Genomic DNA, 144,179 nt, shown 5'->3' on the forward strand with positions numbered 1-144,179 from the left:
GTAATAAGGCAAGGAGCAAAACCGACCTTCTTGGGGTCAGATCCCCAGTATTAGACCTGGGCCAATAGGCATTTCACGGAGGCTGTGCCAGATGTTGCCAGTCTCACCCTAATGTATCTCAAAATCAGCTGGTATTTTATGCCTCATTTTTAAAGATTAGATCTTAAAATAAAGTTTAATTTTTAAAATTAAATGTAGTTAAATTTTAGTGTCTTTAGTTTAGCAAGGTGGCACAGGAGATAGACTGCTGAACCTGGAGTCAGCAAGACTTGAGTTCAAATCCAGCCTCAGACACTTACTAGCTAAGTGATCCTGGACAAGTCACTTAAACCTCTGCCTGCCTCAGTTTTCTTATCTGTAAAATGGGGTTAATAATAGCACCTTCCTTGGGGCAGCTAGGTGGTGCAGTGAATAGAGCACTGGCCCTGGAGTCTGGAGGACCTGAGTTCAAATTGGGCAAGTCACTTAACCCCAATTGTCCTGCCTCCTCCCCTCAAAAAAAAATAATAGCATCTACCTTCCAGGGTTGTTTTGAGGAGCAAATGGGATCATGTTTGTAAAGTTCTTTACAAATCTTAGAATGCTATAGAAATGCTAGTTGCTGATTCAATAAATGTTTGCCTTAAAAATATATTTTTTTTAATTCTCCTGTACTCCTTTTGAAAATTGTTTTGTGCCTGCCTATGCTCAGTTCATGAGAATCTGGTACAGGGGTGGGGAAACATGTGGCTTTCTAGGTCCTCAAGTGGAGCCCTTTGACTGAATCCCCATAGATTTGTTCTGTGAAGGTTTGCTGACCCAGTAGCTGGTTGTTGGACCTGGGTCAGGGGTTACATCTGGAAGCACATTTAGAAATGGGCTAAGGAAGGCAAGGTGGCCTAGTGGAAAGAACTCTGTTATGAGATTGACAAAATTTGGGTTTCTGTCTCCCCTCCCCCCAGAAGCATCACCCAACCACTTTGGCTTTTCATTCTTTTCCTTCCCAGAATGTTTGTCTCTCTCATAACATGCACCTCCAGACCCAGGAGAGCTTTAGGAAGTCTTAGAGACCACCTGGTCCAACTCTTTCATTGGACAGGGGAGGGAACAAGGGTCAGAAAGACAAAGTAATTTGTGTAAGGTCTCACAGCTAGCAAGTGGCATGGGAGGGATTCAAACCCGCTCCCCTCCGCTCTACCTTCAGTGTACCCCATTCCTGTCCCTTATATATCAACTTGTCCTGTTTCATGGGCCTTCATAGCTAGATTAGAACCTACCTGAGAGTAGAGGTATGGCTTCTACCTCTTTTGGATCCCATAAGAATCACCAAATATGTATTCATTAATAGAATAGCGGGGGAAAAAAATCTATAGATAGGCAGCATCCACCCAACTCCCATTGGCTGTGTCTGTGACACTCCTGGTTCTTCCAGGCCTAGTCAGGAGAGCAGGGACACAGCTACCAACCTCTAAACCAGAGATTCCTAACCTGGGACCTTGGTTTGTTTTGTCGTTTTAACATTTTGATAAGTGTATATAAGTATACTTAAATAATTGGTATTATGTAGTCAGATAAGTATAATTGGTTTCCTTTATAAATCCTATGTGTTTTATTTTATGAATCTAAGAAACATGATTCTGAGAAGGGAATCCTTAAGCTTCCTCAGACTGCCAGAGGATCCATGACCCAAAAAGAGGTTGAGAACCACCCTCCCCAATACCTACCTTCCCTCCCTACCCCCTCCACATCCATCCTCCCCCATACCCCACCTCCACTCTTAACCAAACAATCTGAAGTTAGATCTGGGTTAGAATCTTGGCTCTGCTCCTTTTAACCTCAGTGACCATGGGCAAGTTGTTCTACCTCTCTGGGCCACCATTTCCTCATCTATAAAATGAAGGGTGTTAGAAGTATTGTCGTACTAGGGAAAAGCATGGGTTTGTGGGTCAGTGGTTGTTGTTCAGTCATTTCAGATTCTTCATGACCCCACTTGGCGTTTTCTTGGCAGGTACTGGAGGGCTTTGCCATTTCCTTCTCCAGCTCATTTTACAGATGAGGAAACTGAAGCAAAGAGGGTTAAGTGATTTGCTCAAGGTCACACAGCTAGCAAATGTCTGAGGCCACATTTGAACTCAGATCTTCCCAGCTCCAGGCCTGTGTTCTATATACTGCATCACCTAGCTGCCCCAGGGGGTCAACAGACCTGGATTCAAATCTCAGTTTGTCCACTTACTGCCCCTGTGACCTTGGGCAAGACCCAAACCCTCTGCGATTATGCTTGGTAACCTCTAGGGTCCCTTCCAGCTCTAAATTCATGAGCCAATGACATTATCTTAGTAGCCATTCCCCAACTGATAAATACTCCAAAGATATGAACCAGGAAGTTCTCAAAAGAAGGCATCTGGGCTATCAATAGCCATCTCAATCTCTAATAATTCAAGAGCTTATCTCTAAAATCCCCTGGAGCCCTCCATTCTATGAGTCATGATCCCACCTATATGACTAATGGGCTATGTTGAGTTTTAAGCAAGTCATTTAACCTCAGTCTCCTATCCTGAAAAATAGGGAAAATAACTAGTCTCCTTACCTCTGAAGATTGTTACTCCCAGGTAACATCCAGGAAGTTGTATGAGAAGACTAATGTAAAAGTATCCTGTCAATTAAGGCATTGTTACCAGTCTGCTTGGGGAACACACACACACACACACACACACACACACACACACACACACCTCAGACACTTACGAGCTTTATGACCCTGAGTGCTGAAGGAGAAAAGAAACCCAGGGGTGTGGGAACCAAACCAAACCCAAACCAAAGTTCCCAGGGCAAGGTCGCCTGGAATGAATTCATGATCTCAAGCATTCTCTAAGTCAAGGTGGCAAAGACTGATTACACTTTACAGAGGGCAAGTGTTCTTAGGGAATCTGCAACCTTAGAGGGGTGCAGGGAGAGCTTTTGTAAGATATTTGGGGGTGAAATATGTCAATTAGGTGTTTTGGGGTGGGATTAGGGAGTGGTTAAGGCGTGGTTAAGGGGTGGTCAGTTTTTAAAAGAACATGCACTTTTTGTATCTACTGCACAGGTGTATTACCCAGAGTTCACTGGGAAATAGCCCAAGGGGGGCTACTAGGGGCTGTGGTTTTAACTGTGAAACCTCACTAAGTTAACTAGAGATCACGGCTAACAAGCAGTCTCTATGTAGCTTCTCATCTAATGTCTTTTTAGACAAAATACTATGTCTAGGATACATATTAGAAAGATCAGTAAGTAGCAAATATGGTCATGACTCAGTGTACACTCAATCATCAGCATCCGGGAATCAATCTATAGACAGGCACAGCTGCTTACTGAGGAAGTAACAGAGATAAGTTGGGGCACACTGCCTGGGATGGAATATGTTTTGAGAACTGGATGTGTTTTGGAATTGGGGTTCAGGCACAGGCACCCAAGCAAAGGCTGTTAGAATTAGGGTCCAAGCATAGGCATCCCATCATAAGCAAGTCACTTAACTCTGTTTGCCTCAGTTTCCTAATCTGTAAAAATGAGCTAGAGAAGAAAATAGCAAACCATGCCAGTATCTTTGCTGAGAAAACCCCAAATGGGTCATGAAGAGTCAGACACAACTGAAAAACCACACACACACACAGATTTTTAAAAAGAGAGGTTCTAGTAAACTAAAATGTTTTTAAGAACAGCCACTGGTTCTCATTTCCTGCTCCTTCCCCTTGCCCAGGGGAAATCCCAAGCCACAGGCTGGGCTTAGTTTTGGAAGGGGTGAGTAAAGGGATGGGGGATATGGGAAGGGAAGGATAGGGTGGCTTGTCCTTAGTCCAACTCACTTCATGAATTCACAAGGGCTGCTCAGGTGGAAGAAACACAGACCAGCTATCCTTTAAGAAAAGGTTGCTGCAGGCAGGGCCTGGCCCTGATCCCTGCCTATTTCACACCTCTACACCCTTGGTGCTGACAATGTGTTTCTCTCTAGTGTGGAATATGCAAACCTACCAAAATTGGGGGAAAAGGAGGAGGGGGGTGTGAAATGCCTGAAATGCTTTTTCCCTTGGCATTTTTTGCCCTGTAGACAGGGGTGTAGACAATACTACTACCAAAAGAGGCTTGTGACTTTTTCTTTCTAGTCATAGATGGGCAGAAAGGAACCAGATATGCCACTGCCATTCTCTACCCCCATCTCCCTTGGCAGATAGAGGGCAAGGTGGAGATGGTGGATGTGACCACATCATCTTGCCTGGGTCTCTAAGAATGGGCTGTGGGCTCAGACAGTGAGGGTGCTAATGCCTCCATCTCCAAGTCAATATGGCTACAGAGGGAACCCTGTCTTGTGACAGAAACAGAAAGAAGAGGTTGTAGAATAGTAGAAAAATAACTGGATTTGTCACTCCAAAGCATGGGTTCAAATCCCAACTCTCTCTTTTAGTCTCTTGTGTGACCTTGGACAAAACATATCCCCAATCTGGACTTTGGTTTCCTCCTTTGCAAAATAAAGGGATAGCTAAGGTCTCACCCAGCTCTGACACTGTGATCCTACAAAGCCACCAGAGAGTAAATTGTTATTTACACTTTTGAGGCCAGCTTTACATTTAAGGGGAGTAGGTCCAGATTAAAAGAATGCTGAGAAGATCCCCGGCTTAAAAATATCTCCCACTGATGTCCAAAAATCCACCATTATTAAGCTAATTCCACCATTACTAATTGTTATTATTTGTGAAGTGCTTAGCACAGTGCCTAGTGCATAGTAGGAGCTTAATAAATGCATGTTCCCTTCCCCTCCCCCCATCTTGCAGTGCCAAGCAGATATAGATAGTCCTCATGCTCTTTAAAGAGAAAATAAAACCTCTGAGGAGGAAAAAAGAGAAAAATAATTTGTCAAATACCAATTTTGCCTTATTTTCATTTCTGAGCTGCCACTATCAGCAGTTTCTGCTTCTGTAGAGGGGGAGAAGAAACCCAGGGATGCAGGGATCCCAAACCAAAGTTCCCAGGGCAAGGCCACCTGGAATGAATTCATGGACCCAAGCATTCTTTAAGTCAAGGAGGCAAGGATTTATTACACTTTTCAGCAGGCAAGAGTTCTTAGGGAACCTGCAACCATAGAGGGGTACAGGGGGAGTTTTTATAAAGGGTTAAAAGGGAAAACATGTCATTTTGGTGTTTAGAGGTGGGATTAGGGAATGGTTAGTTCTTAAAAGAACATGCACATTTAGTATCTATTTCACAGGCGTATTCCCCAGAGTTCTCTAGGAAATAGCCCACAGAGGGGTTACTAGGGGTACGGTCTTTACTGTGGACCCTCTAGGTCCTCAGGTGCAACCCTTTGACTGAATCTAAACTTCTCAGAACAAATCCCCTTAATAAGGACCTAGAAGGCCATATGTAGCCTTAAGGCTACAGGTTCCCCACCCCTGGACTAGCCCTAGGTCAACAGATGGCAAAGTTGATAGACTTTGAACACAGATCCTGATTCAAAACCCAATTCTCATATTTGCCGTATAAGCAAAGAAAAAGGCACCAAATATAGCAGCTGGCCACATCCAGAGCTACATATTCCAGAGCTGTGTTAAAATATGGTAAATGTAGGGGAGAGAGAAGAGAGAAGAGAGCAGAGAGGGAGGCGGAAAAGGAACAGGGAGCAAGCAGGGGCCACATTATTCCGTGGTTCAGTGACTCACATGCAGTTGGTCTCTATTTATAACGTAGCAAGTGGATGTGGTCATTAATTTTCTTTGGTGAACCAGACTTGGGACCAAAGTATGTTGCCCTGTTCTTAAGAATAGTAATGATCAAGAAGGCGGGAACTGTGGTGTTTAAGAGGGAGAACCCAACAGGAAGAGAGCAGTGTGTGGGGAGGTGAATTTTGGTATTTTGGTTTGAGTTTTCCAACCATGAAGACACATGCTTTGAAAGCCCGCCTGGCAGCATGGCGCAGTTCATCAGGCAATCATTTTCTGGAGTGGAACAGATTCTGTAAAGCTGGAGAGATAGTGGTGTTTGCCAGGCCAGGCCAGACCAGACCTAAAGACTGGGGCTGATTCCTTCCCGTAGGTACCTTGATTGTAATTCCAATAGCCGCCACTGGATGGATATAGGTGTACTGTTGTTCTGTCATTTCAGTCCTGTCCAAATCTCTGTGACCCCATTTTGGGTTTTCTTGCCAATTCCTCCTCCAGTTCATTGTACAGAGAGGAAACTGAGGCAAACAGGGTGAAGTGACTTGCCCAGGGTCACACAGCTAGGAAGTGTCTGAGGGAGGATTTGAACTCAGGTCTTCCTGACTCCAGCTCCAGCACTCTCACCTCTGTATTACCTAGCTGCCTCTAAGAGCAGAGACCCTAAATCTAGGGGATACAAGCAAATGTGTCTTCTGTACCAATTTGGGCTTCCACTAGTCTCTGAGAAGCCTCTTCCTACATCTTCAACATCTTCCCTCAAAGCTTAGATTTCTCTCTCCAAAATATTTGATGTTTTACTAAATTCCATTTTTTCTTTCTTTTTAAAAATTCTTTGTTACAAGGGATGGCTTGCTGAATAGGGGGAGGTATAAGGGATACCTTTGAAGTAAAGGTGATATAAAAATTAAAGATAAAAATAGGAATAAAAAAGAAAAAAATCCTGGGGAAGATGTGGGAAAATAGGAATACTGTTACATCATTGGTGGAGTTGTGAACTGATGCAGCCACTCTGGAGAGCAATTTGGAACTATGCCCAAAGGGCAATAAAAATGTGCATACCCTTTGACCCAGCAAAACCATTTCTAGGGCTGTATCCCAAAGAGATCACACAAGTCGGAAATGGACCCACATATACAAAAATATTTATAGCAGCTCTTTTTGTAATGGCAAAGAATTGGAAATCAAGGGAATGCCCATCAACAGGGGAATGGCTAAACAAATTGTGGCATATGAATGTAATGGAATACTATCGTGCAATAAGAAATGAGGAGCAAGCGGACTTCATTATAACCTGGAAAGACTTATCTGAACTGATGCTGAGTGAGGGGAGCAGACCCAGGAGAACATGGTACACAATTACAGACACATTGTATCTGTAATGACTAACTTTGATAGACTTGGCTCTTCTCAGCAATACAAGGTTCTAAGACAGCTCCAAAGGACTCATGATGTAAAAAGCTATGCACATCCAGAGAAAGATTTATGGAGTCTGAATGCAGATTGAAGCAAACTATTTGCTCTCCTTTTTTGTTTGTTTGTTTTTGGATTTGTTTCTCTTTTGTTTCTTCATTCTCGTGGTTCATTGACTATTGTGAAAATATGTTTAGTGTGAATATGTAGAACCTACATCAGATTGCATGCCGTCTTGTGTGTAGAGGGAGGAGGAGAGGAAATTTGAAACTCAAAAACTTGAGGAACCAAATGTTGTAAAGTAAAACTAAAAATTAATTTTTTAAAAGCTTAGATTTCTCTCTCTCCAAAATATTTTATGTTTTACTAAATTCCATTTTTTCTTTCTTTTTAAAAATGCTTTGTTACAAGGGATGGCTTGTTGAATATGGGGAGGGATGAGGGATATCTTTGAAGTAAAGATGATATAAAAATAAAAGATAAAAATAGGAATAAAAAAGAAAAAAATCAAACACCATCTGGGAAACGTGAAACCAAACAAACAAAAAAGAAACACAAGTTCTTATTTCTGTCACATACACAGTGTAGACCACTGCTAAAATAATCTTGAACAACTCAAGTTGAGCCAACATTTGTTACAAGAGCTAGTATATCTCACACGGTAAATGTGACAGGCAAAAACTTCGAATCCTGTCCTTCCCCACACCCTATTGTTATTTTCCTAAGGGTTTCTTTGCATATTTGATTTTTACTGTTTTCTCACACTTTGCAATCACTCTTTACAGTAACACTATCACCTGGGCACCAATCTACAATGTGATGCTGCTCCCATAGGTTCTGCTCACACATTCCCTCCCTGGATGAAAAACACACAGGGGAAGAATACTCTGCTCAATTATCTGTAAACACTGGGGAGAAGGGGACCCTACTCCATTATCCAATCACATCCTGAGCATGCTCACTACACTTCACCAAAACCAACAGATCCAAGTGTTCTCAACAGATCCAAATACTCCCTCTGAGGCTTCTTCCTGTCCTGTAAGCCCTGGAACAGTTTCACTCATGCCAAGCTCTGAATTGATCCAGTTTCCCCTATATTTTCTCATCTTTTTTAGGGATATAGGACATAGGCCCAAGGTTCCCAAACTGTGCACTTCACAGGGTTTTCTGCAGTAAACTTACCAGGGCTTCATAGGACATTAAAAATCTTCAACCTCATCACTTAACAAATGGAAATATTAGGTATCCCTTCTGGTGGAGAAGTGCCATGAAAACACACTAAAGGCACCCTGAACTGAGAAAGTTTGGTATTCTCTGGTACAGACTCATAGGGAGAGAAGAGTGTCCATTAATACTAATAGCCCTCTATTTACTCTGTCCTCCTATTTCTTCCTTCTGTAACTGTCTTTTCACTGTATTTGACAGGAAAATCCCTGCCCAAAAACCTGATCTCAAAGACTCCTTTACACAATTTGCTGTCACAGTCTCACAACCTCTGATTCTCAGGGTGTTCCAATTGCCATCAGAGGCCTACACAGGAAAACAGAGACGGGGCTTAGAAGGTGCTGGCAACTGACCTGGAAGCCCAGATTCATCCAAGATATCAGGCATTTGCAATCTAGCCCAGCACAAGACTTCTTTAGAAACACACCCAACACAAGGACACACAGAGAAAGTCTACAACAAGCAATAGATATATAGATAGATAGATAGAGGATAGATAGATACATACCCATACATACATGTGATAAGCTAGCCTATGGTAATTGTTAATTACCATTCTGGCTCTCTTAAGTTTTTATATGGTGCTTACAGACATATTCAGAGTGGGAGAGGGCCTGGTGCCCCATTAACGTTAGCAGATACTATCTTCCCGACCCCACAACTCAACCACCCTCTCTCCCTAATTATTGAAATAAATTACAAGGAAAAGCATCTGAGAACACAAGTCCTAGCACTGGTGGGTCAGAGGCAATGGAGATTCAGCTTGGCAATCACTCATACAGGTGCTAAATCCAGTCAAAACTATCAAAGGCCAAGAAAAGAAAGTTCTTGCAACCAAAGTCCTTGGCACTGTCAAATGGTTCAGCATCAGAAACAGATATAATTTTATCATTGAAAATAGCATTAATGAGGAGGCATTCCCATCTGCTTTGCCACAGAACCCTAAAGACCATGAGACTTTTCCATCTGACAAGCAGATGAAATCTCCCATGTCTGTTGTCTCCCACATTAGAATGTGAGCTCCTTGAGGTCAGGGGCTGTCTCACTTTTTTTTTTTTAATTTGTATCCTTAGCATTTAGCACAGTGCCTCGACCATAGTAAGCACTTAATAAATGCTTTATTTATTCATTCATTCATTCACGTATTAATCAACACAGCTAATGAATATCTACTGTACATCCATCATTGTTCTAAAGATCTTAATTTAGAAAGGCCAAGTTCACCCATTACATCCCAGGCCATCAAAAGCCATCTTGACTTTCCTTGCTACTGGACTTTGATGAATCCAGAAGAGAGAATGAGGCCGCCTCACTCAAATCCAGTTCAAGATACCACCTTCGTGATGTCATTGGTCCTCTTCGGGAACAAAGAAGGGACAATAACAATAAAGCAATACACAAAAAGGTATGGTATGGTTCCTGCCCTCAGTGAGCTTATAATTTAAGTGATGAAGTAAGATGTATGTACACATGAAAGAACCATAGAATGAAAAGACCATAAACAGTTGTTGATAATGCATAGGGAATCCTCTGTATTCTTTAGGATTTCAGAGAAGGAAGGCTGGAGTGGTCATGAAAAGATTCGCAATGATGTAATAGATAAGGTCCTGGAATCTGCCAACCCACCCACATCCCACACCCACCATTACAAAGTTATGCTGCAGGTTTGTGAGTTATTAGCAGAGGGTGTGGTGGCATTAGAAAAGCACCAAACTCAAAGTCAGAAGATGTGAGTTCTATCTCATCTTGTCTCATCACGGTCTGATCTCGGTTCATCTGCTCATTTTTCCAAGCCCTAATTCCCTCATCGATAAAAATGGAAATATCCATATCGACCTTACCCATTTTCCAAGGCTGTTTGTGAGGATCAAATATAGCATAAAAACCTGTTCTGAAAAAGTGCGGGGGCCATCCCCAGTCATCCTGATCTATGTCTTGCCACTGGACTCTGATGACTTTGGAGGAGAGAACAAGGCTGACGACTTTGCACAGCTCTGCCTCTCTGAAACCCAACTCACTTACAAATCGAGACATTACCCTCCTGATGTCATTGGTCCTCTTTGCGAACAAAGGACGAACAACAACAAATCTGAGGAAGTGTAACATGCTGTATAAATAAGAGGCTTTGAATGCCTCCTAGCAGGGGGAAGTCGGAGACACCCTTCATTTTCTCTTGTCACCAAGTAAGAGAAGGTTCATAGGATCATAGGTCTACAACTGGAAGGAACCTCAGAGGTAATCTAGTACGCACACACACACACACACACACACACACACCTTAAATCAAAGTCCAGGAAAGGAAAGATATGACTTGACCACAGTCACACAGGTAGTAAGCATCAGAGGTGGAACTGGAACCCAAGGTCTTTGGACCCCAGAGTTATCTCTACAGGGCTTCCCACCATCCTCTCTCTACCACCCCTCCACTCCTGCCATCCCCCCTCCTCCAGATTGCTTAGTCTGCAGGTCAGCCTGGCTCACCCTGACATCCTTCTCAGACAATTAGTCACACCAGTGGCCCAACTGAGCTCAGAAGCCAAAAGCAAAACTCTTTCCAGCTGTCAGCTGCAGCAAACACTCCTCCACCTCCACAGATGCGGCCAGCCAGTTCTTCCTCCTTGCTCCTGTGGCCACATGGGAGAAGGGAAAGGAGGAAGGACTGGTGGTCAGGGGACATAATTCTGCGGTGACTCTGGCTATGCCTTGCAGTTCCTTTGGAGAGCCTGAGGAAAGACAGATGGTCAGGTACCAAACACTTTTGATGGCAGAGGAGACCATGATTCAGGCTAGGGAGGATAGTTGGTGGGAGTGGAGAATGAGAGCAAGAGGATGCTGAATTAAATGAGTCAGCATGGTGATATTAGGTGCCTGTCTGGGAAGACAGCTGTTGCCTGACCTTGGTCCTCCTTGAACAACTCTAATACAGAGAGGCACGAACACTGCTTTGGAGCCAGAGGAATTGGGTTTGAATTGTGACTCTGGTACTTTGCACCTTGTACATTTGAGCAGGTCACTAAGGCCTCAGTTTCCACCTCTGTAAAATGAGGGGTAGGTGGAGCTAGATGACCTCTGAAGTCCCTGATGGCTCTGAATTGTATGATCCTCTTGTCCCTCCAACTGTGCCCAGGACTGCTGCCATCAACCACTGAATCCTCAAATCCTTGAAATAGGAACAACTTCAGAGGGTCCCTACCACTAGTTACCCCTGTGGACAGAATCCAAAATTTGTAGTAGTAATGGGAAAAGAAAAGCAGACCAAGGATCTAGAAATCTGGGGTAGCCCATCATAAATTCTGAGGTATCCTTATCCCAACTCCCAGTCCCACTGATAAGTCAAGTCCCTGGAATCTGACTAGCTGCATCCCTTCATATGGTCCTAGGCATATGTCTGAGGGGTCAGGGGCCTATTACCGTTAGGGCCTTGAGGGGCTGGAAGTATTTTCTTCCATTCACAAAATGCCCAAGAAGTTCCCCTTAAAAATGATTTACTTTCTGTGCTCTTTGTACAACCATCGACTTGGTTTGTCCTTGGTTCCTGAAGTGGAGACACTGCCAACCAGCTAATGTGAGGATTAAGCTAAGATGCTGAACTGAAGGAACATGGAAAGCATAGCATTCTCCAGTCCCTTTGAGACTCATAAGGTCCTTCTCCTGTGAAGGAGTGGGGAAGGCCTGGGAGGGGAGAGGAGACCTGACTAAAAAGCTGAGACCTCTCCTTCACCTACAGGCAGTTCCTCTCCAGGGATATGTTCTTGCTTCAGTTCCCTGAAATCCCACCTCTTCTTTTCTTGTTTGATGCTCCCTGGGGCATGGCCAAGTTTCCTCTATCTAAACACAGTCATTCCAGTTCAAAGGCCTTCTAACATTTCATCTAAGGCCTGCCTATGAGTGATTGATTGAGGCCTAGTTAAAGTATCAAGGCTAAAATGAGATGAAGTTATTTTTTAGACCCTCTTTACCCTGCATTCTAGTCCCTACTTGACCTTGTGTGACCTTGAGTAAGACACTTCATTTTTTCTGGCCTTCACTTTCCTCATTGTTAAATGAGGACAATGATGCCCCATAATTAGACTTAGTTGTGAGGACCAACTGAAAAGTATAAAATATAATGCCTCTGAAATTATAGACATTTTCTCTTTGTCTACCAAAAGGTTGGCAGACCTTCCACCCCACCCCCATTTCTCCTCCTTGATTTTGATCCAGATAGAAACCATCTCAGTCTTCCATTATGGTGACTGGGAGGGCCACTGGAAGAGAACTTTTGCAGATGGTGCTCTTTGGGAAAAGAGAACTGGGTTCTATTCACTATGAATGTATAACCTTGTGCCACTTGTGGTATCGTAGGATTTAGAACTAGGAGGAACCTCAGAGTCTAGCTCAAACCCTTCATTTTAGAGATGAGGGAAGTGGCCCAGAAAAAGGTAGTGATTTACCCAAGGTTGAATAGAGAGCAGCAGAGCTGGAATCCAAACTCAGGTCCTCTGATGCCAAAGCCAGGAGCCCATGTTGCCTCTTTAGCTCCTCAGAACCTTGGGTTTTCCCATCTGTAAAATAAAGATACCATCTGTCCTGCCTATCTCTCACCCAGTTGTTGGAAGGATCCAATAAAATAAAACCTGTAAAAGTGTTTTGCAAATTCAAAAGGTATCAGATTTTATAAGGTTTAGAGTAATGGTAGTATTGGTAGTAGTTTCTCACTTCATCCCAACCCTCCATCACCATCTGGTGACGAGATAGCTTGACGAATTTGCCTCTCATCACCTACTTCCCACTTCCCACCTCCCTTGCTCTCTCCAAGGCTCAGACCCTGCCCCATGGAGACAGCCTCCAGTACTAGCCACCTTCTAACCCACTACCACTCAGACCTAGGCCCCAACCCCATGACAACATGAAAAGATGGAGAGAAACCTAGCTCTTTCAAAGTGCACAAGAGGATGCCAGATGAAAGTGGAAAAAAGCAGGAGCACCTCCATCCAATCCAAAACTTCACAATAGAAAGATACCTAGAGATGAACATCAGCAATGCCAAGAGTTACACCAGAGATACCAACCTAAACCCTAGCATAGGGATCTGAAGCTTGCACCCTCAGGGAAAGGGGCTGCGTGAGAAAATACATGAGCCAAATGTGACAAAGAAATACTATCAATGTTAGTTATTGTTACTGTTGTTGTAACTGGTGGTTATTTGGAGCATTCTTTCACTTCAAAAATTTTTATATGTTCGTTTTAACATTGTAAATATTGTCAGATCACTCTCACTTGGGGAGTGCTCTCTCTTCTTCTTAAATTAAAAAAAAATTGGATCGGGGAAGGCAGGGCAAGTGGAGTTAAGTGGCTTCCCCAAGGTCACACAGCTAGTAAGTATGTCAAGTGTCTGAGGTCATATTTGAATTCAGGTTCTCCTGACTCCAGGGCCAGTGCAATACTCACTACACCACCTAGATGCCCCCGGGACTGCTCTTTTTTAATAAAATAAAACAATAAAACAAAACTAACATCAGAAATACTACGCATTAAGAGGAACTCAGGAGACAAAGAGAGTAGAACTCTACAACATATACTGGTAGGGCCACAGGGAAAGAAATTGCATGGGCCACAAGGACAACAAGAATGACTAGAAGAAATAAACTGAATGATTTTAAAATGAAACTAGAATTAAAATAAGAGCTCTGGATGAAACAATTGGAAAGATAGTAAACAGTTTAGAAGAGAAGGTAGAAATCCTTACCCAAGCCATAGATTCCCTGAAAACAAAAGAATGAGGCAATCAAACCCAAATGGCTCCATAAGATGACAAGAGCTATTTGAGATTGGAAAAATAGAAGAAAATGAAAGGTATCTACTAACCCAAACAATGACCTGGATAACAGGCCCAGGAAACATAATTTAAGAATCAATGGACTTCCTAAAAACCATGACCAAACAAAAAGCCTGGATACCATTTTTCAAGAAATAACAAAACTGCCGAGATCTGTTAGAACCAGAGGACAAAATGAAAATGCCCAAAGCCACACAGCTAGTAAGTGACAAGTGTCTGAGGACGGATTTGAAATCAGGTTCTCCTGACTCCAGGGCCGTTGCTCTACTCATTGCGTCACCTAACTGCCCCACAAGTCCAGCTTTCTTAATGCTATATATACCACGGCCACCTCACTTATGGAAAATGTCCATTTACATACAATGCCAACTGCCCATGTGTTTTCAAAGTCATCTGTCATTTTGTGGGGCTGCCACAGCTGGAGATGGGTTTCTAATGTTAGAGAACTGGCAACACAGCAAATTCTGAAGCAGGCTAAATGCCAAAGCAATTCTAACAATGTCTGATGTTTGAATTCCATTTAAAATTAAACACACCTGCCTCTAGAGTCTTTCCCTCCATCTATCTTCTCCTAGAGGGCAGCAGAACCCATTGTCTCAGAAAAGGAGAAGGGGTAGGGGGGAGGGGCGGATTTTTTTGGCTTGTTTTGGTAATTCACCAAACAAGTATCAGCAATGTCTCTGGGTAGCCTTTTAAAGGGCAGGTAGGTGGCACTGTGGATAGAGCACCATCAGGAAGACTCATCTTCCTGAGTTCAAATCTGGCCTCACACACTTAGTAGCTGTGTGACCTGGGCAAGTCACTGAACCCTGTTTGTCTCAGTTTCCTCATCCGGAAAATGAGCTGGAGAAGGAAATGGCAAACCACTCCAGTATCTCTACCAAGAAATGCCCAAATAAGATCACAACTGAAATGACTCAACAACAGCAAAAAGTCCTTTAAAGCCATAGGTAAGCTTCAGAAACAAAGGGACTCTTTCATGCTTTGGACAAAGGAGTGGCACCAAGCACTATCAACACACCTGGGATGCTGCGTTTACCGTGAGGAAGGGGTGAGCACACGAGGAAGAAACAAGCTAAATGGCAGGATTTCAATTCCTTGTCTTCTTCCCCTCTTTCCATTCTTCCAGAATCCATGATTTAGTCAATGTAGAGACTCCCTCCACTACTGAGACTACAATTTCTCTGTACTTTAGCAGGGCAAACCTTGCCAGTATCCCAGGAACGCAGTGTAGGAAGGGACCTCCAACAGTGGAGACTGTTTAGTCTAAACTACAGCTATACACGCAGGAGAGAGAGAGAGAGAGAGAGAGAGAGAGAGAGAGAGAGAGAGAGAGAGAGAGAGAGAGAGAGACAGAGACAGAGAGAAAGAGAGAGAGAGACAGAGAGAGAGAGAGAGAGAGAGCGAGCGCTGGAAGGGATTGTAGAGGTCATCTAGTCCAACCCATTCATTTTACAGATGAGGAAACTGAAGTCCAAATAAGTAAAGCAGTTTGCCCAAGATCACACAGTTTATAAGTGTTATCACCAGGGTTCAAATCTAGACATATGACTGCCATGTCTCACTCTTTACTCATAGTGAATCACTTAAAACCTCCCGGTTTTTTTTCACATGAATTTGTGCATAGACATAATTTCCTCATCTTATAAGTTGCTGTGGCTAAAGTATTATTCCTGGATCCAAGCTGGTCCTTGGACAACAGCCATGCAATCTATCACCAGATTCATATTCGAAGTTTCTCCATCTTGGTGGAAACTTCTAGATCTTGAGCTCTACTAGCTTTAGCTTAGAGAATCCCGGATCGCTTCTAGACCATAATGAGGCATCAGAGGAGGATGTGTCCTCCTCTACACAGCTGTCAAAGTGATAATCTTAAAGCATAATTTCAACCGTGTAATTCTCCTCCTCAAGAAACTTCAGTGGCTTCTGGCTGTCTTGAGATGAAAATGCAAGCTCTTCATTTAAAGCCTTTCACAATCCAGCTCTAACTTGTCTTTCTAGACCAATGGTGTCAAACTCAAATAACAAGGGATCTCTGATAGCTGCATATGATTTAGAAAATGCCAAATTAACACTATCTAAATTGTATTATATTTTTATTTATTTTGTTAAACATTTCCCAATTACAATTTAATCTGGTTTGTATATAGACTAGTTTTACGTGACTCTCCTGCTACAGAAGCAATCCATATCTTTATGGTAACCAGCCCAGAGTATATATGTTAAGAGAGTCAGCATGGACAGAGATCAAGCATCTTGTGGTAATGTGAAGGTGACTCTGTCCAGCAATTAGGGAATTTAACCCCACTGTGGATAGCAAGAGTTCTATAAGAGGCCCAGAAGAAAATGCATGGTAAGACAGTTTGAGATGCACCTGTCTTTCCACCATCAATGCCCTTAGGCATTGATATTCTATACAGTGTGGTGGGAGCAATATCCTAACCTCTACCACCATGCAAGTTGAGATAGTTTTTCCTTAAAAGGTATTGCTGTCATCCTTGAGATTTGATTGGTTCAGGGCACTAAAGGCTCAGATTGTTGGCATCACTTTCTGGTCAAATGAGGAAACAAAATAACCACAAAGAGCTACAGGCAAGGCTCTGATGCTTGGCTGGCAGACCACAAGGCACAACTCATGCAGGGATAATTGACTTGGAGGATCCTCAATGTATATTCTTGTTGAATATTGTTCTGCTGTGGATACATAAATCTCCTTTTGTTAACTGTTGAATCACCTACAAGTTTCTCATTTTATTCCAATATCAAACATAAACTACCAAGGGGATGGTCTGAGTGGGGTCCAGCCAAGAGCACAGAGGAAAACTATTTATATTTGATCCTTTACGTAAGAAAGACAGTGAGAACAATCCAATGATGGAATGCACTGCCCAGTGAGGTAGTGAGTTCCTAGTCAATGAATGTTATAGAAAACAGTCCTATATTAGATGGGATATTGGGTCACTCCCAAATCTAAGATTTTATTATTTCTGTTGTTTCCTCATAGATATTTAAAGAAGAATTATAAGGAGACTTCCTGCCTGCAAATTATCCATGGTTGATTAAACCAAGATGGAGTTGAAAGAACCTGGAAAGCCAAGAGTAGAGAGATTAAGATTCTGAAGGGACACTTGTTTTCTCTCCTCCTATTAGAATATAAGCACTCCATCATCACACAACTCCTTTCAATTTCTCAAATAAATTTATCTTTATAGGTTCCTTTGGACCTTTTGTTTACAAGAGCCAAAATTAATAGGAAATTTCAAGTTTCCTACTCAGCTTTGGTCTTTTCATCAAAAGTGCTTGAAATATGTTCTGTTAAATTTTTGTTCTGTTAAATATTCATTTTTCCCTCTAAGATTAGTCAATATTTCAGGGTAAGTTATTCTGTATTGTAAGCAGTGGATATCCACAGACTATCCCAAAATCTTCCTTACTTAATAGTAGAAATTGCCAAGTCTTGTGTGATCTTTCCTTTAGTCAATTGGTGCTTGAACTTCTTTCTGGATGCTTGCAGTATTTTTTCTTTAATGTGAGAGCTCTGTATTTTGGTTATACCGTTCTTAGGACTTTTCCTTTTGGAGTTTCTTTCAGGAGGTGGTCAATGGATTCTTTCCTTTTTCACTTTGCCCTCTGATTATAATAGATCTGGAAAGTTTTCATTTGTGATTTATTGAAATATAATGTCCAGATTTTTAAAAAAAAATCAAAGCTTTTGGGGAATCCAATCATTCTTAAATTATCTCTTCTTGACCTGTTTTCCAAATCACTTGTTCTTGATATCAAATATCTTACATTTTAAATTTTTTTTCAATTTTTTAATTTTGCTCTTATATTTCTTGCTGTTTTATGGAGTCATTGATTTCTATTTGGTGTATTCTAGTTTTTAGGAAGTTTATTACTTGACTGAAGCAAGATAAAAAATGAAATAAAGGCTCTGGAGGAAAGAATTGGAAGGAGAATAAATAGATTAAAAGAGAAATTATTATATTTGTTATGGTAATCTGTGATCAGTGATCTTTGATATTACTGTTGTAATTGTTTTGAGTGCCACAAATCACATCCATATAACATGGCAAACAATCAATAAATGTTGTGTGTGTTCTGACTGCTCTACCAGCAACAATACTGAAAATAGATCAATTAGTAGCCCTACAATGGCCTCTAAGTATTCAAGTGAAAGGAAGAGTCAATCAATGCTTCAAACTTCATTGTCATCTTATTTTAAGAAATTGCCACAGCCACCCCAGCCTTCAGCAACCACCACCCTGATCAGTCAGCAGCCATCAACATCAAGGAAAGACCCTCCACCAACTAAAAGATTACTTCTTGCTGAAGACTCAAATGATGGTTAGCAATTTTTGGCAATAAAGTATTTTTAATTAAGGTATGTACATTTTTTAGATACACTATTGCAAACTTAATAGACTACAATATAATGCAAACATAGCTTTTATCTTCACTGGGAAACCAAAAAATTTGTATGCAATATTCAATTTATTGTGGTGGTCTGGTACCAAACTCTCAATATCTCCTTGGTATGCCTGTACACACACATTTCGGTTAATGAATGCATCAGACGCCTATCAATTGGGTAATGGCTAAACAAATTGCGGTATATGAATGTAATGGAATATGATTGTGCTATAAGAAATGAGGAGCAGATGGACTTCATAAGAACCTGGAGTGTCTTATATGATCTGATGATGAGTGAAGGGAGCAGAACCAGGAGAACATTATACACCATCACAGACACATTGCTTCTGTGATGACTAACTTTGATAGACTTGGTTCTTTTCAACAATGCAAGACAGCTCTGAAATACTCATGATGGAAAAGGCTATCTAAATCTAGAGAAAGAATTACAGAATCTGAATGGAGATTGAAGGAAACTACTTGCTCTCTTTTTTGTATTATTTTATTTTAGTTTAGTTTTTGTTACATCTTTCTCATGGCTCATTTCATCAGTTATAATTCTTCTTTACAATTTGATTATTGGGAAAAGAAGTTTAATGTGAAGGTATATGCAGAAACTATATCAGACTACATGCCGTCTCTTGGAGGGGGGAGGGAGAGGACAGGGATTGGGAGAAAATTTGGAACTTGAAAACTTGTGGAACTGAGTGTTGTAAACTAAAAAAAAGATTAGTAAAAAAAGAATTAAAAAAATAAATGCATCACGTCCAACAGAGAAACAAGTAGGAATGGGGATAGGGAGAATTAAGAGGGAAAATAATACTGAGTAGGGAATAGTCAAAAGCAAAACAAATTTCCTGATCCTGAAGGGGGATTAAAATGGAGCAAAAAAATAAAATAATTTAATCTAAGGAGGTACTTAATTTGCCTCTTAGACAACTAAGAAATGACTCCATGACTTGTGATAAAAGAATGTAATGGAACATCATTGTGTCATAAGAAATGTTGAAAGAGATGGAACATTGTTACATTGCTGGTGGAGTTGTGAGATGATCCAGCCATTTTGGAGAGTAATTTGGAACTACGCCCAAAGGGCCACAGGAATGTTCATACCTTTTGACCCAGCAATACCACTTCTTGGGTTGTATCCCAAAGAAATCACACAAGCGGAAAAAGGACCCATATGCACAAAAATATTTATAGCGGCTCTTTTTGTGGTAGCCAAGAATTGGAAATCAAAGGGATGCCCATCAATTGGGGAATGGCTGAACAAGCTGTGGTATATGAAGGTAATGGAATACTATTGCGCCATAAGAAATGGGGATGATACGGACTTCATAACAACCTGGAAAAACCTACACGACATAATGCTGAGTGAGCGGAGCAGAGCCAGGAGAACATTGTACACAACCACAGATATGTGGATTCCGTGAGGACCAACCCTGACAAACTTCGCTCTTCTCAGCAACACAAGGTGCAAGGACAACTCCAAAGGACTCACGATGGAGAATGCTATCTACATCCAAGAAAGAACTATGAAGTTTGAATGCAGACTGAGGCACACTTCATGCTTGCCTTTTTTTCTTCTCTTTTGTTTTTGTTTTGGGTTTTTTTTTTTTTTTTGCTTCTGTTTCTTCTTTCTCATGATTCATTCCATTGGTCATAATTCTTCTCCACAACTTGACTAGTGTATAAATTAATTCAATGCAAAGTTATACGTGGTAGTTATATGAGATTCCATGCCGTCTTGGGGAGGGAGGGGAGAAAATCTGGAACTCAAAATTATCTAGAACCATGCGTTGTAAACTAAAAATAAAAATTAAAATTAAAAAAAAGAGATGACTTTAGAGAATCCACAGTACTATGAATTGATGAAGTGAAGTGAACAGAACCAAGAAAACAATTTGTATAAGAATAGCAACATTGTAAAGAAACAAAGCTTTGCAAGACTTCAGAACTCTGATCAACCATATCCCAAGAGCACCTATGATGAAACACATTAACCACTTCTTGACAGAGAGCTGATGACACAAGGAACAGAAAGCGGCACATCTTTCTGTAAATGGCCACTATGGATGGATCAGTTTCACTTGACATGTATCTTTGTTACAAGATTTTTTTGTTCTTTCTTTCTCATGATTTTTAATAGGATGGGGAGGGCTAGAAATAATGATGCCAACCTCCCCCTCATCCCCCAAAAAGCCATTGAAATTTTTTTTTAAATAAACATAAAGGAATGGGAAGTTCAGAAGGTAACACAGACAAGTAAGACAGTTTAAAAAGCAACATATAGAATTTATTATATACCTTTTTTTAAAGAGGAAAGGAAATAAGCATGATTAAGTGCCCTCTCTGTGCCAGGCACTGTGCTAAACACTTTACAGATATTATCTCATTTTCTCCTCACAACAACCCTTCGAGGTAGGGGCTACTATTATCTCCACTTCAGTTGAGGAAACCAAAGCAGACAGTGGGCCCAGGGTCACACAGCTAGTAAGTGTCCAAGGTTGGATTTGAACTCAGGTCTTCCTGCCTCCAGGCTCAACTCTCTATCCACTGTACCACTTATGTTTATATGCCTCTAAAAGGCAAGCAGTATGAAATGGAGATCTGCTGTTTCTTAGAGAATCTTTCTGAGTGTGTTCTGCTCTGTTTATAGAAACGCTCTTTTTTTGGCGTTCAAGTTCAGAATAAAAAATAAAAATTAAGAAAAAATGAATATTAAGTGGTTATGAGAAGGCACTAGGAACTTCACGTAAAAGGTGGCACTTGAGCTGAGTCCTGAAGGAAGCTAGGGGTTCCCAGAAATGCCAGTGAGTAGGGAGGGAGTGCATTACAGGAATGGGAGACAGCCCCTGCCAAGCCATGGAAACCAACGATGGAGCGTTCTGTGCTCAGAACAGTCAGTAAGCCAGCATGGCTGAATTGTATGGTGCAGATTGGAGAGGAATGTGTAAGCAAATTGGAAAGCAAGAAAAAACCAAGTTGTGAAGAACTAACAAAGCCAACCGAAGGAGTTTATGTTTGATTCTCATCTAGGCAATAGCTATCTTTCCTTCTTTTCTTCTTTCTCCTCTCTCCCATCCAATCTCTTCCCAACAGAATTTATTAAGCATGTATTTTACACATGGCACTATTCCTATGTGATGATCTTGGTTTCTCTAAAACATGTTATAGATATTAGTACAGGTGTACACAGATCACAGGCCAGCGCCCTGGAGAATCATTCCCACTACATACAACTATGTTCACGTCTACATCATGTTTTAGAGTAACCAAGTGCTTTACATAGCTACAGTATCATATATATAACTGGTGCTTAATAAATGCTTCTTGACTAAATGAATTTATATAAATTATCTCATGTGTACTCACAATGGGCTTGGAAGGACAAAGGGTTTTTGCTGCTTTTTTTTTAAAGAGCTCTTATTTAAAAAATAAAAAGGTTAATTGTTGCTTTTGGTTTTTAAATTGGTCATTTCCAAAAGTTTATCTTTCTCCTCCTCCTTCCTATCCCTCAAATGAACCTTCCTGTGTAACAACGTGAAGCAAGGACATCTGATACTGTGATAGAGTCTGACAATACATTCAATATTCTGAAGGGCAAAAGTTAGCATTCCCATTTCACACATGAAGAAACTGAGGCTTAGACCTATTTTATAATTCTCTAGGCTGTATAATTTTGGGAAAGTAGCAGAATAGGAAATAAATCCACATAAATCATCAGCTTTCCTATATATCACAAACAAAATTCTGCAAGAAAAGATAGTAAAAAAAATGCCCCATTTAAAATAACTCTAGACAGTATAGAATACCTGACAGTATCTGCCAAAATAAACCCAGGAACTATATAAACAAAATTATTTTTAAAAAACTTTTCATAAAATAAAATCAGATTTAAATAATTGGAGAAAAAATAATTGTTCATGGGTAGGCAGGACCAATATAATAAAAGTGAGTCTTACCCAAACTAATTTATATATTCAATGCCACCCCAACTAAATTACCAAAAAATTATTTTACTAAATTAGGACAAATAATAACAAAATTCATTTGAAAAAACAAATAGTCAAGAATATCTATCAAAGAAAAAAAAAGAATATCCATCAAAGGAAATGATGACCAAAATGTAAAGGAAGGAAGTTTAGTAGTACTAGATCTTAAATTATAAGGCAGTAATCATCAAAACTATCTGTTACTGGCTAAGAAACAGAAAGGTAGATCAATAGAATAGAGTAGACACACAATTTATAGAAGCAAATAAACATAATGACCTTGTATTTGACAAGTATAAAGACTCAAGATTTTGGAATAAGAATTCATTATTTGGTAAAAATTACTGGCAAAACTGGAAAGCAGTCTGACAGAACCTGGGCATGGACCAATATCTCACACCATTTACCAAGATAAGGTCAAAATGTATACATGAGCTAGATATAAAGAGAGATTTTACAACAAAATTAGAAGAACATGTAACATATTACTTATCAGACTTATAGAGAGAAGAACAATTTGCAAATAAACAAGAGACAGAGCAAAGTTAGAAATAAAAATGGATGATTTCAATTACTGAAAAGGTTTTGTACAAATAAAACAAATGTAGCCAAGATCAGAATAAAAGCAGAAAATGGGGGGTGGGGTGGGAATTACAGATAATTTATCAGATAGAGGTATCATATCTAAAATATATAAAGGACTTTGTCAAATCTATAAGTACACAAGTCATTCTCCAATTAATAAATGGTAAAAGAATACGAACAAGCAGTTTTCCAATGAAGAAATCAAAGTAATTTACAGTCATATGAAAAATAAATGCTCTAAATCATTAGAAATGCATATTAAAACAAATTTGAGCTTTCATTTTATACCTACCAGATTGGCAAAAATGATAGAAGGGGAAAGCAACAAATATTGGAGAGGATGTGAAAAAGTTGAGACACTAATTCATTGTTGGTGGAATTGTGAACATTTTGGAAAGCAATCTGGAATTATACCCACAAGAGTTAGTAAACTACCTATGCCAGCCTCGAAGCCACGTGTGGTCCTCAAGTGTGGCCCTTTGAATGAATCCAGACTTCACAGAACAAATCCCCTTTGTTCCATAAAACATGGACTCAGTCAAAAGGCTGCACCCAAGGACCTAGAAGGCCACATGTGGCCTCAAGGCCACAGGTACCCAACCCCTGACCCTTTAACCCAGCAATACCACTACTTGGTCTATTTCCAAAGATGATTAGCGGAAAAGGGAACGAATCTATATGTTCTAAAATGTTTATAATAGCTCTCTTTGTAGTGGCAAAGACCTGGAAATTGCAGGGATGCCCATCCATTGGGCAATGACTGAACCAAGTTGTGGTATGTGATTGTGATGGAATACTGTTGTGCTATAAGAAAAGACGAGCTGAATGATCTTAGAAAAACATGGATAGACCTGTATGAAATAATGAAGAGCAAAATGAGCAGAACCCAGAGAACATTATATACAGTAATAGCAGTATTGGTTTAAAACAACTTTGAGTGAATAAGTTATTTTGTCTATCATAATTACCCAAATTAGCTATAAAGAATATATGAAGAAAGACACCATCTGCATCTGGAGAAAGAACTGATAAATAGAAGTATGTATAAAATAGTTTTGCATATATATCTATTTGTGTCTAATGGTAGCCATGAGGGAGGGGAGATGGAGGAGAAAAAAAGGAAAAAAAGAAATTTACATGATAATTTTGCTGTATATTTTAAAGGAATAGCAAGTTTGTGCATAGTAGATTTGCGGTTTCATGTACAATCATCTTTTTTATTATACTCTATTATGAAAATGCTTGTTTTATTCCATATATTAAAAATAAAATAAACTTCTAAAAAGGAATACACACGTGAGTGTGTATATGTATATATTTGTGAAATATATAAATATACACATGCATCTACATTAAACATGTGAGTATATACACATATCTATGCATTTCTATATTTGGAAGAATCTGGCAGTACTGAGAATCTTAATTGGCACACTAGAAAACCCTGCGTCTTTGGAGGCATAGAGCTAATATTTTTCCCTGTCTCTCCATCAAAATGCCAAATGAATTGCACTCTGTCTGTCAGACCAGTAACAGGGAATAACTGTGCGAGCTGGTTGGCAATCTCCCTGTCCGCCCCATGCCTCAGCCCCAAACTTCGCCCAAGTTTTCCAGGACCAAATATTTCTAATAGTGGTGCTTTCTCATTCCAGGTTATAATCACAAGGCCCTCTGGGGAGAAAAAAGCTTCCGGTATAACAAATGGCTTACGGAGAGGTTTCAGAAAATCGTTTTTAAAAGACTCTTTGCAGTCAACTACGCAGGGAAATAAGTATCATGTTGATTTGAATAAGTTATCGCATGTGCCCCCCGAGCTCCTGGGCAGGCTATGAAAAGACGCGTTTCACTGGTTCCAAATAACAGACAAATTGTGAAAATAATGAGGGGTCTAAAGCAAAGAGCTCAGTGGCAATGTTAGGGGCAGGAAGAACGCTGCAGTGAGCAGAATATTAATCCCCAAGCCTTCCCCAGAGTAATGGAGCGACCAGGATGGAAAACAAGCTCCCCTTCATTCTAAGGCACTCACCTCTTGAAGAAGGCTCTCGGTGCCACTGAAGTCTATTGTGAACTAAAGCTTCGCAAAGCCACATCTGGCAGCAGCCAGCACAATCTGTGACTCCCGGGACCAACCTCTGCCTAACCAAGTTTAGGTTGTCTTGAAAGACTATTCTTTTTGGCCCCCACCTTGTGAATAATGGTAGCATCTAAAACCTCTGAAAATTAGCTTCAGACATCAGCATTCAACTGAAATTGCCCCCTCCAAAGTTAACAAAGGTCTCCTGTCAAATCGAACGCTTTTTAACCCCTCACCTGCTTGACCTCTTTCCAGCATTTAATATTGTTCACCACTCACTCCTCCTGCACATTTCCTCCCCGCTGGGCTCTTAGACCTAACCACACTTTCTCAGTCTCCTTCGCTGATTGATCTGTATCATGCTCATTAACTGCGTCTACCCCGAGGGTCTGTACTGTACCATCTTTTCTATCTATACTCTCACATTGGCATCTCTTCAGCTCCCGTGGGTCCAATTTTCCTGAGGCAGATGACTCCCAGCTCTATACGGTCTGCCCTGGACTCTGAGACTCAACATAAAACTGAATTCACTGTCTTTCCCCCCAAACCACTGCTCTTTTGGACATCCCTACTACTCTTTATTTTTCTCATTAATTTTGTCTCCCCCCCAACACCAAACTACAAAATGCTAGTTTGTAACATACATAGTCAAGTAAAACAAATCCTCAAGTTCCCCCATGTCCACCTTGAATGCATCAGGTCTCTGTCAAGTCTTTGCTTGCTGTTAACCAGTTTCTTAGCTTCATCATTAGCATTTCTCTATTCCCATCAACCCCCCAGTGCCCCTGCTTCTCAATCTTGAGGTCATCCTTATCATTCCCACAGAAAAGACTGGTTGGAAATCCCTCTCATAGGTATCTTCTTTGGATGCTGTTCCCCAGTTTCCCAGCCTTCTCTTGAAGCCTGGCAGGTATCAGATACCTCCCCAGCTGATAAAAGTGCATCATTTTTCACATTTTCCTTTAAAAAACCTATCAGTTTGGAAAGGAAATTCCTTCAACTTAGACTTTTAACTTATGCCAGCTTTCATGGTAATCCCTAAACTTGCTTTTAGTTTCCTCAAACATGTGAGGGGTCTTGGACCCCACCTCTTAACTTGAAATTGCTCTCCAAGGCTGCCAACAACTTCTTGGTTGCTGAATCTGAAAGCCTTTTCTCAGTTCCCTCCAGGCCGCTTTTTAACTGTCAGACACACCTCCTTTATGATGCTCTGTATCCTAGTTTTCATTTGATCGCTCCTCAGTCACCTTTGTTAAATTGTCATCGATCTTTTGCCCTTAAGTGAAGTGTACTTCCAGACCCTGTCCTCAGTATTTGAAAATACATATTTTGCCTTCCTATTACTTCCTTCTTCCATATATACTAAGACAACTGAAACACTGCCCCCACACAAAGCATATTTAAGCAAAATAAACCAACACAATGGCCATGCCTGACAATGTATGGCTCAGTCTGTACCCATCTGATGAGAGGAAAAAGGTCTGTTTCAGAAGAGGATCACTGATCCTGTGGTGTCAATTGATAAATGTCAGAATTTGGACATATTTCAATGTTGTTTTCCTTTACACTACAGTCCTTGTGTATTATTAGATTGGTTTCTTTTGCTGTGCATCAATTCATACAACTTATTCCAAGTTTCTTTGAATTATTCCTATTCCTCATTTCTTAAATAGCTCAATGTTCCATTGTATTCATATAGCAAAATTTGTCCAATCACTCCCTAATTAATGGGTACATGCTTTGCTTCCAATTTTTTATTAATACAGAAAGTGCTTATGTAAGTATTTTTGTATATCTAGGATGTTTCTCTCATTCCCTGACCTTGAGGTATATGCTCAGTAGTGGAACAAATTATATCTACAACTCAGTGACTTTTCTAGTATAGTTCCAAACTGTTTTAACAAATATTTATTAAGTACCTACTATGTGCTGGGCATTGTGCTAAATGTTGAGGATACAAAGAGAGGAAAAAATCATCCCTACCCTCAAGGAGCTCACAATCTAATTGGGGAAGACAAAATAAAAGCAACTACATATAAACAAGACATACAGGATAAATTGGGGGTAATCAAAGAGGAAAAACACTAGTCAACCAGCACTTATTAAGCACCTACTGTGTGCTAGATGCTACACTATAGGCACTATATTAAGTGCTGCAAATACAACGAAAGGCAAGACAGTCCCTATTCTTAATGAGCTCACAATCTAATTTGAGTGCAAGGTCATCTAATCTAACACTAGCATTAAGGGGTACTGAGAACTGCTTTTTGCACAAGGTGTGAGAGCTGAAATTTGAAGGAAGCCAGGGAAGTCAAAGGGTAGAGATGAGAGGAAAAAATTCCAGGCACAGGGGACAGACCATTGAAAACAGATGGAATCAGGAGACAGTGTGTACAAGGAACAGCAAGGAGGCCAGTGACACTGGATCACAGAATACATGGAAGAGAATAAAGCATAAGATTGGAGGGCTTTAAAATCCAAATTGTTTTCTAGAACTGGACTAATTCGAACATCCCCACGGTGCACTGGTGTTCCTACCTTTCCATGGGCTCTCTGACATTTGCTATTTTCACTTTTTCTGCCATCTTTGCCAGTCTGATAGGTGTGAGGTAAAACCACAGAACTGCTTTAATTCATCTATTGGGGAAATGGATCTTGTTCTCAATTTCATCTAGTTCTCTATTCTCCCTTGGTAACCTTATCAGCCCCCAAGGAATTATCATCTCTGCACAGATGACAGCCACTTCTATGAATTCAGGCCTAATCTCTATCCTGAACTCCAGTTCCACATTATCAACTGCCTTCCTGGCATCTCCACCTGGATATCACACTGGCATCTCAAGTTTAGCATGTCGAAAACAAAACTCATCATCATTCCCCCTCACACCTCCCTCTCCCGATTTCTGCCGGTCCCAGGTTTGTAACCATGGAATCCCCCTTGACTTCACCCTCTCTCAGAACCACCCAATACCCAAAGTCTTACTGATCTACCTCCACAACTCCTCTCTCCCATTCATCACCCTTTTCTTTGTAGCCTCCCTTCACCACATGAAGCCCAAGCAACTAGAATGCCACAGTGTTTAACAAACATTATTTTTAAAAATTAATGAACATCTGCCAACAATGAAGGCACAATAATTCTCAAAAATTTTACAGTTAATTTTTATTCAAGAATTTACTCACAGGCAACACATTTAAGAACACTTTAAAAATAAAAAATATGATTTTTAAAGGTCAGAACTAAAAAAAGTTTAGCGAACATTACTAAAAGAATGATGATTCTCTTAATAAATTAACCTCTAAAAATTCTTGTGGAGCCAGAGTTTATACATAGAGAATCTAGATGATGGAATCCATTCAAAACAAACAACAAATGAAAAGCCACAGATAACAGGCAAATGGTTTGATGAACATAAACATCAGCTTCATTCTTCCAGAGGATAGAAACCAGCGTCTAATTCTTTCAATAACAAAATGCAAATGATGTTTCAGTATTTTGACTTTAAAGTCTCTTTCTCCAGCAGCAAATCTGCATATCGTTGCTGAAGTTCCTTTTCTCTCTCTTGCTGTCGCTGGACATCTTCTTTTAGACACTAGGAAAACAAAAATATGAAATAATTGTTTAAGATTTAAACTATCTTGTGAATATTCAAAAGTACTACCCAATATCAATAGTTCATATAGTTGAACAATTTACAAAGGAAAAAATACAAATTAATAATCACTTGTTAAAATGCTCAGCCTCACTAATGATCAAAGAAATTCACGCTACTTTCAGGCATTTAATTTTTAAGTCCCTGTTTCTTCAAATGTCTCTGAGGCATTATCTCATGCCCAAAAAATATAAGAAGGAAGAAAAAGGGAAGAAAGGGAAGACAAGAAAGAAGGAGGAAAATGTTAATTTCTCAAAGATTTTTATAGCACTATTATTCATGACTGCCAAAACTGGAAATAACCCAATGTCCAATAAGGGAATGGTAAGATAAATCGGGGTACATTAATATAACAGAATACCGTAAGAGATGTGAACGATATAGAGAAATCTGGGAAGACATCTAAGAAATAGTACAAAGCAAAAAAAGTCAGAATCAAAGCAACCATTAACCACAACGATATAAAAGGAAAAGTGAACAGAAATAAATAGACAAGGAAAGCTGACAAAGCCTCAGAATGCCTGGTTATTAAGGAAATTTTATGGGCTGAAATTCATTTATTCCAATGTAGATAGCTATAACACAAGTTTAATTTGTTTCATCACTCTTTAATATTAAGGTAATAATAACGAAATGGCTGCTGGGTAGAACAATATTACCTCCAGCCTCCTTGGAATTGCTGAATCCTCATGTTTCTTTAGCTCCTCAAAAGTACGAAGCTCCAAGTGAGCTTGCTCGATTTGGTCCCATAAATCATTCAACTGTTTCATTAGTCCCATCGCTCGAGACTGGTAGCCACCAAGCAAAATTTTCATCTTCTTTTCCATTTTTGCAGCTCGCTTAGCTTCTGTGGTCATGTGACCCCTATTTATCTGAAAAGAGACCATCACATCAACATCTGAGAACGACCGACTAGAAAGATCCTTGAGATCACTCCATCTTAGGTCCATTCTAGACTTCATATCACCCATGGAAGTTCACACATAAGTTAAACAATCTTGTTATGTATGACCTTACCATTTACCATGACACGGATAATGCAAAGAGTCTTAGGGGATCCAATATACATGAAAATTCTCTCGGACAGATGGGTAACAATCTTATTCCAAAAAGACCCTTCTGCTGATATTCTAAAACCTATGTAGCTGTAGACACCTATCTCTAATGAGTACTCTGAAATTATGGATTTATTCAAGATGTTCTGTCTTCATAACCAGATTTCAAAGATTCTAGGATAATGGGCTACTGATTCGCTACCGATAAGAGTAACCAACAGATGAAGATATTGAAGACATCATCAACAACCTCGCAAACAACAGCTAAGCTAAAACCACCTGTCAATTGTTAACATTACAAAACTTATTATTCCTTGACTTGGGAAAAAATGGTAGGAGAAAGAGACACACTGCTCAGTGAAACTGTTTTAAAATAAGTGAATTTTTTTCACCAAAAAAATCTGCTTTTCTTACATCACAGACTTACTGTGATGATCGAGTAGTGACTAAAAATAATGAAGTTATTGCACACCAAGATTTTTACACACCCAGATAAATGCTGTCTACTTCAAAGTTCCATTCACTTATTCCAATAAAACTATCATAATTCAAAACATTTTGAAACTTTTTTTTTAGAATTACTTTTTAATGGCACAACCGAGGGTGGATTTCATTTCTAGAACCAAAATGTCAGTGGAGTTTGTATTTTATTCTAGTACCAACAGTGAGACACTGAAGCTTCTTGAGCAGAACTGCATAGTTAGACCTCAATTTGGCAGCTGTGGAAGAGAGAGTGGAAAGAGAACATAGCTAAATGAAACCAATTAGGAAGCTACTCAAGAAATGTTAATTTGGCTAGGGTCATTAAAGCAGTAGAACCAACATGTTTCTTAGGGTTTTGACTAACATCAAGGGCCTATAGCTATAGGTGTCGACTCTACAACTTGACTAACCTATGTTCAGCACCATGGAATGCCACTGGAAAAATTCTTTTCAATACTTGAGCCCACAGAAGAGGCTTTCTTCTTACTCCTTTCCTTTAGTACAGCATGAAATAAGGCAGCAAAGGGAATCTGCTTATTTTCGTAATACTAGAAGTCAAAACTGGAAAATTATGATCAGTAAGTCCAATTTGGGCCACCCTGATCCCCATACCACTGCAATATGATGACAACAACCTGAATTATGCTTTTAAAAAAATTCCTTATTCTCAGATATCCTATGGCTCAGATAGATGTAGCATTTAACATTTTGATGTATCTGTTTTAGTGGACATATGGATTTGCTTGTTGTTTTAGGCTATTTTCATGGAAAATGTCAAGGAGTGTTTTCCCAGAGAGGATAACACAACAGATGCCAAATTAAATAAAGGGTAAAAGTTCACCTCCCCAGAACCTGGCTTTTCAATACTAAAGGTATATTGGAAGTTGGAGAGCCAGGAATAAATGCTTCGGTACAGCTGCCAAGACAACTCAGTGGTGCTCAATTACAACCATTGCCACCTCCATTTTAGAACAGTTAGACACCAGCGGGGTGTGTTTTCTTTTGAGTAATCAAGTGCTTGATCAAGCAAAAGTACAAACAGCTACTAAAACCAGTGCTTGGTCTGCTAAAGACAAGGGAGTGCTGTGTTACTACCTAAGAGCTAAATTTGTGAAGTGGGCTAGATTTTCCTCTACATTATCACTTAATCTATTTAGGTAAAATATTTTAAGCTTCAAAAAATAAGGGTTTGAAAGAAGATTATGTCTACCAAAAAAATTACTAAATATATTAGCAAATGATGAATGAATAAAGGTTAGTAAACAGATGAAAAAATATCTAGACATTTAGGGTTGCCTATATCTTTAAACCTTTAAGCATTTTTGAAGTTATTTAATGGATGTTTTTGTGAGCCTATCCCACCCAAACAAAAGCCACTCCTAGAAACAGCAGTAGTAGGTGAACGTCTTGGCCTCTGAGGCATATCTATGGATGCCTATATTGTAAAAGCAAAACATGTTCTGACTGTCACCCATGCTACATTTACAGAATTCATCATTAGCTAACACATTCAGTGACACATGTACACAAAAAAAAAATGTGGTGTGTGTGTGTGTGTGTGTGTGTGTTCTATAAGCAGGGCAAGGCAGACAAAGACAGACAGACACAGACACACACACAAATAGAGGAGTATGTATTTTATTTTGGAAGCAATGGTGATCTATTGAAGCTTCTTGAGCAAGCCAGCAGCATAGTCAGATCTTGCCTTTAAGAATATCAATTTGGCAGATGAACTAGGAAAGTGGAAAAGACATAAGCTATTCTTCTTTTGATGCCACTTAAAAGGTCCAAATATAACTCAATGAGAGAATTAGTATTTTGGACAAACTGTTTTCTATCAGCAACTCCAAAAACTCACATTCAATTTGATTTTTTTTCCTGATTTCTTTCACCCTCTACCCATTCTCTATCCTAGAATGGAGGACGTTAAGCAATTTACAGGCAGATCAGGGAGAGGTTATTACAGGTGAGTTTGCAGAATGATGTATGTATGTGAAAATTAATGACTGGAAAAGGAGTGGGGGTGGGTTGCTTAGCAACATCTGCAACAGACATTCATAATGTGCCTCAATTATTCCACCTGAATAACAGGTAAACTCTTTTTTAAAGTGAATACCATGACAAAAGGGCTCTGTATTCTGAAACTATTCAGGATGGCCCACAGTAAGTTACAACAAACTCTCTACAACAACTAATACCACCCAAATGCTTTCTACAGTCCCTGTCAACAACTCCCTCACTTTAGTGATTTTGTGAACTGTGTATTCCACTGAAGAAAAGATGTATCCACTTAAAAACATATGGACCATCATTTGGTTTCAAGGGGTAAACCAAAATTTAAAATGTGTTTTACATATTGCATATTTATGTTACTTCGGTAGTATGCCAAAAAATTGCTTCAAATTACTTAATTGCTCCTAAAGTTATAGCGTAAGGCAAATACAATTCTTCAAGTTAAAAGAGAGCTTATTTCAATTAATGAACACACAAGCAGGCTTTAAACAACCAGAAACTTTAAAAACTTGTCATCTTGAATGAGGGGCTTACCCTTTTACAAACCAAAACATTTTTATTTCAACTGTTTCAGGTCTGAGTCAGAAAAAGTTATTTTTTGTTATTCAGTCGTTTCAATCATGTCTCATTCTTCAAGACCCCATTTGAGATTTTCTTGGCAAAGATACTGAAGTGGTTTACCATTTCCTTCTCCAGTTCATTTTGCAGAAGAGGAAACTGAGGTAAACAGGTTATGTGACTTGCTCAGAGTCACACAGCTACTGCCAACTGTCTGAGGCTGGATTTGAACTCAGGTCTTCCTGACTCCAGGCCTAGCACTCTATCCACTGGGCCACCTATACAGTCCAAATAACACTCCCCTATTTCCCTAACCAATTTCATTTTGCAAAAATATTCACAATATATTATCACCAAACCTCACCAAAAGGGGGCTGCTAGCTAGACCTTGGATGTCATTTGGCTCTGAAGAAGTTAGATAGAATAAATTCCTAGTGCTCTATACTTGGCAAAAAAAAAAACGAAACAAAACAAAAACACCAGGAAACAAACCCCAGTTCTAAGGAAGAGTAAGTTCTGATGAGCAAGAAACATTACAAATGGGATTTTTTTAAGAGAACAGTAACTGATAGGACTGGGTCCTCAGAACCAGAGACAATGCTGCCACCAGCATGGAGAAGTCAGGAAAGGCACCCTGTGGTGTTCAACAAAGTTCCCTAAATGCATTCTTTCCTATGAAACTAACTGCTTCCTATCTATCTTCATTTGTAAAACAAGAAGGTTGGACTAAAATGGTCTCTAAGGTGCATCTGGGCTCTAAATCTATCTTATTATCTATGTCGATGTGCCCCAAACTGTTTTCCCACAACCAATAAACATTAGGTGTAGGTATGTCTGTGTTTCCCCTGCCTCTGTAAAAAGAGAATTTCATTTTTCCTCAGTGACTAAGGGTAATCATTATAAAGACCAACTGTTAGACTGTCCGGTACCACCCTGGACTATCCGCATTCGCTAGGAGCAGGCTGCTGTACTTTGGGGGATCTTGTGCCTGCTTTCTGAAGCGCCCCCCACTCCCAGACGCTATCAGCATGCCTTGTCAGTCAGTAGAAACATTAGGAGCCTGCTGTTCGAACTGCAAAGAGAAGTCATCATGGTTTTTATTCTGCCACCAAAGGGCAATCACTCTTGAATGTCCAACCCTCATTCTTCCGAAGTCAAATGTCCCAACCTCCAAAAACAAAACCTTTAACTCACCTACCAAAAAAATTAAATAACAATGCGCACACACAATTTCTTTTTTAAATAGTGGGGGTTAGAGGAAGAAAAGAGTCTGAGCACGTCTCCTTTTCCTCACCTGTCTAAAAACATTCTGAAGTCATAACAGACTCCTATTTCATTCTTCTAATTCAGAAGCATGACTTCTGATGAAGTACTCATTAATTATGTCCAGTTATGAGTCTACATTGGACATGTCAAACTCACCACCTGGCTGCAAAACTCTTCAGTATAAGAACAAGATTAAAACATAAATGGGAAATGTTTAACCAGATAAATAAAAATATAATACAATAAGTCAATATGCAGCTGCAGGGATCTGTTTCTATTTGAATTTGACACCAATGATCTACACCTCAAATTGAGTGCCCCATGGAGGTCCCTTAATCTGCAAGTAAACCTGCACTGTGAATCATAACCATATTTGAAATGCTTAAACAGTACTTCCAAAATATTTATGTTACTTTACTTGTATTCAAAATACAAATTAACATTCTAAAATCAAATACATAACTTCTGGATTGACTGTACTGTGATCTGTTTCACAGTAAATCAGTTCTCAAGAACTGTACAATTCCATCCTATTTAGAGCCATCATCACCTCACACACTTAAGAGTACAGATTCATTAAATGTCAAATTAAAAGATTATGTGCTTGCAAGTTCATCATTATTTCTTGAATTGAGAGGGAGCAGGGGAAAGAGCAAGAAAGGACAGGAAGAGGGAGGGAGGGAAGGGGAGTGTGCATGTGCTATAGTCTATAGCAGATCTGGGCTACTGGACCCTTTATCCAGGTCCTTCTACTTACTCTTCCAACCTGTTCAGGAAAGGAATCCATAGGAAGGGGGTTGCTAGGCCTCTTGGCACAGCAGTTTCCATGAGCTCTAAGCAGAGGAAATATCACAATGACCCATTCATACAAGAGGAAAACTTGAGGCTTACTAAATAATGTTAAGGATAACCCTCATGCTCAATAACTGTTCATGAGTAATTAGGGCAGCTTTTTATATTCTGGTAACCTCTACCTATAAGAGTTAACTCACCTCATACTGTTGAGTCATTTAACAATCCCCACATCACCAGTGATTTTAATAATTTCTGAACTACTAGCATCCATTTAATGCCAAAAATTACACCTAATTTAGCTTGAGCTTTGTAAAAATCTCTGGCTCAAAACACTGAGCTATGGGTTCCAAAAAACTACAAAAAAATTTCTAGAAGACAAATTTTAAAAGGAAGGAAAAAATTAAGAGCAGACAACTAAAATGGTCAAATACAAGGAAGGAAGAGCAAATTGCCTTTAAGAGTCAATTCCAAAAGTTTTTTCACTATCTTCCTGTTTGTTCAATTTCATTAAAACAAAAAATTCTAGGGAACCATGGGTAGTTCGTAATACCTAATCCACTATATGGAAGATCATGTCATGCTGAAAAGCAATACAGGGAAAAAATTCAAAAAACTCTTCTTTGCTAAATACAAGCTACATGACATAAACTACATTAAGGCATTTGCTGTATCTTATTATCAATGCTGCTACACTAAGGGTATCAGTGTGCCAAGTCTTAACAGATTACACAAGTGGCAAGTGGTCCTTGCAAGAATGGCCCCACCTAGCACACCATGAAGCTAAAAACCATCTAAACACTTTCCCTAATTTTCAACTGTTTAGTGGAACTTTCTTCTTGGAGAATGTTTCTGACTTTGTAATGGAAGACAGAAGAGAAATAGGATTCTTTGTGTTCTTTGTGCAGCTAATTTTGGTAGAAAAATTCCATAAAGCAAGACGTCCCCATACAATTCAAAGACCACAACGGATTGCTGCCTGCATTATCTGCTGTCTTAAGGTCAAATTCTATTTCTAGGAACTCAATGCTACATAACATGTCTTCTATAAATTGACCTTGCCAGTAAAAGTCTGGGAGAGGATTAACTTCTGGACCTATTTCCCACCTCTAAGGAGCAACTTTCCATTTTTATAACTAACATGACAAAATTTACTTTTCAGCCAAACTTCCTTAAACAGCAATTGAGATACTCTTTCAAGTCCTATTAAATTTAAGGGCTTGACCTAAATTCTGACTATTAATCTAATTTTAGCATGTATTGGAAATTATTTCACTGAAAATGATTATGTTCAATGATAAGAGTTGTACTTTCACTTAAAGTGAACTTGCTTTTGGCTGAAAATGACCTAATTCCAATTCCAGTTTTCTTTCAAAAAAGGTAACATTTTACACAATATAACCGCGAAAGTGTTCACTGTGAAGAGATTTTCCAGATAACTGAAGCATTTACTAAGGTAAACTATATTTGGCAGAAAACCTTTAAAAATATATTTATATAGGCATTAAACATCTCAGATGGGGCAGCTAGGTGGCGCAGTGAGTGGAGCACTGGCCCTGCGGTCAGAAGGACCCGAGTTCAAATCCGGCCTCAGACACTTGGGCAAGTCACTTAACCCCAATTGCCCTGCCTTGCCCTCTCAAAAAAAAACATCTCAGATAAAAACATGACATCCAAAGTCTACAGGGAATTAACAACCTATACAATTATCCAACTGAAAAATGGTAAAAGAGCCATTTGTTTTTATACAATGGATAAAATATAAAAGTGGAATGTGGCAAATAAGCAGTTTTCAAAAAGACAAAATGCAAACTATGTACTACAATCTGTAAAACTGTACAAAATCACTAATAATTAGAGAAATGCAATTTGACAACTCTTTAGTTATCACCTAACATCTACCAAATTAGCAAAGCTGGAAAAAATTTGTGTCAGAAGGTCTACGGGAAAATAGGCAACACTGATTGTTATGGATCTAAGAATTGATTTAACTGTTCTGTAAGACAATTTGGAATCACTTAACAAAAGCTATTAGTAGTTCATAGCCTTAGACCCAAAGAGCTTACACCACAGTGATGAGACCTCAGAATGAACAAAAGCTCCTAAACAGCAATATTCAGAGCAGCATGACAAAATGGTATTACTATACTATAACAGACAATGAATGTGAATATTCCAGAGAAACATGAAGAAAGTTTCTAAATGAAGAAATGCAGCATGAAGAAAACAGAGCTAAACAATGTACACAATGTCTACAAAAAAGTAAAAGAATAACCCTAAAAGGCAGTCAAATAACACAATGATTGCATGTACTGTTGTGCTCAGTTGTTTCTGCCAAACTGCATTTTTTCCCTTAAAAAAAAATTTTCAACCATAGCTAGAAGGGATAATTGGCTCATCAGGAAATATGGAGCAAGTATATATTTAGGAATCAATAGCTCAATACTGAATATCAAAATAAGATTTAAAAGTAAATTGTTTTGTTAGATCAAAGATTTTGATTTTAAAGATATGTGGCAGGGAAAAGAGAAATTATTCAGAAGTCAAGGTCTTTTCCTGGGAATGTTTTATATAGAATATTCTTCCAAAATTACTAACTCTATCAAAAGTAAAGCAATGGAAAATTTTACCTCCTGGAAATATCTACCTTTTAGGATTACCCACAAATGTCCATCATATCAATATCCAAATAAACCTTGGTGATTCTCTCTGCATCTTCCCTTCAAGACCAGAGAAAGAATCACATAGAAGTAAAATTGCTTATATTTAAAATTTCACAACTCATTATTTGAAATACTTATTTGCTGCTATGAAATTAGTGCCTCAAAAAATAAGAGGAAGAATACTAAGCTATCTATTCTCCCATCACTAAAAACCACAGCAAATAAGAAGACACAGGGAGACACCAGAGTCCTTTTAAAAAAGTTACACAGTAGCTAAATCAATGTACCCACTACCAAGCTTACATGTAAACTACCTTAATGCACACAAATTAATAGTAAAATGAAGTCCACAGGAATACACTAGAAACTTTTCCAGTAACAATGGGAATGAAGCAAATATGTGCCCCCTCCCTGCTGTTATTTGACAAAATTCTAGAAATGCTAGGAACAGCTAGGCAAGAGAAAGAAATTAAAGGCATAAAGATAGGAAATGAGAAGATAAAACTATCTTCATTTGCTGATTATATGATGGTATATGTGGATATCTAGGTAATCAGCAAAGATACTAATTAAGACAATTAACAGCTTCAGCAAAGTGATAAGCAATAAAATAAAGCCTCAAAAAAAACCAGCACTTCTATATGATAACAAAAAGCAAAAAAAAAAAAAAAAAAAAGTGAAATCTCATTCCAAGTAACTACAAAATGCATAAAATATCTGTGGACCAACCACCAGACTTGTGATAGATTCAATTACAAAACGTTCTTTAAAGAAATAAGGAACAATTTAAATAGCTGGAGGAATATTTAGTGCTCATGGCTAGGCTGTACAAATATAATAAAAAGACAACAGTATCAAAATTAAATTATACTTTTAATGCTATACCAGTCTAATTACCAATTACCACAGTTTATAGAACATGATAAAATAACAAGATTCATGTGAAAAAACAAAAGATCTAAAATATGAGGGAAATGATTGAAAAGAAATAAGGATGAAGGATGAATAGCATTTCCAGGCCTCAAATCATATCATAAAGCAGCAGTCACGAAAACCAGGTGGCACTGGTTAAAGAATAGAGAGAAAGATCAATGAAATAGACCAGATAAGGGAGAATCAGAAACAATGGAACTTGATAAAGTACTTGATAAAGTAGAATACAGAAGTTACCTAGGAATCTCCTTATCTGATAAAAAAAATGCTGGGAAAACCAGAAAACAGACTGGCTGGAATTAGGCTTAGACCAACATTTGCACAATATTCCACAATACATTCTAAACAGATATGTAAACTTAGTATTAAGAGATCACACTATAAAAAATTTAAAAGTGAAACAGGTCATACACCTCTCATAGCCACAGGGTGGAGTTGTATCTTAACTAACGAAAATATACTGGCAATTACAAAAAATAAAATAGATAACTGGCTATATGAAACTGAAAACTTCTGCAGAGATGACATCAATGCATCTCAGATAATAAGGAAAGTGACTGAATGGGGAAAAAAATCTTTGTATCAAATTTCTCTAATAAGGGTTTGGTATCCAAGATATGTAAACAATTAATAAAAATATGTGTAAAACTAATAGTCATTTTTCAACAAGTAGTCAAAGGATATGAATACACAGTATTCAACAGAATTGCAAAATACAAGCACATAAAAGAAATGTTCCAAATCACTAGGAGAAATGCAAATTAACCCTGAGGTTTTACCTCACACTCTGAAAACTGGCAAAAATGACACAAAACAGCAATAGTCAAGGTTGGAGAGATTGTGGAATGATAGGCACACTTAATACATCATTGGTAGAGCTATGAAATGGTACAATCATTCTGGAAAGCAATTTGGAATTATACAAACAAAGTGACTCCAGACTCCCTGAACCAGAGAGTCCCTTACTGGGCTTATACCTCGAGGATGCCATTGATAAGAATAAAGTCCCCATATACAATGAAATTTTTATTGCAGTACTTTTTGTAGCAGCAAAGGTTGGAAATGATGTTGATGTTCATCAAGTGGGGAATGAATAAACAAATTATGGCATATGAATGTTGTGAAATATTACTGTGCTATAAGAAATTATGTATGTGATTAATACAGAGAAGCACGGAAAAATCTATATGAACTAATGCAGAGTGAACTAAGCAAAGCCAAGAAAACAATATACACAGTGACTATAGCAATGTAAATGAAAAAAACTGTTACACACCAAAAAATCAAAAGTAAGTGTAGCAAAATTATAAAGACCAAGTAGGATACAAATGAAAAAATATAAGGGGTCACCCCCAATCCATCCCTCTGTGGAGGCTGGAGGGACACAGGTATTAAACATCACACGTTTTCAGACTTTTTCAACATATCAATCATCTGTGCTGATTTTTTTCCTTTTTAAAAAACACTTTGTTATATGAGATGGCTCTCTGAGAAGGGAAAGGGGGGGAAGGAATATTGGGGGTAACTATGATGATAAAAAACAAAAGATATTAATAAAAACTTATTTTTTAAAAAACGTAGTCCACACAAGAGAAAATACAGTTCACGGATCAACCAACATTTTCCTATCACTCTCATTATAAAGTGAAAACAAACACAGAGCAACAGTACACCCTACTGGAAGATATTAAGTACAGCTTAAGTATTAAGTGAAATATAAGCAATGAAGACCTCTAAAGTTTGCTCTGAAGAGGATCCCTTCATGAAGAAACCAAACTTGTGCCTTCCCCACCCCCTGTTGGAGCAGATCTCTCTAATTTTTAAGTTCAGTGGCTGAACAGACAGCACCAAACAGGAGTCAATATAAATGCTTTTATGGAAAAAGATCATTTAAGACTTAGAACAGTTTTCAAATTAAAAATATATTCCTATGATTTTAGTCCCAAGAACTAAAATTGTTAAACTTTCCCAGTGGAAAAAATAATAATCTCAGCCCAAAGAAGTAAATCTTGGCATTCTAATTATAGAACACTTATCCCTTCCTGTGAGCAGTCTCCGCCTCTGAGGTCTCAGGAAAGCCCACCACCACGAACCTCACAAGCAGCCAGTTTGCCGTCCCACAGTTGGCACACCACTGGCAAAAAGCCTACACAGCTTCCGGAATTCAAAACATTCAGCTTATATGAAGAAACCACATGCTGTGAAATTCCAGTTGACACATTCCAACTTATTTCACAGACATGTAAAATCATTAAGCCATAACCCAGGTAAAGCATCTCTGCCCTACCACTATACCCTAGAGTTTGTGTAAACTACTACTAGCAAGCACAGGGAGCAGTTTTTCAATTTTGCTCTATTGGCACTGGGAAGCAAGCCCCCTAAGCACAGACATTTCCTGTAAGAGGAAGTGCATGATCCTTGATCCTAGAGGAGGGCTTTACATTGGCCCTCAGAGTGTCCAGAGTTAATTCCTTTCAAACCTAAATGCTACAGACTTAGAATGGACCTGGGTAATACCCTGAGGTCCCATCAATTTCTGTGTATAATTACTAAGTAAGGCCAAGGAGGATTAGGAAACTATTCCGCTTATTTCTCTTTGGCAACTATTGGTGCACGGGCATGATAAGCTGTTCTAAATTTAAAGCACACTAAAGTTCTCTTATTCTGAATCTTTCAGCAACACTAAGATTTGACTTACTAGGGAATCAGTATTATACAGAAGTCACATTTAAGTAAGAAGAGAAAAAGGGTACCAACCTCAAGTCTCTTTTCAAGTGATTCAATCCTGTCCTTTTTGCTAGCCAAGTTGGCTCGCGTGTATCGGCTCTGCCCAGGTAGATATAAAACTTGACTGTAACATTCTTCCCAGACCTGGTTATAAGCTTCATTTGACAGCTCGCCATGGCTCATTCCTTGCTTTACTACTTCCATCTCCTGTGTCAGAAGGTCTTGAGCCTGTTAGTGGTAATAATTTAAATAAGTAAGAATGCCATGAATACCTGCCATCACCAAGTTTATAATGAAAACTTTATTAAGGATTAGGTTTCTAAGCCAAGGCAAAACTTGGTAGAAGAAACTATATAGCAAAATAATATGAACTAAGAGGTCTATGAAGTCAAACAGATCAGTGATCAACAAGCTTAGTCACATGTCAAATACTATCCATGTTCCCTCTTCTTCCCCCATCTCCCAAATCCTCTCTCTTCATTTATACCTCACAGACTCCAACAAATACTGTGAACCAGAGCCAAGTGGGGGTTTTGTTACTGAAACACATTCCCTTATTTAGGATTACCCTCTAGGCTATCAGAGAATGGAGTCAGGGACATAGGTCAAATTTTAGTAAACTCAGGATCTCTTAACAACTGTTTTGAGAGATTGGGGAAATCTGCCAAGCTCCATGGTGCACTGCCAAAAAAGAAGTCCAGACTGATATGTTAAAGTCTACCTTTGCCTCATGGTCTTTTGCCAGCATGACATATTGCTGATAATAAACTGACAACTGTCCTTTGAATATTGTAATAGGCTTTAAATCTTGCTGGTAATGTAGGGAAATAAATAGAAGCCAAAAAGATTTTGGATCAAGGAAAAGTGACCATCATCTAAAACTCACATTTAAAGCAAAATAACAGAACATATTCAGAGTATGTCATTATTAGAAAAAAAACAAACCCATGGCCTATTTAACTTTTCTCATTCTCATTATACTAGCTGAAAATTTTGCCACCACATTTTACAGGGCAAGCTCTCTGGACTAGGTCAGTTTTCCTCATTTGGCAAGTAAAGGAAGAGACCTGCATTCAACGATTTTGAAGGCTTCCAGGTTTAAAAATCCATGTAGCTAAAAATAAGACTAAACACCTAAATGCGGGAAAATCTTTGCAGCAAGAACCTCTGAAAAAGGCCATTTCCAAGATATATAAGAAACTGATTTAAATTTAAGAATAAGAACCATTCCCCAACTGATAAATGGTTCAAGGTTGAGAAGAGGTAGTTTTCAAAGGAAGAATCTATCAACAGCCATATAAAAAATGCTCCAAATGACTAATAATTTTTTTAAAATGCAAATTAGCAACCTTAAGGTTCCACTTCATACCCATAAGACTGGCCAAGTTAACAAAAATGGAAAATGACAACTGTTGGGGAAGCTATGGGAAAACAGGCACATTAATGCATAGCTGGTAAGACTGTGAATTAATCCAGTCTATTCTGGAAACAATTTGGAATTATGAGCAAAAGGTTAGTCAGTAGGGCATTCCCTTTGATCCAGAAATATCACCAGTAGGCGTATACCAAAACAGATTAAAGAAAGAGGAAAAGAAGCATATATTCAAAAATATTCATAGTAGCCATTTTTGTAGTAGCAAAGAACTAGAAACTAGGGGGGCAGTATTCATGAGTTGGGGAAGTTCTGACTGCACAAAGTATGGTATGTGAATGAAATGGAATACTACTGTGCCAAAAAAAAATGACAAAAGGGACAGTTTTAGAGAAATCTGGAAAGACTTTGTGAACTGATGCAGAGTTTAGTGAGAACAAAGATAATAATTTATGTAATCACATCAGCATTCTAAAAATAAACAACTTTGAAAGACTTGGGAACTGTGACCAACACAATAAAGAAACACACGAAAAGAAAAAAATTATTTCATTTTTAAAAGGATCTTTCAGGTTTAACTACTTTATAATGAAGAGTCTTTTATAACAAGGAGTCTTAAGATGTTAAGCTAGAAAAGACCTTGAGAGAGCATCTATTCCCAAACTCTCATTTTATTTAAGAGAAAAAGTCAAAAGGGATGTAGCTTGTCCAAGGTCACACAGATAACGAAAAGCGGTGCCAGGCCTTACGCTCAGTGTTCTCTTCTCCCACACCTCACTACTACTAGTCTACTTGCTATTTACCCAGACTTGATCCAACTCACACCATTTCCTTCCCCAACTCTCACCACTGCACCCTTACCCATTCTTTTAAAGCCCTGCTCAAACACCACCTCTGCCAAAAGGCTCATCTGATCCCTTTAAAGTCATTATTCTCTTTTTTGAATTATTTTGTACTTTATAAAACCTTACAAATCAAACTTTCTCACATATGTGCTGCTGTGATCTGTGCTCACGGCATGGTGGAAAAAGCACCAGCTGTGGAGTCAGAGGAGCAGGATCCAAACACTGATCCTTACTACTATATGACCTTGGACAAGTCCCAGCTTCCCCTGAGTCCCAGTTTCTTCATCTGTAAAATAAGGGTATGGAGGGGTGGAGGGGGAAGGTCAGAGCTCTAAATCTACAATACTACATCTTCTCAGCTAATTACATTTTACTGCTTTACAAGGGCATGAATTATCTAATACATCACTATCCCCCACTGCACCTAGTATAGTGGCTTATATACATAGCAGATGCTAAATATTTGTTGAATTTGTATTAGATAAAGAAACAATGCAGTTTATATTCTAATGCTAAACTGTAAGTAAGTAAAAGAGGAGTTTGTAAATAGGAGAGATCAAAGTGGCCAAGAGCAGTGTTTTTTTCCTTTGTTTTTCAGTATTACTAGACTAATGGATTATGGAACTGCTACAGACACTAGGAAATCTCATGAAATCCCTGCGGACAAAATGGAGAGGGGTGGGTTAGAGGACAATACACTTTGGTAGACTGAAAACTGAACAAGAGTGTTGCTTAATGACTGATGTCAAGAGGATTCCTGTTCAGGATGCACTAGGGATCCTATGAGGTGCCCTTTTAATTCTGAGATTCCATGACTTTGTATTAAAATTGTATCTGATATCATATGTGGTAAAAATTCGTAATTACGCTTTTCTGATAACTAGAGCAGAGGTTCAAATTTACCACTACATAATCTATATAGAATGAGTTCACCAAAGAAACATAAGCAAAGAGAAATTATTTTATCTATTTTGAAAATAAATGGCTTCAGAAACACTAGTGAAGTGGTACAGCAACTACAACACAACACAAAGGATCCCAAGCAGTTGGAATTAGTTCAGAATAGGAGCAGGTTCTCATCCTTGCTGTACTCACCAATGAGATGCATGACCTTAAGTAAGTCACAACCTCTCGCAACTTCAGTTTCCTTAACTAGAAAATTCGTAGGTTGGACTAGACGGTCCCAAAGATCCTTCCAATTTTAATATTCCATGTTCACTATATTACAACTAAATTATACTACTGAAAAATGTATTAAAAATATAACCCACTCCCCCTAAGAACCTTACTAGTCAACCCTATTAGCCAAAGTTGTATTAGTCTACATAATTCACTTCTTCTCCTCACTTCTCCCTCTTCCCCCTTTATGATCTTTACTCTAAAAAGGGGTAATTAAGTAAGCACTGGATTCCCGATCCAAATCTCATCCCCATTTATTACAAAACAATGATTCAAAGTAAAACAGCAATCAGAGAAAAATTAACCAGAATATTTCTCATAAAATTTCTCCCTTCCTTGTCCAAATCTATGCTTAGAATGCATCTTAAACCTTTTCATTTTAAGTAATTATAAAGACTCTGTGACAAGATGTTTCCAATTGAAGAGAGAAGAAAAGAAAGATTATCTGCAGGGTGAGTGAAAGGAAGTGTTTAAAATTTAGAATTTCTTTCCAAGTTACAAATAGGACCTAAAGCTTTAATAGTTTGGGACTAGGGGAAAAAAAAGTTCAGGCACAAATGCAGTACCAACTAAAAGGTCTATGGCTTCACCACAGAGTTGGGGAGCACTCCCAAAGGCAACTACCACTATTAATGAGTAAACTACCAGTAAATAACAAACATTAGGGAAAATGCTTTCTAGCTAGTTTCATCCTTCTCCAACTGTGAAACTGACTGGATTTTCTTGGACACTCTGAGAAGTTGCCACTCCTAACAATGGCTAGTATGTCAAATCAGGAAAAGCAACTAAGGGAAAAAATATGATTGGGGAGTTGGGGGAGAGGGAAAGGAAGGAACGGGAAAGATTTATACAAGGAAGACTGTGGTTATTTTTTTACTCTCTCTTCAAAATGGATACAGAGAAGAAATTTTAGTAAGCAAAATTACAAAACCTCTGAATTAGTGAGGAATGTGCTAATGTATCTCTATGTGCTTACCTTCCCCATCACTCTGAATTAAGAACATTTTATTGAAAGCCAAGCAGCAGCACCATTAAAGCCCAGTAACCAATGGCAGCCAAAATTAAGAACATAACTTACTATCATGGTGATTCATGCCAACAAAATCATTATTTTATCTGGTAAAACTGCTACTCTCAAAGATAGTAAATTGTCTTTTATTTTGTGAGAACATAAGGTTTCTCATCTCCTTGGCCAAAAGTATCTAGTTAAAAAATAGTTTTAAGAAATTCATGAGCCCAGTTGTGTAGTCTTTGTTTATTCTAACAAGGGGGAGGACAATAACAACTGGACCAAAAAAAGCTCCTAAACGTGATAAGAACTAGCAGTCTACATCATAAAACAACTTTCTCTTTATGCCTATAAGAACACACAGGTTCTGAATTTTTCAGTTGTTGGTGAGTGTGTGAAAATGATCAAAATTCATCCATGAGACACAGGGTATAATTTATGTCCCTGATATAAAAACATTCCAGTTAAACCATACCTTCTTCAGCTCATCTTTGGAGAATTTCTCATAGGGGTTGTGCTCCAGGTAAGTTATGTGCTCAGTACTATTACTTCCAAATCCTAGAGTTTTCCCCTTTTTATTTCCAGCTTGTTCTCCATACGGATGATGCAGAAGATCATAGTGAAGCATTGTGATCATCTCTTTTTTAATTAGTTCTTCACTCTTCTGTAGATCTGTCAGTGGTGGTTCCACATTTAAGGGTCTCAGGATAGTTTCATTTACCTAAAATTTTAAAAATAAAGGACTTGACTAAACAAAGTCAAACACCAAGGAACATTAATGCTGCTACTGCTGTAGTGTAATTCAAGAAACAAATTCTTTCAAATTTTAAAGCATTTCTTTACTTGTATAACTTCTGAACAGCACTGAAATGTAGGACGAAGTTGATAAGTACTGTCAATATTTCTTAAACCTATAACACAAAAATGTAATAATGTATATATGAAAGCAGATAAAATTATATGGGCCAGGTAAAAGCATCAATCATGTGAAAAGGATGGATATTTACATTAAAAGACTTATTAATTCATTCAACAAGCATTAAGGACTTACTATCCACCAAACTGTGTAGGCACTGGGATTTCAAAGACATAAAACGAAATATTTTCCTTCCCTCAAGGAGCTTATGCTCTCTTAGGAGGAAACAACATTTATATGGAATATTTAATACAAAATAGATTCAAAATAAATACCAAGTAATTTTGAGAGCTTATATTCCCTTGGGGGAAAATAACATGCATAAAGAAAATTTATGATAAAATATACTCAAATTAAATATCGAGTAATTTCCAGGGGAAGACACAGAGTAGCAACTGTAGTGATCCTGTGAAAGGTAACACCAGAAGTGAGCTTTGAAAGAAGCAGGGATGCTACAAAGCACAGGTGAGGGGATCAGTCAGTGCAAAGGCAAAGAGATGAGAACTGGAAGGCTTAGTACGGAGCAGCACCCAAGCCAATTTGGCTAAAACATAAAGCACATGAAGGAGGGCACTATGCAAGAAGCCTGGAAAGGCAGGCTTGAGTCAGATTGTGAAGAGGAATCTGTTTTGATCCCAGAGACAAGAGGGAACCATTGGAGCAGCCTGTGCTTAAAGAATATACATTTGGTAGTTGTGAAGAGGAAGGACTAGAAAGGAGGAAGACTAGATTTAGGGAGACTAATTAGGAGGCTCCTGCAATAGTTCAGGAGAGGTGATGAAGGCCTGATCTAAGGTGGTTATAGCATGAGAGGAGAGAAGGGGACTGACATAAAATACAGTGGAAAAATAGAATCACAACTTAGAGACTGACTAGATAGGAGATGGGAGGGAGAGGAATAGAATCAAGGTTGAGAACCTGAATGACTCAAAAGATGGTGGTACCCTCAAAAGAAACAATTTAAGTAAGGAAGAGAGAACGATTCAGGTGTTTTCAAATTCTTACCTCTGAAGGTCTTGGAAGATCCTTCTGAACAGCTTTGTGCATTCGTTTTAATTCCTTTACACGTTCTGCATCTCGGATAGCCTAGAACATTTAAAAATACCCATTAATTCAAATACACAATAATCTAACATTTCCTAATAAATGCAAATTGAAAAGAATCACCTATTAAGAGACATGCTTACTTAGCTTCCAATCTCGAAAGCTATAGAAGTATTCTAGGTTTGAAGTAAGGAAATCTCTGCCATTTCCTCTTGAGACAATAAAGCCAAAGATATATCGAACCACATTTCCATATATGTTCCACATTTCTGAGACTAAGGATGTGCTTCCATTGCCTAGAACATTGCCCAAGCTATACTGAGTCTCCCATCCATTAAACATTCTTTCATTTCCTGAACAAAAAATTCTAATCTTTTAGGAAAGAGACTTGATAATTTCCACTGCCCTCTTCTCTTTCACCTCAAAAAAAAATCTTTAAACTGAACCACCATTGTCTTGAGACAAAAAAGCCATAGGAATCAAGCCTCATCTCCAACATCAACCCCAAACAAAATGCCATTCCTTAAGAGATAAAATGTGAGCAAAGTACCACTCATAAAGATTCATTTCAGTTTCTAAAATGAGAGAATATACAACAAAGTAGACAGGGACATTCATCATAAAACTAAACTATCCAAAATTCCATACAATAGAGATAAGAAAAGATTTAAAGATACGATTTTCTATTATTTTCACTCCCAAACTCCCTAAGGAAAACACCAGTTTTCCAATATGAGGGCCAAGGGACTTCTAACCCGGGGAACATGGGTCACAAAACTTTATTTTCTTACAAAAATGTTACCTGCTTTCGAGCATCTACATCAGCAGCATCTTCTACATAAGTTTCATCAATCTCACGGTCTTCTAGCTCCTTCTCAGCATTTTCTGGTAGAACAATCTCAAAGTCATTCTTTGGAGCAGGAAGGCCCATCAACCCTAAACGGAGATGCTCACGAGATTCTCTCTCCTGTTGAAAATAAATCAGGTCTTTTGAAGTCATACACGGATCAGTAAATAATCAGATTCAGGGTAAGTTTCTCCAAACAGAGTTATTAACTCAATGTTCACTTGATGAGTAGGGATTTCCAGCCTCTTAAGGATGTCCTTAGTTAGAACATCCTGGATACCATCTGTAAGAGATGATAATGGAACCCATAGGAGCTGATGAGGTAACCAAGTAAAACTGTAGAAAGAAGAGAGAGGGAAAGAGACGGGAAAGGCTAGAGTCCAGGCCAGCCTTGGGGTACAATCACAGTTCAGGGGCAGCAAACAGTACAAAGAATACCATGGAACAACATCCTCTATAGTACTACCATGCTACAGAGGGCTACTGGAAAATGTGAAACATAACTGAATTTTGAATGAAAATGTGATATTACTGGATTATTCACAAGATAAAGCTAATGAATTACAAATTTTTTTTGGATGGGGGAAGGCAGGGCAATTGGGGTTAAGTGACTTGCCCAAGGTCACACAGCTAGTAGGTGTGTCAAGTGTCTGAGGCCACATTTGAACTCAGGTCCTCCTGATTCCAGGGCCAGTGCTCTACTGACTGCGCCACCTAGCTGCCCCCACCAGTGAATTATATTAAAAAAAGAAAATACTTCAAGTCTTTCAGATGAAAAGAATCCAACAAAACTATAGCTAAGGGATGGGGGATTAAAAAGCCTCGCAGTTAGCACTTAAAACAAAGTAGACATAAAAGAAAAAACAGTTTGATAAATTAATGTGATCAAGATTATGGGTAAATTAATAAGTGCACTAATATTACCACATTTCGAAATTTACTCTGGGGTATCAGAAGTGATTGACAAGCAAATGCAAGTAAGCTCTAATAGACTGTAGAGGGGGCCCAGCAAAGAAATAATCAAGTGAGACAGAGTTGGGAACTGTGTGTGCGTGTGCGTGTGTGTGTGTGTGCGTGTGTGTGTGCGTGCGTGTGTGTGTGTGTGTGTGTGTGTGCGTGTGTGTGTGTGTGTGCGTGTGTGTGCGTGCGTGTGTGTGTGTGTGTGTGTGTGTGCGAGAGAGAGAGAGAGAGAGAGAGAGAGTTAACAAACACTTATTAATCACCTATTACATGCCAAGCACTATTCTAAGCACTGAGGATAGAAAGGCAAAAGACAGCCCCTGCCCTCAAGAAACTTACAATCTAAAAGGGGAGACAACATGTACACAACTGTGTACAAAAAGCTATATACGAGATGAGCCGGAAATAATCAACAGAATGAAGACACCAGAATTACGGGGGACGGCTTTCTGTAGAAGGTTAAGGTTCTAGCCAGTGTCATGGGATCACTGCAGGGGTTTGGAGGATGGGTGGGGAGGAAGTAAGATATAAGGGGGGCAGGGGGTGGAGTGGGAAAGCACCCCAGATTATGAATTGCTCTGAATGCCAAGCAGAGGATTTTATATTTGATCCTGGGAGTTTGTTACGTGACACGGTCAAATCTGCACTTTCAGAAGATCACTCTGACATCTGAGTGGATGGACAAGGGAAGGAGAGAAACTTGAGGCAGGCAGACCCACTAGCAGGCTACTGCAACAGTCCAGGTGTGAGGTAATGAAGGCCTATACCATGACGGTGGCAGAGTGAAAGAAGAGAAGGGGGTCATGTTTGAGAGATGCTGCAAAGGTGAAAGTGAACAGGCCTTAGCCATTGACTGAATATGAGAGGTGAAAGAGAATAAGGAGCCAAGGATGACGCCTAGGCTGTGAGCATTGGCAACTGGGAGCACAACGGTACCTTCAACAGTAATCAGAAATTTGGGAAAAGGGGATGCTGTGGAGGGACAGATGAGAGTAGTTTTGGACATTATGAGTTCAACTTGTCTACAGGACATCCAGTTCAAGGTGTCCAAGGCGCAGCAGGAGATGTGAGACTGGAGGTCAGCAGAGAGGTTAGGGCTGAATAAGTAGATCTGAGACTCAACAACATAGAAATGCCCACTGGATCCAAAAGAACTGATGAAATCTCCAAGTGAAAGATAGAGGGTGAAGGAGGCCCAGGGCAGCAGCCTGTGGAACACCCATGGTTAGCACATCTGACCTGACTGAAGATCCAGCAAAGAAGACCAAGAAGGAATGATCAGATAAGTAGGAAGATAAGCAGAAGAGAGCAGTGTTACAGAAATCTAGAGAAAAAAGAGTATCAAGAAAAGAATGACAAACAATGTCAAAAGCTACAGAGACAATTATATTCGACAATTAAAAGATCATTAGTAACTTTGGAGAAAACAGTTTCAACTGAATGATGAGAATGGAAGCCAGATTACAGACAGTTAAGAAGACAGTGAGAAGAGAAGAAGTAGAAGCACTCATTGTAGACGGTCTTCTCAAACAGGTTGGCCCAGCCCCTGAGTCACTGCTCTGCCATGCTCGGCCCTGCCTGGGTGAACTGGGAAACAGTTTCAGCTAAACAATGAGATCAGAATCCAAACTACAGATCATTACGAAGACAGTGAGAAGAAAGGAAGTGAAGGCTTTCCCAAGAAATTTAACCACAAAAAGTAGGGGAAGTATGTATGATAGTGGAGATGGATGATCAAGTGAGGGTTTTTTGAACATGAGAGACCCGAGCATGTTGGTAGGCAGTAGGAGAGCAGCCAGCAGACAGGGAGAGTTAGAAGATACGTGAGAGAGGGGGGTAACGGAGGGGGCAATCTGCTGGAGAAGATGGGATATAATGAAATCACTTGTGCATGTAGAGGGGTTTGTCTTGGCAAGGAGAAGGGCCACTTCTTCCTGTGAGATAGGGGTGACTGAGAAGATAGTGGCAGAAGGCAGGTAAGTGATGAGAAATGAGACAAGGGGAGAAGACGGAGCTCTTGGCGGGGCCTCAAATAAAATATAAGACAAGGTTCTCAGCTGAGACAGTGGGAGGGATCTGAGGAGGGATGAAAAGGTTTGAAAAAGAATGGTATAATAAGTTAATTAGGGAGGTATAAAAGGATTACCTAGCCATAGTGAATGCCCAGTAGAAGTCATACAACCTAAACCGTAGTGACCCAGTCAGCTGGGTTCCATCATTTTCTCCAGCTTTGTTCAACAGAACATGGGTAGGAATGAAGACAGAAGACATTGAGAGTGATCCAAGGCTGAGGCATGGCAGGGCCAAGTCAGCAATAAGGGAACAAAGGGCGCAAAAGAAGAGGAAGAGTGCGAGTGTGTGTGTGTGTGTCATTTTACATCCAGAAACAGAGCCTCCAGCTTTTAAAATTTCTGCACAGCATGTCACCAAAAAATATCATAGATCTCACCAGTAAACATTAAGAGAATACAACTCATCATTTGAGCTAAAATTATGTCGCGGGGGGGGCGGAGCCAAGATGGCAGCTGGTAAGCAGGAACTAGTGTGAGCTCCGTACCGAGTCCCTCCAAAAACCTATAAAAAATGGCTCTGAACCAATTCTAGAACGGCAGAACCCACAAAACAGCAGAGGGAAGCAGGGCTCCAGCCCAGGACAGCCTGGATGGTCTCTGGGTGAGGTCTATCCCACACGGAACTGGGAGCTGGGAACGGAGTGGAGCAGAACCCAGCATGAACGACGTGGACCACCCAGACCAGAAGCCGGGCGGAGGGGGCCCTAGCGCCCTGAATCAGTGAGCTGTGGCAGTTACCAGACTCCTTAACCCACAAACACCAAAGACTGCAGAGAAGGTTAGTGGGAAAAGCTGGGGAGTAGAAGGAGTTCTCGGTTCAGCTTCCAGCCCCGGGGGCAGCTACAGCTGTTGTTACTTCCGGCTCCAGGCCCACCTGGTGGGAGGAATTAAGTGGCGGATCAGAGCAGGAGTGCACGGCCTGCTGAAGATCTAAGTCCAGTCCGGGTTGGGGGTTGGGGAAGGAGCAGTGCTGGTGTGGCAGAGCTGGCACCTCCCCCCCAAACGTGGAACATAGAACTCTCTAGTCTACAAGCAGTCATACCCCACTGAAAAACTCAAAGGTCAAGTTAGTTGGCTGGGAATATGGCCAGGCAGCGAAAACGCACCGAGATTCAGTTTCAGACTTTGCATTCTTTCTTTGCTGACAAAGAAGACCAAAACATACAGCCTAAAGAAGTCAACAAAGTGCAAGAGCCTACACCAACAGCCTCCAAGAAAAACATGAACTGGTCCCAGGCCATGGAAGAGCTCAAAAAGGAGTTGGAAAAGCAAGTTAGAGAAGTAGAGGAAAAATTGGGAAGAGAAATGAGAAGGATGCGAGAAAACCATGAAAAACAAGTCAATGACATGCTAAAGGAGACCCAAAAAAATACCAAAAAATACACTGAAGAAAACAACACCTTAAAAAACAGACTAACTCAAATGGCAAAAGAGCTCCAAAAAGCCAATGAGGAGAAGAATGCCTTGAAAGGCAGAATTAGCCAAATGGAAAAGGAGGTCCAAAAGACCACTGAAGAAAATACTACTTTAAAAATTAGATTGGAGCAAGTGGAAGCTAGTGATTTTATGAGAAATCAAGATATTATAAAACAGAACCAAAGGAATGAAAAAATGGAAGATAATGTGAAATATCTCATTGGAAAAACCACTGACCTGGAAAATAGATCCAGGAGAGAGAATTTAAAAATTATTGGACTACCTGAAAGCCATGATCAAAAAAAAAAGCCTAGATATCATCTTTCAAGAAATTATCAAGGAGAACTGCCCTGATATTCTAGAGTCACAGGGCAAAATAGAAATTGAAAGAATCCATCGATCGCCTCCTCAAATAGATCCCAAAAAGAAATCTCCTAGGAATATTGTCGCCAAATTCCAGAGCTCCCAGATCAAGGAGAAAATACTGCAAGCAGCCAGAAAGAAACAATTTGAGTATTGTAGAAACCCAATCAGAATAACCCAGCCTCTACATTAAGAGATCGAAGGGCTTGGAATACGATATTCTGGAGGTCAATGGAGCTAGGATTAAAACCTAGAATCACCTACCCAGCAAAACTGAGTATCATGTTCCAAGGCAAAATATGGATTTTCAATAAAATAGAGGACTTTCAAGCTTTCTCAGTGAAAAGACCAGAACTGAATAGAAAATTTGACTTTCAAACACAAGAATCAAGAGAAGCATGAAAAGGTAATCAAGAAACAGAAATTGCAAGGGACTTACTAAAGTTGAACTGTTTTGTTGACATTCCTACATGGAAAGATGATGTGTATGATTCATGAGACCTCAGTATTAGGGCAGTTGAAGGGAATATGCATATATATATGTTTATGTATATATATGGGTGAATGTGTATGTATGTATATATCTATGTGTGTATGTATGTGTATATATATATATATATATAGAGAGAGAGAGAGAGAGAGAGAGAGAGAGGGAGAGAGCGGACACAGGGTGAGTTGAAGATGAAGGGAAGATATCTAAAAGAAATAAAATCAAATTAAGGGATGAGAGAGGAACATACTGAGAGAGGGAGATAAGGAGAGATAGAATGGGATGGATTATCTCCCATAAAGGTGGCAAGAGGAAGCAGTTCTGTGGGAGGAGGGGAGAGGGTGGATGAGGGGGGAATGAGTGAACATTGCTCTCATCAGATTTGTCCTAAGGAGGGAATACCATACATACCCAATTGGGAATCTTACCCCACAGGAAAGAAGAGGGAAGAAGATAAAAAAAAAATGGGGGGGATGATGGAGGGGAGGGCTGATGGGGGTGGAGGTAGTCAAAAACAAACACTTTCGAAAGGGGACAGGGTCAAGGGAGAAAATTCAATAAAGGGGGATGGGTTGGGAAGGAGCAAAATATAGTTAGTCTTTCACAACATGAGTATTGTGGAAGGGTTATACATAATGATACACATGTGGCCTATGTTGAATTGCTTGACTTCTTAGGGAGGGTGGGTGGGAAGGGAAGAGGGGAGAGAATTTGGAACTCAAAGTTTTAAAAACAGATGTTCAAAAACAAAAATGTTTTTGCACGCAACAAGAAAATAACATACACAGGCAATGGGGCATAAAAATTTATCTTGCCCTACAAGAAAGGAAGGGAAAAGGGGATGGGAGGGGAGTGGGGTGACAGAGGGGAGCGCTGACTGGGGAACAGGGCAACCAGAATATACGCCATCTTGGAGTAGGGAGGAGGGTAGAAATGGGGAGAAAATTTGTAATCCAAACTCTTGTGAAAATCAATGCTGAAAACTAAATATGTTAAATAAATTTTAAAATAAAATTATGTCGCAATTGGGCCTCTTCTTCAAATTATTAAATGCAGAAACCAAGAAAAAAGCCAACTATGCACTATAACAAATAAGAAGACAAGAAAACAAGTTTAAACAAGACACAGCAGTCAAGAATATAACAGACAAAAGGTAAAGTGAAATCCAAATCAAGAGGATATATTGTTATTTATAAACAATTGTTATACTACTGAAGTTTAAAAAAAAGATAGGGATGTTCCTGGTCCAATTCCTTCAAAACATTTTTCCTCTCTGGTTTCTAAGTGTAGACTGTGAAATATGTTTAAGATTTAAGAAAGAGAAAAAAGTTTGGTTTTACACATTTATCCAAAACCTACTACTCACAAGCACCAAATGATGAAAGAAGGTGAAAGACAGAAGATGATGAAAATAAAAAAGATGAAAACAGAATCTGTTTGTTTCTTACCATCTGCTTCACATACGAGGGGTCATTGTAATCCGCCAATCCCTCTTCAGGATTTATGTTGAGTTTGTCCCTTAGAGGGGTTCTGCCTGGGGTAGTGCCGACAACTGGTTTAGGAGTCATCCCACCTCGAGGAGTCAACCCTTCAGCTCCATGAGAAGGAGTCCTGGCAAAATTAAAAAACACAAGTAATGCCACAGCCTCACAGTGGTAGTGCTTTCCAAGTTTTTTCCCATATATTATTTCGCAGGAAAGAGGAGATAGGAGAGAAAAATCAGTATGTACAAAAATCAAGTTTCCTTTCTCACTGTGAAAGCAGACCGACAGGAAAATAAAAGCAACAAAGCTAGGTTACATGATTAAAATTACTGTTTCCATCTTTAAATTTTAATTAACAACTTAAGGAAAGTTTTTAAAACAAAAAGGAAGGAAGATTTATACTGTTACCCAAAAAAATGCAACATGTTATAAGTCTCTGGCAGCAAAATCTTATATTCCCTGAAAAAGAGGATATTATTCACTGAAGAATATTATTTGCTGCCTTACAATCTTTAATTGGGGAGACAAAAGATCTGTATGTGAAAAGGGGGAATAACAACTCTTCCAAAACCTTTCAAAAAAGGCTGATGCCAGTTACCTAAGCGGCAACAAAGAACAGCTGATAGAGGGCAGGCCTTAGAGCCATTACAAAGAACTGAGTTCAAGTATCACTTCTGCTAACAATGGACTGCACGATCAGGCCGAATCACTTAAACTCTCAGTGCTCTAAGCAACAATCTAAGACTATATATTATAGAAAAGATGTTGGTCTTAATTAGTGGAAGGAGTTTCCTCATCTAAGGGCTCCTTGATTAACGAAATCACAGGTCTGATCCTTAACCTTGTAAGGATGCAGCTGTCTGTGCTTGCAAAATCGATCATCTTAACTAAGCTGCAATAAATGGATATATATTCCTTACGTGAAGTAACCAGTAGTACAGCAAATACCTAAGCTGGGCAAACTAAATCTCAAAAGCAATTCTAATGCACCACAAATTCAAATTCCTTTTAAAACAACACACACTTAGCGCTACAACCTTTCACTGAATTTTTCCTCCCATGTTCTGAGAAAAGTGTTGCCTCAGCTCAGATTAATCTGGCCCGCTGGCATTAGCGTCACAAATGCTCAGGCTCCCTAACAGTCTACCCAATATGACGAATCTTTAGTGAACTTTGTCTTTTTCTTTGGCTGAGAAGGCCTGAATAGAGTTCATTCGGCAGGAGTCGGTGCATTGGTGTTTTGGGGTCCCAAGCACCCCTAAAAACAGTTCTCTAACTTCATCATTTTTGGTTCCCTGAGACCAGGAAAACTGCTAATCTCAAGTTCTTCTCCAGCCAAGACTGGAAGATACGTAAGCCTCCCCCTCTTCTTAACCCCTTCTCACTCTTCAAGCACTTTGGAGGAGCTTTTGGGGCCTGACCTCAGGTCACAGTAGGTCAGACAGCTAGGAGCCTGTCTCATACTCAGACTGACCCCTGGATCCAAGAGTTATGTTCAAGGCCATGGACCTGGGCACACCTTCCGAAGCACAGAGGACAAGGACAGACACCCTATCCAGAAGCACATGCCCAATTCTCTCAATTTTCAGGTACCTTTTTGTGATTTTTTTTTTGGTCTTGTTTTGTTTTTCGATGCTTACTCCCAAATCTTCCTTTAAGAAGGAAGGGACTTCCAGCCCCAAAACCTACAATGGGTCAATCCCTTTCAATTGCCCAAAATTCACCTTTGGGTTATCTTTTGCAAAATTGGAAAAAATTTTAGTTTCTTTAAAGAACTTAAAAAGAAAAAGCTGGTGTTCTTTTCCAACACTGTTTGGCCTCAGTATCACCTAGAGGGCCACAAAGCATGGCCCATTTTTGAGACTTTACAACATAATTCTCTCTTACAGTTAAGAGTTGTACTGTCACCAAGAAGGAAAATGGATAGAAATTTCCTACATAATGGCCTTCATCGAGCTCTCTCAGAACCCATTCTCAGGAAAGATTGTAAGATGCTCATAGCTAGAGTCTCCCCACAAAAGGGCAATGGGGGTCAACAGGATATTTTGGATGACCCCCTTCTTATGGCCCCCAGGGCTTCAGCCCCAGCCCCTCCTCCTGCTCCCCAACATTCCCCAAGCACCTTTCCTTCCCATGCCCCCCCATCCTTGGCCACCCCCTCTTTTCCCTGGTTTCCCTTCCCTTTTCCTCTAGCCTAACTCCCCTCTTTTCCTGCCTCCTTCACCACCCACATCTCCTACCCTGCACCTCCTCCCATAGCCCCTCCCCCCTTGGCACACCCTGCTCAGGTCCCAGCCAAGGGTCTTGTTGAGGTGCCTCCCTCTACAGCCCCTTCCCCTGAGAGACCCCTACTCAGGTTCTGGCCTTGGGGACTGCCCCTACTGCAGGCTCTGTAGTATCTACCACCATGGGCCCTACCTCCAAGGCAATGCCAGCCTTGGGACTCACCCCCATGGCAGTTTCTGGGTTATCTTCACCTCTGACCCTTTCCCCTCCTCAGGTGCCAGCTGACCTTTTCCCTTGCCAGCCAGATACCCTGGCTTTGCAGTCCAATACAGAGCAGCAGGCACTTCCCAGCCCCTCCCTCACAAGAAGCGGGACTTCCTATCTCCCTCCCCAAGCCCCTGTCCCTACAGCACCTTCAAGGCTTTTCCCCTTAAGGGAAGTACCTGTCTCACCTAGTGGAACAATAAGAATGCATGTTCCAGTCTTCATTTCAGATCTCATCCAAGTTCAAGAGAAACTGGGGAGATACTTGGAAGACCCCATTAAGTTTACTGAAGGTTTTAGGGATCTGCCCCTACAATTCGAGCTTTCTTGGGGTGACCTACATATCCTCTTCTCCACCTATTGTACCACTGAGGAGACAAGGAGAATCTGAGAACAAGCCCAAAAATTTGGGGATCGTTAGGCTAGTAATGACCCCACAAAATCCCCCCAGGAACAGCTGCTGGTTCCCACTAGTGACCCAGGATGGGATCATCAAAAAAATGAGGATAGGAGAAAGAGAGACCATATGGTAATTTGCCTGTTAGAAGGCCTAAGAACAGCATTTCAAAAGCAAATAAATTTTTAAAAAATTAGGGAAATTACTCAGGGAGAAAAGGAAAACCCTGCCCTTTTCCAAGACTGGCTAGTAGAAGCTATTAAGAAGTATACAAATTTAGATCCTGACTCTATTGAAGGGATGGCAATCCTTAGCATGCATTTTATTAATAAGTCCGCTCTAGATATCAGGAGGATACTGCAGAAATTGGCAATGGGACCCCAAACACCTCAGGCCCAATTACTAGAGATGGCCTTTGGAGTCTTTAACAACAGAGACCCAGTTGCAGCAGAGGAAAGAGAATGCAAGGAAAGAGCTAGAGACAGAATATGCTCAATTCTGGGCTGCTGCCATGGCCAGGAAAAGACCAAAGGAGTACCCCTCCAAAGCGCCCGCTTGGAGGAAGCCTGGCTACTTGGGCACTGGGGAAACCTGCTTTAGATGCCACAAGGAGAGTCACTGGTCCAAGGAGTGCCCCTCTAAGGTGCCTCCCTTCCACCCCCCCCCCAGGAAGCCCCCAGGACCCATGCCTCCAGGACCAAGCCCAACATGTGGGCAGGAGGGACATTAGAGGAAGGATTATGCCTGAGGTCGGAAAAGCAGTAGAGCTGTCTGATAGCGTCTTCTCAAGACTCGGAAGGACAGGGGAGCCTGGGGTTTGGCAGTGCTCCCACTTTGTCCACCTCTCTTGCCGAGCCCTGGGCAGAAATTGAGGCTGAAGGTAAGGTTACCCACTTTATCGTGGCTACGTTCTCTGTTTTAATCAATTACTCTGGCCCTACATGCCCCTTGACCTGTCAGGTCATGGGCATTGAAGGGGAAATTAAGGGATGTCTCCAGACGTTACCCCTCCCCGGCCTACTTGAGGATCTGTTGTTTGAACACTCCTTTCTTATACTCTCCTCTGGCCCTGCCCCCTTGTTGGGAAGGGACCTGATGGTGAAACTGGGAAGCCAATTTTCTCTAGTTAAACCTCCCATCTCCCTTTTCCCTCTGTTCACCAGACCTCCCCATGTTTCCCCAAAGATGTGAGAGACAGCTGAGCCAATTGTTTGGTTTCAGGGAATTCCTGGGTGAGCCATTTCTGCCACTCCAGCCATAGTTCACCTGAGATCAAGTGTTCCCCATCCCCTTCAATATCCAATTAAGCCCAAGGCCTGGGAAGGATTGCAACCATTAATTGCTACTCAAGTCCCTGACTCACTCACTCTGGAGTGGGGCCCCCAACCAGGCTAAAGCTTTTGGGACGATGAAAGGAGAGTACAGGCTTTGGGAGGCCTGATCCAGTCCTTAGGACCTGACCCCAAGCCAGCTGCCTATTTTTCAAAACAATTAGACTCCATGGCTGCTACAGTCACTCTAATTGAGGAAACTTCTAAACCTAGTTGACCAGCTCTTAGAAGTTCTGACTCCTCACAGAGTTCAGAGCATCCTGGAAGCAGAGGGACACCAGTGGCAGGTTAATCACAGGCTCACCAAGTATCAAGCCTTGCTCTTAGATAACCCTGACCTAATTCTTCAGGTGTGCCACACACTCCTGAACCCCAAAGCAGTGTGGTATGCAGAACAAGAGGTTAGGAGAGCTAGGTGCATAATAGTCATCCTCCACCACACCACAGAAGCCAAATCCCTGACCCCTGGGAAATTGTTCTTTCTCTATACTCCTATACTACCTGTTTGGTCCTTGTTTGCTTAACCTCCCTGCCAGGTTTGTCTCCTCCAGACTCCAAGCCATCAATTTCCAGATGACTGCTCAGACTGTGTACCCCCTGAACAGGACCCATCAAGGCAGGGACAGCTGTAGACAGTGTAGACCCCTTGCCGGCAGGAAGCAGTTTCAGAAGCCGAGACCTTTGCCCCTTGCCCCAGAGGAATTTGAGTCCCATTTGTTTGTGGGGGAAATGATGGTGTACAGTCTCTGGGAACCCCCTTGAACTCTCCTTGAATCTTCCCACTTGATCTGGCCTTCGCCTGGGGCCACAAGCTTTTCCTTATCGCTAGGCCCAAATCTCTACCTAGCCTAGGCCTCCATTTTCCAGCTGTTTCCCAGCCTTGATCCCATCAAAATCCCCCTCTCTTGGTTCCCATCAAGATCCTCCTTAGACCCTCCCTAAAGTCCTCCTCTAGTCACCTCAGACTCCTTGACCAGCCCTACATCCCTCCCACAATCCTTCTCTACGTAAGTCTCATCCTGCCTCCACGAAGGCGCTCGGATTCAATCATCAGTGTTACAAATGCTCAGGCTCCCTAACAGTCTGCTCATTATAGAGAATTTTTAATAAACTTTGTTTTTCTTTGGCTGAGAAAAAAAAAAAGTGCTGCCTCCTCTAAAAAGTACCTGCATGATCCTGGACAAGTCACTTACCCCTCTGCACTTCATAATTTCCCATTTGTAAAATGGGAGAAATGACGCTTGCACTACCCACCTCCCAGCTGTTGTAAGGGAAGTACTTTATCCCCTGTAATGCACCAGAGAAGTGGAAGCTTTTTTTTGATAATTCACCAAATAACACTTCCACTTTAGAAAAAAAAAAGCAGCTATAAGAATAGGATAAAACACTTTATATCATTCTGTGCCTATCTCAATAAAACAAACTGTCTAATCCTCAGGATTCAGGGGTTTTTTCCCATTACAAACTTGCCCTGTGATGTGAATACTGTACCTGAATGGGGTAGACAAGACTGTGTTTGGCGTCTGGATGATCTGTCGTTGAGGAGTCACACCAGAGAAGTCACTCTCATGTAATGGTGTATTAAGACCACCTTTTAGAGGGGTGTCCACGTTGGTAAGAGCCATCAAGTTCTGTGCTTCCTATTTAACAAGAAGTTTAAATAAGCATGTTTCAGACATTTTAGGCAATATGAAGACCCTTTAGAAGAGATATTTATGTGATGCAGACCACCATGTTAACATTGTTACTAAAATGAACAATTCCATCAAAATCTTCTTACCTAAAACAAAGAGAAATTAAGAATCCTAGGATGTGACAATGTTTAGTATTTAAGTATCTTCTTTTAATATGCTACATACCACACCAGAAATTTTGCAAAGACATTTTATCTTTCAAGTCATGCCTTTGTGTCCTAACCTATAATAACCACAAGCCTTTACTAGTTGCCAGTCCACTTTGTAAAGATGTAATAAGAATTCAAGTGTCCTCATGAATTTGAAAAATCAGAAGATCCACATTTTATTCTTCATTCTGGCTTAGTTTATTTTACCACTCTTTTTTGACCACTGTCAAACAGGTGATATACTTACTACAGCCCAGTCAAAGTGGTCTCCTTGCTGTTCCTCAATACCCACCTCCAATCCAGAAGCCTTTCTGCTGGCTGTTCCTCCTTTCTGGAAGGCACTTCCTGATCACCTCTACCTCTCAGAATCCCTTGTTTCCTTCAAGACTACTTTAGACATGAAGCCATTCCTGAATCTTCCAGCGATTAGTTCCCTCTCTCCCAAAATAACTTTCTACTTACTTTGTATAGATTCTTTGTATACTTTGGACATATTTCCCCAATGGGACGCCAGCTCCTTGAAAACAAGAATTATATCATTTCTCCCTTTGTATCTCTGTACTTATCAGTGACTGGCACATAGTAGACATTTAACAAATGCTGATAATTTTCTACCATCCTTACTTTATAGATAACCATGGCAGATTTCAATTGCAATGTGTAAATTGCTTAATCAATTCAATTCAAATTAATAAGCATTTGCTGTCTACAGATACAGAAACAAAAATGAAACTGTGCCTGCATTTAAGTTTGCTTTCCATAAGGGAAACAACATATACACAGAAAATTAAATACAAAAAATGTACAAAGTAATGTCTGAGCAGTAGCAAACAAGGGGACTGAAATGGGATTCCTTTAGGAAGCAGTACTATGACTGAGTTTTAAGGGAAGCTCAAGAGTCTATAAGGTTTGCAAACTTGAGAATCCCTAGACTGATCATTGACCTTTTCATTTTATAAAAATAACCAAAATCCAACAGGCTGCCCATTGGCCGTTACCATAATGCAGGCAATATACATTCTTACTCCACTTGAGTTTTTCCTATGTTGATCATTAAAACAATCTCTTTTAGAAAGGCCATGAATTCCATTGTAGTATTCAGAGTTCAATGAAATCAGCACAAAATCATCTGCAAAGAGGAACACGATCAAAGCATATATATGTGAGCCAATTGGCTGCAGGAGGGCCTCTAAGGATGGACTCTGTTCTACTAAGTCTCGCTCTCAGTTAGATGCTTATTTGTAACACTAATAATTTTTTTAAAACAAGAGCATCTTGTATTCTCTATACTTCTTATTCAACTATATGACTAAAGCTATGATCTGCCTATAAAGTATCATCTATGAAACAATGACCTTTTTCTTCTCATGTTTTTATCAGTGATATCCTCAAAATGTACACATACCATTTCATCACAATAACTAAAAGAAATTTTATCCCCAACTTTACAGATTCTTCCAAGATTCAAAATGGCAAAGTAACTTCGTAGAAGTCACCCTGCTTAAAAAAAAAAGTGGCCAGAGATTTGAATCCAGGGCTCCTGACTCCTGGACCCTATTCCTAACACTCTACTGCCCCTCCTCAGCAAAGCCACAAATTCTACCATTGATCTGCCAAAAGTAGTGTATAAAATCTGTTAGTCTGGATATTTTTAAAGTATTAAAGTAAGTGTAATCATTCAAAAGTCACAACTAAATAAAGGCTGTAGTTCACATACTTTAAAATAGATTAAAGGAATGGCAAAGAGGTGTTTTTCTTTTAGAAAGTGAAGTTGAAATTAAAATAATCTTTTTAAATTAATTAAAATTGATATTTTAATTAAAATTGGTATTTTAATTAAAATTAATCTTGAAATAAGTAATCTTCTAATTCTTAGCTTGAATTAAAGAGGCAAATGCCTACTAAACTGTGATCTCAAAAACCAAACCACAAGCAACCTGCCTTGAATGATAGATTTATTTTTTTAAATCACTAAAGTATCATGCTCTATTTCATGATATAAAACTATGTATCTTGTATTATTACACTGCGCAGTATAGGGTAAATGTACTCACCTGCAGAATTCGATCTTGGGCAGCTGGAGTTTTAGGTGTCCTCAGAGCAATACTGTTGTTGGTGACATTATACTCAGACAAAAGAGTACTGGAAGCAGAATTCATTATGCCAGATTCCTCTGCTGTCTGACGTGCAATTTCACTTGCTTGGCCTACTTTTACAACTTCCTGAAGTTCTGCATCGGAAATCTGAAAGGAAGTAATCAACAATCTAAGTAATATTCTAATCTCAAAACTGATACAGCTTGAAATTAACAAGGATTAGTTCTAAAAGGGAAGATGGAAGCAAACAGGATATTCTGTTATTATTTTATCATTACACCTTTCTAAAAAATTGTAAATAATCAGGAATTTATGGGTTCAGGCAGATTTTTATTTATTTGAATTTTATGGATGTTTCTAAACTTATAATAAGTTTTTTTAAGTTCAGCTCTAAAAGTTTTTAAGTGATAACACCCTAAAAATGCTTACTACACTAATACACTTCGACTCATACATAAAGTTTTAAAGTTATCTAATCCACCAATTCTTTCATTTCATAGATGGGGAAACTAAGACTGAGAAAAATAAGACGACTTGGCCAATCGCCCAAACTATTGGTAAAGACAGTATTAAAACCCAAGGGTCTTTATAATTAGTCTGCGTATTACAAGGTAGTCTGAAATGATAGAAACAGAACCAAAGTATCATTAATTTGCCAATACAGGACTGTTTTAGAATCCTGAGAATCAAGTAAAAATATATACCCAAGACAAGGGCAAACTGGGTTAAAGAATCTTCAGAAATAGAGATCTATTTTTCATTAACAGCAATTACAAAGTCATTTCATCAAAACTAAAATTCTAATGAATTCCAAGAAAAGAACTACAGATAAAGCCTCATTATAATGAATAACACTACTAATACTTTAAGAAGGAACGCAGGATCATAGAGTTAGAGTGGATGGAGCCTTAGAGGTCATTTGGTACAAGAAGAACTGAGGTCCAGGAAAGGTAAAATGAATTGCCCCACATTGTCTAGATATTAAGTAGTAACATCCGTATTCAAACCCATCTCCTCTGATGCCAAGGACAGCACTCTTTCCTATGTACCACACTAATATATGCCAAAGCTAATTCATGTTCCTGTAGCCAGCTCAAAAAGACCTCAGTATGCCCTGGTCTTGTGTATATTTTTTTTCTACTTGACTCTCAGGATTTTTTTTTTTAAAATCCTGCATTGACAAATTAATAGTACTTTGGTTCTCTTTCTACCATTCCAGACTACCATGAAGTATTCAGGCTTCTTTTGTTCCATTCAGTCTAGCTTCACCAATCACAATTAGGCTGAAAAGCTCCGAGCCCCTCTGCCTCATTCTAAACTGACTATGCAGAGAAGGAATTTTTTGGGGCCGGAAGATGGCTGTATGGGGATTGTTACTTTGAACAAAACAAGATTTTCCTTGGTGCTATGCTGTGTTTCTAACCAACCAATCCCTCAGATGAAATACCTCAACTAGAGGCAGGAAGAATATGGGAGAAATCAACAGAGCCAGGAAGCCCACACCCCAACAAAATAAAAGCACATATTCAGTTTCCTGCTCAGAAGGCAAAAGAAAGGCAAAACGTTTCCAAGGATTCAAACCATGTTCTAAGGCACTGACAGCATCAGCCAGGTTCTGTGTATCTCCCAGGTCCACTGTGTGGAAGCACCTGAAACCAGAACAGATCCTAATCTTTCTAGAGATCTTAGCTAGAAACTAGTAAATACATTTCTAGAGCTCATCAGACACCACAAGATTGCGTAGTATATCACAGGAAGTTTCACTATTCTTCTCCAGGAGCCTCCAAATTTAATAAGACAACCAATAAGTAAAGAAAAATAGGTAGAATTCAGGAAGCTCCCACTTTGGATATCTATCATAAAGGCTACATACATGAAATGGTTAACATAACAAAAAAAATCATTTTTCAATTTACCTGAGGTGCAGGAAGTACCAATTTGCTTCTCTTTTTAGTAAATTCTGACACTCCACTGGTTTGAAGAATAGCCGATGGCAAATCAGACTCCTTTTTTCTTTTCAAATGTTGTTTGTCTTTCTTCCTATCTCTACTTTCCTTTTCACTGTGATGAAGTACAGCAGAGAGAAAAAAAAGAGGGGAAAAGGAGTTACATAATTTCCCAACTGAATGATATCAAAAAGGTTGGCTGCCAAAAGTCAAAAAAGTCAGAAACAACTTTTCCATCCCAAAATGGATTGTTCTCAAACACCTAGCCAAATGAAGTCAACAAGCATTTCTTAAGCACCTACTACTCGTCAGGCACTGTGCTAAGAGTTGGAGATACAAAGGCAAAAACAGTCCCTGCTTTCAAGGAGCTCAGTCTAATCCAGAAAGAATAGTCTTCTATACTTATTTTAGAAAACAAAAATCAACCAAAACAGAAAATGAGCAAAACAAAACAATTTTGCTACGAAAAAAAAAATTTAATAGCACAAAGGAACTGAAAAAGCTAAAATGCCACAAGACAAGACTATTCCCATAATATACTATCAAGTGAATTTTTTTTAGGAGAGAGGAGAGTTGAGTTATGATTTAATTGGTAAAGGCAATTCCTGAGAAAACTCCATTTACCAATGCATTTCAACAACTATTCTGCAACATATGGACTTAGATAAGTGACTTTCCCAGAGTCATAGGGACAACAAATGTCAGAGGTAGGACTGGAACCTAGGTCTTCTTGACTCCAAGGCCAGCTTTTGAGACATTATACAATACTGTCTCTCTTGATAATTTCTTTAAATATATCATTTTAGCAAGAATTAATGCTGTCAAGAACCTCACAAGACCAAATAAAAATAGTACTTGGGGAAAAGAAAAGGGCAGAGGAAGAATTCAAGCTAGAACTAAGAGATACTTAAAAAAACAAAAACATCAGGAGGCTAAGGATATGCTGTTGTTGCTCAGTCATCTCAATTGGGTCTGGCTCTTTTTGGCCCCATTTGGGGTTTTCTTGGCAAAGATACTGGAGTGGTTTCCATTTCCTTTTCCAGCTCATTTTACAGATGAGGAAACTGAGGCAAACAGGGTGAAGTGACTTACCCAAGGTCACACAGCTAGCAAGTGTCTGAGGCCAGATTTGAACTCAGGAAGATGAGTCTTCCTGACTTCAGACCCAGCACTCTATCCACTGCACCACCTAGCTGCCCCAGCTAGTGATATAGGAGATCACAAAAGATACAAGAGACAACTCCCAATTACATGAAATTGAAATGCTTTTGCAGAAACAAAATCAGAACAGCTAAGATATAATAAAACTGTCTAAAAAAACTTGAAAAGAAAAAAAAATTTTGCATCAGGTATCTCTGAGGAAGGTCTAACACCCAAGATATATAGTTAACAGTATAGATACACATATACATACATGTATTTCTGTATATCACAAATATAAAAGAAAAAGGGACATTCCCCCAATTGATAAGTAGTAGGATATGAACAAATAGTTCTCAGAAGAACTTAAAATTATTAACAACCCTATCAAAGACTGATTCAAATTACTAATAATGAGAATTTAGACTAATTTAGATGAACCTTCTGGTTGGTCTTCCTGACTCGAGCCTCTCCCCCTTCAATCAATCCTCTATTCAACTGCCTAAGTGATCATCCTAAAGCACAGATCTGACTAGGTCATCCCTAAACTCCACGATTAAATAGAAAATGCTCAATGTGACATTTAAAACCATTAACAACCTGGCAACTTTCTACATTCCCAGTCTTTTTAACACTTTACTCTCCTCAACCTAGTCTATGATCCAACTCGAGGTCCAGTGCTCTACTCACTGCGCCACCTAGCTGCCCCAAAATGTGAGCCTTTTCACTGGCTGTCCCCCACGCATAGAATGTTTTCCTTCCTAGTAACTGCCTCCTGACTTCCCTGGCTTCAACACTCAGCTCAAATCCCACTTTCTGCAAGAGACCTATGTCAGTGAGATTCCCCTCACTACTAATGACTACCCTCTAAGATTATCTTCCATTTACCCTGCTGTATCAGTGAGGCAAGATTCAGGGTGTAGGTCAGGGGCTTAACACCTGGCAAGCAAAGGGTGTAGGCCTGCCTACAAACAAACCTCCAATCACGCTTTCCCCAACTAGCCCCACCTGGGGCCTGTTAAATGCATGGGAAAGATCTTTAGTCACTGATTAGCATCACACCTGCATGTATATTGGATATACATAGCTATCTGCATATTATTTCTCCCATTAGAAAACCCCTTGAGGTCAGGAACATATTTTTGCCTTTCTTTGTATCACCAACACTTGGAACACACTAAGTGCCTGCTGCCTAACTTCCTGACTGAAACACACATTAAAACAACTGTGAGATTTCACCTCACACCTAGCAAACAGACAAAAGATGACAAAAGATTAAAATGGTGCCAGAAGGGCAATAGAAAGAGGCACACTGACGTACTATCGGTATAGCTATAAACTGGTACAGACATCCTAGATAACAATTTGGAAGACAGAAATAAGGTGAATAAAATGCCCGTGCCCTCAACACAGAGATCCCAATGAAAGACCAACATATGAAGAATAGCATTTCTTTGCTAAAAATAATAGAAATAAAGTGGGTAACCATAGGGAATGGTTAAACAAACTGTGGTACATGAATACAAAGGAATACTGTTGCACCCATAAGAAATTATGACTGTGAGGAATTCAGAGAAGAATGGGAAGACTTAGTAAAAGTGACCAAGGCAGAGAAGTGAATGTATGTCCCTCTCTTCTTTGCAGAGGTGAGAGAAAAGGGGTATAGAATACTGCCTATGCAGCTGGGGTCAGGTGATGTGTTAATTAGCTAATTATTATTAATTAATAATTAGTTAATTAGTTGAACTGCTTCTGTATTCCTTTCTTTTATTCTTTGTTACAAAGAATGACTGGCTGGATATAGGGGAGGGGGCGAAGAGATATATTTGTAAATGAAGGTAATATGATAACAAAAGATAAAAATTTTTTTAAAAAATGTAGAGATATGTAATTATGGATACAGAATGTTACATATGCTTTTAAACATGAACAATTAAACTTGGAAAGGACACAGAAAGAACACTTTCTTGTTTGTTGCTTAATTCATTTTGTTCTACTCTGTTAAATGGTTAAGGGTTTTATATAAGGCTTTACTCCTTATATCTGACTGTCTTTTGTGATGATGCATTTTATAAAATGAAAATTTCCAAAAAAAATTAGAAAGGCTACTCACGATCTTAACTCCCCATCAAGATCTTGTTGTCGTAACTTCTTAAAGTCAGCATCAAGTGCCTGATAATTTTCTTCAGATGTGTCATAAAAACCTGGAGCAGGCTTTTTTTCAAATGGAATTTCTGCATTATAATCTACTCCTCTCTTCTTTTTCCTTTTCTTCTGAATTTCTATGCCAGCTGCTCGAAGTTCTCTTCTCTTCTGGAGGGCAGCAAGGCGCCTGAGGAATGAGAAAATGATTAAAATTAGAAAAAGAAAAGTGATCTGTTGCTTTATAAGGTAAAGTAGCCAGCTTACTGCTTACATTTACATCGGGCAGTCTAACTTATGGAGAAATATTATTTTCGTGGAGCTATTTTGCCCATTCTTCAAAAAACATTTAAGAATCTTTAAAATGTCAATTTTGAAACACTAATCTCAGTCATGATAAGGGATTCTCAGGTTCGCCTGACAGATTCTAAATGCACAGCTACAAGGATTTGTGAAGCTGGAGTCAGAGACAGAGACACAGATGGAGAGACTAGTTCTTTGATCATACCTCACTCATATTACCTATCCCCAAATACAAAGGTGAAGAAAGAGATGGAGTGGGCCGGAGCAGAAAATATATCTTCCTGATCCTGCCACTATCCCAACAGTGTGACAAAAAAATCAGGCAGCCTTTCCAGGTCTGGGCACATAAACTACCCTGATAAAACTGAATCATGGGACTAGAAATAGACTGCAAACTAGACCCTGATACAGTACATACCGAAACTATGTGGAAAGTAGCAATTAAAAACCAGAAAACCAATTATAGCAGCTGTAGTAACCAGGACAGGAAGATTTCCACTCTCTTAAACCTAGGACCATTAAGGACAGCTATGTAAGTCTGGAAGATTATTCAATCATCTTGGCCCCAGGAGCAAGCATGGGCAAACCTGTATAACAACTAAATACTTTGTCATAAGTGACTAAACAACTAAGCAAAAGAAACCCACTAAGAAAAGAAAGCAGTGAAAATGGGAGAAAAAGAGAAAACTTACTAGGATATAACCTCAAACACTCACCTGGTCTCTAACAAAAAAAAAATTAAGAGCACATTTTCCTTCTAGAATTAAAAAGGAAGGGCATTTCCATAAAGTTCAAGGAAGAATCTAAAACTTAGAGAGGACTTTCTCTTTAGTCAGAAGAGTTCCTGGTATGTCAATAGTGCCTCACACTAATCAGTTAATTAGCAGTCATGTCAAAACAGGGTATCAGCGATCTTCTAGTCATAAAACTATGAGTTATAAATTATCCTGTTTATGAAATAATATTAGAATATCAAATTAATAGCTAGTAAAAAGTAAATTCCGAGCAATAAAAAGCATTATTTCTGCTATGACTTTTAAAATCCACCATTTCTGCAACTATATTGCTTATTTAATAGGAAAAAATGACATTTTCAAAGTGTCTAGAGACTTAGAAACTAACAGTAAGTAAAGATGAACAATTCTTTAATATTCACAAAATAGTGAAAAGAAGCACAATACTTTCATTGGGCTTGTGACTGTTTTGGTTAGCAAATGACTCTCAGTGAAGAAAACCGGACCTTGCTTCTTCCAGCTGTTTCTCTCTTGCTTTCCTCTTGGCCTTCTTTCCTTGTGTGTTTGCCAGACGTGCTCTAGCTTCTGACAGCATTTCAAGTTCATCTGTGGGGGAAAAAAAACCTCAACGCCTCAGAAAAAGGAAGATACTATGAATCTATATAGTACAAATGATTCTTCCCTCTTGACCTGAAATTTACTGAACCTTCCTATGTGCTTAGTCCTTTCTAAATAAACTTTTTCTGTAGTAGAATTAGGAGCAAGATTCAGATGTCCTGGCTCCCCATTTTAACCTCTTCCCCACAATAATTACATAGGTACTTTGCACAGTTCATTTGAAGACAATTAGATAAAAGAGCCACTGGCTAAAAGAGCAGTTAATTTGTGAAAGGAAACAAAAAAAAATTAGAAACCACTGAAGAGAGAGAAAGTATTAAGGAAGAAAGAGAAAGAACTGCCAAAAGGTTTCCAAAAGTTAAGAAGAAATCCCAAAGAGGAAAGATAAAGAAGTGTCTGAGCAATTTAAAGTTAAAACAACTTCCTCATGAGAAAACACTTGCCCTCATCCATATCAATTGGATCAGGTCTGGCTGGTTTCGTTTCTGGATTTGGATCAATCTCTCCAGGTTTAAGTTTTCGTGGATCATCTGCTGTCTCTTCTTCATTGTCTCTTTGGGCAGCTTTGTCCCTGGAGAGAGAGCATCAGGTTACTTATACTTGTAATTCTAATAAATGTACATGTCCCCTACCTTTAGGCTTCTATCTGTGAAATAGCCAAAATTAAAAGTCCTAAGAGGAAAAAAAAATCATCTCCCTTCACTAGTTTCTTACTGTTTTTACTAAATAAAAGCTGGCAGAAAAAATTGTTATACAAAACATTTTACTTCACAGTTAATGTCTAGTATAAAAACTGTGACATTTAGCATCTTCTGTCCCCTGTACCACCATTCTACTACATTTACTCCAGAAATGTCAAGTCCCTGTGTTTTTTGGTTATCAGACTTTTGTCTAAGGATACAAGTATTTTCCGTGCTTTGCTGTTTTTCTTCTAATCCTGTCTTCATTGACTTTATGTAATGGCTTTTAAAATTTTATGAGGTCAAAATTTTCTAGTTTATTTTTTATGTTCTATCTCCCTTTGTTTACATGAAAATCTCCCCTTATCCATAGTTGTGAATAATCCCTGATCTCATTCTCCTCTTAACATTTTCATGGTGTGACCTTTTGTATGGTGGTCCCATGTCCATTTTGAACTAGTAGCAGCTTCCCTTTCTTTTTGTCAAAAGTGTCTTGCAGGTGTATTTATACAAATGGCTCTCAGTCCTGGGCATGCCCCTTCCACTCCTGCAGGGATCGTGACAAAGGGGCAGGAAACCAAGCAGAGAAGATGCTAAGAATCACACAATTTTCAGACCATCATTAAACTCTTGACTATTGATATTCTAAATGTGAGATCCTTGTTCAGTGACCAAACCAAGGGACATATTCCTAGAGGAGCTGAATCATATCAATCTTGGGATTCCTGCTATAAATTAAACCAGAAAAAGGAATTTGCAGCTAAATAGATGGATGGTAAAGAAAGAAGCTGGCAGAGTAACTTTTATCAAATACCCATAACCAACAAGAAACATTATTTCACAGCATATTTGGTCATCAATTATTGCAAAACTAATAAGCACTCAAAACTGGAACTCAAAACTATGTAGAACCGTGCGTGGTAAACTAAAAATAAATAAAGAAATTTATTAAAGAAAAAAAAAAAACTAATAAGCACTTGCAAAAAGACTACCATGAAAATAACTGCAGCTTATGCACCCACACTGGTTGCTGAGATTTAGTGGTAGACAAATTCGACAGAGAACTCAATAAGATCCTCTGAATCAAATCAACATATGCTCTGACACTTGGTAACTTCAACGTAAATGTGGGAAAAAGAAAGGATGGGATAAATTTATGGGAAAGCATGGTTCAAGAAAAGAAATGAGAGAAGCCAAAGACAAAATTTATAGAAAAGTCTCACACCTCTATACTACCAAAAAAAAATGAATCAGCAGGCATTAGGTTTGGTGAGTAACGAATAACACCATAAAGAACAAAATAAATCATATTTTAACAGAGAAAAATGTGTTGTAGACATGAATCAGCTCCCATCATAGCTGAATCATTTATCTTTCTAGTCAGACCATAAACTTGCCAGCTAAGATCAAAATTAGTTTAAAAAAAAAAAACTCAAGAAAAGGAATTTTAAAAATATCATATGACTGAAAACAACTTAACCCTGGAACTTATTTTAAAAATTTATTTAACATGAAAAATAGGAAATGGGTGACAGAAATTATATAGAAGCCAAATCTAACTATCTGGAACGATTTCAACTCAATGTAAATTAACTGTTAACAACAAAAAGACAAAAAAAGCCTAGAAATGACCTCAGGAAACCTCTGACTTATTTGCCAAACAGAAAGATGGCTGCCAAAAGCAACAGTAGGTAGGAATATAAATAGGTAAAAGTTTACAAAAAAGAACGATGGACAATTATGAACAGAATCAACTCATGAAGCAGTGGAAAGGAAAATCAGTTCAAAGATAGCTTGGCAAGACATCAAAGTCACCCCAAAGTCATTCAAGGATTAAAGTGGAAGGAGAACAAGAAACATTAGAAAAACAGAAAATTACAAAAGCCATTTTAACAAAGTGTTCTCTCTCCATCACAGATAGTGCACTAGAGAACAAGATGGGCAAAAGGCAAGAGTGTGTGTGTGCTCACCCGTGTGTGAACGTGTGAGTGTATATGTGTGCGTTTGTGCGTGTGTATGTGTGTGAGAGAGAGAGACAGAGAGAGAGAGAGAGAGAGAAAGCACTGAGGTACTGACAGACAAGATATCTGAGTGGAATATGTAAAAGGCAGGGAAAAAAATCTCAGACCTTATACCAAAAAAAGGGCAACTGAGAGAATATGAATAATTACAGACCTATGTACCAACTCCTTTCATCTACGTTAAATCTTTATGACAGTCATCTATATATGAATCAAAGACATCCTTGATGAGGGAATAAGCAGGCTTTTGTGAGCAATCTTAAAACAACGGACCATATATTTACCATTTCATAATTAACTAAAAGATGTAGAGAATATGATTTCACTGTTTGCTGTTTGTCGATTATGAAAATGTTTTTTGATTCAGCAAGACAAAATGCCACCTTACAGACTCTTTTACGTGTCTCCCAGCTATATGTCAAAAACACTCAAAATTCATTAGAAGATATAAGAGAATTCACCCTGTTCGATAACCTTCAATTGTAACATCAGGCAAGGCGTAAAACAGGGGATGTAAGTTTTCCAAAGGCATTCACCACTGTGATGTTGGAGATTCAATACAAAGTCCTTGTCCAAAAGGGATTTCTTGTGGATGGTGAGGTCCTACAGATGTTCCTGTTTGCAGATGACATTGAGCAGATTCTATTAAGCCCCAGATCCTGCAAAGCCTCCCAAAAGAGAACTGTAATCCCTTAATGAAATGTGGCCTGTCAATCTACACAGGAAAGACCAATTGCCAGGATTTCAACAAGATTTCAACAAACATCTGGATGGTCATGCCAGAGAGGTGGTCCAATACTATGTGTATCTTGGACAGACAATAGAGATGAACTAGTTAGGCCCAGAGTTAAACAGGAAAAGGAGAGCAGGCTGGATTGCTTTCAAGAAATTACAAAGCTCTTTTACTGATCCAGGAGTTCCATGAAAGCAAAGGCCAATCTTTTCAATATTAATATTCAGCTGGTGTTTCTACATAATAGCAGGAAAGATTACAACTCATTTGAAGTACTAAAAATGAAAACTAAAAAAATCACAGAGGGCAATGGTGGGTGTGAGCAGGCTGTTGCCCATAACCAAGAAGGAACTCTGGAGAAAAAAGGCATAGTGTGACAGGAAATGAAGACGAGCTGGCCACAAAGCCAAGTATGAGGGATCAGAGGTGGACGACCAGAGAGTGTCAGGACAAAATGAGGAAGGTCTCCAGCAAGTTGGGTAGATCCCATATGGTGAACTTTTGGAAGGACATGGACAAGAATCACATAGGATGAGCAAGCATGGATGGACTGTATAAGATAGGACTTGAACCCAGGTTTTCCTGCACTCTTAAGGACAGCTCACTATCCACCACTCCATACTGTTGTTTGTAGTAATTTGGAACAAATTTCTATGTAAAGCACTCTGTAAATCTTAAAGCACTAGGCAGCTATTAGCTATTATTAACTTTTAGATATGATTATCATTTCTTGGTTTTTCTTAATACTGTAATGTTATTGAGTTTATGAATTTTTTTATCCTGATACTTTACTGAAGCTATCATCTCAATTAGTTTCTTCATTGATTCTCTGAGGTTTCTTACATAACCATGATGCCATCTGCAAAGAGACAGTTCGACTCTTTTTTGCCAATGCCTTTATGCCTCTGACTTGTTCTCTTATCTTATCATGTAGCTAGCACCTCTACAACTATGTTTAATAATAAATGGAGAACGTTGAGTATACTTGCTTTACTCCTGTTGGCACCTTCTAGTTTTGAGAAAAATGAAATCCCAGAATCAGAGAATGAAGGAGTTGGAAAGGATATCAACAGCTATCTAAGTCCAACCTATAACATAAATGACATCTGGCCATCCCACCTATCCTGAAGACTTCCAAGGTAGGGAAACCACCACCTCTTAAGGCAATCCATTCTATTTCTGAACAGCTGTAATTGTTAGGAAGTTTTACTTTACATCAAGCTTAAAAATGCCTTCTTTGCAATATCTACCTTTTGCTCCAAGTTCTGCCCTCTGGGGCCAGATAGAATCACATCCTCCTGCATCTCATCTTCTCTAGGCATCCAGAACTGGATACAGTACTCCAGATAAGGTCTAACAAAGGCAGAATACAGTGGAACTATCACTTCTATTTCTTGGAAGCTTTGTCTTTCGCCAAGATCACATAATCTTTTCTGGCTGCGACATGGCTCTGCTGACTCACACTGAGTTTTCAGTGTCCTAAAATGCCCAGATCTTTTCCAGAACTGCTGTTTAACCAAGACTTTACCACTCTGGATTTGTAAAGATGACTTTTGTTTCTAATAAATTTTATTTTATTAGATTCATAGAAATCTGATTTTATCATCTAATGTGTGAGCAATTCCCCAACAACTCTGTGTCATCTACAAATCTGATGATCATATATCTATCCCTTTTTCCAAATCAGTGATAATGACTGACCAGGACAGAGTCAAAAACACATCCCAAGAACACTCCACTCCTTCTGCCACGCTGATAATGAATCGTGAACAACCGTTCTTTGAGTCTAGCCATTCAACTAGTTCTGAATCCTAGTTCTAAGTATATGAACATCTAATCCATACGTCTCTCCATCTTCCCTATAAGAATAGTATGAGATATTTTATCAAATCTTGGCCAACCCTAAATCCTAACCTAAATCCATAGCATTCTCCTCATCTACTACTTAGAAATCCTAAAAATAGATGCAATTTTTTCATATTTAAAAAATGCTTTTTCACAGCTAGGTCTTTGAAGGTTTTTAAGATGAATACCATATTCCATCAAAGGCTTTTTCTGCATCTACTAAAATAACCACATAGCTTTTGTTATCTTTGTTGTTTTTGCTCATTGTTTTTCTAACGCTGAACCATTCTTGAATCCTGAGTATGACTCCAAAATGTTCACAATGAATTACTTTCTGGATACGTTTCTTTAGCACCCTGATAAGGATTTTATTTAAAATTTTTGCATCAATATTCATTACTGTGATTATAGTTTTCTTTCTCTGTGCCATTAGTTTTTAAAGTAAAATCCTTTTGTATTTATGGTAACCCTCTTTCAAGAGGATCGAGGACATACTATGTCAGGAGCTTCAAATCATTTAAAAGGCCACTTAGCACCATTCCACAGATAGACAAATCATGAAGAAATTAATTAACCTAGCCAAGATCACATTTTTAAAAAGCAGTAGAAAAAAGGACTGGGACTGGAGACCCAGAACACTGTTATAGCCTAAGATTTAGCAGCAAAGTTAATGATTTTGTTACATACTACTTCCTTCTTCCCTAAACAGAGCCTACCATTGTGATTCCAAAGTGTCCATTCAGAGTTAAGAGATTATTAAAATAAGAATTAGAGTAGAATGTATACAACAAAAAAATTTTAAATGTATAGAATCCTGCTATCCCCAAGAAATTTTGAGGGGAAATTGATTTTTGTTCATGTGCTTAAAACATGCTTCCATGTTAAGAGTAACCATAGCTTTCAAAACCTCATCCTAGTAAAATTTAGTAGATCTTTGAGATGTCCTTGAAAAGAGGTAGAGATTTGAAAAAGCTGTGTAAGTTACTACAGAAATCAAGTTGGAGTTCCACAGATAAAGCAAATAATAAAGAACTTCAAAGAACTGTGCTGATTAGTTTAAGGACTAATGGAAAACACACTTTACTTTACATGCTATTTTTTTCCTGTTTCATCTTTCTTCAATTTAATTGAAATTTAAGACAATTCACACTCCTGATCAATCCATGTTAGCAGATGGCAGGCTTAAACCTAAACAACATAAGGTTACTGACGTTGATTTTAACCATTAAAGAATTTTCTTTTAAATTAGCTCCTTTACTTTTATTCAGATCTACAATTGTTTAAAATCAAAAGAAGTAATCCAAAGTTTTCTTCAACATTGTGTACAATTTGAATTTTTTTTTTTCCAAAGACTCACTCACAGGAGAAATTCATAGTGCTCCAAGCACTGTGCAGCTGTCCGCCCAATGATTGGGGCAATGGTTCTCCACTGGGTCGGCATCAATTTGGCCAGGTGCAAAAGCTTTTCTTCCTCCTCCCTCGACCATTCAGTCTTCTTAATGCTTGGGTCCAACCATTCATACCTGTAACAAAGAAATAGTGTTATCTCATAAGTAGTAACATGAACTGATTCTTTTGTATCCTTCATGAACCCCTTATAAATTTCTTGTCCTAAAGGCATGCTGCAGATTATCTTGTTCCCTTACTTTCAAGGCTACCTTCCTCCTCTTTTTTATTGTCATGTTAGTGCCTCTGATCACTCCCTATTTGCCTAGTACCCCTAGTAAGTTTTCCTCTCTCCTTCCCACTATTCCTGTTGAAGCCATTCTGCTCAAAGATTCATCTCAATTTAGGGTCCAGTTTCCCCATTCACCAACACTCCTAGATGTGTTTAGGATGGTATTATGGGCTATTTCGGTTTAAAATGCATTTTTATCAGGCACTGTGCTAGGTGCTGGGGATACAAACACAATGAATGAAAGCACACGTATTTTCAAGAACCAAGTCCAAAGCTTTATCCACTGCACCATACTACCTCTCTAACTTTAGTAATGATAATAATTATAAATATTTATTTCTGATCATTTACTTCAAGGCATACAAAGTTTTATATATATACATATATTATATATATACACATATATATACACACACATCAATCATTCAATATTCATCAACTATGGGCACAACAAATAACATCCCTATTTTACGGATGAGGCAACTGAACCTCACAAAAGTTAAGGGACTTGACCACAGTCACAGAACTTGTATTTCAAATTCGGGACTTACCTGACTCAAAGTCCACTGTTCTTTCCACTAAACACACTATTCTTTCACTGGAACAGTGGGAACAAAGAGGATATTTTCCCGATGTCAAACATGAACTTTTAGTTCAGAAATCCATTCCTAAGCTCCTTGTACCTTCCATTTGTGCTTTAGAGTTTCCAAAGTCCTGAGGCATTCCTTCCACCCTTATAGTTCTGTGCCACAGGGCAAGAATGCTTATTCCAATTTGCCAAGCATCTGAGGCCCAAATGTGTGAAGTGACTTGCCCAGTCAGACAAGTTCATGAGAGAACCAGGACTAGGACCTAGTTTTCCTGACTCTTCAGATCTTTACACTACACTCTTAATTCCTGCTCTTTCCTTAATTAAATTCAAAGAAGTCCACGTTTCCCCCATTACCATTAATTACACATTAAGTTTTCAAGGTTTCCCTCACTGACTGGCACATACCATCTGGCCTTGCACTGCTTTGCTGATTTCCTGTGCAACAGTGAAGCAATCCGAGACCACTGGTTCTTCCCATATTTCATTACCGCCGCTTTGAGAATTTCATCCTAAGGAAATTAACAAGAAAAGGATTTAACAACAAAAATTATTTTTCACTAGAAAGAATCAACTTAACTCAGTTCTGATAAGGTTTCTGTAGTATTCCAAGCAAGGTTAGGCAACACCCCTTCCTTCCCCCTTACCCCCCAAAAAAGGAGGATGGGGAATTGTAAAGCTGGAAAAGACCTTAAAAAAATCATGTAATTCAATGGTTTCATCCCACCAATGAGGAAACTGAGGCCAAGAGAAGTAATGTGATTCCCAAAGCCACCTGGCTAACACCTGACATATCTGGTACTAACTCATCTGACTCTTCCATCGAGTCCTTTTCCACTATAGCACAGTGGACAGAAAGCTGGACATGTAGTCCAGAAGGCTTAGGTTTGAATTCTACCACTGACATTAACTCACTGTATTAATATCGACAAGAAACTTGACCTCTCTACACTTCGTCTTCTTCATCAGTAAAGGGGGTAACTAATATAGAACCCACCTCACAGATGAGCACAGATGAGATAGGTAAACCACTTGGTAAACTTTAAAGCATCACGTAAAGCTTAACTATTGCTATTATTACACTGGCTTAATATCTCTGTAGTAGGCCTGGGCCTGGAACTTCATGGGTAGATCTAGGGTCCATCTCCAAACAGTGTTGACAGGACATTAATTATCAAAAATGTTTCAATATGCACCCCCAATATGTAAATTTATTTTTAAGTTATGTACATGTACTACTATGCTAATAATCTTACGTATTATAAAATTTGCACAAAAATAAGACATTTCAGAAGGATAATAAAGATTTAATAATAGCTGATTCTACAGTAAATAGGGAGCCACTCCAGTAGGGAGTACCAGTAGGGAAATGACATGAAATACACTTTTGGAAGATCAAACTGGATGTTCCATAAGCATATCAAACTCAATCTATCCAAAACAGAACTCATTATCTTTAATCCCCAAGTCCCTCCTCTCTTCCCCATCAGTCACCCCAGCTGGCAACTTCAGTGTCATTCCGGATTCCTCGTTCTCACTCAGCCCACAGAGGGGATCCATCACCAAATCTTGTTGCTTTTACCTTCACTTTTCTTGTGAAAAACCTATTTTTTCCCCTCACACAACCACAAACTTAGGTCAGGCCTTCATTATATCTCACCTGGACTATTTCAATAGCCTTCTAACTGGTCTTCCAGCTGCTACTCTCTCCCCACTCCAATTCATACCCTACTAAGAAGCTGAGGTAATTTTTCTTAAACATATTATGACCCTGTCACACTCCCATTCAATAAGTTCCAGTGGCTCACTATTACCTCCAAAATCAAATATTAGCTCCTTTGATATTTAAAGCTCTTGATAACTTGGGTCCTTTCTACCTTTCCTTGTCTTCTTACAACTTATCCACAGTTGGTAGAAATTTTTCAGTTCAACCACAGGAGTCAAGAGAAACATAAAAACGTAAACAAAAATGAGCCATAAGGATGCTAAATAAGGATAGACTGCTTACATTCTAATATTTGGAGATAATGTGTCCCCTCTGAGCCCAATCATTATCAGGAGTCAGAGAGAGAGCCCAATTAGACAAGATATGGGAGTGGTTCTGTTATGTCTTGCTGATCTTAAGAGAAGAATGGAAACAGAGGAATGAAGAATTTGGGGTGTGAGGAAGCGAGTTCTCTCACTTAATCAGGATGGACAAGCAGACATCTATATAAACAAGAAGCCCCCTCCTTCTGGGAGGAGCAAAAGAGGGAAGAACATACATATATATACATACATACATACACGCACACACACACACACACAAACCCTTGGGTACAAAAATATATTTTACTTTACAAAGAATTAGGAGGGAAAGGGGAGAAGCAGAGAGAGGAAACTGGGGGTGGGTGGGTTGGGGAATTAGTCCTAAGCAAACAAACTCTAAGGAGGTACAAATTATTTCTAGCTCTTTTTGAGATGACAAAGTATGGGAATCTGAGGGTGTGCCCATAAATTAGGGTATAGATGAACAAGCTTTTGTATATGAATGCAATGGAATACTACTGTGCTGTAAGAAACGATGAAAGGGATCATTTCATAGAAATCTGGGAAGACTGAGATGAGATGCAGAGTGAGTGAACAGAACCAAAACAATTTATACGACAACAATATAGTAAAGACAAACAATTCTCAATTAGAAACTCTAATCAGCACAACAACCAATCATGATTCCAGAAGACTGATGATGAAACATGCTGCCCAATTCCTAAAAGAAAGACAAAGGGCTTAGTGCAGGCTATGTCTCACACACACAGGAGATAGCTAATGCCAATTAGCACTTGCTTTGCAGTTTATACAACTTATAGTCTCAGAAGTTACCCGGAGCACTGAAAAGTTAAATGACTTGCGCAGGGTCACACAAATATGTGTCAGAGGTGACATGCACACAAATTTTCCTGACTCTGAGGCCAGGTCTGTCATCCATTATAGCACACTGCTTCTCTTGTGTAATGTTATTCTGTGGTAATGATGAACAAAAAAGTATATTAAACTCTCAACCACCACTCCATCCCCTAGGGTTGTTAATGTGATTAAAGATCTTCTTCCCTCCACCCTCCCCCATTTAATAGGCCTCAGGAGGAGTTAGTTAAGGGAAGGTTGATTGGGGAGGCTTGTTTGTAAGCAGGCTCACACTCTTTTTGCTAACTAAGTGTTAAGCACAAGGCCCACACCCTTTTGCTAACTAGATATGACACCCTAGGCCCACATCCTCTTGCTGATTAGGTGTGAAGCTGGGGGGAGGGAGGGGCCCTAGGCAGGGTATATACACCCTGAGGATAGCCATTAAGCTCAGAGATGCAGGACTGGGAGGGAGGGACCACACGCACTCGTGCTCGCGGAGGGAGAGAACTGGAAAGGCTAAGAGAGAGGACTGCAGAGACACAGAGATGCAGAACTGGAAGAGATGAAGAGATGAAGAGATGGGGAGATGGTGAGGGGGAGAGACCTGCAAGGGCTTTCAGAACTGCAAGCTCTCAGAAAGGAGAAGGCAAACAGAAAAGATTAGTGAGTGAGTGTTTATAGGAAGGTCCTAGCAGAGGGGGAAGGTCACAGGGTGGCTTGGCTCCTTGCTGCGATGTGTTTTAATTTCCTTGCTGTTACGCTGAAGCAGACTTACTGGTGTTGGGATACAATTGTTGGAATTACTGGTTTTGGGACTTCATCCTCTGACATCTGAATAAATGTTTTACTTCTGCCTTCTACATAAGAGTCTCTTACACTTTTCAATTCTGAACTATACAGGCATATTCATGGTCACTATCAATACCGTGAATCTTGCCTTACTGATACAATCCCCTAGAGATGACTGGTGTCCTTTTTTATCCCAACTTCTTTTCTCATCCCCAACATCTAGCAAAGTTTCACACAGTTATTAACACACAAGAATTGTTGAATGGGCAGCTTTCCTATGCTATCCCATCCACCCTACCTGCTGGCTCTCACTCCAGAATCCCAACCCTCCTAAATGAACCCACTTGTTCTTAACCTCAGCTCTCAACTAAGATGTAACCATTTCTACTCTAATATAAGCCAAGGACACAACATGTCTTGTATGGACTATGATAACGTCTTCAACCTGGACTCACTCTTATAGTTTCTCTTCTGTATAATTCTTCAGAAAACTACTAAATTGACCTTCCCAAGGCAAAGATCCAACCACATCATTCCCTGCTCAAAAAGTCTTGCTAACTGTTTTTAAATGCAAACTCCTTAGTCTTGAACAATCCCCCACAACCTGGCTTCAATATTGGGGTATGGATGAGTAATACTTTTCCAACATTATTTCACATTACTCCCCCTTCATACACTCTATTCTCCAGAAATCTGGACTACGCAGAATAATATTCACCTCTATGTGCATTTGCTCAGGCTATCCCCCATACCTGGAATGTACTCCCTCCCATACCAAGACCTTCCAGAATCCTTATTTTCCTTCAGGGCTAGACTCAGGCACACTATAGTTTTCCCTAATCACTCCAGCTGAAAATGTGCTTGAAATTTCACCAACTGGGAAAGGAAAAGGAGAGGTTGAAGGATTGGGAATAGTCAGCCTGAAGATGAGAAAGTTCATCAGGATATAATAGCTGTCTACAAATACTCCACAGGAGCACAGATCTACTGTAGCATAAGGAGACATCAAGGGCAGTATAATACAACCCCCTTGTTTTAGAAATGAGAACACTGAAACCCAGAAAAATTAAGGGATTGGGACCAACTCATAAAGGTAGTAAGTTTCAGAGTTGAACCCTGGTCCTCAATCTATTTGAAACTGAAAGGTTGCCACTTTCAGAGTGGAATGGACAAGAGGCACAGAAAGTGACAGATGTTTTCTGTCATGGCCAATGTGTAGATCTGTTTTGCTCAACTGTTTATCTGCTACAAGGGAGGGTGACAGCAATGAAGGAAGGAAGAAAGGAAGGAAAGAAGGAAGAAAGGAGGGAAGTCATAGAAGAACTAAAGTACAGAGAAAAGTACAGAGAACTTTCTCCAGAAGGTTCAAAGTTTAGACATAAAGGAGCAGAACAGCTTTGAAACTAACAAACTAAATTTCTTATGTTCTTTTAAAAACAAGCTATGAGCAATCTTTGCATTTTTATATGTAATCTTTTTTCTATTTGTTGAATATGGAAATGTTCACATTCATTGGTGTTTGTCAAGTCCAGAGTGACAAAAAACAAAAAGTTCTAAAGCATTAAAAAAAAAAAGTCATCATTTGATGGGAGGATTAGATGCGTTCAGAAAACAGAATCAAATATAATCAGTGGAAGTACAACAAGCAGGTAGGTGGTACGACACAAAGAATGCTGCACTTAAGAGTCAGGAAGACCTAAATTCCCACATGACCCTGAGCAAATCACTCTGCCTTAGTTTCCTCATCTGTTAATTCAAATGACAACAGTACCTTCTTCCCAGGGTGGTAGTGATAGAACACTCTGCAAACCCTATAAAGGTATAGAAATGCTGGCTATTGTTAATATTATTATTCAGCTGGCAGAAGACAAATTTCGATTTGATATAAGGAAAAACTCCTTAGAAATTAGAGCCATCCAAAAGACCAATGGGCATCTCGGGAGGCATTGGGTTTTATCCCAGCCAGGGATGGAGGAGCACTTTTCAAGTCTAAGCCACGGTTTCCTCACCTGTAAAATGATAAAGAGTTGGACTCGAAGATCTCTAGAATCCCCTCCAGCTCTAAAATCTATGACCTCTGTTGCAGTGGGAATTCTCTTTTGCAGGTCATGCATAGAGCCAGAGTGGCACTGAGATCTCCTTCCAACTCTTGAGATGCTATGATTCTGTAAAAGGCTTCCTGGAGGAGGTGTCTAAGTTGGGCTTTAGAGGATAAGGAGAAATGCAACATTATGCTGTAGGTAGGAAGGGTATTCCAGAGGAGCAAAGGCACCGGGGGTGGGGGGATGGATGCAAGACGTTCTGGATGGAGCGATGTCCAGTTGTCCAGTCTTGCCTGGATCATCGAGTCCGTGAAAGTATTGCGAAAATCCTGGAAAGACGGGGTGGCGCCAAGTTATAAACGTCAAGTGGAGGCAGAGGAAAAGCACATGGGGGCCCTTACAGAAGGGGCTGGACTGTGTGACCCCCTAAGGTCCATTCCAACTTTACATACTTTAGGATTCTAACCACCTACTCCCCGCCCCCATCGCTGCTCTAACATCAGAACGGCGCATGCGCACACACCACCGCAGGGGGCCAGGGAGAGTGACAGGAAGACAACACTCACCTCCGTATTCCTCCATACGCCCCCCTTGATCATAATCCGAGGCATCTTGGCGGAAGGGTGAGAGATTCGGCAATTAGCCGAGGCGACCGGGCAAGCACCGAAATGGCGTAGAGGCCCCCGAACCCAGAGCCGACCCTTCTTCCCAGCACGACCTTCGGCTTCAGAATGCTCTGCGCAGGCTCAGGGAGGAGGTTAATCACGCGAGATTACCGGGTCGCGGGGAGTAACACAAACAAGGTAGACAGATTCCCGGTCAAAGCGCCCGCCTGCGCTTGGTGGCACGCAGGCGCATAAAAAGCTGGAGGACGCATCTTCGTTCCCCGGTCGATCGGCGGTTGCGTCAATGGTGGGGGGCGGGGATAGAGACGAGTGGGGCTCATAGCGCCACCTGACGCCAGGAGGTGTGTCACACAAGGGAATATTAGTTCTATTGCACGGTGTTTTTTCGCCTGGTCCGTGGACGAACAGGTTAAAAACTTTGCATGGGAACTCGGGGATTCTATTTCATTCAATTCAATAAATATTTATTAGGTGCCTGTAATGTGAATGGCTGGGCTAGGCTAAAAATTCAAAAACAAAAAGAGAAAGGAAGAGAAAAGAAAAAGGAAGACACCAGCCCTGCCCCCAAGGACCTTATGGATTCTCCAGGGGGAATGCTACTAATAAGTAAATATAATAAAGCAGGTGTAGACAGCCAGGCATGACTCATAGGACCGTAGACTAAGCGCTGGAAGGGATTTTAGAAGCCAACCCCTGGTTCCCCCACACTCTCTCCCTACCCCCATCCCCAAAACGCCCTACTAAAGGATTCATTGTCTTTTCCCAGTTGGCATGGGGCCAACTATTTTCCGTTGTTTTATGAGAGGTTAAGAATTTTGCTGCAAGGTTTTTTCCCCAGTTATATTTTGTTCATACGTTTCAATTAACTGCTTTATTATTTTATTTTTGATGTTTTTCCTGGTGGAATCTCAGTCAATAAACATTTATTGTTTATAGAATATAAATATTTATTCTTATGATTGTATAGTATAATTATTTATTGTTATATGTCATTTATTTTTACAAATATTATTATAGAACATTTAGTATTTATAAAATACAAAAAAGAGACAAAAGGCAGTTTCTGCCCCTCAAGGAGCTCACAGTCCTAATGGAGACAACAAAGAAACAAATATGTACAAACGAGCTAGGAAATAATTAGAAGAGGGAAGACGCTAAAATTAAGAGGAGTTAGGAAAGGCTCTCTTTAAAAGATAAGAATCCACCCTGGGTTGGGGCAGGAACCAAGAATATACCTCTCTTCACCTTGGCATAGCATGGGGACCTTCTGGGTGACACGCAGGACAGCTGCTACCAAAACTATACAGAAAGCCTAGCATGAGATGGAACTGAGCTACGTCATACCAAAGGCATCCATAAATACAACTGGCTGGAAGAAGACAGCCGAAAAAGAGAACAAATTTGTCAGCATTTCTCTACAAATCTATTTTCATCAGCAGGGACAAATGCACCGCTGAATTCCAACCCTCAATCTTCAGTCCCTGATATGCCATCTGACGAGGCTGAATAGCACTTCAAAAGCTGGGAATAGTAGCTGGCCCAGATATGATACATCCAGAGCACCATTATTAAACATTAGAGGAGAATGGGAGAAAATGCCTTTCACAACTATGGCTTAGGAAAAAGTCTTAACCAAACAAGGGATAGAAGCTATCATAAAACAGATCACTCGAGGCAGCTAGGTGGTGCAGTGAGTAGCTCACCAGCCCTGGAGTCAGGAGGACTTGAGTTCAAATGCAACCTCAGACATTTGACACATTTACTAGCTGTGTGACCTTGGGCAAGTCACTTAACCCCAAATGCCCTGCCTTCCCCCTGCAAAAAAAACCCAGATTACTTAAATCACCTAAAATTAAAAAGCTTTTGCAGAAACAAAATTAATACAGCTGGAATAAGATGAGAAATTATCGAGGGAGAAAAAAAGGGCAAAGAATTAGACATTGAGGGGATGCTCATCAGTTGGGGGATGGCTGAACAAGTTGTAGCATATGATTATGATGGAATACTATTGTATTCTAAGAAATGATGAGCAGGATGCTCTCAGAAAAACTTGGAAAGACGTAAATGAGCTGATGCAAAGTGAAAGGTCCTGTGTACAAAGTAACAGCAGTATTGTAAGATGGTCAGCTGTCAATCACTTAGCTATTCTCAGCAATACAATGATCCAAGACAACTCTGAAGGACTTAAGATGAAAAATGTTATCTATCCCCAGAAAAAGAACTGATGGTTTCTGAATACAGATTGAAACATCCTTTTTACTTTATTTTTCTTGAGTTTTTTTGTCTATGTTTTCTTTTACAACATGACTGTTATGAATATGTCTTGCATGACTACACATGTATAACCTATATCAAACTGCTTGCCTTCTCAATGGGGGCTGGGGGTGGGGAGGAAGGGAGAGGATTTGGAATTCAAAGTTTTAAAAACAAATGTTAAAAATTGTTTTTACATGTAACTAGGGGAAAATGAAAAAAATTTTAAACTTCCAGATTAAAAAAAAAATGAGGGAGGAAAAAAACTGCATTAAATATTTACAATAAAATGGTTAAACCCAAGATATGTAGGGAATGGAACCAAAATATACTACCAAGAGTGGGCAAAAGATAGAAGCAAAAGAAGAAATGTAGACTATCAAGAATCAGATGAAAGAATCGTCCAGTAACTGATAATGGGAAGTACAAATTAAATAACTGAAACTTGCTTTATATCCCCTCAAAATGACAATTACATAAGATGGAAGCAGTTAATGTTTGAGGCAATGCAGTAACACCATCACACTAATATAACAACAACAACCAAAAAAGTCATGAAATTGTTTCTACTTTTGCCCCAGTGATCCTTCTATGGTTGGGTATTTACCCCCAAGGAGGTCAAAGACAGAAAGGACCCATATATACCAAAATATAAATGGCAACTCTCTTTATGGTAGCAAAAAAAAAGGGAAGCTAGAAAATGGATGCCCATTAACTAAAGAAAAACTGAACTGGTTATGGTATATGACCGCAATGGAATGCTATTGAACTGTGAGAAGATATGAATATGAGGAATTCAGAAAAGTATAAGAAAAGTTGTATGAACTGATACAAAGTACAGTATTATAAGGGCAAACACAATGGGACTTTTTGTTGTTTTTTTTTTATTTTGGAGTGCTTCTCAGCACTAAGGCAGTCAAGTGCCTTTGAGTCTTGCCTTTTTTTCAATCAAGAGTCTTTGATTGAATCAAGAATCTTTGATGACCTGTTTAAGTCACAAGAAAGCCTAAGTCACGTGAGTTTGAGTCACATGGTTCTGATGCCCTCTGACTTTTAGTAACATTGTTACAAGTATTAAGTATAAAGTACTCGAGTAGGTGGCTCTAGGGAAGGGTACGATTAACTGCCTGATCTTCAGAAGCAGTAAGGAGGACCCAGGTATGTCTTGGTATCGGTCACCCACCAGCTCCATCCTCTACCTTACACATGCATCCCTCGTTTTATTGTGCTTCAGAGATACTGCATTTTTTCATCTTCTGGAATTATGGATATATCCACCAGGTGAACTTTAAAAGTGCCCTTCAGCCACACTGGCATAAGCAAGCCTTTCATTATTAGAACAGAGGGGATGGGTGACCTCAGGGATTTTAACCCAGCCTTTTAACCCCTCCTATAACTTACAGCTCTGCAGGGATGACTGCTGCTTCCAGGCCCCTTACCTTGGAAAACTCCAGAATGTAGTTACTGAGAGAATGAGATGCCTAATGTTCCTTTACTAAGTTTATATTATAGTCATAGTTTATGGGTGATTTATGATTATGAAATGTGTGGAATTATACCTAGAATGCTATATTTTGAAGTGACATCTTGAGTCAGCCAGTCTTAGCAGGCTCCAGTCTTAGGGACTTTAATGAAGAGGTCCATCTACAACAGCTAGGTGGTGCAGAGGATAGAGCACACACCTTGGAGTAAGGTGCACCTGAGTTCAAATCCGGCCTCAGACAACTTCCTACTCTGTGTAAACCCTGGGTAAGTCACTTAAGCCCAATTGGCTCAAAAAAAAAGAGGTTGGTTCGCATTGTTTATTCTCTACAACAATAACAGTATTACTAACTGAATCCAGCCCTAAACTTGATGTTTGAAGTCAAATCTTATGGGACTGTAAGTGATATTCTGGTATTATTCCAGGTGCGATTGTTGGGGAATGCCATTGAGTCAAAGACCCATAGTGCCAGCAGCCTTATGGGGTTGACATACCTGAACGAAGGTAGAGCTTTGTCTCAGGAAAAAGTGGAGAGAACAACCTTTGTCACAGGTCGGCAGAGGTTAATTGTTCAGTTGTGTCTGACTCTTGAGATCCCATTTGGGGTTTTCTTGGCAGAGACACTGGAGTGGTTTGCCATTTCCTTCTCCAGCTCATTTTTCAGCTGAGGAAACTGAGGCAAACAGGATTAAATGACTTGCCCAGGGTTACCTAGCTAGTCAGTGTCTGAGGCCAGATTTGAACTCAGATCTTCCTGACTTCAGGCCTGGTGCTTTATCCACCGTACCACCTAGCTGGCCCAGAGGTAGCATTCTCCTGACTTGATTTCCTCAGTGTGACATTTCTTTTTGAATGAAAAATTTTCCCACCTGGCTAAAATTCTTAGCCTAGCTGTGACATTCTATCAATGTAACCGGCTGCCTATATGACTCTTGCCTGGAATTGTCATCAAGGTAGGGGAACATTTTTGCCTTATCATAGTTATGTCCCTCATTTTCATCTTATGCCAAATTTTCCAGCATAGCAAGACACTGTATATCTTTAACCTTTATAATCACTTCTATATGAGGACCTATGTGTCCAGGTAGAACAAATTCAGGAATCAATCAATCAACAATATTTATTAAGAACCTAATTGTGCCAGGCATTATGCTAGGTCCCAAGGATATTTAAAACAATGAATAAATAAAAGCCTTTTCTTAGAAAGAGCTTGCATTCTAGTGGAGGAGAGAATATGTATATGTCTAAGTAGATACAGAGTCAATATGTATAAAATGGAGGGGCACTATGACCAACTCCTTTATGGGGGAAATCAGGCAAGGCTTCATGTAGAAGGTGGCACCTGAGCTGAGTTTTGAAGGAAATGAAAAAGGTAAAGACGGTCAGGTATAGAAGGCAGCCAGTATAACGTCTTAAAAACGGGAGATGGCACACCATAGGTGAGTAACAAAGGGAAGACTGTTTTGGCTGGATTGTAGAATTTGGAAAGTTGGGTAATGTAAAATGAGACGGGAAAGGTAGGTTAGGACCAGCTTGTGAAATGCTTTAAAAGCCAAAGTAGGCAGTTTACATGTGATCCTAGAAGCACTGGGGAGCTGCTTGAATATCTTGAGAAGAGTTGTGACACGGCCAGATCTTTACTTAAGGAAAATCACATCAGCTGTGTGGTGGATGGATTGAGGCTGCTCTAAAGAGACTAGGGAAAGTGAAACTAATTAAGAGGCCATGGCAGTAGTCTAGACAAGAGGTGATGAGTATCTGAATTAAGATGATGATGAGCAATGAGAAAAGAATAGAGACAAGGGCATGTTTGTTGGTATGGATCTTTAGGGTCTAGGTCAGCCCCTGCCTGAAAAATGTTGAAGAAGAGAGGAAGGAGGAGGAGGACAAAGAGGAGGAGAAGGAAAGGGAGGACAAGGGGTGGGAAGATGGGGGGAGGAGAGGAAGAGGAGGAGGAGGCGGCAGCAATGGTGAAGATGAAGATGTTCAGTGAAAAGGAAACTTTAAATAGATTCACAAGAACTACAGCTTTGAGAGAAAAACATTTTCTGTGACCACTAGGTGTCACACTGGGAACATGCAGACTGACCTGGTCCTTTAAAGCTATCAGGATTCAGATGTACGGGGATTGCCATTTACCCCGCCTTTGCTACCTACATTATGTCTCCTAGATCCTTATGACATTGAAAGGTATATACATATACATATATATATACATATATATATACACACACACACATATATACATACATATAGATAGATATATATGTCCATCACTGTCTTGCGTCTTCCCTCAACTGACCAGTCCTCTTCTTTTCTAGATAATGTATTTTTCCTAATCGATCAAGCCTCCCACACAGAGTTAGAACAAACATTTAATCTGATTTATAAAAGTAGAGTAAAACAAAATTCAAATCAGTCAGTAAACATTTATTAAGTGCCTGCTATGTTCTGGGCACTGTGCTAAGCCCTAGGGATACAAAGGAAGGCAAAAGACATTCGCTTTCATTTTTACCTACTCAAACAACCACAAACTTTTATCTACCAACTCAGACAGGAGTGACCAGCACAATTTACAACAGAGATGGCAGGGTGTGACTACAACCAGAACATGGGAAGATGTAGTTGCCCCATCTTTACAGGAAACATTCCCTCTACGTGGTGTGGAGGTCACTTTACCTTGTCACAAGAATTTTCAGTCTGAGGCTCTTATGCTTTAATCTTTATAATCACTGCAACAGGAGAACCTATGTGCCTAGTTAGAACAAATTCAGGAACCAATCAACAAGCATTGATTAAGCACCTAATATGTGCCAAGTACTGTGTTAGGCCCCAGGGGTACACATATGAAAAATGAAACAATCCCTGCTCTTTAGTAGTATAGACTACTCTGTAATCTGAGCAAACTACAACTGTAGAACTATCTCTGTGTAGTTGATTTTGTTGATTTGATTGACAGCAGCACCCCTAATCAATGGACCCTTGGATAATTTTTATTATACTGCAGCTGCTGCCTCCCAAATTGGCTAACTCATCAACTCGGCTCACTGCCTATTTTACCACCTATTCCTGGTTTCTCACTTGAGCCCAGAAAAGTGATACTGCCTGACTATTAAAGTCTTAGCACAGAAAAATGGAGAGAGAGACAGAGAGAAGCAAAGACAGAGAGAGAGAGAGAGGGAGAGAGAAAGAGCTGGATTGTCTCTGTCTCAAATACTGTGTTCTTCTAGAAGATGCCACACTTCCCTAATACCTCTAGTCCCCTCCTTTTGTCCACCATCCATTCTCCTCCTGGCAAACCAGGCAAGTGAAACTGAAATTGGCAGAACAAAGAAAAATATATAATAATGTCTACAATAATGTACATAAAAATGAGACTAAAATGTAGCTGCGCCCCGATTGTTGTAATAACCAATCTCCAGAACAGGTGATTAGGAATACTTCCCTCCTCTTGGTGAAGAGGTAGGGGACTTTGGAATGGGGTAGATCATTAACTTTGGTAGAGTGGAAAGGGATGAGGAGAGGCAGGAAAGGAAGAGAATAAATGACTGTGGAGTAGAAACCAAAGACTATCAAGAACACTTTAATAATTGTTTAAAAATAAAATTCAAGTTATTAAAAAAAAGACAACCTGACTATAATAAACAAGTGACAAGAGCATACTTTGCCATCTTATTTACATAATCTCCCAAGAAACTTTATTCTTACTGGGTCCGATGCTTCTCAGATTGTTATCACTTTTTGTTTTGGCGGTGGTACAGTGGGGAAAAACCAAGACATTAAGGGAACTGCTGGCTTCCACTCCTCCAGTTCTTCCACTTCCATTATTTCATTCATTTTTTGCTTTTTCTTCTCCCTCTCAGAAAAAGGTGCACTGCAGAAAAAACAGGCCACATGTTATATGACAGCAAAATTGACCTGTACAACTACAGGGAGGCAATCATGATGATGGGGAAAGAGCCCTGGACTTGAAATCAGGAGACTTATTTGAGTCCCAGCTTTGCTACTTGCTGGTGATAGTCACTTTCACTTCTCAGAACCTCAGTTTCCACACCTATTAAATGGTGGTGCGGTGGACAGAACACTACCTCTGGAGTCAGAAGGACCTGAGTTCAAATGTGACCTCAGATACTTACTAGCTGTGTGACCTTAGGCAAGTCGCTTAACCCCAACTGCCAAAAAAAAAAAAAAAAAAAAAAGCTCTTTGAGGGCAGGGATTATCTCCTTTTTACTTCTGTATCTTCAACATATGCCTTGCATATAACAATTGATAAATGTATGTCAGGTTGCTGATTAGTGCAAATAATTAACCCCCTAAAGTGGTCCCATGTATTTGAATTTGCTCTATTGGAGCAGGGCTGGCTAATACTGCTCAGGTCCTGTTTGAATAGATGCCCTCACCATCCCATACAGTTTCATGGAGTCAGCTTCTAGATCTGTCCTTTGCTCCTTATAAGACTTAAACCTATATTATACTTCTCTGTACACACCACATTCTGCACCATCACCACCACCTCCCCCAGTAGATTGTAAGTACCCAGAAGGCAGGGACTGGGTTAGGTTTTTTTAATCTTTACGTCCCCATATTACGTGGCCTTGCATACCACGCTTGCTTAATGAATATTGAATGGACGACTCTCAAATCTATAAGCCCCCACATCACCATATTTCCAGACTGGCTGCCAGTCACTTTCATTTGGGTGTCATGCTGGCACCTCAACCTTAATTTAAAAAAACACCTGTGTCTTAAAAATTGATCTATTTTTCCCTCCTTCCATTTCTACCTCCTCTCACCCCCCCCAAAAAAGCTCCTCCTCTTGCTTTTTCCTATTTTTGTGGTAAAAGTCTATGTTTAGGAATATCCCATTAAGTCAACACTTTCTTTGATTTGAGTAGTTCTGAATTCACATAACTGTACAATCATCTAAGTTGTTTTTTTTTCATAGAATCATCATGAAAGAATGTCTTTTTAAAAAAAAAAGACAGCTAGGTGAAGAAGAGGAGGAAGAGGAGGAGGTGGAGGAGGAAGAGGAGAAGTAGAAGTAGTCAGCTCTTTGAGGACAGGGCCTATCTCCTTTTTTAGCTCTGTGTCTTTAGCATATGCCTCGTGTATAATATACAATTGATAAATGTTTGCCAAATTGAGTTGAATCTTTATCCTCAGTATCCAACCTCTCTCTCTCAAAGCCCTAGGCCAGAATTTCCAACTATCTTCCATAAATCCCCACACATATGTTACACAAGAATTCCTATTCAACATGTCCAAAACTGAACTTATCAGCATCTTGTCCATCATCTCCTATCATCTCATAGGATCTGAGTTCTAATCTCAATTCTAAAAAACGCTAACCTTAGAGTCAGAGGACCTGGAATCAACTCTGCCATCTGTGTGACCTTCGGCAAGTCATTGAACCTCTCTGGGTCACCTATCTTCCACCTGTCTTCAAAAATCCTATCCTGAATTTTATATTTTAATTAAAGACAATTCTAGTGACCTAGAATCAAAACCTCTGAAGACTCTTTGACTGTTCTTTCTCTCTAGGCAGTGTAGAGCAGTGGAAAGAACACTGTTTGGAGTTGGATTCATGTCGCCTCCTTGTTGCTGTTCAATCATATCCAATTCTTTGTGACCCCATTTGGGGTTTTCTTGGCAAAGCTACTGTACTGGTTTGCCATTTTCTTCTCCAGCTCATTTTACAGCTAAGGTAACTGAGGCAAACCAGATGAAGTGACTTGTCCAGGATCACACAGCTAGTCTGAGGCCAGATTTGTACTCAGCCCTGACTCCCGAGCTGGCACTCTATCCACTGGGCCACCTAGCTGCTGCTAGCTGTCGCTTCGTGGGACCTTGAGAAAATCACAACCTTTCTGGGCCTTGGTTTCCTCATTTATGCTTGGACTAGATGACCTTTAAGGTCCATCCCAGTTCTAAATCTATGATCCTAATTGATAAAGTGTTATAATGTAGTCTTATCAATCTCTAAAATTAATTTTTCATTTACCAAGCCACATCTCATCACTAAGATTCAGTCGTTTAGAGAAGTATCATCCCCAAAGTTTAATTGAAGATTTAGCAGGTAAATGTGGAAATGATGATAAAGCCTTACTAATGATATTGTCTTACCCAACCAAAGCCTGGTGAGTCACAGGAGCATCAATTACGAGCTGAAAGAGACCTCAGAGATCATTTAGTCCATCCCCCTTATTATATAGATGAGAAAACAGAATCCTTGAGAAGTAAAATGACCTACAGTCACACAGAATGGAAGAAATAGAATAAAAAAACAGATCATGTAACTCAAATTTTAACACTCCTTTAACCCGTCTGCCTTCTCAACAAAGACTGGAAAAACAAAAAATCATTGGGCAGATTGTGGGCATGCATCCTGATCTGCTTACATAAATAACATAAAAGAATGTAATAATACTCACTGATATTCTTTTGGCAGAGGTTCCAGAGGAATAAATGTATCTACTTTCTTTACATATGGGACTCTGAAAACAATGAAAGGCAACCATAAAATTAGCAAAGATTGGCACTGCACCCAGATCAACATTTGTTTTCACTGAAATAGAAATTCTTTCTATTCTGTTATAGGTGTTACTTTGTTTCATTTTTATAAATGTAACCCTGGGTTCCAGCCTGGTACATTTACATAAGACTATTTTGATGGAGAGACTGATTATTTGGTGTTCGTGTTTCTTGAGGGCCTTGGGAGAGAAGAGATTTCTTCTTGCCTCTAGCACACAAGCTGGTTCTAAGCTCTCTTCAAGGAGGGCGAGAGACTTTGGGAAGATGGAGGCATGAAGAGGAGCCAGGATCTCAATATGTCCCTGATTTCCAGCTAGCTAGACTAAAAATGAATTTCCCCTTGGAGGGTATTCTCATATTTTCTCTCTCTCTCTCTCTCTCTCTGGCTCTCTCTCTGTCTTTCTCTCTCTGTCTCTGTCTGTCTGTTTGTCTGTCTGTCTGTCTGTCTCTTTCTCTCTCTCTCTCTGGCTCTCTCTGTCTCTGTCTGTCTGTCTGTCTGTCTGTCTCTCTCTCTCTCTCTCTCATACACACACACACACACACACACACACACACACACACACCTTACTCCCCATTCACTCTACATTGTCTAGTATATTCTAATCTGTATAATTTCTCTGATTTCCGTATGCAGTCTGCTTGGATAAATGGATTTGTTCACTATTCACTATTTGTGATGATCTTCTTGTAACTACCATTTGGTACAGACAGTCAAGCCTTTGTACAATCCTCTCCCCATTAAGGGATAGGGACCAGAAAAGCGACCTAAACTTAAATCAGTTCTCCCTAGACTAATAACGTTTAAGGGAGCAGACAGGTATAATTCTAGTCTGATATCCCCACTTTAAGGGGAGCAGAACTGGTCAGCCTCAATGCTCCATTCTCCTGCTCCCCTCTGGGCAGGAATCAAAATTTCCCTTGGAGAAGGGTGAAAGAGATTCCAGAGATAACTCTTTACAACTCCCTGCAAGCTGCATTTAGTCAAACCTATGTGGATATACACATAACCTATGTGGGCAAACACACACACACACACACACACACACGATTTACATAAACATCTTGAAATCATATATAAATAAAACAAAAAAAATTTTAAACGAAGAGAGTATACTGGCAAATGGAAAGAACAACCACACATGGAACATTGTACTAAATATCTGATTTTTTTATGTGTTGGTTAGTTTTGCCAGACTAGTTCATTTCCCCTTTGGAATTCTTTGTTATAAGAAATGGCTGGGAATGGAGAGTGGGGGTGGGGGTGAGGAGGAATAAATTCAGAAATGTAGGCAATATAAAGCCAAAAGCTATTAATAAAAATTAATTTTTTTAAAAAGACACAGCACCACACTTTTCCATGTTCTTCCAAAATAAATCCTCATTAATTTCTCATTTTTTTCATCTGCGATTAGCTGGATCTCTTTACTCCAATGAATTTGGGCTCAAACTAGAGCTCAGATTATTTGTAATGGAAATCAAAGGTCAATAGTCTGAATCTGTCTAGAAATTTAAGGGACTTGGAGGGGTGGTGGCCATGAGGACAAAATACTTACTTATCTCCAAATGACAAGGATCCACACATATATCTTCAGTGATATATTAATATATTCCCAACATGCTTATTTCATAGAATCCTATACCCTCAGAGATGGAAAGAACTTCAGAGGCATCTCTTCCAGTCCATAATTGAGCAGGACTCCTTTCTACAAATAGTTATCCAGCTTCTCTGCTCTTCAGCAAAGAGGAACTCATTATCTCCCAAAGGAACCCACCCTATTTTTGGACAATGCTGAGTTAAGATTTTGATGGCTAATTAGACTTGATCAAAGTCACAATCTTTTGGATGGATTTTTTTAAATCTCTTTTGGTCTCCAGCCCATCCCCCACTCAGCTGTCAAATTGAGCATTATAAAGTGAAGGTCTGACTTCAATGAACTGAAATTCAGTAAACTTCAGTGGCTCCCTATACCAGGGGTGGGGAACCTGCGGCCTCAAGGCCACAGAATTTGTTCTGTGAAGTTTGGATTCAGCCAAAAGGCAGCACTTGAGGACCTAGAGAGCCACATGTGGCCTCGAGGCTGCAGGTTCCCCACACCTGCCCTATAACCTTCAGGATCAAATATAAAATCTTCTGTTTGCCATTCAAAGGCCTTCCTGCCTTGGGCCCTACCTATTTTTCTAATCTTCTTACACCTTGCCTCCAGGTACTCTGGGATCCAGTAACACTGACTTCCTTGTTGTTCCTTGTACAAGACATTCAAACTCTCATCAAGATATTAGGAGACACTCCATTTTCCAGAGCTAAGGTCCAGCAAGCAAGCCGTGCCCTGAGTTTGGCATGACGACAATCCTTTGCTCTTAACCTCAGGGTGATCTCAGCCACAGAGATCACAGCAAAATCCCAGAATTGTTTCTGGTCATGAAGCCTTGTTATGAATCAAGCTTGTCTCATCGTTTATGTTACCCCATCATTGTCAGGCCTACAGCTCACTGTGTTGCCATAGGTATAAAGTATTGAGATCTCCCCACATTAAGGAGGCCCCATCCCAGCAGGGGTGGGGCCCCAGAACATGGGTCCCTGCCTGCAAGCCATTTCTCTCACTCTGAAATTAAACTTGTGTTTGATTCCTGACTCTCTAGTCTCTAGCCTGCCTCATTGGGCTCCAGCCACCCACAGTTAGAGACTGGTTTCAGTCTGGTTGACACTCTCAACTCTGTGCATTTTCACTGGCCATCTCTCATGCCTAGAATTTTCTTCATCTGTACCCCCTGGCTTCCCTTGTCCAGTCGTTTCAGTAACGTCCAACTCTTTGTGACCCCATTTGGAGTTTTCTTAGCAAAGACGCTAGATTGGCTTGCCCTTTCCTTCTCCAGCTCATTTTATAGGTGAGGAAAGTGAGGCAAACAAGGTTAAGTGACTTGCCCAGAGTCCCACAGCTAGTATGTGCCTTAGGTCACATTTGAACTCCAGTCCTCCTGACTCCAGGCCTAGTGCTCTATCCACTGCATCACCTAGCTGCCCTGGCTTCCTTCAAGTCCCAGGTAACATCTCACCTTCTACAAGATGTCTTTCCAGGTCCCTCATAAAGCTAGTGCCCTCCCTCTTTTGCTTAGTTACCACGTATCCTGTCTATATCTTGTTTGTACGCAGATGTTTGCATATTGTCTCCCCTGGTTAGACTGTGAGAACTCCTTGAGAGGAGGGACTGTCTTTTATCTACCTTTGTATTCCCAGCAATAAGCCCAGTGCCTGGCACATAGTAGGGTCTTAATAAATGCTTATTGACTGAAATTTTGATGACGATTACCTCTCTCTTAGCTGTCGTGCATTAATACCAATATGTCATTCCCCTATTCATAAAAGGCCCTTAGATTACTCTACCAAATATAAACTCCAGTGACTGGGTTTTAAAAGCCTTTTATTCTGGCTCTATTTCTTTCCTTCACACACTCAATGTTGCCACCAAAGAGGCCTATTGGTCGTTCCCAATACACAACATCGGGTCTCCGGCCTCAGTGATTTTGCATAGTCTTCTTCCAAGCCTAGAATGCACTCCCTCCTGCTCTTACAGAATCCTTAGCTTCCTTCAAAGTCCAGCTCCAGTGCCCCTTCCTATATGAAGCTTATGTTGCTAGCTATCCCCACCCCCGCCACCACCCCCAGATGCTAGTATCCTCCCCCAGAATTTATACTTTGTACATATTTTGTATTTAATTTTCTATTTACATGTTGCTTTGCACTAATAGACTCTAAACTTCTAGAGGACAGGGACTGCTCATTTCTTGTCAATATAAATCCAACCACCACCACCATCACCACCACCACCCCAGTACCTAGCACATAGCTGACACACACACAAAAAAAGGCTTGTTGACAGGACTAACAAAAGATAACCAAATAAACCAAACACTAAAGTACTAGAACTTACCTTGAAAAATTCACTGGCGGTACAGTTGCTCCATGTTTGTAAAAGTGTGGACATTCCTCTGGACGCAAATATGCCTTGTCTCCAGGAGTCAGTTCTGGGAGTCCATTCCTGGGATCAATGTCTATTAGTAATGTACCCCAAATAAAATTACATAAAGATTAAAGATCGACCACTGGTCAGCTCAGAGCAATTGAATGTGAACTGAAAGTGCAAAAATGGATATTTTTCCACCAGAAACAATAAAAATATATGAAGATCATTGCTTCTCCCTTTGTTCTCTTCCAAAGTCTTTTAAGCAGGTAAAATTTTTAATAAGCTGCAACATCATCAACAACAAATACTGAATACCTACAATGTGCATGCTTCTGAGTACAGAAGGAGGATAAAAAGGCATATGTCATAGGGTTTTCCCTCAGAGGGCTTACAGTCTTAGTGGAGAAATTTATTCATGTATTCAACATTTATTAAGCAATGCACCATAATGGAAATAGAACACGTTTAGTATGATACAAAGTAGCATGTCATAAACTTCCAAGAGTTATTACTCTCAGAATAAATATTAACTAATACATAAATGTTTGTCAAATGTCAGATAAATATTAAATAATGAATATTTGTTAAATATGAATGAGTGAATACAGCTAGATAAATAGTCAGAAAAGTTACATAGATTGTATCATAAGGTCAGAGGTACGCTAGAGCTAGCTCAAACCTGCTTGAGGAAGCCGATTGTTAACTTTTTAGTGTGAAATCGATATCAGAAATTGACAAATGATAAAAACCGGGCCTTGCCGTATTATTTTATGAATAGCTTAGACTTAAGAAAGAGATGAGAGAAAACATTAACAATACCAACTAAACATAAAAGTATGTCATAGGTACTTTTTTATTTCCTGGAAAGTTAATTGTTAAACATTTACCAGCACACCCCTGCATAGATAGAGCTGGAAGGAACCTCAGAGACCAATTAATCCAACCCCTTTATTTTTACAGATGAGGAAGGTAGGGCCCAGAGGGGCTAAATGTCTTGTCCAAAGTCACACAGGGAGTAAATGGCAGAATTAGTATTTAAACAGATGTCCTCTGACGCTGACATCAAGTGCCTTCTCTACCATACACACTGCCTCCCTAATGGTAGAACTGAGAGGAACCTTTGAGATAGCCTACTTAAATTCCTTCATTTTGCAGATAAAGAAACAAGACCTAAGAGCTCAACTATATAACCCAAAGTCTGAGGTTTTTTTTTAATTCATATTCTACATCACCTACATTTACCCACATATCCTTCCCTCCTCTTCCCAGAGACCTATCTCATCTCAATTGCTACAAAGGCAGAAAAAAAGGAAAAGCTTGGCAAAGCTAACCAATATATCGACTGAGTCTGACATATACAGCATATGCTCTGCACCTCTGCTGAGGAGGAGGGGAGGTGCTTTCTCATTTCTCTTCTATGGGACCAAATGTGGTTATTATAATTTGTCTTTCAAAACAAATTTACCACCATTTTGTTTTTACATTGTCTTTATTTTCCAATTCATTTCCCCATGCTCCCAGGTTCAAAAGAGATTTGTGGTTCTATTCAAGGAAAGGCCTCTAAAGGGAGAGAAAGACTCTGGGAAGGAGCCAACACTTAAAGGGCCAGGCACCTCGATCATATCCCTAGCTCACTACACTAGAGACTTTGGGGAAATTTCCCCTTGAGTTAGATCTAGGATTCTCTCAGTTGAGCTGAGATGTCTCCCTCTGAGTGGAAAGCTCATTCACTCTTTGTATTATCTGTTATATTCTTATCTGCATGTCTTCTCTGGTATCTGTTTGCTGTCAGCTTAGATACATGGGTTTATTTGCTATTCACTGCTTTGTGGAACTGGCATTTGGTGAGGAGTCAAACCTTGGATATATTGCTTAAGGCACTCCTTCCCTGTTAAGGGATAGTGGTCTGGAGCATAGCTTGAACCTAAACGTTATTTCTCCTAGCCTAACAATACTTAGGGAAGACAGAAAGTTAAAACTCTAGACTGGTACCCTTTCCATGAGGAAAGCCTGATGTCTAGCCTCTGGCACTAATTTTCTGTTTCTCATTCCAGGAATCAAAATCTCCCTTGGAGGAGGGGAGGGGTAGGATGCTGTATTCATGCCTCCCTTGGAGCCATACCTAGACAGACCTTTGTGGACACACATAATAGACATGGGCAACACACACACACACACACACACACACACACACACACACACACCCTACATATGTTAACAAAATGAATTATACATTATACACATAATATAAAATTATTATATATTATGTAGTAATTAAGAATTCATTTGTTTTGAACCCTGTCTCCTTTAGGTATAGCCTTTTAACTTGGAGTCAATGAATTTGTCTTTCTAATATTCTGATAACTGAATTTCAATATAATTGGTTTCCTTTGTTATTATATGCTATTTTATTTTATACATTTAAAACCATTATTCTGAGAAAAAGTCTATGGGTTTTACCCATCCATAATTTAAAAAAAAGGTTAAGAACATTTTCCCTAAGATGATGTTATCATTTCTAAGACAAGCAGTAAAATAAAATCATCTAATAAAATAAAAATGCTACTGTCATGATGACAGGGCAGTCCAGTTTGATACCAGGAAACCAAAGTACAGATCAGAAGACTATGAAATCAATGCAAAGCTATGTCCACAGGGCTCCAGGTCTGCCAAGCCCACCTATAGCCTCCCTATAGGCTAGGCTGGGCACCCTCTTCCCTTAATTAGTGCCCCAAATCCGCTGACTCAATTTCTTTCCAACTTTTTCTTCTAATATTTCAAGCTCCCTTTTAAGCTAGCCTTTGATTGCTTTAGAGAGTGCCTCTAGCAAGAGCTAATCTCACCTTCATACTCTGTGGCTTTTCCCTGTTGATCAAGTGTGAGATTTGTTTACCACAGAGATGGCCTCTTAAAAAATGTAAGGTAAATCCTAAAAGCAGCTAAAATCTCTTTTAAGAGGAATGAAGAATACCAAGGACAGCTCCACCCCATTGGTTACTTAATCCCTTGTTGCTACCAGGTAGAAAAAGCATTACACTGCCCAAGAGATAAATGATCAAAAAAATTAAACAGTTCGTTCATAAAAGAACTGAAAAGTGTTCATATGGATGGCTAGGTGGCAAAGTGGAGAGAGTACTAGCAGCCTAGTGGATAGACCACTGAGAAGACTCATCTTTCCAAGTTCAAAGCCAATCTCAGATACTACCTGTATGACCCTGGGCAAGTCATCTAAGCCTGTTTGCCTCACTTTCCTCATCTGTAAAAATGAGCCACAGAAGGAAATGGCAAACCACTCCATTATCTTTGCCAAGAAAACCCCAAATGGAGTCACAAAGAGTCTGACACAACTGACCAACAATTAATTCAGGCTGTGGAAAGGAAAATGCAATTTTAATGCCTGTAGCTAGTAGAATGTAAGTGAAGTAGAAATACTTTTCTTTGGACTTCAGCAAGGTTTTCTATTAATACCCAACAAAAAGCACACATATGTGATGATTTCAATGCCATATTACCATATTACAAAACTCAGAGGTAAGTAAAAATATGTCTCTACATATGTGCTGTGATTTCCAAGCTGAAAGTAATCCATATTGAGCCTGATTTCCTCCGTCTTATAAAGAAAGGGTTATGTTCCAGTAGAACGCCAACATGTCTATAATGAAATTTATCTTCTTCTCCCCTATGACCTACTCCTGCTCCCATCTTCCCTACTTCTGTTATATAACACAGCTATTATCCAGTTCACCCAGTCTCAAAACCTCAGGCTCATCCCTGCCCTAATGTAATCAGTTCACCAAGTCTCACCAATTTTACCCCTGCAAGTCTCCTGTGTATATTCTCTCCTTTATTGTTTTTTAGTAGACATGTCATTGTGTAGCTAACACTTTAGTACTTTTATGGTCTGCAAGGCGTTTAACAAATTCTATCTCATTTATCCTCACAACAATCCTGGGAGGTAAGTCCATAATAATAATAATAATCTGTAATTCTAATAATAATAATAATCTCTAATTCTAATAATAATAATAATCTCTAATCGTAATAAATAATAATCTCTAATAACAATAATAATCTCTAATAATAATCTCTAATTCTAACAAATCTCTAATAATCTCCAATCTCTAATAACAATCTCTAATAATAATCTCTAATTCTAATAAATCTCTAATAATCTCCAATCTCTAATAACGATAATAATCTCTATTTTACAGTTGATGAAACTGAGGCAAACATAGGTTAAGTGACTTGCCAGGTCACATAGCTAGGAAGTATATGAGGTTGGATTTGAATTCAGGTCTCTTTAAACCCAAGTGCATTGCTCTATCCATGACCCCTTCTACTTTCCTTTGATTTCATCAGCCCAGGTGAGGAATTTCCTGTAAAGCAGATTGTTACCTTCAATGTAATTTATGGTATCAGAAAATTGCTTGGCTCACTGAGAGGTTAACCAAAGTAACAGAGCCTCAAGAGACAGTCAGAACTTGAACTGAGGTCTTCCTGACTCTGAGGTCAACTCCACTAGGTCAGGTTGCCTCTCCTTCCCTTTCCATTTCCTACTATCCCCACTGTAATGCAGGTCATTGCCCTTTCCACAGACAACTGAAGTAACCTCCTAACTGGTCATCCTGCCACTAGTCTCCCTTCCTAGTCCTGTCCATTTCAAATATGGCTGTAAGATTAATCTTCCTGCACAGCAGCTTGAACCTTCCAGCTCCCTATTGCCTACCAAACTCCATGTTGATAGTCAAGGCTCTCCACAAACTGGCCTCACCCTGCCTTTCCCCCTTCCAGCATTATCTCCCATGTACATAGTTGTTTTTATAGTATCTTCCCCCCATTAGACTATGAGATCCTTGAGGGCAGGAACTATCCTTTGCTTCTGTTTGCATCTCAAGCACTTAGCATAGTATCTGGCAAAAAGGAGGTGCTTAATAACTAAATACTAAATAAAATTAAAAACTAAGTAAATAGATAAAATAATAGTTAATAAAATAGAAACTAAATAAAATAAAATATTGGCTTTCCATTCATTAATTCAATAAAATAAAAACTAAATATAATAGATAAAATAAAAACTAAATACTAAAAGTAGGTGCTTTTTGACTGACTGATTACTAACCATCATTCAGTTTCAGACAGCCTGGGTTAATCACCATTTGTCACGCCTTTGCTCATACCATTCTTATACCTAGAACCTCCCCGCCAGCTTTGCCCTTTAAAATTCTCCCCATTTTTCAGGGCCCAGGCTTTCGTCACAGTTTACTTGTACCTCTTTTAAGCATTTATGTCATTCCATGTTATGTTATATTGATTTGTATACATACCTTCCCTTCTTTACTAGACTATAAACTCCTTGAGGTCAGGGGTTCTGTCTTCTGCTTATGCCTCTCTTGGCATCTAGCATAGTCCTTTGTACACAGTAGAAGTTTATTAAATTGAAATGCTTTGATATTTGTTCTTTTTTTAATGGGGGGATTTGGGAAGGAGGAAAAACAGATTTTTATTTGTTGATTAAAAAAATAAAATTTCATTGAGAAATAATTGAATTGCATTGATTAGCAATGCCTTCTCATATGAAGCAGCATGGGACTGGGAAGTAACATCCTCTGACCTCTTAGCACACTGATAGTTCATCAAGGATTTAAGATTTCATCCACGTAGATACTCATCCCACTGACACAGGCTGCAACCTTACTATTACTCAGTAGACAGTTTTCAAGAGTTATTATGACACCAGAATGCAACCTTCACACCCCCACCCCATGGCCAATTGGGTGATGAACCTACCCAGACTTGGCTATGCTTGCCATGGTATGACAGACACACAGCCCAACATCACTAAGTCAGTCTGCCTGAGACAGCAAATGTGTGGCATAGTGGAAAGAACCCTGGCCTTGGACTAGGACTCGGGGAGACCCAAGTTCTAATCCTGCCTCAGACTCTTACTAATTATATGGCCCTAGACAATTCCATGAACCTCTTTCAGCTATGGTTTCTTCTTCTGTCAAATGACGATAAAGAGCAGCTATCTCCAGGAATGTTATGAGGATCAAATGAAATAGAATGTGTGAAATGCCTTAAAAACCCGAAAGCTATTATTATTTTCAACATGGCTATACTGAAAGCCTTTCCAGTTTGGTAGAACTTGCCAAAGCTTAACATTGCCTTCCAGGCTCTTCGTCCAGATTTACAAGGTAGTCTTCATTGGAGGAAGATACTGAAGAACTGAGAAAAATGGGGATGGGGGAGAGAATTACCATATTTTTTTCTCCCAAAGCATTTGTCCAATGTTATCTCTGTTGAACACCTCTGGTACGCACGAAAGACACCGTTGAAATGACACTTTTTTCCCTTATGATAGGTATGAAGATGCCCGTGTCTTGGATAAAAACTCCATTCTGCACCCTTTTGATCTTTGGAAAGACATAAGAAAATCCAGCTATAAACAGTGCTTATGATATCATTCAATAATAAAAGAAAAATTTTCAAGAACTTTACTTGAATGGGCATTCTTAACTGTATTCAATAGCTTATACAGCTTTAGCAAGGAAGGTGATTACTTTCTTTGACCTACCTCAGATCCTTGTAAGCTTTGAGGCGTAGGAAGAAGGGAAGGGGGAAGTTTTTGTTTTTGCTTCTGTAAATAATTGCAACGTAAGGACAAAACATCTTTTAAAAGAAAGAGAGAAAGACATAGGGAGAAAGGAAGGAAGAAAAGGAAGAGAAAGAAGAGAGAGAGAGAGAGAGAGAGAAGGAAGAAAAAGAAAAATGGAAAGCCACAAAAAAATCCTTTTTATTTTTCCTTCTCACTTCAGACCAGCTACACGGCATGAAGGGATACTCTGGAGCGGCAAAAGAAGCTGGGAACTCATCCCATACCAGGAATTCTTCACTTGGGGGCTAAAGACACCCCCCCAAAGCAATCCATGGATAGATTTCAGGGGGTCCATGAACTAGGATGGGGAAAAATAACATTTTATTGTAATTATATTTTAAGTATTTATATGTTATATTTATAATATCAATCTGGGAAGGGAAAACTCTCAAAGTATACAGCCAGAAACTAAAATAATTGCTATTAGGCCATCTTTTGTCTCAATTCTTACCTAGCCCTTAGTCACTGAAAGGACATTGACTCAAAGTGAGGCCCGAGAAAGACCTTAATTTAGAAAGGCCAAGGTCACCCATCGCATCCAGAGCCATCAGACTCTGGAGGAAAGAGTGAGGCTAACAACTCTGCCTCACTTAAATCCAATTCATTCAAAAGTCAAGACGTCATCCTTGTGATGCCATTGGTCCTCCTCAAGAAAGAAGGATGAACAACAATATTTATAACTCTTATATCCATATAAGCTTATAAAAATGTTCTATATTGTATATATAAATACATAAATGTATTGTTATGTTAGATCTCCATATTTATATGTAAATATATTTGGCACATTTACATATTTATAAATTCACATAATATATTGATATAATATAAATGTATGTACTATATAGCAATATTATATAAATTTATATTTGTGTTTGGATATTATATAAATTAATGTTTTATATAGTATATTGTATATAATATATACATTCATATTTACACGTTATATACTTATATAATGTAGAAATCATTTATGTCATCATAATTAGTTTGCTTTGTAATCCTATGTATTTTGTTTTGTAATTTTTAAAGCATTCTTCTGGCTTCACCAGAGGGGTCCATGACACGAGAAAGGTTAAAAAGCCCTGTAACTGGCCCCAGGGCTCTTCCTCCTTGAGCGCACTGCCAGCCGCCACTCTAATAAACTGCTCATCGACATTTTTGCTTTGTCTTGTTTGGGGTTTTTTGTGGGGGAGGTGGGATGTAAGGGGGAGTGTCAGGCAGGCCATAGATCCCACACAAGAAATCCCCGCCCCCCACTGGAGCTCCTCCCACAGTGTACTCCTTCCAGGGACTTTCAGGGCACAGGCCCAGTCTTTGACTTCGCTCACCAAGCAGGATGACTTCCTTTGGATATTCATTCTCTCTGACTTTTGCTACCCGAGCATCATCAAGCACTTGCATGGAAGGTGATGGGTGGGGCTGCAGCTTGGCATCAGCCCCAGGATGACTACAACAGAAGCAGAAAGGACTCGGATATGATTTTGTGCCGGGATGGATCAGGAGGCAGTGAGCTCTGATGGGAAATAAACTGGAGCTAATTAATTCATTTCATACTTATGTGCCTATCCCTATGATTGGAATGAGGCCAAACTCTACCACTTGGTAACTCAGTGGTTATACAGTAATAATGATTGCTCACATCTCTCTAGCACTTCAAGGTTTATAAGGTGCTTCTCTTTCCCCAACCCAACAACCCTTGGGGAAGTACTTTGTCAAGATATTTACATAAATTCATATAACGTAATAACATAATAAATAGAAATCATACATAAATTTAACATACAATAACTATAAACATTATATCAATTTGTATAATATAAAAATATTATACAAATTTATATAACATAATATGTCACATATAAATTATATCAAATTACAATATCATGAATATAAATATCATATAAATTTATGCCACACATTATAATATAAAATATATTGTGCGCATTTATATATTACATTATTATATGATATAAATGTACATATTACATAAACCTGTATTATTCAGTAAAGTTCTGTTTGTATATAAATATTATATAATTATATACAATTCTGCACGAATATTATGGAATGACATAATCATAAGATTGTCCAGAACTCTTGCTAGGTAACCTTCGGATCAGTCGCTTAACCCCTCTTACCTTCAGTTTCCCCAAAATGGAGTCTGAATAATGCTAGCACCACCTAACTCACAGGGTCCATTCTGAGGATTAAATTAGACAATGGATACAAAAGGGAGATGAGACAGCAAAATTAGTTATAAAAAAAAAAGATGGGCTATTTTCATTAATTTCATCAAGTATCCTTTGAGTGCCTCTATGTAGTGTCAGTTCTTTCTACCTTCCCCAGCCTTCTCTCTCCTCTGACACTACCACTGCCCTGGGGCAGTCTCTCATCACCTCTCACCAGGACTATTGCAACAGCCAATTAGTTGGTCTACCTGTCTCAAGTGTCTCCCCACTCCAGTCTATCCTCTACTCAGTTGTCAAACTGATTTTCTTCTGCCTCTCTCTCTCTCTCTCTCTCTCTCTCTGTTTCCTCATGTGTGAAATGAATGTGTTGAACTAATTGATCCCTAAATCTCTTTCTACCTGTAAATCCCACCATCCTTTTATCACCACAGCATGTACTTTGGCAGACAGGAAATGAGGCAGCTGAGCGGATGTGACTAAATCCAGAACTAACACAGATTAAACTATTTGGTTAAAACCTTGATCAATATTATCTTCTCATTTTAAGAAAATTAGAAGGAACACATGAACTTCTAATTTACCTGACTTTTAAAAATCATGATTCTTTTACCTAAGAAACAAGCATCCCTTATTCAATTCTGGCCCTCCAAAAAAAAAAAAAAAAAAGGAGAGCCATAACCAGGGTGAGGCAGTCAGTGCTATGCCCGGGACACTAATAGTAATAATTATGTGCCAAGCACTGTGCCAAATCCTTTACAAAGACCGTCTCATCTGATCATCCCAATGACCCTAGGAAGTAGGTGCTGTTAGCATCTCCAGTTTACAGTTGAGAAAACTAAAGTAAACAGAGATTAAGTGTTAAAATTAATCCCAGGGTTGCACAACTAATGTCTAAAGCCAGGCTTGATCTCCAGTCTTCGCAACCCCAGGCCCAGTGCTTTATATACTTGCCACATCTAGCTGCCTGATTGAAAAAGTACAAAAATATATTACATAGCACCATAGTAATTTCCCTTTCCCTCATGTAAATGACTTTATTCTAATTACTCATTTATTGTTTTTTAAATCATCAATTACAAAATTAATTTCAGGTGGGTTTCCTACCGGATCTCCCAAAGGAATCTCCCTATGGAAGTGTCCATGAGTGTTTCCTCTAATGAAAGCAGAGTATTTATTTGCAGATGTCACTATCTTAGTTATTTAACTAAGTTTCCCGTATGTGAGCTAGTTGAGTTTAGTAGACTTAAAGTTAGAGACGGTTAGCTCTAACCCTTCCCCCCAAAAATAACTCTCTGGGAAGAATTTTCCAAATAAACATTTCCCTTTAATGGGAAGCATGTTACTTGGCAATATCAGAACCATCCAGGTGGAAACTGTCACAGTCAATATTGGTTTGGCTTTCTCTGATCCTTCCAGCTGGAAGTGGTCTCATCTTCATCTCATCTAACATGTTCCTCTCTTCTCATGAATTTATTATAGTCTGTGTATAATAATTATCTATCTACATGGCTCATCATTGCCTTCTAATAGATTAAATTCTTTTTAGCGTTGCATTGTGCCTCCCTCCCCACCCAATTTAGGGTTCTTTAGTACAATCTGGCACAGCCCGTTTAGGGACTATTACTAACCATTCATAAAAATCTGTTGAATTAGTTAATGTTTGCATGAATGAATGTTCAGGCTGGAGGAAACCTTAGAAATCACTTGGTCCAACTCATTTTATAATTGAGAAAAATCAGTACAATGACTTGACTTGCCCAAGTTCACATAGCCATCGGAAGAGGTAACATGTCAACTCTGTTTGCTTCAATGATAATTTGATTGAATAATAATTTATTAATAAGAACTATCATTTATATAGGTTTGAAAACTACTTCACTATGTTAACTGATCTGATCCTCACAACAACCTAGCAAGGTAGGTGCTATTATTTTATAGATAAGGATGCTAAGGGTAAGTGACTTGCCCAGGATCATAGTCAGTGAGATTCTGCAGCAGGATGTGAACTCAGGCTTTTTTTTTTTTCTGCCAAAATAAGGTTTTATATTGAAAAGCACTTAAAAGACACTGAGGAATAAGACATGAGACTCCACATCAGCAGGTCTCAAAATTCACATTCTCTCCACTCAGAGTTAGTTGCCCCTGCTACACTTTAAATTCAAGTTTTCTTGACTACAAATCCAGAATTCTATCCACTATATTATCTAACTGACTCCATATTCAATGTGTGAGGTATTATGCTCAGTGTTAACCAAGAATTTTTTTTAAATGACAAATGACATTGTCCTCACAAGATCTGAAAGGCAGGCAAATTGTGAGTCCACTGGAAGAAAGTTTATGGCTGCCCTGGTATGGATGATTTGTACCTCACCTCCTGGACCCTTCCCATCTCCATGGATATGAGAGTAGCAACAGGACAACCCCACCCCAGCCCCATCTCCTTGGAGATGAGCAGCATCGGGACACTTAATTTGATTCTAGTTTTTGAGAGTTAGAGTTTGGGAAGATGATCCAGCCCCTAAGTATTTGTGAAGGAATTGTGAGTCCTGTGTAGGGTCATTATGGAAGCTGGGTGATTAAGAAGGGCAAAGAACACCCACCAAGTATAGACTCTTGAAGCTTTGTCCTTTTGAATGTGGCTGGCATTCTGGGATAATGAGTCAGTGTCTTTCTCAAAAAATGTTAGCCAATTAGTCTTGAGGCAGAGAAATAAAGTAAGAAAGGTTAAGTTCAAAGGAGAGCATGAATTAGTCCTGAGATGGAATAGGAGAATGGATCCCTAACTGCTTTTCAGTACTTTAGGTCCAGATTCCTTAATGGTTCTTGGATGATCAGAGACAGCACCGGAGCTGGCAAAGGTCAGTATACTCCTGTGAGCCTTCAAGACCGAAGAGAGTTTGTGCTTTGGGTCTGAGAGCCAATCTTCATGGGAGGGACCTCAGCATTTCCGTGGGCTGAGGAGACAATCAGCCCTGGACAGATTTGATATCCGAGACAATGAATTCTGAGCCATGTAGTTTCCAGAGGAAACAGAACACTCAGGGAAAACCCAAGTGATCCAGAGCTTGGGGAGTACTTGAGAGTAATGTTTGTCTAGCCCTCAGTATTCTCCAAGCCCATTATTTCCTCCCTGGTTTCACTTTCTTCCCTTCCCACCCCTTGATTCTAGTCAGGGGTGTGCTCCTGAACGTTTAGCAACCAGCCCTCCAAAACCATACCACGATACAAGATAAGTTTATTCTACATTATTAACATTGTCTCCATCACTGTCTTAAGTCTACCAGGAGTGGGGAACCTGTGGTCTCGAGGCCTTGGGTCCTTGGGTGCAGCCTTTTGACTGAGTCCAAGTTTTACAGAACAAATCCTTCTATTAAGGGGATTTGATCTGTGACGTTTGGATTCAAATTAAATCTCAAAGTGCTGTAGAAATAGTTTAGATTCTAGACAATCAAAACAATCAATCAGGCATTGATTTGTAAATTTGCTGATTTCTGAGGGGTAAAATACACTGAAAATGTATAATTGGCTTGCAGTTCACCCTGCACCCAGATCACCTTTACCCTTCCTTATTACCCTACTTATTGACTCTGTAACATCACCATGGATTGAAGAGTAGCATTAAGGAGGCATCCCCTGATTCTAGCTTTTAAGAGTTAGAGTGAGTATGTATGGGAAGTTGGTCCAACCCCTGTGACACTTCAGCTTCTCCCCCTATCTCTCTGCTTTCCTTTCTGACTCTTTTACTAGCTTGTCTTCTTCCCCTTACCCACTAACTTTGGTCTTTCTTCAAGCTCCTTTCCTGGTCTGATTCTCTCTATATTCTGTTTTCTAAAAGACTCATCTACTTGCAAGGCTTCAACTACATGCAGATAGTTTAAATATATTTAAGATAAATATGTTAAATATTAAAATATTTTCAATTTCCTCACCTCTAAAATGGGGAACACGATACTTATGCTAGGTCAAGCCTGCACAACATACGGCCTACAGGCTGCTTGCAGCCTGCCAAAGGATTTCAGGCTGCTCACAAAAAAGTGTAGAGGATGTAAAAGAAAGTAAAGATCTAACAAGCGCTTTGTCCATGCCCTGCTTAACCCGCTTTCTGCCAGTCACTATTGTGTCTATCATGTACCACTGTACGGTCTCTCCTGTTTGTCAAGTGAAGCACGGCAACCAACCATCTGATCGATGATGGTTTGTCTCCAGTCTGAGAGGAGCAAGAGTCGTATCTTTTCTGCGGCCTATTTTAATTTTGGCCCCTACCTACTGCCAAGTTGTGCAGGTCTGTGCCAGGTGTTGCAGTGGATACAGCACCAGGCCTGGATTAAGGATGACCTGAGTTCAAATCTGGCTTCAGACACTTCCTAGCTGTGTGACCTTGGGCAAGTCACTTTACCCTGTTTGCCTCAGTTTCCTCATCTATAAAGTGAGCTGGAGAAGGAAATGGTAACCCACTCCAGTACCTTTGCCAAAAAAAAAAATCCAAAACGGAGTCATACGGAGTCAGACATGACTGAAATAACTGAACAATGACAGTGCTCATGCTACCTAGCTCACAGGGATGTTGTGAGGAAGGTGCTCTGTAAATCTCTAAGTGCCACAGAAATAGGGTATTACTATGTAAAAGTAGGGATCTGCTGGAGCCAATTTGAACTAGATCAGGGGAGCCAACTGTTCAGTTTTCAGTATGAGGATTTATATCGCAGAAATTGACAAATACTCTAAATCAGGGTTTGATTTCTTTTTTGTTGATTATCTCAACTTAAGAAAGTGATGGAAAAAATGTTAATGCATATTAAATTTAAAAGTGTGTAGTGGGTACATTTTCCCCCAAAAGCCAGTTGTTAAACATTTACCAGCCCCCCCTTGTATGAATATGAGTTGTGTAGGCTATTAGCTCTATTAGGCTAAAATGGTTCATAGATCTTTATCAGACTCTTACTCAGGAGGAGCATCTCTTTGGAGGTGATACGGAAGACAGCAGGGACAAGCATCACATTCAGCAGCAGACGAAGGAACAGGAAGTGGATTGACATCTACTGCCCTAGGGCCCTGCTCCTTAGGCTCCTGACCGCCATCGCCGTTAGCACCTGCCACAACATATTTCTAATCCTTTAATTGCATTTTCAAAAACAGCATTCCATTCAGTATTTGAAGCACAACTAACGTGGGAAGGGCCAAGCTCTAATTACAAAATATATTTTGCCTTTCCTTCTTTTCTTTTCACTGAAACACTTCTCAAAAGAGCAGTCTACGCTGCTTCTGGATAGCGCGATAGATGGAGTGCTGGGGTTTCAGAGTCAGGAAGACCTGAGTTCAAATCCTGACTTAGTGGGTGTGTGACTTTGGGCAAGTCACTTAACATCTCTTTCTCAGTTTCCTCATCCGTAAGACGGGGATAATAATAACATTGACCTCACAAAATTGTTGTGAGATTCAAATATAAATATGTATATATATATATATATATGTGTGTGTGTGTGTGTGTGTGTGTGTGTGTGTGTGTTTCTTTATGTATATGCACATATTTGTTACTGTTGTTCAGTTATTTCAATCATGTTTGACTCTCTGTGACGTCATTTGGGGTTCTCTTGGCAAAGATACTAGAGGGGTTTGCCATTTCCTTCTCCAGCTCATTTTATAGATGAGGAAACTGAGGCAAAAAGGGTAAAGTGACTTGCCCAAGGTCACACAGCTAGGAAATGTCTGAGGCCAGATTTGAACTCAGGTCATCCTTACTCCAGGCCTAGTGCTTTATCCACTGCACCACCTACCTCCCCATGCATATATATTTTGTTTATTTATATATATATATATATATATATATACACATTATATAATCATGTCAATATATTAAAAATCATTTATACATATATGTATATATCACTCAGAAAACCATAGAGCACTATATAAATGTTACCTATCATTACTATTATGACAGTCCCCACTTCTATTTCTTCAGGACTCTTCCATTCCTCCCTCCTCCCCCTATATCTATACTGAAGGGGCTCTCTCCAGGACTGAAGACCTCCTCGTGGGGAAATCCAAAGGCCTTTTCTCAGTCTCCAACTTTCCACTCTGATACCTATCTATCTTCTTTTAAATTTTCTCCTTTCTTAAAAAAAAAAGTGCACTCCTATCATGTTCCCCCCCATAGAGCCCTCTTGTAACAACCACTGCCTTAACTTCTGTGGCACTGCACCTTCCCTTGCTATCTCTATCTTTCTGCCTTCTTTTCCGACTCTTTTACCAGCTTCTCTTCTTCCTCTGACTCACTAACTTTGGTCTTTCTTCAAGCTCCTTTCCTGGTCCTCTTCTCTCTATGTTCTGTCCTCTAATGGGCTCATCCACCACTCTCATGGTTCCTACTCTATGTAGATGGATTAAGTGTATTTAAGAAAAGGCTGTTCATGAGAGACAGCATTGTGTACTGAGGATCAGAAGGACCTGGGTTCAAGTTCCCTTCCTCTGATATTTCCCGGCTGTGTCAGAACAACTCACTTGACCTTTCAGTGCCCCAGGCAACTGTCTAAGGCTGTAAATTGCAGATAAGGTGCCATATGCATTCAAAGGCGGAGTTTCTTTGCTGGGTTCCCCATATACCAATGAAATCACAGTTCTAGACCCCCTCCCCCCAAAAAGTGTTTCTAGTGGCAATGTAGTAGAAAGATGACCTGGAATCAGGTCCTTACTACATGTCATCATGATCATGTCACATAGCGTCTCTCAGCCTCAGTTTCTTCCTCTGTAAAATTTGACTTCCAATGTCTTTCCAGTTCTAAGTGACTATTGTTCTATACCAGCTCTATACCTCTCTCCCACACTCTATTACTGAATCCAAGATTCACACAGTAGGTTTGTAAAATGGACTGATGGTGGGGAGGAAGGAAGGAGGGGCAGAAAGCCGGTAGATCAGTTAGAAAGCTTCTACAGTAGTACAAATGACAAGCAATGGGGGCTTCTTAGAATAACGACAAGGGGCATGGAGATGAAAGAATGGAATCCAGATCACAGAATTTAAAAGAGAAAGGAACCATGGAGTCCACCACACTCATTTGACAGATAAGGAAAATGAGACACAGATTAAGTGGATTGTCAAGGGTCACATGACTATTATCTGAGGTAGGAACTCAAGTCCTCCTGACTCCAAGTCCAGTGCCCTGTCCACTGTGTCTTAATGCCTCAGAAGAGATGCTAGGAAAGATGAAACCTTGTAACTGACTGAGGTGTGTGTGTGTGTGTGTGTGTGTGTGTGTGTACATGTGGAAAAATAAGGAATTAAGAATAATTCAAGGTTGCTTAGTGACTTGGAAATGGATGCTATCATTGACAGAATTAGGAAGGTCAAGAGTGGCAGGTGATTGGGAGGAGCAAGATGTATGAAGAAAATAGCAAACCGCTCTAGTATCTTTGCCAAGAAAACCCCACGGACAGTACGGTCCATGGGGTCATGAAGAGTTGGAAAGGAGTGAACAATGACAGGGGTGTGTAAGTAGGGTGGGGAACAGGGAGTTTGGTTTTAGAGAGAAGGTGTTTTAGTCAAAAGCAGGACATTCAGATGCAGAAGTGCAAGAAAGAGATCAGGACTTGAAATATAGATTTGGGATTCCCCCCACCCCCTCCACATAACAGGGCTAGGCTATGAGAGTAAATGCAATTTATGAGGGCTTGAGCAAAAAGAAAGAAGAGGACTGAAGACTGAACCTTGGCCATACTTGGGTATCCAATTCGACTTTTTCTTTTTGGATACTGGGTCTCCCTATCTCACCCATGCTAGAAGTGCATCCCCCATTGGTATCATGGGCTCATGGGCCTGATCCTCTTGGGGGCTTACCATATTGGTGCTAAACTTAGCTCAGATACTTAATTGTCTTAGCCCTATTGCAACTCAGAACTCTCGAGCTCAAGAGATCCACCAGCTTCAGCCTTCTCCAAGTGGAAGGGATTATACGGATTCACAGCCACACCCAGTTCAACTTCTTAAAAAAAAATTATGAAGCACTTTCTAGGTACAGAGAATGTACCAAAGATAACATAAAGCCCTGTTCTCAAGGAATTCACCATCTAAAGTGCAGAAGGACGATGGATGCTCTTGCTTCAATTTCCCAACTAAAAAGAACATCTCATGCCTACCTCCTCCCCATCTCTCTTGGAGTGCTGCCAGAATGAATAAAGAAAGATAAGCCAAAGTGTCTAGATTCTAACCTTTTAACCCTAGATCTTGCAGAGCTAAGGCCAATCATTCAATTTTCCCTTTCCACTGATCAATAATAGAACATAAATGCTACCCTGGGGAGATTCACATCGATCAAACTAATCACCAAGCATTTATTAAGTACCTACTCTACATCCGTCACTGTGCTTCTAAGAATACTGTTGTTCCAGAAGTAAGACAGTTCATGTCCTCATTCCGTTGCACCTTGCATTCCATTCCATTGATAAATGTTCACAGATAAGTCAATACAGGGTAAATAAATACACAGTGATGATGGCAGATGGAAACACTGGGGGAAACAGGAAAGGCCCCCTGAAGAAGGAAGTCTTTGAGCTGAACCTTAAATGGAGCTGGTGGTTTCAAGAACAGGAGGTGATAAGGGAGAGCATTACAGGAATGGGGAAGAGCCTGGGTGAAGACAGGAAGGCAAGAGAGAAGGTGAACTACTGAAAACAGCAAATAGCACAGCGTTTCTGGGTCACGGTATATAAGAGAGAGTAATGTGCAATCATCCTGGAAAGAAAGGCTACCAGCAGATTGTGGAGGATTTTAATGTTAAACAAAGGAGTTTTTGGTTCTATGCCAGAGGCAGTAGGGAGCCACTAGAGCTTCTTGAGCAGGGGAGTGACATGATTATGTTGTTCTTCAGTCATATCTGAGTCTTCGTGACCACGTGGACCATAGCTCACCACTCCTGTCCATAGGGTTTTCTTAGCAAAGATATGGAAGTGGTTTGCCATTTCCTTATCCAGTGGGATAAGGCAAATAGAGGGTAAGTGATTTGTCCAGGGTTACACAGCTAGTAAGTGTCTGAAGCTGGATTTGAACTCAGGTCTTCCTGATGGCGCGCCCAGCACTCTAACCACTAAGCCACCTACCTGCCTCCAAGGTCACACAGCTAGTTAGTATTGGAGGCTGGATTTGAACGCAGGTCTTCTTGACTCTGGGATCAGGGGTCTACCCACTGAGCCATCTAGCTGCCCCAGTGACATGATTAGACTTAATGCCAAATATTCATTCGGCAGCCCTGTGGAGGATAGATGGGCAAGGAGAGAAATCTCTCCATTGGAGCCCCCTCCCCACCTCCTTAGGCGATCTGATAGGGGTCCGTCCCCACCTTCATTCTCAAGAGGTTAGAGATGCACCCCCATACATCCCTTATTTCCCTCAATAATCACTTACAGATCTACCATCAATGAACGAGTCAACCAATAAACATTTATTAAGCACCTACTGTGTTGCAGGCAATGTACTAAGTGCTGGAGTCTGCATTAACCTATTGCCGACCTCTTCCCCAACACCCCTCATTCCCAACCATGACCCCCAAATTGTCCTTCATAAGTCTTCCTACCATTCTCCTTTGCCCCCTCCACAACGACTGATCCGTTGGGCTCCATCACTTTATGGCATCTGTTGGAATCAAGGGACCTAGAGCCAGGCCAGCTTGAGGCTTGGAGGAAGGTGGAGAACCCCGGAAAAGCAAGAGACTTCCACGTTCCCCCTCCCTGGTGGAAGCAGGGCAGCGTTCTCTGGTCTCCGGGTTACGGGAGGTACTAACTGTATTCTCACGGGGGGGGGGGGGGGGAGGCGGAGCGTGGAGCATGGCAAGGAGATGGGGCTGCTTCGCAAGGGATTTTCTCCTTTCCACTTGTAGTGGAAGCTCCCTTTGTCTAGAAGTTCCCTTTGTCCTTTTGTTTTTCTCCAGACACCTTCAGAACGTGTTGTCCCCTTCCCATTCTTCCAGGCTTCTGTGCCCACTCGAGTGTGATGCAGTTTGAGGACGCTACTTAAGAGAAAGAAAAAGAAAAGAAAGGTTTGTAGGCGGGGACGATGGGATCTACTCGCAAGGAATAATTGGACTTTTCATCCGCAGAATGAAGAAGAGAAAACTATTTGTACCACGGCCTGATTCGCACTGACTGTCGGTCGTTGCGAGGACAGCCGGCGCTTCATAACATTAAAAGCTCTATTCGAGATTTTTAAAATATCATTACCATTCATTACTGTTCAATTAAATTCGGCAAACATTTAATGAGCACCTACTGTGTACAGACTACTATGTGCTACATGCTGGGGATACATAGACAAAAATGAAGCAGTCCCTGTCTACCCTGCAGCCGCAAGTCAATTTTTTTAAAAAATCTATTAAGCACCTACTATATACCAGATACCATTAGGCACCTGGGGTACACACTCACAGAAAGAGAGAGAGCCAGAGAAAGACAAAGAGACAAAGACAGAGAGAGAGAGAGAGAGAGAGAGAGAGAGAGAGAGACTGCCTTCAAAGAGCTTACTACATTCTCCTGAGGGGATACAATATGAGTAGGGATAATCCTGGTCTATACAAAGTCCTTGAGTATTATTAATAATAAAGGACAATATAACTTCCAGGCTCTTCTCATTGCTCTGAAAGGCTAATAAAGTATAAATTGGCTATTAAGCCAGCTTACAAATGACTCCCCCCACACCATGGCAGTTCATGATAGTGATCCCATTATGACTTAATAGACCACCTTCCATTGAGAACTCCAGGGTCAGCTTCTCTCTACTATGAGTCACTGGAGGAACTGGAGTGAGAAAAAGCATCTTAATATTGTCTTTGATTATACAGATCCAACTGAAACCTTCCTCAGTAACTCCTACCTGCCTCTAATAACTCTTGCAGCTAAACATTTCACATCTTAAAAATGAAAGGAATTTCTGAAGTCCAACCTGGGCCAGAACCAGAACTCCATCTACACAAATGGTTATCTAGGCTCTGCTTGAAGACTTCCATTGATGAGGAGCTCACTACCTTTAGAGGCAGCATGTATCAGTAGAAAGGCCACTGGATGGTAGTCAGAAGGCCTCATTTCAATACATTACTTAGGTGTGACCTTGAACAAGTATTTCACTGCCTTAAGGCCTCAGTTTCCTCATTTATAAAATGAGCAGTTGGATTTGATGACCTCTAAGCTTCCTTCCAGCTCTAAATCTATGATCCACTTTTGAACTGCCCCATTTGTTAGGACACTTCCCCTTCCATCAAGCCAAAATCTTCCTCTTTATAACTGTTGAGATCAGACTGAAAGCTTAGAATCAATCTCAAAGTTGGAAAGGACCTCAGAGACCATCTAATTCCATCCATACCCTTCCACCAGAACCTAGACTTAAAGACCTCCAGTGTGAGAGTCTCTCTCAGTACTTCAGGGTCACTTTTGGGCAACTCTTGATTTTTGGTGTTCAGTCGTGTCCAATTCTTCGTGACCCCATTTGGAGTTTTCTTGGCAGAGATACTGGAGTGGCTTGCCTTCTCCTTCTCCACTTCATTTTACAAAGAAGGAAACTAAATGAAACAGGGTGAAGCGATTTGCCCAGGGTCACACAGCTGGTGAGTGTCAGAGTCCAGATTTGAACTCCAGGCCCAGCGCTCTGTGCCACCCAGCTGCCCATTTACCATAATTTTACAGAGTGTTTCCCATGCATCACCATGAGGAGTATGCTGGTATAATTGCTATTCCCACTTTATGGACGTGGACCCTCCTAGATCTAATAGTCTATGAATCTGTTAGGCCTCTGATAACACCTTGGACTCGTGGATTAGTTTGCCATGTCCAGAGCATTTGCATACATACATGAAAATGTCAAATGCTGCTGTTGTTCAGTCATTTCTGTTGTGTCTAACTCTTTTGACCCCATTTGGGGTTTTCTTGGCAAAGATACTAGAGCGGTTCTCCATTTCCTTCTCCAGCTCATTTTACAGATGAGGAAACTGAGGCAAATAGGGTAAAGTGACTTGGCCAGGGTCACACAGCTAGGAAGCGTCTGAGGCCAGATTTGAACTCAGGAAGATGAGTCTTCCTGACTCCAGGCCCCGCGCTCTGTGCACTATGGCACCACCTAGCTGCCCCTTCTGATTATCAGGCAAGAGGAATAAGCATTTACATAGCACCTACTGTATGTCAGGCACTGTGTCCTAAGTGCTTTACAAATATCATCTCATTTCATCCTCACAACAACCCTGGGAGATAGGTACTGTTATTATCCACACTTTACAGATGAGGAAACTGAGGCAGACCAAGGTTAAATGACACATCTAGCACATGTCAGAGTAGGACTTGAACTCAGGTGTTCCTGATTCCAGGCCCAGTGCTCTATCCGCTGAGCCACCTAGCTGCTACTATTATTATTAATTTTTTTCTTAGGTGTCATAGAAATCTTCCTTTCTGAGGATATTCGGGTTTCTCTACTCAGACTCCCAACAGAAAGTCTTGGTTTAAAACAAACAAAAAAAAGATAAATCATACCTATGGATTAAAGAATTTATACACACATAATATACTCAGAGTAAAGACTGGAGCTGAATATAGATATAAGAAAGTAGGAAGAGATGAAGTTGAAGAGATATGGTGGGATCAAGTGATAAAGACCATAAATGCCAAGCTGGAGGAATTCAGATTCTTCAAATAGAGGACAGGCAAGAACAAGCATTTATTAAGCACCTACTATGTGCCAGGCACCTCGATAAGTGCTTTACAAATATTATTTCATTTTATCAAAACAACCCTGGAAGAGCCTCCTCACTAGTTTCCTTGTCCAATATCTACATTCTACAAGCCATCCTCCATGCCACTGACATAATCATCCTTCTCATGTCTGACCTTTTCAAAATGATTTTCATCAGAAATTTAATAGCCATCTCAACAAATGCAAATTAGCAAAACAAACATTAAAATCCTAAAATCAATTATTTTCATTATTTTCAAAAGTATAAAAATACTAGCAACAACGCATTCCGTCTATCCCTTTCCCCTTCATTCAGTTTTGTTCCTCTTGTTTTTAATTTGTTCCTAATTGGTACAGATGTTGTTCTTCTGAATTTTGTGGCTTTCTTCACCTTTTCCTTGCTTTAAGTCTTTCCTTTTTCTTTTTCATCATTTTTATGGCACAATCATATTCCATTACATTGTGATTTTCAAATACTCAGATGGATCCATGATTTCCCTAATGTGGATCTTCCTTCCAGGGATGCAAATCTCAACCCATCCATGTTTGTCTGTCCTGTGGGACTCTTCTCTAGGTCCTCCCATAAGTTTGCCCAAGGATCTACAGAGCGGGGAGATCCACCCTACATATGGGAGACCTTCTTTGGTTTTTCCCAACATGGAGAGGATGTCAGTGGAGAACACCGCTGTCTACCAGTTTTCCCTAGGGTTTTATCTCATCCCTGGTCCATCTTCTTTTTTGTTCATAATACCCTGATATGCTTTATTCAGTTCTACTTAGCAATTCTTTATTCATTGATAAACCCCAGTTTATTCAACCATTCCCCAGTCACTAGGTTGTTTTTATTTTTTCTTATTACAAATAGTTTAAAATTTTTTTACCACATAGATCTTTTTAATAAAACATCTGATCTATGGAATCATATTCTAAAAACTTTTTTGAGCATGCATCCTGTTCTGTGATGGACTCAACTCAGGCCATCCCCAGGTAATTAACAATCATCATCATTATTTATTATTATTATTATATCACCACATAATATTTTAAGTTTTATAAGGTGATTTACATATGTTATCTCATTTGATTCTTACAACAACCCTGTGAAGTAGGTATTATTATCCCTATATGCCCAGTCACGCAGATAATTAAGTGTCTAGATAGGATTTGAACTCAAGTCTTCCTGACTCCAAGTCCAGGACTCTCTGTCCATTGCATCCCCTGGCTACCTCTAGGCAGATCAATTTTGGAACAAAATGAGACACTCTTTGGTCACTTAACAATAAAAGGACACTCGCTTAGCCACAGCAAGAGAAGGATATTCAATAAGGATGTGCATGATGAGCAAACTTCCCTTGCCAGAGTCACCCGTCACTGTCTGCCAAGCATCATAGCTGGAGCTCCTTGTGACTGGCTTTTACTTAATCATCAAGGAAATGATGCTGACCTTTTAGTCTCCCAAACCAATCAAGTCTAAAGGATGGTTTCAATACATTTTAAGGAAAAACCAGCCTAACTTGCATGGAGGCAGGGTTTAGGATATTGCTCCTATCACATACCTCTATCAGAAAAAAAAGTTAAGCACATACCCCTGAAGTTTAGGTTTACTTTTTTATAAAATATTTGCAAATGCTAATAATTATGGATGTCCTAAAACTTGTGCAAAAAAACCCAGAAAATAAATAGAGATTAGATCAAGGTTAAATATCTTGTGGTAGACTTGATAGGGAGTTTATTGAGTAGGAGAGTGGCATGTTGAGACCTGAATCACTTTGGTAACTTTGTGGAAGATGGATTACAAAGGGGAGAAACTCTGGGGCAAGGAAACCAATTAGGAAGCCATTGGAATGGTTCAGGAGAGGTGATGAGGGCCTGAACTGGGGTGGAGGTCATGAGAGTAAAAAAGAGGAGACAGTTGCAAGAGGTAGAAACGAGTTTTGGCAACCAAGTTGATATACGAACGAGACAAGGATAAAACCAAGGTTGTAAACCTGTGACTAGAAGAAAGATGACACCCAAAACAGAAATATGCAAGTTCAGAAAAGGGATGCATTTGAGGGTGAAAGATAAAGTCATCACGAACCATCCATTCTGGTTCATCCCGTGCTATTCTCTCTTTCCCAGCAGGAAAAAAAAAGATGTATAGGGAAAGCTTACTCACCAGCCACTGCCCCAGAGCACAGAGCCCCCCTTTCCCTCTCAAGGATGGTACCTCCGAATTGGTTTAAATTTATTTGTCTGATTACTAAAAAGTTTGGGCAATTTTCAAGTGATTAGTAACAATTGCCTTCAGCAATTGCTCGTTCATATCTTTTAGCCACTGGAAAATGAATATTTATGTTTACATAATGACTCCTCTCAGCTTCTTTCCTAACTCCTGCTCACACAAGTAGGGGAGGTCCCAAATGGCAGTTGATGACTTTTCCCTTCAGGAATCACTCAGGAGTCGCTATCTGGTGTGCTCCTTAATCAGTCAACCTGTTGACATCAATTAGCTTTTATAGAAGGCATTTACTGAGAAAGTATAGTTAGAATAGTTGTAACAAAACAAACCTCCCAAAGGGGAGGTTTTTGCGGGGAAGGGGGTACTCACTCACAGAGTCCCTAGGGAGAATGGTCTCATACTTAAAACATTATAGTAATTAGGTACACCCGTAGAGATAAGGTGCACGTGGGATCAAAGGGTATCTCCTGACTCCTGATTTTGGGGGTCCTCTTCTCCCTTTGAGGAGTCCTACCAAATTGGCTTCAGGGTGTGATGTCAGGAATGAGTGAGCAGCTCCTTTGCTCAGCTGGGCTGGCTTCTTCCAGGGCATGTGAGTCATGCCCCCTTCCAACCTGGGCTTGGCTGATGCTGCTACCAGTTCCGGGATCCCAATTGTCTGTGGGACCCAGGATGACTCTGATCTCACTAAGTGATCACCGTGGCACTCCTATCTCAGAATATACATTTACTTAAGGTTAGAAAAGAAGAAACAGTAGAAACACAGGTGGTCTGTGCTTAAGGACAAGTGGTGGCAGAGTAGGAGAGAGGGCAGCCTGCCTCTCCCCTCCACCTCCAGCAGCTCCACAAAAATTCTTCTCTCTTGAAAGCATCAGGCATGCTCAGCTTCAGGTCAACCTTCCCTGTGCTATTAGTTCTTCCAGATTCCCAGCCAACCAGAAGACTCTTTATCACTACGTAGTACTGGCCTCTCCATCACTCAAGATTGGAAGAAAGCTCACCAAGTCTCCACATGTCGTATTGAAATCAGGTAGGGAATATTGTGCAACTCTGAAGTAGGGAGAAAGGTCTCTCCATCATGCATGCCCAGAAGCCAGTCTGATTCAACCTTCCCTGTGCTTACTGGGAATGCCCCAGAACGAGAGGAGGAGGGGACCAAGGAGTCACCACACTTGAAAATTTGCATACATCTTTTATATATTATAGATGTTGGGGGGTTTTCTTACAGATATATTTACCTCAGATATTTTTTTTCCAAAATGATCTTTTTTTTCTTATGTTGGATACATTGAAACACTTCATAGATCTAGAATTGAAAAGAATTTTAGAGGTTATCTTGCCCAATCCATTTTTTACAGATGAGTAAACTGAGGTCTAAGGTGATAAAGTGACTTGCTTAAAGTCACATAGATGAGTATCAGAAGCAGGATTTGAACCTATGTCCTGTGATTCCAGAGGCCATACTTTTGTTTTTCCTTCTCTACCACATTGCAACCCTCCTATTACTTTTGTTATGGAAAATATTATTTTCATATAATCAAGGCCATCTATTTTTATCTCCACTTTTAACTTCTTTGATAGATGCAAAATGTTTCTATCTCCATAACTAAGATGAACATATAAATAAATGAGATGCAGAAATTGTCTCTTCAGAAGGAATTGCCTTACCTGTTGTTCTTTGTCCTTTCTCAAAGAGGACCGTGACATCAGGGAGGTGATGCCATGACATGCAAGTGAATTGGATTTAAGTAAGGGAGAGCTGTGCAAAGTCGCCAGCCTCACTTTCTCTTCCAGAGCCACCTGGGTCCAGTGGCCAGATGTACATCAGGATGACCAGAGATGGCCCTTCCTTACCTGTAGGCTGCAAGTAGAAAGGTAAGGTTATCTACTCAGAGTGAAGTCTCTAGGTGAGCCACTAGGTGGTGCTCCGTGCTCAAGCTACTTCAGTTCCTAGATTAGACAGACCCATCTCCCCACCCCACCTTCACTTGAGTGATTTTCACACAGGTGCAGCAGGACGCCCCCCGCCCCCAGTCTGTGACTTCCTGCCCATGCCCCCTATCTACCTCTCTATCTACACAGGCACAGGCTGGTCTTAGTCTCTATCTACACAGGCACAGGCTGGTCTTAGTTCACCATTGCTTCTAGCCTCCTTGAAGTGCTTTAAAAATCAATTCCGGTTATACCCCATCTCATTTAATCTAGGGTTTAAAACATAAAAATTATAATAATTTATTTCATAACTTGATCAAGATAGTACGGCCCTGATACCATTAAGATTCTTGTCTCCTTCCCAACTTTGCTTGATCCAAAGGGGCTGACATTTTGTCATGGGGTCTTTTTCCCCATGATAAAACATATGTGGAATAAGACACTTGTGGAAATACAAATTCAGTGGAGGCTCTATGGTGAATGATCTCATGAAAGTGAGATAAAATAAAATAAATTAAAATTTTAAAATAAAATAAAATAAAACCTTCTCTAAATGATTAGACATTCTTGTTATTACTAGAATAAGGTGCATATTGATGGAAATAATAAATAGTTCTCCATGCCTTACACACTGAGGTAACAGAGGAATCTACTTAAGAAGTCTTTCTCGGTTCTCCTTAATGCAAGCACCTTCCCTCTCTGATTATCTCCAACTCATCACATACATGTCTTCTTTGTACACAGTTGCTTATATGTTGTCTCCCTCATTACACTGAGAGCTCCTTGAAAGAAGGGACTATTTTGGTTTTGGTTTTTTAAACCTTTCTTTGTATCCTTGGTGCTTAGCACAGTGCCTGGCACATAATAAGCATTTTATAAATGCCTGTTGAATTGACTTGGCTCGGTCTCTTCTTCTTTCTGCCCTTTGGTGGCACAGCTGAGCCTCCAATGATTCATCTAACTTTCCACTCTTCAGACAAGGATTTACTGATGGGAAGAGCAGAGCTCAGCACTCCCTAGAGTCCAGAGCCTGGAAAGAGGAGAGCTTGAGATGGATGCAGAGAGAGCAAGGAGAGGAAGCAAAGATCAAAGAGAGGTTTATAATGGATCCGGACTAAAACCAAACCCATTTCTAACCACCCTGGACTCTAGAGACTGGGAAGAGAGGGAGAAGGAAAGTGTGAGTTTAATTGAGTAGAACTTTGAATCTGGATATGAGTTTCCTTACCTATTAAATCAGAAGGTTGGTAGCCCTGGTGCAGTGAAGAAAAAAAAAAAACCAGTAGAGGACCTGGATTTGAATCCTGGTTCTAGAGTTTACTAGCTACAGTATATGACATTGAGTGGGTCACTTCCTCCTCAGAGCCTGTTTCCTGATCTGTAATATAACCTGGTTGGACTAGATGGTACCAAGGGTCTCATCCTATGATCTTATGAATAGATGACTTTAAGGTTCCTTCCAACTCTAAATTATATGATCCTATGATTTCTGAGGGGGCTCCTTAAAGAGACTTCCCAACTTCACTCATCCATGCCCTCAAACACTTTTAATAGCTCCCCATTGCTTACAGAATAGTTCAAGTTCCTCAGCCTGGCATTCAAGGCCCTCTGTAATCTCATACCACCCTATCGTTCTAGACTTACATCATACTACCTTGTGACCTTGGGTAAATCACTTAATATCTCCATGCCTTAATTTCCCCATCTGTAAAATTAGGTTTGATTAGATGATCTCTGAGGTCCCCAACTCTTGATCTATGCTCCTGTCTTCCTATGAACTCTACATCTCATCACTGGCCTTATAAGGCAGGCTCCATATCTCCCCTTCAGATTAGGAATTCCACAAGGGGAGGAATTCTATCTACTCTACATCCTTGGATTTCTGGACATTCCCATAAACCAAGCAATATTTAAAATATTAGCTATTTTTATAGGTAAATTTAGTCATGATGTAAAGGAACCCCCCCCCCCAATAATTAGAGCTATGCCAAAGAGGAATGGGCTATCTTAGGAAATAGTAGATTTTCTCCAGGGTTGTGCCAGAGCAAGACTCCTATCAGCTCCAAAGAGTGGATTGTTAAATTTTCAGTGTGACCATTTACACCTCAGAAATTGGCAACTGCTGTAAATAAGGGCTTGATTTATTATTTTGTTGATTGTCTAGACTCAAGAAAGTGATGGGGGGAAATGTTAATTCAGCGGGTTCAGTCGTTTTTTTCAGTCATGTCCGACTCTGCAAGAACCCATTTGGGGTTTTCTTGGCAGATACTATAGTGGCTTGCCAATTCCTTCTCTGGCTCATTTTACAGATGAGGAAACTGAGGCAAACAGGGGTAAGTGACTTGCCCAAGGTCACACAGCTAGTAAGTAGATTTGAACTCAGGAAGATGAGTCTTCTGATTCCAGGCACTTTATTCACTTTGCCACATAGCTGCCCAAAATGTTAATAATTCAGATTAAATTTAAAGGTGTTCCCTGCATTTTTTTTGTTTTTGTTTTTCATAAAGTCTGTTGTTAAATGCTTAACATCATACCCCCATTTCCCTCCCATTAGAGGCTTTCAAGCAGAGGCTGAATGACCCTTGCAGGGCGTAATATAGAGCAGATTCTTGTTCAATTATGGGTTGGACTAGCTGGCCTCTGGGGTCCCTGCCAGTTCCAAGCCTGTGATTCTGTGATTACACTCACATGTTATATTGGAGTACATTTACTGAATGGAATTGGAAATAAAAGATACAACATTAAAATTCCCAAGGGACTGAGCCTAGCCATGCTGGCTGTTAGAGGCCTGAAAGCTATGCTTCTCAGCATCAGTGAATGCTCCTAAGAAAGGCTCCATCTTCAACCTAGCTTTGGCCAAGGGAACGGCGTTGGCCCCAAAGACCGTTTGTGGAGGAGGGCTGTTGTTGTTTAGTTGTTTCAGTCATCTCCAATTCTTCATGGCCCCATTTAAGGTTTTCTTGGCAAAGATACTGGAGTAGTTTGTCACTTCCTTCTCCAGTTCATTTTACAGATGAGGAAACTGAGGCAAAGAGAGGTTAAGTGACTTGCCCAGGGTCATACAGCTAGAAAGTGTTTGAGGCCAGATTTGAACTCAGGTTTTCTGACTCCAGGCCCAGAACTCTATCCACTGAGCCACCTAGCTTCTCCCAATATCAATGACTCAAAGAAAGGAAGGAGAATAGACTCACCATGAGACAGAAGGGACCCACTATCCTAACCCCTGTAGGACTAGCTTTCATTTCCTAACGGATTACCAAGTGATACTTAGAGTCTGGTGGTCACTCGAATGACCCTCCAGCATCACCCTGTGTTTCTCCAGACCCCCTCACCAATCAATCATAGGAACACAGATACAGAGCTGGAAGGGATTTCATCGGTCATTTAGTCCAACCCATTCATTTTGCAGATGAAAAAACTGAAGCCCAGAGAAGTTAACTAACGTGCCCAAAGTCACACCGAGAGTAAAGAGCAGAGACGGGAATTTAATGCAGGTTCTTTGACTCCAAATCCAGCTCACTACTTCCCAGTTGTACCATGGCACTATCCATGCTGGAGGCAGCTAGGTGGCACAGTGGATAGAGCCCCAGACCCGGAGTCAGGAAGACCTGAGTTCAGATTCAGTCTCAGACACTTACTAACTGTGTGACCTTGGGCAAGTCACTTCACCCTATTTGCCTCAGTTTCCTCATCTGTAAAATGAGCTGAAGGAAATGACAAACCACTCCAGTATCTTTGCCGAGAAAACTCCAAATGGGGTCAAGAAGAGGGGGGCACAACTGAAAACGACTAAACAACAACGTTTCAGAGATACTGTCTTGAGCAAGGATAACCACAGACTTAACTAATACTAGAACTCACACGCTCACACGCACACACACACCCATACACCCATACCTCCCTCCAGCCAAAGAGGAGATTTCAAGTATAACCACAGCACAAGAAATGAGCTGGGTAAGAGGAAGTTACACACACATAGCTTCCCCCTTTTACAAAGGTCAGTGGTTCCTATGTCTGCCAGGAATCCCCACCATCAATCAATCCCTCAACCAACAAGTATTAAGTTCCTGCTATATGCCAAGCAATACACAAGGTGCTAGGGATACACATAGAGTGTATTTATATTTGTTTTTCCAAAGCCACAATGTAATACCCAGGCTATAACATTATATATACATATATATATATAATATACACATATATATAATCCAATTTTAGCTCTTCTATTTGCAAAGTATTATTAAATCCCTCCTACTTACATTCCTTAATATCCCTTGTTAGGGTAGATGAGCAAAGGTAAAACAGTAACTTATTTTATGCATCAAGTCACTGACACCCAGAGAAAAAATAACTCATCCAGTGTCTCTTGACAAGTCAGTGGTGAAAACAGAATGAAAAGAATGAAAGAAGAAAAGTCGCACTGCCAGGTCCACAGCTAGCTTAATTCACAGAGTCACCTCCAGCTATTACCAAATTACCACCAATTACCAAAGAAATGGAATTCTCTGTTTTTGGGGTTTTTCCTATCCAATGACAGGCTTCCACAATCCCCACAATGGTATATTTAATTCCTGGAAGAGGCAGGATAGATCAGTGGAAATATTATCAGAGAACTAGGGTTCAGGGCCCCAGCCCTGATGCTTCCTTTTTGGGAGGAGTCAAGTTTCCTAGTTGGGCTTCAGTTAGCTCTAAATTCTATGATTATCTGAGCAATACCTTACCCACGCAAGTGGGAGGTAAGCAGTAAGAAGAGGGGAGGGATTCTTCCCTCACCTGAGATGCCACTGGACACTGGCAGGAACATTGGACAGAAAGATAGCCCGAACATGGGCCCAAGTGGCACCTGGGGAATAATTGATGGGTGTCAGTTGTGGATGCTGGAGTACAGAGCAAAAGAAAAGGCTAAAGTCAGGCTACTGGACCACTCCTTTCCCATAATAATAGACAGAAAAGGACCTCTTTGGTCTTGGTTTTCTCTGTATTCCTTCATGTTCCTCTCCTCCCTGCTCCAGAGCCACCAAGGAAAAGGCCATGGAAGTAACTAAATCACAAGCCAAAGCCAGGATTTGGCCTTATGCAACCTCGGTTCTTTGGTGCTGTTCCCTGGACATTGGCAAACTTGTAGGCTGATGGCCTTTGCCATAAGACATGAACTTTTATCACAGAATCAAAAAACTAGAAGGGTCCTGAGAAATTATCAAGTCCAACCCACACCTGCCCATAAATCCTTTCTCCAACCCCCAGAAGGGGTCATCCAAGCTCTACGTAAAGACCCCCAACCTGCTCCCTCCAGAGGCAGGCCCTTTCCACTTTGAGACAATTGTAATTGTGAAGAATCGACATCCAGTCTACATGTTTCCCTTTCCAACTTCTACCCACTGCTCCTGGTTCTGCCCTCTGGGGCCAAACAGAACAAGTCTAATCTTTCCTTTACATGACAGGTCTTTGGATATTTGAAGACAGCTGTCGTGTTCCCCTTGTCTTCTTTTTTCAAACCCAGTTGATCCCCAGTTCTTTCAATGAATTTTCATACATGAACTCAAGGTAGTAGGTTCCCCCTTGTTGTTGTTCAGTCATTTCAGTTGTGTCCAACTCTTTCTGACCCTATTATGGAGTTCTCTTGGCAAAGTTAAAATCGTTCAGTGACTTAGAGGGATATCTACCCCAAGCATCTGAAGACTTTCCCTAGCAGAATGGACGGATGAGAACAATTTGTCCCAATGGCCAATGAAGACGGCCGAAGCAGACTCTGTGGAGTGCTTAGAGCTCGGTCAAAGACGTCAAGGACAGCCACTTCATCCTGGGCCATTGCCAGTCATCTTGACTTTTGTCCTACCACTGGACTTCAATGACTCAGGAAGAGAAAGCAAAGCTGATAACTCTGCAACTCGGCCTCACAGATCCAAGTGACACACAAGTCAAGATGTCACCCATGATCTCATTGGTCCTCTTGGAAAATGAAGGACGAACAACTCCTAGAGTGGTTTGTCATTTCCTTCTCCAGTGGATTAAGGCAAATAGAGGTTAAGTGACTTGCCCAGGGTCACACAGCTAGTTAAATGTATGAGGCCAGATGTGAACTCAGGTCTCCCTAACTTCAGGCTCAGTGCTCCATCCACTGAGCCACCTAGTTGCCTCCACTTTATCGGCATTCAAGTCTTCGGTCTTCAAAACCTAGATGACCATCTGTCAGATATGTTATCCTGAAAGGATTTTCCTGCATGAGTTAGACCTATAATAAGAGCTAGAATTTAAGGCTTGCAAAGTATTTTACATCTTATTCTCACAACAACCCTAGGAGGTAAGTGCTATCATTAACCCCACTTTCAGATGAGATCGAGTCAGGAAGAGGTAAAATGACTTGCCCAGGCTAATACAGCCAATAAGTGTCAGAGGTCAACTGAATCTATATGCAACCTTCTATCCACTGCACCACCCATATACCTACCAAGGTCCTTTCCCACCTTCCAATTCTATAATTCTGTGATTGCTCCATCTTGGGCCACCAATAGCTAGCAATCTCTAAAGTCCCTTCCAGGTGGAGATTCTATAAAACTTCTCCCTCTTACCTCAAGTCCAACACCCCTTTTCTCCAGCCCTGAAGCAAGCTTTCCCTTCCCCTCCTCCAATTTCTCCTAGACTTTACCAGCATCATTCCGGGAGAGCGTAAATCACAGTGAAGGTGGATCCCTGGGGCAAATGCACTCCTACCTTCAAAGCAGACACGGCTCCAAAATTGCTCCCTGTCCCCAGGTCTAAATCCTGTGAACCTGCTTCTCGCTGCCCCCCACCCCACTTTGTTCTCAACAAAGCAGGTGCAGTTTTAATCTCAAAGCCACAAGGTGGCAACCATGACCACACACAGGGCTCCCTTGCATCACTATTCAATCCAAGTATCAGCGAATGGTCATTAACAATCTACTCTGGGCAAGGTATGAGGAAGGCAGAGATGAGAAATAATAGTCTCTACCCTCAACGAATTTACAGACTTCTGAGGGGATAGAGCATATACACAGTGTGACTGTGCTTCATGCTACTGGGCTGGTGAGGAGGGAGACAGAACTGTCACTCAATTTTATTCCCCTCCCACCTTTGTGTGGGACCAGCTACTCCTCCCTTGGGGAGAGACCTTGTCTTCAGACTCTCTTGCAGCCCCCCTCCCCTTTGAAGAATGGTTTCTTTTCAAACCAGTCCCTGGGTAATGCCAGGTACCTGACTCACGCCACCAGTTAGCTACCTACACCGTTCTGTCTCGTTGTGATGCCCAGAGAAACCCCTAGCAAATATATATGCTCCCGGCTCTGAGAAGCTGGTTGAATAAATCAAAACTCTATCTCCCTCTCTGTCTTTCTCTGTCCTCTTCTGTCTTTGTCCTTCTCTGTTTCTGTCCATCTCTATCTCTGTCTCTTTCTCTGACTCCATGTCTTTTTGTCTCTCTTTCTCCATCTGTCTCTCCCTCTAGTTCCCTCTCTGTCTCTGTCCCTTTCTGTCTTTGTCTCTCTCCATCTCTGTCCATGTTTATCTCTCTTTCTCTGACTCTATGTCTTTTTGTCTCTGTCTCTCCTCTATCTCCCTCTTTCCCTCTTTCTCTCTGTCCCCTTCTGTTTTTGTCTGTCTTCATCTGTCTTTTTTGTCTCTCTCCCTCTGTCTCCCTCTCTGTCCCCTTCTGTCTTTGTCCCTTTCTGTCTCTGTCCATCTCTATCTCTCTATGTATCTATCTTTTTGTCTGACTCTCCTTCTGTCTCTTCTTCTCTCTGCCTCTTTATGTCTCTGTGAGCATACATATATATGTATGTACATTTTATATATGTATAAAATATCCGTCTCTGTCTCTCTCTCTCTCTCCCACCTTCTCTCTTCCAGTTAAGGAAGAAGGAAGCAAAAGGAGACAAATAGGGGATTTCTGGGGGACCATTTGCCAAGCAACTGGCTGGAAATGTTATTGACTAGAAAGGCAATCTTCCTTCAAGACCAGGAAAGGGAAGGAGGATTTACAATCAGTTTTATAACTGTGATTGAAGCCACCTGTTCTGTGTCATACATTTATTGTTTTTCTCTTCACCTGGTATAAAGGTTGTAAGTCTGGGTAACTGGAAGGATTGTGGTGCCCTTGATAGGAATAGGGAAGAAAGAAGTCTGTGAGAGGAAAGATCATGAGTTCTGTTGTGGACATATTGAATGTGAGATGCTAATGGTATATCAGTTCAAGGCATCCAAAAGACACTTGGTGATACAAGGCTATGCTTGTAACAGGCACTAGAGCTAGATATATAGACATGGAAATCATCCTCATAGATAGGGCCATTGCACTCATGGGAGCTGATGAGATGATAAAGTAGATAGTATAGGATGTTCCTAAAGTCTGGACACATAAGCAAAAATGTGTATTTTCAAGAAATGAAATGAATGAAATTTTCAACAACATTTTATTTAATTGGAATATTAATGAATAACATCTTCAATATGATTTCCATCATTTGTGATGCAAAGGTTGATGCGCTTTGCAAAATTCACATGAACTCAATTCAATAACTCCCCATTGCCATCAATTTTAGCACATTCACCCTTTATGCGTTCAATCAAGTGTGTTGCATCTGTGATTTTCATTGAGTACACCTCCTCCTTTAGCATACCCAAGAAAAAGAAGTCACTGAACAACACAGAGTCTTCAGTGAAATGGTTAATGAGATGTTAATGAGATTTCCTATGTGTCCACACTTTAGGGACATGCTGTGTAAAGGGAAAAAAGACAAGGGCCCAGGACAGAATCTTGGAAGACACCTCTAAATAGTGGACAGGACATGGATGAAGAGACAGCAAAGGACACTGGTTAGCGCACACATTTTAATAGTTAGCCATCATTTTCTCAACAGCAAAAAGATCAAAGCAAATTCAGACAAAAGAAATTTCTGAAGACTCAGGGCTTAGCCATCTTCTAATGGACAACAAGGTTAGATTTTCTTACAAAGAGCCATGGGAAAGCAGAAGGGGAGAAAGGTTTTCCTCTGTATGCACTGGACTGAGACCCTCACCAGCAGCACACAACTCTACTTAAAATCATGACCTGTTGCCTTGTCCCAGCAGGGTCCTACTACTCCCGCAACACTTCTGCCAATTTCTGCTCCCCATTCTCCTCCATTGAAAGTGTAACCTGAGTCCCAAAGCCTATTGGTACAGGATTCTCTCCTCATTGGTGGAGATCGATGCCCTTCACCTGCTGGAAGGGCAAGGTAGAATTGGCAAGAAAAAGAAAGAACAGCTTCACACCTCTTGAACTTCAAAAGCTCCTGGCTTAAAGCTTTGAGAGGGAAGAGAGATGAGGCCAACCCCACTTCAGGCTGCTGAAGAAAAAGACTGGGAAGAAGCCAACGTGAGAGGAGCTGGCAGTCTCCATCATGTTCCTATCCCTAGCTCACTTCACTAAAGACTTTGGGGAATTTCCCCTTGGGTGAGATCTAGGATTTTCTCTCTTAGTTGAGCTGAGTTATTTTGCTCCCAGTGGGAGAGCTCCTTCACTCTGCATTGTCTGGCATATATTCTTTCAATGTATACTTTCTCTGATTTCTATCAACTTGGATAAATGGGTTTCTTTGCTATTTCCTAAGCATGTTCATTGTGGAACTGGTATTTAGTGGAAAGGTGGTTAAACCTTGGATATAAAGCTTAGGGTCCTGTTTCCCCCGATAAATGAAACAGCAATCAGAAGTTAGTTTGAACATGAAAATATCCCCTAGACTAATAATATTTAATTCTAGAAATAATTCTAGCCCAGTACCCTATCTCTTGGAGGAGAGCTGACTGGCCAGTCTTCTGGCCCCATCTTGTTTCCTGCTTCCCTTCTAGCAGGAAACAAAGTGTCGTACAGTGGGAGCAAGAGTGTGGGGATGTGACCTCAGGTATCAGGTATCATGATTATTATAAACAGCAAAACAGCTACTTTCCATGGGAAAAGTTACATATGACTATGGACCATCTTTTGGCACTAAGCCTTCTTTGTTCTGTTGCTATATAACATCTGGCTAGACCTGGGTACAGTACGGAGATCTACCACTGTCCTGATGCCTGGTAAGTAAGCTCCCCCAATAAAACCTTCTGACATGGAGCCCTTCTTTCTTTGGTATCCTAGTTACCTCTGTTTATGGTGACTCTATCCCTTTGTATGGTCTGCCATCTACAAGTATCCCTTGAAGAAAGGTAGGGGAAGAAGAGACCAGAGATGTATCTCGCCTTTGGATACTACTAGTCTAAGGGCTGGAGTTTTTCAGGATGAAGTTAAATTTCTGATCATTGTTTATTAATGGGGAAATGAGGAACGGGATGCAGAACCCAAAAAGCCTGAAGAGACTTGAGAAGCCTGGTTTTCCTCTCTCTCCTCTACTCTCGGCCAACTCTGCCCCATCTCTCATACGAGAACAGCAGATTGATTTTCACCATCAAGGAAAGAGTCCCATAGCAATGGGCTTGGGAACTAGGGTTACAAAAGGGTGGAAGACAATTAGCCCTCTGTTCTTCTCCTCCTGGCCACTCAACTCTGGCAGATGCCCTTTCTTTGGTCAAGAGCTTCCCTTAAAAATTGATTTCTTCTTCCCCACCACACCTCTAGAGGAGAAGGCACCATCATCATTTGGAAAAACCACTCCAACTGGGAAACAGCTGCAGACCAAAAATTCCTGTTCCTCTACCACAGCATTTCCAAGCTTTTACCCTAAGGTACTGTTCTTTGTCTTTTTCATATGGCGCAATTTAGCTGAATAGGGAAGAAAAAGTACTTCTGCACAAAGAAAAAGATTTAAATGAATTGTTAAAGGATATAAAACACTGCTGCTATTATAGATTAATATTCTGGTGCCTAAAAAAAACTTCAGTTTGATAAAAACTGCTAAAATATATGTGTGAAGAAACAGCTTTCAGATGGGATTTGAGTTTTGAACAGAACTCACCTTGTAAAAGATGTAGGATGATTCCTTATTTGTGTGTTAAGAATTTAATGATTTAAAGGGAAACAAAAAGAGTTTTATTAAAAATTGGAAAAATATGAGTACTAAGAAACAGTTTCAAAGACATAAAATGAGATGTTGGATTGTTGAGGACTTGAGATCTGCAAGTCATTATATGGTCTCTTATCTCACTTGTATTTAACTTTTATTATTTAAGAGGGCAAAACTAAAAAGAGAGAGAGAAATAATATTTAAGGGTAAGGGTTAGCCTAGACCAGAGGTGCTTAACTTTTCTGTGTCATGGACACTTTTGGCAGTCTGGTGAAGCCTATGGATCTTTTTCAGAGTGAAGTTTTGAATCACAAAATAAAATATAAGGAAGCCACTTATATTGAAATAAAGATCTAATCTTCCCAACCATATTCATAGACCCCTAAAATCCATCCATGTTAAGAACTCCTGGCCTAGACAATCACCCCACCCCACTTAAAGAAAGTGCCAAAATACCATATCCTGATAACCTTAGCAAGATGAGAACATGTCTCAATCTATCAAAAATTTTAGACTAAGTGCAAAAAGTCTTTGAAAGCCACTAGATAAGCTGGAGTGACTGTGCCAGGAAGTCTATTCCAGTTGGGTAAGGGACTTGGGTAAGGCAGGCAGTGGGTAGGATATATAAAACCAGGGGCTAGTTCAGAACCCCGGAGATTCAAGCAATCATTGATCAAGGAGAGAGGACTCCATTCAGACTTTTGAGGAGGAACTATTTGAGAGAGGGGGAAATGGGAGTTAGGGAACCTCCATCTTAGCTTTGGCCTCTTTCCCCCTACCTTGATTGCAGAAGTACCCTCTGAATTTCAGAGGAACCAGAGAATTTGGACTTCCTCATGTTCCCCCTGGCGTCCTAGCAGTATCCTTGAACAATTAATGGCTGTGTCTGTATCACAAATCAAGGACGTATTGGACAAGACTGGGGAAGTTCTACACGAGCTCAGCTGAAAAGCTACACCATACCTAAAGGTAACATTTTGAAGACTCCATAAAAAGTACATCCAGCAACTGTGAATTACCCCTTTGCTATGTGTACACTCTAATCTTAAGCCTACTTTCCCCTGGAATCTATATGTACTAGTGGGAGAGATGTTTTGTATGCTACAACAGTAAATACTTGTTGACGCAACCTGATAATCATGGGAAGCCAGGGCTCATAAGCTATAGCATTAGAAAGGCAACCCCAATCCCTCAGGGCGACCTTAGAATTGTAAGGAGAAGATGCAACCAACTTTACTCTAGAGATGCAACTTGTCAGTACATCTCTACATAGAAGTAAGGGTGTCAATATGTACCACACACATGAATAGTTGGAGAATAAAGTGTGATTTCAAGAGAACTAACAATTTCATAGGGAAAACTTGATAAATTATTACCTTTTAAATGAAATTTGAGTCGCTGGGAACCAGGAGGCTCAAATTTAAGGGGTGTGTGTGTGTGTGTGTGTGTGTGTGTGTGTGTGTGTGTAGGCAATCCTTTCAGATTATTTGAACTCCGATAAGATCCAAAGCCTGAATTAATCAACCAAACTGCTTTGCTCTACTCTAAAAAAAAAAATGCCCTTTCCTGTGTCAGCAACTTCAAAGACCAGATAAGGTTGACAAGGAGTATCTTTTCTGTTGGTGACAGGATGTCTGCAACCAGAACAGTGGGATCTCTCTTATCTCGATATTCTAGGGACATATGCATATACAGGAGAAGCACAACCATCCTTCGTCAGTTGCCAATTGTCTTGTCTTACTGTATTTATAATTCATTCAACTAAAAAACTTACTTTCTTATGATATGGAGACCATAAACTGGAGTTGGGATTGTTCTAAAATATACTTAAACCTTGTCATTCTTTTGTCAATCAGTCGGAAGTTTCCTTCTGACTCCATGATCATGTATAGCTAGCTTTAAGGGAATAAATAATATAAATATATGTGTATATGTCACCTAGTCTGTTTGCCTCCTTTAACCAAACTTTCAGGTTGTCAATATACATATGTGTGTATGTATATGTGTATATTTATACACATATACATACATATACACATATATATGTATGTATATATACATGTGTCTTTATGAATGTGTATATACATATATGTGTGTGTATATGTATGTATATATACACACATATATACACACATACAGTATATATATGTGTGGGATGAAAGACTCTCACCAATTAAATTTTAATAAGGAGCCATCTCAGGGTGGGAACAGAAATAAATTTTATTCAATTCTCAAAAATTGGGCATCCCCCACTAGAACAAATCCAGCAAGGGAGGCGCTTTACAAGGGGCAAGGCACCCATAATTATACCTAACACAAGAGAATTCCTGCCCACCTCTGACCCTTCTCACCATTGGCTGGGAAGCGGGCTTACAATCTGAGCGCGAAAACTAGACAAAGAACCGGGAAATTGAGGCACAGAAACTCCAATTACCATTCCCTTAGTTAATGATTACAACTGAGGTGACATCTATAAATCTAAAGAAGGAGAATAGGCTAAGGGGAGGGGGAGACCCCCTCCATTCTCTTACAGTACTTTTACAGTAAAGGAAAGCAGGTCACAGTGACCCTATTCTTACTGAGCAAATCTTTAAACCAGAACCAGGAGAAAGAACAAAAAGTTTCAGGGTAAACTTTCCCAGAGGCTGAGCCATCAGACTGTCACGGCCTCAGAATTTTTTTTCACTTCCCTATTCCCCTATTTCTTGATTTTTAAACATTTCTTAGTATAGATATAGATATAGATATATATAGATATATTTATACATATCTTCCCTGTGAAGTCTTCACATTTTATTTACCTCACACATATACATATGTGTGTGTCTTTGTTAATGTGTGTGTATATGGTAGGAGACAGATGCCAAAGCTGGTGTGGTGGAGATACAAAAGAACCTAACAATAGAAGAAGAGAAAAACATCAGAAGACTAAAAGCTGCTTGTCATAGCGGAAGTGACCAGAAGGAGGGCACCATTATTCTGAAGTTCCCCCATCCAAGCATTAATCCAGCCCAACCTTGCTTCACTTCTGAGGTATAATAGTAATTAAGGAGGGACTTTTTGCTCTTCTTCTCTTAAGTGCCTTTAATGATTCTGGCCTTTGTTTGAATGAGGTAGATAAAGTAGGATATTTGTGTCTTGGTTATTTCTCAGCACAGAGACCACTGGGAGTCATTTGTATATGATGTGATACTGGGGATGGGGAACTATCCCACACCCAGCCTGGGTAAGGTCAGAGCCCTCAGGGCTCTGAACCGGATATAATTGAGGACAGCTTGGCCTTTGACTTTTGAGGCACACTCATGGAAGGAGTGTCGAGACTCTGGGCAAGCTGCAAACTGCCCCCCAGCTTTACAACCCAGATGTTGGTTCTTCTCTGGTAACTATGAATTGTGATTTGAATCAGACATGGTCTGTCTGTTGATATTTGTAGTTTCTGTTTGTATTTGCTCTGAAGTTCAGGGTGCTGGCTTTTTCCCCTGAACTAAGTGAATGATGTTTGTATGTTTGATTAAACTGAGATTGTTAACCCCTTAAAGTTACTTTCCTTAGTAAAGCAGATCAAAAAGCCTGTATTGGCAGCTTTCTGGGTGCTGGCTGTTGGTGGATCTTACAACCCCACAGCAGCTGCTAGCAAGATTGTTACTACATGAGGTCAGACAAGATTGGACACATTCAGGGTGGTATAGCAGTAAGAGGGGCAATGGAAAGATCTAGAAAAAGTCTCCCTAGTTTGATGCCTCTATGAGTATGAGAAAGGATGACTCTTCCTGCCAAACAATTGCATTCCACTTGGGTAAGGTGAAAAAGCAGAGAATTTTGAGACCACACTGTATATGCCATTCCTTAGTAGATAAAAACTCAGAGGAGAAGGTGGGGTGGAACTTCGGGTGGCCAGGGAGAGGGCGTGGCACTAGAGAAACACCATTATTCGAGAAACCTCAAACCCAGTCAGAGAAGGCAAAAACACCTCAGCACTTTTGGTGGAGACAAAAGAGACCAAAGAGTACACTTCCCAACGAGCCATGTCCAAAAAAACCCATCTGAATGGCTCAGGGGTAAAAGCCCCCACCTGCAGCCCCACTCCCATATAAACCCTCAAACAAAAATATGACAGCTGTACCTTGAGGGAGGAACTTATAGAGTAAAGGTTCTTAGTATTTTATGTCACAGAATCTTTTTTATCAGCCTATGGACTCCACAGAATTGTGTTTTTATGGGTTTTTTTTTTTAATTTAACTTTTCTCAATTAACAAAAATCTCTTCCCTCTCCTTCTCCCTCCCACTGGAAAAAAAAAGAAAATCAAAATCTTTAAGAAATATTCACAGCCAAGCAAAATAAAGTCCAACATTAAACATGTCCAAAGAATAATCTTACTCTACACCAAAATAATGTTTTTAAAGGCACAAAATAAAATGTATGGGATTACAAAGGAAACTGGTTATATTGAAATAGTTATCAAAGACACATATTTTTAAAGCCAAATTTGTGGAGCCCAGTGTAAGAACTCTTCTTCTAGGTATTAATAAATCTGAAGAAATACCTCCTATTGTCTAACCCTACCACAGGAAGGGTGACTGTGTCCTTGGTCCATCTGTCCCACAGAAAATGAAGCCCTGGCCTACACAAGTCCTGCTGTGATGCCAGTAGGAGAATTAAAAAAAGACAAAGTCCTTTCCCAAAGGCATAGTATGGTATCATTTGGGAATGGGGTTACAGCAAAGGACCATGGGACATCCCTATATGGAAACTATCTGGACATAGAGTAGAACAAAAGTTTCCCTAACTCTAGCAAGCTAGAACACTATAAACTGAACAAAGCTCTAACTCAGAACCATCCCCCCACCCATACCCTCCAGGGGTATTCAATTCAACACTTATTAAGCACCTACTATATGCTAGGCCATTTTGCTGGAAATATAAAAACAAAAATGAAAACAGTCCTTGCTCTCAAGAAAAGAAAATAGTCCTTGCTCTGATATCCCACTGGTGAGGAAGAGGAGACATCGTCTACCTTGACGGAGAAGTAAACATGAAATAGCCACCAAACATATACAAAGTATATGCACTCATCTTCCTGAGTTCAAATTTGACTTTAGACACTTACTAGCTGTGTGACCGTGGACAAGTCACTTAACCCTGTTTCCCTCAGTTTCCCCATCTGTAAAATGAGCTAAGGAAGGAAATGGCAAAACTCTAGTATCCTTGCCAAGAAAACCTCAAATGAGGTTACAAAGAGTCAGACACGACTGCAAACAACCAACAATGCAAAGTAATTTCAGGGTGGGTGTCAGTGCTAGTGGTTGTGTGGAGGTGGGATGGGAGGTGGGGGAATCAGGAAAGGCATCACGTAGAACAGAGATGTCAGACAGAGTGGCCACATCCTTCACTCCTGAGCTCAGCCCAATCCAGATTAAAATGTAGTTGGGAAATATTTAACAAAATAAATAAAAGTTAGTTGGTTGTTGTTCGGTAGAATCCGACTCTTCATAACCCCATTTGGGGTTTTCTTGGCAAAAATACTAGGGTGGTTTGCCATTTCCTTCTCCAACTCATTTTACAGATGAGGAAACTGAGGCTAACAGGATGAAATGGCTTGCCCAGGGGTCACATAACCAGTAAGTGTCTGAGGCCACATTTGAACTCACATCTTCCTGACTCCAGGCTTGGCACTCTATCCACTGTACCGCCTAGCTGCCCTAAAAATACAATAGAACAAAGATAATGTTAACATGTAGTTTTCTAAGTCAATATGCCCTTAGCATGGATCCTTCTGTATGGCTTAGGGACCCCATTTCTATCTGAGTTTGATACCACTAATGTAGAAGCTGGCACTGCAGCTAAATAAGCCTTGACCAGAGCTAGGGATTCCAAGAGTAGGAGCTGAAGAGCCAAGGAATTCCAGACCTAGAGGACAGCCTATGCATGGGATGGGATATCACATACGGGGAATAGCAAGTAAGACATTGTGACTGGAACATAAGGTTTGCAAAGGGAGTAACAGGAAATAAATCTGAAAATATAAGTTAAATACCAAATAGAGGAGTCTGTATTTTGTCCTAGGGGCAATAGGAAGCCATTGGAGCTTTTTTTTTTTTTTGCAGGGGAGGGCACACAACATGGTCAGATCTTTGCTTTCGGAATGCCAATTTAACAGCTACATGGAAGCGAGATTGATAAGGGGAGATGCAGGAGGCAGGGAGGCCAATTAAGAGGTCATTATAACTCTCCAGGAGAGAGGTGAGGAAGATTTGAATGCAAATGATTCATACCCAAATGAGATTGCACACTTTTGCTCTGAGATGGGAAAAGCACCTTAGAATCTTTATCCACTAAAGAGGCCAAATGTTGCTTCTCATCTGGAACCCGATACCAGCAGGGCATCCCCTCGAGACAAAGCATGATAGATCTACCATGGTGGAAAGGAGTAGAGGATGGAAGTTTCTCCACTGACAAGGAAATAACTGACTGTTGTTGTTCTATCGTTTCAGTCGTATCTGACCCTTTATGACCCCTGTAGGGTGTTCTTGGCAAAGATACTGGAGCGGTTTGCCATTCTCTTCTCCCGCTCATTTTACAGATGAGGAAACTGAGGCAAACAGGGTTAAGTGACTTGTCCAGGGTCACACAGCTAGCAAGTGTCTGATGCCAGATTTGAACTATGTAAAATGAGTCTTCCTGACTCCAGCACTCAATCCACTGTGCCACCTAGATGCCCTTTTCCCACTTTATGCAGAATCAAAGTCAGGCTTCCTGATTTACAGACTCCATTGTCTTCCCTTTTTAAACAAAAACAGGATAACGATTGCTTTTCTTCAAGTTGGCTGTGCTTCCCCTGTTCTCCACAACTTTTCAGATACCATTGATAGGGGCTCAGCATTGACATCATGAGTCCATTCTTCCCGTGCCCTAGGATGCAATTTATCTGGGTCGGGCGCCTTGGATTTATCCAGGGCAGCTCAGTGCTGTCCTACTGTCACCTTACTTATCTAGAGGAGCAAATCAACTCCCTAGTAGCTATTTTTGCTCTGTCCTTTTCAGTCCAAAAATCACTCTTCCCCATGGCAGAGAAAACAGATGCAGAACAGGTCAGCAACTTTGCCTTCTCTCTGGCATCAGGCTTTATTTCCTCATCTGCCCTGAGCAGCAGCCCCTTCTTTTCTTTGAGCCTCCTTTTTTTGTTTAAAACCCAGTGTATCTATAGGGATAGGGAGTGGACCTGTGATTTCTTTTTATTTTCATATTTTTTTTGGAGGGTGGAGGGCCAGGCAATTGGGGTTAAGTGACTTGCTCAAGGTCACACAGCTAGTACGCGTCAAGTGTTTGAGGCTGCATTTGAACTCAGGTCCTCCTGACTCCAGGGCCAGTGCTCTATTCACTGTGCCACCTAGCTGCCCCATTGTGATTTCATTACTATAGTGAACTCCCAGTTGAACAAATTCCCTCTACCCAATGCAGGTCAGCATCATCTCAGTGTCTTAGAGAGTTGCCTAGAATACAGAGAGGTTAAGGAACTTACCCAGAGTCACGCAGCCTGTATGTGTCAAAAGCAGAACTTAAACCCAACACAATACACTATGTCATGCTGCCTCTATTACCCAATATGGACTAAAAAACAAAGAAACAAAACAAACATAAAACCCAAACCCCACCCTTTTGTTAGCCTTAGCTTTCCTTATCAGCCTTGGTTTGTTCTGAGTTTTAACACCCCTGACATCACTTTTTTTTAAAGGTTCATTTTTTTTGTTACATCTTAAGTTACAAACTGTCTCCCTCCCTCCCCTCTCACACTAGAGAAGGCCACCATTTGACAGATGCACACACACACACACACACACATATAAAAGCACACTATGCCAATTTCTATTTATCGGCTGGAGATGGATAGCATCTTCCTTTACAGGTCCTCTGTAGCTGCTTTGAATATTTATAATACTCAGAGTACCTTAGTGGTTTACAGATATTCTTCAAAAAATATTACTGTTACTCTGCTCAATGTTCTCTTAGTTCTACTCATTTCACTCTTCATTCATGCAACTCTTTCCATATTTTTCTGAAATTGACCTGTTCATCATTTCTTTTTTTGTTTTGTTTTGTTTTTTTGGAGGGGAAGACAAGGCAATTGGGGTTAAATGACTTGCCCAAGCTTGTAAGTGTCAAGTGTCTGAAGCCTCATTTGAACCCAGGTCTTCCTGACTCCGGGCCTGATGCTCTCCTCACTGCGCCACCTAGCTGCCCTTTTGTTTTTTAAATCTCCCAAATTTTCCCCAGAATCCCTCTCCCTCCACCTTCCAGAGAGCCAGGCCATATAACAAGTATTTTTAAAGACAAAAAAAAGAGAGAGAGAAATCAGCAAAACTGATCAATACATTGAAAAGGCCTCAAAAATATGTGCAAGGTACCACACATGTGGATCTCCTACCTGTGCAAAGAAGTGCATTGGGAAGGGGTGCCTTCTCATATCTCTTCTTTGAAGCCATGCTTGGTCTTTGTAATTCTGCAACGTTCAGTTTTGCTTTCTTGTACTTGTTCTTGCTGTTTACATCATTGTAGTCATTGTATGTGTAGTTTTCTTGGTTCTGCTTACTTTCTTCTGCATCAGTTCACATAGATCTTGCAAAGCTTCTCTGTAGTCATCATATATATCTTTTCTTACAGAACAGTAATATGCTATTATATTTATGTGCCAAAATTGGTTTAGCCGTTTCCCAATCAGTGGGCATCTACTTTGTTTCCAGTTCTTTGCGGTTGTTGTTTTTGTCCTTCATTCTGACAGAAGACCAGGAAAGTGCTGCTATTTCAGTATATTTGGGGACCTTCTTCTTATCAATGACTTCCTTGGAGTATAAGCCAAATAGTAGAACATCTGGGCCAAAGGGTATAGACATTCTAGTCACTTTATTTGCATAATTCCAAATTACTTTCCAAAACAGTTGTACTATTTTCCTACGACAGCTCCAGCATTGACTACTCCCATCTTTTGTCATCTTTGCCAATTTGCAG

The 144,179-nt window shown here is 40.0% G+C and overlaps 2 protein-coding genes across 2 annotated transcripts; both read right to left on the bottom strand.

Annotated features, from left to right (window-relative positions):
- Positions 1-28,334: 28,334 nt before the first annotated feature.
- On the bottom strand, positions 28,335-84,528 carry CDC5L (cell division cycle 5 like). Its single transcript, XM_036767790.1, has 16 exons — positions 84,198-84,528; positions 78,323-78,426; positions 77,009-77,170; positions 70,812-70,939; positions 70,257-70,356; positions 68,685-68,903; positions 65,402-65,546; positions 63,444-63,632; positions 61,038-61,186; positions 55,293-55,455; positions 48,499-48,663; positions 47,658-47,738; positions 46,212-46,457; positions 41,362-41,559; positions 29,501-29,713; positions 28,335-28,781 (listed from the first exon to the last, which is right to left on the bottom strand). Exons 1-16 carry the CDS (start codon positions 84,240-84,242, stop codon positions 28,677-28,679), a joined length of 2,412 nt encoding a protein of 803 aa, XP_036623685.1. The 5' UTR covers positions 84,243-84,528; the 3' UTR covers positions 28,335-28,676.
- Positions 84,529-91,560: 7,032 nt separating this feature from the next.
- On the bottom strand, positions 91,561-117,074 carry SPATS1 (spermatogenesis associated serine rich 1). The gene is made up of 7 exons (XM_036766211.1): positions 116,901-117,074; positions 112,277-112,424; positions 106,474-106,592; positions 104,745-104,900; positions 98,455-98,575; positions 94,426-94,488; positions 91,561-91,867 (listed from the first exon to the last, which is right to left on the bottom strand). Exons 1-7 carry the CDS (start codon positions 116,944-116,946, stop codon positions 91,717-91,719), a joined length of 804 nt encoding a protein of 267 aa, XP_036622106.1. The 5' UTR covers positions 116,947-117,074; the 3' UTR covers positions 91,561-91,716.
- Positions 117,075-144,179: the final 27,105 nt, after the last annotated feature.

Source organism: Trichosurus vulpecula, chromosome 7 (assembly GCF_011100635.1).
Source record: "Trichosurus vulpecula isolate mTriVul1 chromosome 7, mTriVul1.pri, whole genome shotgun sequence".
Taxonomy (NCBI): domain Eukaryota; kingdom Metazoa; phylum Chordata; class Mammalia; order Diprotodontia; family Phalangeridae; genus Trichosurus; species Trichosurus vulpecula.

Excerpts from the sequence above, each read along its gene's own strand:
- CDC5L (XM_036767790.1), bottom strand. The coding sequence starts at position 84,242 with ATGCCTCGGATTATGATCAAGGGGGGCGTATGGAGGAATACGGAG. Across the intron at positions 63,633-65,401 it reads TGGTACTTCCTGCACCTCAG|ATTTCCGATGCAGAACTTCA; the intron begins GTAAATTGAAAA and ends ACTTCCTTTCAG. Across the intron at positions 61,187-63,443 it reads CCCAAGATCGAATTCTGCAG|GAAGCACAGAACTTGATGGC; the intron begins GTGAGTACATTT and ends CTTGTTAAATAG.
- SPATS1 (XM_036766211.1), bottom strand. The coding sequence starts at position 116,946 with ATGGAGCCCAACGGATCAGTCGTTGTGGAGGGGGCAAAGGAGAATG. Across the intron at positions 106,593-112,276 it reads CAAAGAGATGCTCCTCCTGA|TCATCCTGGGGCTGATGCCA; the intron begins GTAAGAGTCTGA and ends CTTCTGTTGTAG. Across the intron at positions 104,901-106,473 it reads AAAGGAAGTCATCCTGCTTG|ATCAAAAGGGTGCAGAATGG; the intron begins GTGAGCGAAGTC and ends GTCTTTCCAAAG.